Source organism: Alternaria infectoria, assembly GCF_024043175.1.
Source record: "Alternaria infectoria strain BMP 0036 chromosome Unknown scaffold_1, whole genome shotgun sequence".
NCBI classification, from domain to species: Eukaryota; Fungi; Ascomycota; class Dothideomycetes; order Pleosporales; family Pleosporaceae; genus Alternaria; species Alternaria infectoria.
Genome location: NW_026250690.1, coordinates 4233043 through 4371668, shown reverse-complemented (window position 1 = coordinate 4371668; position 138626 = coordinate 4233043). Strand labels below are relative to the sequence as shown.

The following is a 138626-nucleotide window of genomic DNA, read 5'->3' as shown; positions in this document are numbered from 1 at the left end:
TATAATCTTTCTTAAAAAGCTTTTTTAAGTAGTAAAGCGTATAAAGTTTTATTTTAATCTATACTAGTAAGTTATATATAGTACTTTCTAAGAGTACTTTAAGAATATATTCTATATTATAAGCTCTAGTAAGATTTACTAAGCTTTATTAAACTTTAGATCTTATACTTTCTTAGAAAAGAATACTACTTTAATTACTTATTAATATCTACTTTACTATTATATTCTACTAGTTCTAGATTTAATACTTTATAATTTTATTTAGTATAAATATAATAAGTATTTACTTATATAAATCTTTTTCTATTCTATATTTATTAAAGTTAAAGAGTAGTTATAATTGCTTAATTGTAGATACATAATCGCTTAGCTCTTAGGTATATAACTAGAGATTTTATTCTAACTTTCTTTTGTAGTAGATTAATTATAATATACTTAATTATCTCTAATTATTAATTATCTCTAGCTCTAATAGTTATAAGCCTAGCTACTTAATTATAGAACTAATTTCTACTATATATTAAAGCTTACTAGAAGATAGATTAGTTAATCTTATTTCTACTTTACTCTCTCTAAACATTCTGTAATTAGAACTTCTTCTACGCAATTACTTACTTACTACCTACCTCTTTATTATTCTTTATATCTTTATATTAATTCTACGCTCTAACTCTATAGATATAAGTAATTATAATATAGCTATTATAGCTATAGGTGTACTTCTTAAGAAGTAATCTAACTAGAATACCTAGTTTACACTTCTTAAGCAGCACTATAATAAGAAGAGTATTTAGAAAAAGATTAATTCTAATCTTCTAGATATTAAATATATAGATACTTAGAAGCCTAAGTTTTCTAACCTTTTAGTTTTAGAGCTTATAGCTTTAGCTTCTCTTTTTATAAAGCTAACTAAGAATTAAAAGAATAAGTATAATAAAGCTACCTATAAGTATAATACTTTCTTATAAGATTATAATTATAAGACTAAGAATAGTACTATACTTATAGCCTACTAGAACTATAAGTCTAAGTAGTAGTTAAAAAAGAGTAAGAAGATTAATAATGTTAAGACCTAGATTATACGCACTATTACGCCTAATTACTTATTACTTATAACTATAAGTAATAATAAAAGAATAGTCTAGTCTTTTATAAAGACTTTTAAGACTATACTTACTTCTACTAATTAGACTACATAATATATAGTTTACGTAAAGTATTACACTTATCTTAAAAAGACCTAGAGAAAAACTACTAAGAAATAGTTTAATAACTAGCTAATAATCTACTAGAAGGTAAAGATCTTTAAGCTCTTAGAGGTTAAAGAACCTCTTATAATTACTAACTTTCTTACTATAATTAAGAAGTTTAATTCTAAGTAGGCCTACTAGTAGTAATATAATTAATTATTTACTATAGCTTTTAGAAAGAATATATTAAGCTTTAATAATCTTAGTAAGGTGTTTAGTGTTATTCTTTAGAAGATATTAATTACTACTAGAAAGAAGAAAGCTAATATAATCTTTAACGTAGTTATAAGTTAACTTTCTACTTCTACTAAGTTAGGTAAAAAGTAGTTAAGCTTACTACCTAAGCCTTACCTCTATAAACCTAACGTAAAGTATAAGTAGAAGCTTATTTTATATTACTAACTATAGACTATAATTACTAGATCTAGGCTACTAAGCGTTCTACTAATAGAACTCTTAGCTTAAGATAAGTAAAAGATTTAGAAGCACTATTATAAAAAGAAGTAAAGTAGCCTACGTAAAAAGGTTAAGTAATCTAGCTAGAAGATAAGCGCTCTAGCTTCTAAATACCTAGATAATATAGTTTCTATAATTATTTGCTCTAAGAAGCTAATTACTAAGTTTAGGTCTTCTATCTTTAGTATAGGCTTTAAGCCTTATACGCTCTTAGCTAGTATAATTCTTAATAGTAGAGCTATAGTCTACTTAGTTAATAATAAAGCTTTAATTAAGCCTAATTTCTTTATTAAGACTAATAGAGAAATAGTTAAGGTAGGTAGCTAGATTCTTCTAGTAATTAGTATTAGTAATTACGTACTTTATCTTATTCTTAGTACCTCTAAAGAACCTAGAAAGGCTAATCTTACGCTTACTAGCGTTAAGATTATCTCTAGTTTCTACACTAATATTATCTTAGAGAAGCTTCTTAGAAATAGTAGTATATAGTATATAGGCTATAATTATATAATTAGAATAAGTACGCTAGAGGTATTTGTTATTCTTATAACTCTTAAGTGTAGATTTAACCTTTTGTTTATTAAATATAACTCTTCTATCTATTCTTCTAATTCTATTATTATAAATACTATCTTCTACTTATAAGTTTTATAATTACGCACTAGTAACGCTAATCTTTAGCACTAAAGATCTAGCTACCTAGGTAAGTAAGCTTTTAAAGCTCTTGTTAAAGCTGCCTAAAATATAGAAATTATAAGTATATAGCGTAGTAAATATAATAATTACGCTATAGTCTATATATCTTAAAGAATCTCTTATTAGCCTTATAAACTATTACTACGTTCTTTCTTTAGAGTATTATAGAACTTATTTAACTTTTCTATAAGCTATATACTTAATAAATAGGCTCTAATTATTAAGAAGAATTATTTAGGTAAGCTATATAATTATAACCTAAAGAATAAAACGCTAAACTCTATAATAGAAGTTATTATAAGCTTTATAGCTATAGTTAAGCGCTACTATTAGTAAAAGATTATAGAAATTTATTAAGATAATAATACTATAATATTACCTTAGAGAAAGTACTTAAGATATAAGAAATAGGCTAAAGAGAAGAGAATTATAATTATAACGCTTCTACTATATATCTATAAGCCTAATAGCTTAGTAGAGAAAGCTAGCTAAGAGCTTATTACTAAGTTAATTAAGATACATACAAGCGCTAATCTTCTAGCTAGACTCTAGCTAGTAATTATAAACGTAGTAGTCTAACTCTATAGAATAAGTCTATTATAGCTTTATAGCTATTAATCTCTAGATTAGGTATTATATAAATAGTTTAGAAAGTATTTCTAATATTATTAGCTACCTAAGATTAGGCACTAGACTACTAATCTTTACCTAGATTAGAGTAGAATCTATGCTTATAGCTATTAAGTGTATCTACTTAATAGTAATTGCGCAGCTAGAAAGCACTATTAAAACTTTAAAGTTAAGCCTTATAGCTATATAGAATATCTTATTAGCTATTAAGCTTCTAATATATATTATATATAAGTACTAGTAATTAATTAGGTAATTATAACTTATAATGTTACTTTTAATAAGTAGAAGTTCTATTAAGGTAAGCGTAAAGAGAAGCTAACTAAAGATTAAGTAATTAAGTAGGTTAAAATACTTAATAATAGTAAGCTTATTAATTCTATAGAAGAGTTTAATATTCTTTCTATTAATTAAATAGTAAGCATAGTAGAGCTATTAACTACTAAGTAAGATCTTAAAGGTAACGTAGGCTATAATTAAAGTAATAAGGTTAGCCTACCTATTAAATATAATTAAAGCTCTATTAATTTAATAGAGATAGAGTATAAGGCTAGTATTTTATTAGAAATTTCTAATAATTAGTAGCTTTCTACTAGGCTTACTACTCTAGAACTTACGCCTAAGCGTAAGATTTTAGAGATAGGTAATTAAAGTAATTATAAAGTTTCTAATAGTTAAAGAGTAGTGTATACGCCTAAGAGAGCTAATCTATTAGAGTCTAGAGGTAGAGAGCCTTCTATACATAGATTAGAAGATCTAACTCTATCTATTAAGTCTATTATAATAGACTCTAGTTCTATAGAAATAGATAAAAAACTAGCTTAACTAGAGTAAGCGCTAAAGAGACTAAGAGGTAAGCTATCTAAATTAGTAGCCTTCTCTTAATAATTAATATAGCTATAAGATTAGCTAATAACTAAATTCTCTAGAACGCGCTATAGTAGAAGAGTTATAAGTAAAGAGCCTAAGCGCTCTCTTTTTATAAATGTCTATTAACTATTAAAACGCCTAAAAGATAAGAGTAAATAGCCTACTTAGCTTAGTAATTAACTAGAGAGTAATAGCGTAAGTAGCGTAAATATAGTAATTACAGGCTTAGTTAATAAGTAAGCCTAGATTAACTTTTATAAAACCTACCTCTCTAGTTTTTAAGAAGACTAGAATAATTAAGCTAGCTACAAGACTATAAACTCTATTATTATAGCTACTACGCTTAGTAAGTATAAGCTAAAGGCTACTTACTAATACTATAATAATCTTTAAAAGCTATCTAGATTATAGAAATAACTAATCTAGTATTTAATACGTACGCTCTTTAAAAATACCTCTAAGAAGAAGATTAATTAGCTAAGTAAGAAGAGAATCTAGATAGAAATCTATAAGTTAAAAGCCTAAGATTAGCTACTTCTATTAAAATAGGTATAGACTTATAAGTATAATTAGAATAGCTATCTTCTTAAATATAAAGCTTAAATTATAGTTTATAGTAATCTCTAGAAGAAGAACTTAATTAATATAACTTATATAGTAATACTTACTATAAAGTTCTTCTACGCTATAATAGTAATTACTACCTAAGGTAATCTAGAGATTAAATAGTTTAATATTATAGAAGTATTTCTTAACACAAAGATTATAGTAGAGAACCTAGTAATCTATAAGATACTAAATAGCTTTAGAAAGCTAGAATTATGCGTATAGCTTAACTACGCGCTCTATAGATTATAAGACTCTCTACTATTATAGTATAAGAAGTTCTTAGAAATACTAAGAGCTATTAGTATAATAGCTTCTTAAGAAGAGCTCTACCTCTTCTTTAATTAAGAATAAAAGATTCTTATTCTCTTCTATATTAATAATATTTTATTACTCTATTATAAAAGTATAAAGTAACGCGTAATAGCTATATAGGCTAAAATCTCTAGTAAGTATAAGATCTAAGATTAGAGAGATATAGAGTAGTTTCTTAGTATTTATATAATTAGAGACTAATATCTAAAGATAATTATACTTATTTATAATACGTATATAGATAAAATACTTAAGAAGTTTAAGCTTAGAGATAGATCTTTCTCTTTAACGCCTCTACTATTAGAGAAGCTAATTAAGAACACTAGAGAAGTAACTAAGCCTAAGATTAAGAGATACTAGAAAATAGTTAGCTTTATACTTTATATAGTAATTATACTCTAACTAGATATAGCGTATACTATCTTAAAGCTCTTATACTTTCTTATAAACCTAAGTAATAAGTATAAAAAAGCTATAGAGTAAGTAATTATATATCTCTACTATACTTACTTTAATGTAATCTAGTATAGTAACTATAATAGGTCTAATCTAATAATTACTAGAGACGTATTCTTTACTAATAACTTAGAAACCTACTAATTATCTTATAGATATATTACTATATTATATAGAGGTATAATCTTCTAGAAAGCTATAAGATAGAGTATAGTTACTACCTTTACTATAGAAGTAGAGCTGCTAGCTCTTAAGTATACTACTAAGAAAGCTATAGCGCTTAGGCGCTTTCTTAAGAAGCTAGCGCTTAATCTTAGAGAACTTTAGACTATCTAGTATAATAATTAATAGATAATTAGGCTAGTTATTAGAAAGAATAAGCGTATTAACACTTAGCTTAGATATATTAATATCTAGAATATATAGCTATAGTAGAAATATACTAAAGAATTATTTAAGGTTAAGTATTTAGAGACTATAATTATACCTATAGATAGATTAACTAAATTACTTATTATCGCGTCTAGAAGCATAGAAATAAATAGAAGATAAATTATTATATTATAAGCTTACTTAGAAAGCTCTCTTAAGTAGTAAAGCTTCTAAGAGCTTATCTTAATCTATACTAGTATAATTACGTGCTGTGCTCTTAAGAAGCATCTAGAGGTACGTTCTATAATACACTCTCTAAGCAGTCTACAAGAGTAGGCTACGCAGTTATAATAAGCTTTCTTATTATAGCTAAGAACGCTAATTATATACTTATTAGAGCGTACGTAGCGCTAAGAGCTCGCTTAGCGTACACACGCTAATTATAATATTACTAAAAATTATTTAATTAGCTAAACGCTCTCTACCTCTTACCTAAAATAAGAGTAAGTATCTCTAATTTTTATTAGTACGCTTACTAACTCTAGTAGTATACTCTATTATACTAATTAAACTAAGTATATCTCTACATATCTATCTCTAAGCTCTACAGTATTATATTAAATAAGAATAAGTATAAGTATAAGAATAGCTACTCTTCTAAGAATAAGTAGTCTAGTTCTAGCTCTATAAGCGCCTCTAAGATAACTTCTTTAAGTTCTAGTTACGTAAGCGCGTTAAAGGCTAAGCTATTAAGCTCTAACACTTCTAACTTCTCTAAGCACCTAGCTACTTCTTCTAAAGTAGATAATTATAAGCGCTTAAATAAGCTCTATAGTATTTCTAGAGACTCTTCTAAGCGTAGTTCTTCTAGTAAGAAGCAGAGCTCTAGTTCTATAAGTACTTCTACTTCTACCTATAACCTATTTACTACTCTAACTTACGCTTCTAAGAAGTCTAATCTATTTACTAAGTATAGTAATGTAGTTACTTAAGAGTAGGCTAATAATATTTTATGTTATAATAAGCGCGCTACCTAGAAGTACGCTAATAAGTAGTACGCTTATAACCTTAAAGCTAAGAATAAAGTAGAGTAAGAGTATTATAACTAGATTACTTATAAGCGTTATATTACTAGTTAAGCTATAGAAAATAAGTAGCGTCTGCGTTATAAGCGTAATAAGTAGGTTAAGCGCAACTTAGAGTATAGTAATAAAAATTCTAAAGCTAAGGTAATTACTAAAACTAAGCGCATTAAGTCTAAGAATAAGCGCTTTATTAATAAGCAGCGTACTAAGTAAGAACGCCTTAAGATTCTACTTCTAAGAGCTATTAAGCTCTATTAAGAGATAGTTCTAGAGAAAGTAATCTACTAAGCGTAGTAGTCTACTAATTCTATTAGCGTAATAGAAAAGTATAATAACAAGTAGACTAGTAAGACTACCTAGAAAGAGTATACTAACTATAATTCTAACGTTACTACGCTTTTTTAGAAGCTTTTTAGTAATTTCTATAAGCATCTTGCTAAAGTTACTATTATAGTTTCTAGTTCTTTAGCTACTAGCAATGCTTATTCTAATATTCTCTTTTTAGGTTCTTCTAGTTCTAAGAGCTCTACTTCTAAGAATTCTATTACTATCTTTTCTAACGCTTCTAAGCTTTCTACTAAAGCCTTAGATAAGCTCTCTATTTCTTAAGAGAGTAGTATAGTTTATAATACTTTACCTTTCTCTAGCTCTACTTCTAAGAAGAGGCGTTCTTTTATTATTATAAGTAGTATAAAAAGCTCTTCTTTTAATCTAGAGCTCTCTATCTAGTCTAATAGTTTAGATATTACTAATTCTTCTAATAAGTATAATAACAAGAAGTATAATAGTAAAGAGTATACACTTAATAAAGATTCTAATAATAAGAATAATAGAGCTTTAGTAACTAAGTCTATACGCAAGCGCAGCTCTAAAAAACCTATTTTTATTACTACTAGCGAGCTTTATAAGATAGTGTGCCTCTAATACTTCTAGTCTATAAGCACTAGAAAGGCTACTAACTCTCTCTATAAAAACTGCGTAAGTATTAATAAGAGTAAGAAGTCTAAGCGCTATCTTACTAGTACTATTAGTAATTATAGATATAATAATATATACATATACTCTTTTTTAAGCTTAAAGAGCTTTACTAACTTTTTTTTAGACCTAAGTATATAGAGAAGGTTACTAAGCGTATAGTTAATTAGTTTCGCACTATAGAGTAGAACTTAAAGACTAGTTATTTACTTAATATTAAGAACTCTTACTTTTATAAGCTTATCTATAACTATAATACTACTTTTAAGTAGTGCTTTAAGCATAGCTATATAATTTAGAAGCGTAGTAAGAAGTAGAGCTTTAATACCTTAAAGATAAAGCGTAATACTAATAAGTTTAAGAATACTTCTAGTATTAAGTAGTCTTAATCTAACCTTAATAATAAGACTAATAACGCTTCTACTTCTAAGCAGCGCTCTTCTAGTAAGTTTTATTCTAGTGCTCTAACTTCTTAGTGCTAATAAGCTTTATAGAACTTTATCTAGTAGTTAAGTAGGTTAACTATAATAAAACTATAGATAATAGTATAGCGCTCTCTAATAATAGTAATAGAAGAGCGTCTTCTAAGACTATTGCTAATAATACTATTATAGTTATCTATAAAAGTATTACTACTAAACTTAGTTACGTATTTACGTCTATAGAGAAAGTTATACTTTCTTAGTTCTTTGCCTTAGAGTTTAAGTATCTCTAAGCTTATAAGAATACTACTAATAACTAATAGTACTTCTCTAACTTTACGCTTAGATAACTAAAGAAGCGTTACTCTAATTATAGTTTTAGGTATACGCTTTCTTATCTTACTACGCTCTTTAGAGCGTGTACTTTAATAAAAGCCTTTTCTAATAAGTAGTTTTCTATAAACTTATAAAAGAGGCTACGCTTAAAATATACTTTCTACTACTCTCTAAGAAGAGTAGCTAAAAACTCTTTTATACCTTATAAGCTTTATAATACTACTAATAATTTAACATCTTTTATATTTAACTACTTCTTAAAGTAGGTAAATTACTAAACTAATAGATTTTTAGTAAGCCTATTAGCTAGCATACTCTTAGTCTCTAGGTACTTAACTCTAAAAGACTCTTTAGTATACTCTTACCTTAGCTATATATTTTAGATATTAATATATCTAAGGCGTGTTATTATACACTTATTAGCGCTAACTACTAAGTGTATAGTCTACTAGTTATTACAGAAAATTATCTACGCTACTTCTAAAGTAAGCGTAAGCTTCTAAAACAGCCTCTTAAGAGATATTACTTCTTTACTAATATACTTAAGAGTAAGAAGCTCTACTTCTATAGTTAAAGTTATTATAGTTACTTATTATACTACTTTCTAAATAATAGTACCTCTAAAGAGTATAATAAAGTAGCCTTATAAAGAGTGTCTAGTCTCTAGATTATTTATAAAAGAAGCGTTACCGCAAATTATAAGCTCTACTCTAGAGTACGCTCTATAGTAGATAGCCTAATAGTAAGTCTTGTATAAGTATATAATTACTTAGTTAACTACTTCTATATACTCTTTGCTTAGGTTTATAAGAAAGTGTAAAAGCTTTAAGGTAGCGTATACTATATTAGGCTGTAGCATAATAGCTATATAGAGTAGTAATCTAATACGCTCTTAGTAGTCTTTAACTACCTTCTTATCTACTTTATCTATTAACTTTATAAGCTCTTAGCTTAGAAGCAGTATAGTAAAGCTTAAAGAAGTACTTTCTAAGTTAAACTTCTTAGTAAGCTTATCTAAATACTTATTATATATAAGTGTTATAGTATAAGCAGCGTAATTACACAATACTCTTACTTCTAGAAACTATTTAACTAGGCCTTTCTTCTCTAGATTATATACTACTTTTATTATATTAGTAACTTGCAAAGCTCCTTAATAAGTAGTGTAGTAATATATAAGTAGTATATTATTAACATAGAAGAGTAGAAGAATCTTTCTTTATTTATTAAAGAAGAGATAAAGCTTTTCTTTAGAAGTAATAAGACCTACTTTCTTTACTATACGTAAGAGCTCTTTATACTAGAGTAGTAGAGAGTCTTTTAGTCTATAGAGAGCACGCTTAAGCTTTATATACTTACTAGGCTTCTTAAAGCTATCTAGTATATTATATACTATAACTAGCTAGTGCTCTTAGTGCGCATAAAGAAATACTTCTATAATATTAAACTAGAGAATCTCTAGGTTAAACTTAGCTACTATTACTATTACTATTCTAAAAGAGCGTAAGGTAAGCGTTACTATATACATAGAGTATATAGAATTAATTACTTATAGATCTTTTCTTACTACTATATAAGCTTTACACTTAATAAAGTAGCTGTCTTAATTAACCTTATATATAAATACCTACTTTAGTAGAAGTAGGCGCTCTTATACTAAGAAGCGCTTAATTTTCTTCTAAGTACCTACTTTATAAAGTGTATTAATCTCTTTCTTATAGGCTTTATAGAAGAGCTTACTATATAGATAATTACTAAAATCTTTATACTTCTTTAGAAGCTAGAGTAGTTAATTATAGTATACGTATTTAGATAGCTTATACTTCTATAGAAGTATATTACCTAAGATTATAGCTACTATAATTAAGTAAATAGTTATAAGCTCTCTATAGTCTTCTTCTACTCTATATAAGTATTAAAGAAGACTATTTAGAAGATTATTATTTTATATACTATTCTATAGATTATATAGCGCATAAACTTCTAGTTCTTCTACTTTTAGTTCTTTACGTTACTTTTTAATTCTAGAGCTTAACTATATTAGTTTTCTATAATTACGCCTTTAGCGTGTTAGTCTAGAAGTAGGTAGTAGTTCTATTTTGCCTTATTCTAGAGAAGTTCTAAACGTAGAGCGTACGTAGAAATATAGTATACTTAGAGGCACTCTATTCTAATAAGCACTATATACCTTATTCTAATAAAAGCTTCTTATATTAGAAAGCTATTTATTACTTAGTACTAGTAGGCGCTCTTCTCTAGTTTAGTGCACTTTCTAGGCGTTACTATTATACTTCTAACTAGTTCTTATAGTCTAGTACACTCTAGGCTCTAGTGTTTACTCTAGAGTAAATAGGCTAGTATACTCTTAAGAGTCTGTATAGATTTCTAGTAGTTAGCTAGCTAAGCTTTCTATCTATGTAAAAGATATATTATATACTACTTATTAATTAGACTAGCTAGCCTATTTAATAGTAAGCTATAACATACTACTCTCTAGCTTCTAGATAGAGTTTTTAGAAGTATACCTATCTTATATTTTACCTACTATAGCGCAGAGCTAGTTAAAGATATCTTTATATACTTCTTCTACGTTATATAGCTTATTCTTATATAGAAGATTAATAATTTACGTAAGCTCTTCTACTAAGTACTTCTAGCTACCTTTAGCGCTGCTTTTATAGAAAAGCTCCTTATTAAAGCTTACATTTCTTATTATAATTATTTAATTAAGCTTTAGAATCTATATTCTATAAATATTAGACGCTTTATATTCTACTAGGTATCTAATATAGCTTTTTAGTATAACTTTAAAGTTACGCTTATCTCTTCTAGCTACTTACTCTCTATTAAGTAGGTAAGCTCTACAGCTATAGGCGTAGATAGTACTCTAATCTAGGTAAAGGTTAGCTATAATAGCATAGACCTTCTTACTATACTCTATACACTATATATTAAGTATAGTGTTAGGTACTAAGAGATTATAAGTATGTAATAGGCTTATATTATATAGCTAGGTTACTACTTCTATAATATTTAGCTAGAGCTTTTTAGAAAGATTTGCACTAACTCTTATCTTAATAAATTTAGTAATTATCTTCTAACCTACTTTCTCTACTTCTCTATTTAGTTTATAGGTATAGATAGAGGTACACTCTATAATAATGCTCTACTTTTTAGCCTATATCTTAAAGCGTAACTTACCTCTCTAAGATAGCGTTACAATATTATTATCTTAGATAATAACGTAGATATTAAGCTTATACTAAGCTATAAGAAAGCTTATAAAGTTATAAAAGACTCTTATAATCTTTATAAGCGTTTTAGCTTAGAGAGCATATTAATAGATCTTACTACTATAGTTATCTTTAAGCACTATAATCTAGAGCTCTTTATTATAACTAGTAGAAAAGTTAAAAAGATTCTATAAGATTCTTTAATAAGGTCTTAGAGCTTTCTTATATAGTTACCTAGAGATACGCTACCTTACATAAGTAATAGTATAATACTTACACTTACTTTAGCTTATTCTCTTAATACGTATATTGCGCGTATTTTTAATAAGAGCTTAGAGCGCTTCTAGACCTAGGTAGCCTACTCTTGTATACTAAAACTTCTCTAAATTAGACTAAGAAAGGCTTCTCTAGAATTATTACAAGCGCTAGTTATTAGTTACACTTATTATAGTTAGGTAAAACTTTAAAGAATTATATTTAATAAATATAAGCTTATACTCTCTCTTAAGCTTTACTAGTATAAAGTTATTAGTAAGCGTTTCTATACAAAGCGTTAAGTCTAACTCTAGATACTATAGTCTAGCTTTATTAAGAGCTACTTCTAAGATAATATTAATATAGAAACTCTCTATAAGCGCTACGCTTATTAGAATAAAGTTCTCTATATATAGTCCTCTTTTTCTAGTTAAAGCGTTTCTAATTCTTTATATGCTATATCTAAGTACCTAGAAGAAGAAGCTTTCTACTTCTATAGTGCAGAATTTATATACTCTTATAAAGGTCTTTAGCTTAAGTAGAAACATGTTATTAATAAGATATACTACTACTCTATTATCTAAGATAGTGCTTACTAAGAGTAGGTAGACGTTAAAATCTATAGTAGAGTATACACTACTAATACTTAGCTAACTTATAATAAAAGTAAAGTTAATAAGTATTACCTAAATTAACTCTAGGTAGATAGAGTTTAGGCCTTTAATCTATACTTACTATAGAGTAGTCTATTCTTTCTTATTAAAAGCTCTTTATAGGCTATTATACTTTAAGTCTCTAAGCTTAGTAGTAATCTTAGCCTTAGCTTTATTAGAAAGCTTTAGAAGTTTACCTATAAGCGCTGTTTCTAAACGCTTATATATAGTAGTAGACTACTTATAGTACTATCTATATAGGTAATTCTTTTTAGACTTCTAGAATAAGTTATTATTATTAGAAGCTTATTACAGTGCTTCTATAATAGTAAACATACTACCTCTACTAGTAGAGTAAGTAGTATACTCTTAGATTAGCGTAGTAAAAATCTTTAACGCTTATTTAAGAGTAACCTAAGTTCTACTAATAGTAAAAGCTTTAATAAGGTTCTATTATATAAAGCGCCTCTATTTTAGAGTAAGCCTAACGCTAATTACTTCTAAATAGTTCTAGATAGTAAGCGTATTATTAACTTTAGTAAGTTTATACGCTTTAGCTTAGGCTAGAATATAAAGGTATTTCTATTACTAGCGCTTAGCGTTAACACGTTCTTATTACACTTTCTAGAGATATACTCTATACTATAAGCGTATAAGATTCTTAGTATAGTTCTTCTCTAGAGAAAGCGTAGACTTAAGGTATTTAATAAGTACTTATAACGTAGCCTCTTTCTCTATAAAGATAAAGAGTATAGCAGAAGCTAGAAGCTTTAGGCTAATAGTTTAATTAATCTAGTTCTAAAGATATTTAATGTAAGTACTCTTTAACTACTATTCTATTACTTATACCTTATACTTAGTAATAGATAAGTTATACTTATTAGCGTAGAGCTTATTAACTAAAGCGTTCTATATAATTACTACTAGCTCTAGAGTAGTTAGAACGCTTATCTAGATAGAAGTAGCTATTTTAGCGTTAGAGTTAACGTTAGCTTAAATTCCTCTACTTAGAGTATAGAATTTAAACTAGGTAAACTACTTAAGCTAATGCGCTAAGTTAGTAAGCGTAAAAGCTCTTATAGAGATTATTATAGAGTTACTTATTATAAGTAATAAAGTAGTGCTTTTATAGAAGCGTAAAGATTAGTAATAGAATTAGTAACGCTATGCTTTGTTAAACGCCTTACGTCTTAAGTATATAAATATAGAACTATATTATCTTCTTAAAGCGCTAGGCTTATAACTATTACGTCTAGAAGTATAGAAATAAATAGAAGATAAATTATTATATTATAAGCTTACTTAGAAAGCTCTCTTAAGTAGTAAAGCTTCTAAGAGCTTATCTTAATCTATACTAGTATAATTATGTGCTGTACTCTTAAGAAGTATCTAGAGGTGCGTTCTACAACACTTATCTAATAATAGTTTAAGAAGTTTAAATAGCTACTTAACTTATAAGATTTATAATATTTAATTCTTAAGAAGTAGATAGAGTAGAGAGATCTTTATTTAGACTACTACTATAAAGATTAATTATATCTAAGCTAGATCTTAGTTACTCTAACTAGCGCCTAGTTATAAAGAAGTAATTACTAATAATTAACGTAAGTACAAAGTAGATAAATTACTAAACTTTTCTACTAGACTAACCTATATAGCTACTTACTTACTAACTACTATAGCGCTAATCTCTCTAATTATAACTCTTATAGTTACTTTTATTAAAGGCTAGCTTACTATTCTAGCTATTCTTAAAGTTCTTAATCTAAGCTTATAGATAAGTAGTTTTAGTAGCTTAAGTCTATATGCAAATCTTAAGCTATATATAATTATGCTTAGTACGTAGTAGCGCCTTAGCGTGCTTAGCTTTAGCTAGCTAACGCTAAGTATAGTAATAGAATCTATTACTTATAATACTAGATATAAAGCTATTAGACTAGTAACTATATAGCTAAGAATTATAATAATAGAAATAATTATTACGTAGCTAAGACTAATAATTACGCTACTAAGACTAGTAGTTACGCTACTAAGACTAATAATAACTATACTAATTCTGCTACTAATTCTATAGTAGCTAATTTCTAAATTAAGAAGCTTATAGCTAGAAAGTTAGTAGTAGTAGCTACTAGAATAAGCTCTAATAATAGTATTCTAAGTGTTATAGTGTTAGATTAAAGGCTATAGATAGATAACTCTAAGTAGAAAGTATAGATAGAGCTATCTAGCTACTACCTATATTAATCTCTTTTATTCTCTTACTTAGTATAATAGACTTATTATAAGTACTACGTTAATTAGAGTCTTAGAAAGTTATAGGCGTAGTACTCTTTAAGCTCTTCTTATCTAAGAACTTAGAAGTTCTATCTAATAATTTAGCTAGAGTTTTAGAACTACTCTTAGCTTCTTTCTTCTACTTCTTATAAGTATAGAGATCTTAGTAGAGCTACTTATAATACTTAATAGTATTCTTAGAGCTCTAGCGCTATTATTAAGTTAGTAAAAGATTAAAAGAACTAAAGAGAAGAGAATTATAAACTTACTTTAGAACTATAGTAATTTACTAAGCTTATAAAGTAATTATGTAGATCTTAATTAGTAGTATAGTAGTTATAAAAGTTATAGAATAAATAACACGCAATTTAATAGAGTTACTTAAAATAATTAGCCTTCTAAATATTATTAAGAAGCTACTAATAAATATAACACTTATACTTAAGAACTTAAAAAGCGTTATAGTTAAGTAATACTCTAACTTACTTACGCTAATAACTAGTGTATATTAGATATAGATAATCTAGAAGAGTCTTAGACGTAGAAGCCTTACTCTAGAACTTCTTATAAAAGTAACTATAACTATAACTATTACTTAGAGACACTTAAGAAAAGGTAGTAAGCGTAATTATAGTAGCTATAAACAGAATAGAAAGCGTAGGTATAGCAAGTGTAAGTTAAGTAGCTAGAACGTAGTAGAGATTTAGATTAATTTAAGTTATATATTAAACTATAGTAGCTAAAGAGCTAAGAGAGAAAAAGCTAATTAAGAGTATAGTTACAAGAGTGTAGTAGCAAAAAGTACACTTTAAAAGAACTTTATCTAAGAGAAAGTATTCTTAAATATATTCTAATAAAGTAAGAAATATATAAGTAAGCTAAAGTATATAGAAGATTTCTATAAAACTACTCTAGAAGGCTAGTAAGTATTACAAGCGTATGCGTATATATATATAGTTACTAATTAAGTATAGAAAGATACTAGCCTATATAGATAGTAAATCTTATAAATCTAAACGCTAAGACTATTAAGAGGTAGAAGAACATAGATATAAACTACAAGAGGTAGTTACGTAAGATATTAAATAAAGACGTTATTAAGTTATTTAGTAAGTTTATTAAAGACCTTAGCGCGTAAGATATATATATATATATACGTATATATATACGTGTATAAGATAGTTTATAGCTAATAGTATATATATAGAAAGCGCTAATATATTTATTAAAGAGTAGCTTAAGAAGCTAGAAGACCTAAGAAAGTAGGTACCTTTTAGAAAGAATAAGAAAGAAAAGAAGTCTAAAAAGAATAAAAAGAAAATAGAAGATATCTATAAGAATTAGGTAGTAGTAATAAGAGCGTAAGATAGGTTAGAGCTATACTTATATATCTTATAAGCGCTAAGGCGCGTAGTGTAATATATTAGTTAAGTATTATATTAGTATAGATATTTGTATATAAGTAGTAGAGTAATTATATATAATAGTAAGAGTAATAGTATTACAATATTACTAGTAATAGTATTTCTGCAAGAGTAGCTAAATATAAAGCTATATTTAGTATATTAGTGTATATATATAATATAATGTAATGCGTATAGTGTATATAAGTAATTAGGTATTACGCAGTGTATAAGGTAGCGCGTAAGATAGGTGTATAGGTATAGATAGACGTATAGGTATATTATAAAGGTACTAGCTAGGTAGCTACCTAAGGTAGTAGACGTCTAAGGCGCTACGTAGCCTTAGTAGGCTTAAGAGCTCTAGAGCTATGTTAAGTAAACGTACGTAGGTAGGTTATTCTAACTTAGACTAAAGAGTCTAGGTTAAGAGCTTTTAGAGACGCTTACTTCTCTTAATTTTAAGCGCTTTATTTCTTAACGTAGTTAGATTACTAAAGACCTAAATTCTAAGTCTAAGAAGTATTATTAGTAATAAAGATACTACTTTTAGAAATAGGCTTAATAGTTTTTTAAATATTCTAGTTATTAAAGTTATTAAACTAAAAGGCCTTATAATCTAAGTAGGCACGCTTAGCGTATAACTCTAATTACTTATAATTCTTATAGAAGTTATTATTACTAAAACTACTAGTTACTTTAAAGCTCTAATCTAGTTAAGTATTAGAATTTATAAAGCTTTAAAATAGTTAAGTATTAGAAGTCTAATTACTTTATATAAAGCTACTAGAGAATAGGCTATTAGCTACTATTATTCTAGAAGAAGAAAGTAGAATTTAAGTAGTAGCGTCTTTAAGTTAAGCGTAGTAGAGAGGTTAAGCGCTTAACTATAGAGCGCTATTAAGTAGAGCGCTATTATACTAAGCGCTATTACACTAAGTACTAGCTTATATATTATAATTACTACTACTAGAAGTATTATAATTAGAGCGTAGAACGCTATTATAGTAAAAGCTAAAGCGCTAACGCTTATAGCTAGAGTTAGAGTTAGAAGTTAGGTTATTAGACTAAATTATAATAGTTAGCTATTAATTTAGGTATAAGAGTAAGAACTTACTATAGTAATAGAGAGAATAGAGAAGTAAGTAGAGTAGTGTATTAAGTAGAGTAGAGAATTAAGCGCAGAACTTAAGAGCGCTAAGGCTTAAGAGCTAAGAATCTTAAGTAGAAGAGTTAATTAGATAGGTAGCTTATTAGCTTAAGCGTCTTAATAATATAGAAGTAGATAATTATAGTAGAGAAGAGAAGAATTAGAAAACTTATTATTATAAAGTTTCTAATTCTAGCCTAAGCGCGTACTTACGTAGAAAGCTAGCGTAGCTTATTAAGCTATTAATTACGCTATAAACCTTACCTAAAAAAGATTAAAAGCCTAGATCTTACTATTAGAATTATCTCTTACTAGTTAGATATTTAGATTTCTATAGCTATTAGCTATATTCTAAACTATTATAAGGTAATTTCTAAACTAATAGAGTTAATTCTTAGGCTATTAGGCCTTATTTAAATAAGTAAGAGCTTACTACTATTAGTATTAAGTATAATTAAACGCTTAATTAAGCTATAATCTACTACTACGCTCTAGATTCTTAAGTCTAGACTCTACTAGAGTATACTAATTATAGTAGATTTAATAGAATTAATTTTAGTAGAGTAGATTAATACTTTTACTACTCTAGAGAGTATATTAAAGTTAGAGAGTAGTTATAATTACTTAATTATAGACACGTAATCGCTTAGCTCTTAGGTATATAACTAGAGATTTTATTCTAACTTTCTTTTATAGTAGATTAATTATAATATACTTAATTATCTCTAATTATTAATTATCTCTAGCTCTAATAATATTATATATCTAAATTAGAATTAAAACTATAAGTAGAACTACTTTACTTATTATTAAAAATTTAATTTTATTACTATAAGCTAGATATTAGTATATAAGTAGCTAGGTTTATATTTTTATTTAGTAATTCTAACTATTAGTTTACGTATAGTACTAAAGTAGACTTTAGTAAAGATTTTACTATTTTATATAGCTTAAAGTCTAGTTATAAGTAATTATAATATAACTATATTATAACTATATATCTAACTTAGACTAATACTTAATAGTATATTAGTTAAAATAACTCTAGATATTATTATATACTAATTTAATAAAATATAATAAGTATATTTAGTAGAACCTTAATAGATAGAATAGCTAGTAAGATATTAGTATATATTAATTTTAAAATATTTATAGATTAGTTAGCTCTAGAGTTTACTAGAGTACTAGAAAACTAGAGTGCTAGAGCGCTAGAGCGCTAGAGCGCTAGAGCGTCTATACGTAGCCTATATGCGCGCTAAGTTAGTATCTTAGTAGATTAGTTAGAAATTATTTCTAAAATAATTCTTTTAAAATAATAATAATACTACTCTACTATACTACTTACACTACTAACTAAGCTACTAAATCTTACGCTACTTACTACGCTAAATTATAGCTTACTAAATTATAAGTATACTTTATAGTAATATATAAAACGTTTTAGAATTATTTATTAATTAATTTTAATAAATTTTAGCCTACATTTAAGTAATTTTTATAGCTTAACTAGCTACTATTTAGTTACTTAGCCTTTACTATAAATATGTAAAGTTAGCCTATTATCTATATAAGTTAGCTATACTATATAATTAATATTAGTAGTAGCTTTTATAGTATATAAATTATTTCTTAATTATTTTCTAAATAATTCTAACTATTCTTTTAGAGGAAGTTTACTAGCTACGCCTCTCTTAGAAACTATCTACTTACTATTTATAGATTAATTATAGCTATAGCTAAGTAAGTTAGTATACTCTCTAACTAGCTAATTTAGCTTAAATTAGGTAAGTTTAAATTATTTTTTAATTATTTCTAAATTAATTCTACTTAGTTTTCTATATAAATATTATAGCTAACTATAATATAATTACTAACTCTTCTCTCTTTATTACTAAAGAGAATTTAGATTAATTATTAAATAATTTAGATAAAGAAGAAGAAGAAGAAAAAAATAAAGAAAAAGAAAAAGAGTAGAAATAAGAAGATAAGAGTACTATCTCTAGCTAAAAGAAAGAAGAGAAAAAGAATAATAGCTTTTTTTAGAATGCTATTTAGCTTAATAAAGATTAAACTTAAGTAAATTATTTCTTAAACGTTTTTAGATTATTTCTAACTAATATAGCTTAATTATAACTTTATAATAGATTATATCTAAAAGTATTTCTCTAACCTAGATAATAAATTTAACCTCTCTTACTAAGAGTATAACGTAAAAGGCCTTAACGCTAAAAATCTAAAGAGTAAGCTTTATTTAAATTATTTCTTAAATATTTCTTATTTAATTCTAATAAAATTTAGACTATACTTTCTTCTATAATAAGTTTACTATATATACTTCTTAGTAGTTCTTCTATAACTTTTCTAGAGAAACTTCTAAGCCTAAGAGCCTAGCTACTTCTTCTAAGTCTAATAGTAATAAGAATTAAAACTATAGTAGAATTATTTATAGAATAATTAAGAAATAATTTAAGAATAAATAAATATATAAAATAAATTTAATAAAATTATAACTTTAATTATATTCTCTATAAGTTTTAAAAAGTAAAAGTATTATAATACTATTAATAAAGGTAATAAGCTATATTTTAGTAAGTAAAATATATATTAATTAAAGTTTAAATAGCAAAAAGAGGCTTATATTTAAATCTTTTACTTTAGTAGAATTTATATAGTAAAGTCTTATTATTTTTAAGTAGTAGGTAGTAAACTAATTAGAAATTAATTTTACTCTTTTTTTATTTTTTTTGCTTATTTAAGAATGTAAAGCGTAGTACTTTTAATAAGAGTTTAGTAGAGAAGGTAGCTAGTTAAATAGTAAGTTAAATTAGCTCTAGATTAATTAGAGAATAATTCTAAAGTTTATTTTAAATCTACTTCTTAGTAATAGTATTCTCTTTTACTACTCTAAAGTTATTATAGTACTTTATTACCTCTTAAAAGAAGTAATAGGTAGTATAGTATATTTATAGAAGTATTACGCTAGCAGAATTTAGCGTAATAGAGTACTAGAGGTAGATTTTATAAATATATTTAATAAAGTTTAATCTTCTTTTATAGCGCTACTAAAATTAGTTTAGAATTAATTTATAAAGAGTTCTAAGTAACTATTAGACTTATACTATAGAGATTTAAAAAGCTTTTATTATACTTTACGTAATAGAAGAGTTCTTTATAAAAGATAATATATCTTCTTTTAGAGTTCTTAAGGTTAAACTCTATAAAGCTATATAAAAGTATAGTAAAAGTAGTATATTAGATATATATAAGCTAGAATAGTTAGTAATTAATTTAGAATTAGTTAGGTAGAAATAAACTTTATTAGAAAGAACTCTACTTACTATATTTAATATAGAAAAGATAGAATTAGAGAGTAAGGTAGATTTTAGTAGATTTTATTTAGCGCTAAAAACTTTTTAATTATACTAACTATTCTAAGACTAGTCTAGTTACTTCTTAACTAGTTCTAGATTAATTTATACTAAAGGTAAACTTATAGCTTTTTTTCTTAGAGCTCTAACTTAGCCTTCTTAGTTTAGATTTAAAGTAACCTTCTTTCTTATTAAAGTTTTACTTTTTTACACTTTCTTTTAAGCTTATACTTTTTTTTTTCTAAGTCTATATCTAGGTTAGAGTATTCTTTACGTAGATTAGTTCTAGATTAATCTAGAAATAGTTATACTTATAGAGCTAGTAATAAATTAGCTCTAAGAAAGAATAAAGCTAAAAGTAATAACTAAAATATCTATATATGTAAGCGCTACGCTGCTAGCTAGAAGCTTAGGCGCTAGTAAGGTTACTATTTTAATAGCCTAAGTAATTTAAGTAATTTAAGAATATTATCTTTCTCTTTATTTTATTTTTTTTATTTCTTACGCTCTAAATAGTTTAGAATTAATTTATACATAGATAACTAAATACTTACTCTTTTCTTACTTTATATTATTATAAAAGTAGCTACTTAGACTTAAATTTTACCTTAATTTATACCTAATACTATACTTTTTATAGATTTTATATTTCTATATATTCTATAAGTCTATTTATATAGCGCTAGGTAAAATTAGTTATAAAATAATTTAGAATTAATTTAATATATAGTCTAATACTAACTAGAAGCTTATATCTTAGGCTAGTATAATAGCTCTTTATATATGCTTATTCTATAGTATTTATATAGAATTCTAGTATATTCTAGATAGCTCTAGATATACTACTATAGTATATATTTAATCTTATAGTAATAATAGAGTTCTTTTTATTTTTTATCTATTCTTTAGCTATAGATATTAGAGTATTTTCTTAGAATAGTTTAGAAATATTCTAGAATTAATTTAGACTACTTACTAATAAGTAGATTATATAACTTAAAATACTTAGCTTAGCTTACTATAGTAAGTAGCGCTTTTATTCTACTCTATAAAAAATTTTTAATATATAGTATACTAGAATAAGCCTTATTAATAGTATAAAGAAAGTAAATAATATAGAATCTTATATAGTAGCTAAAGTAGTACTTCTAGTTTTTATTAAGCTAGTTAAGACTAGTAAAGTACTTTTTAAATTCTAAGCTAAAATAAGTATAGATTAATTATAAATTAATTTAACTTACTAGCTATCTACTTAGTATCTATATTAATAGTAATACTATAGAAACTACGTACGTAAAGATACTACTATTATACTAGCTAACTTAAACGCTTCTTAATAGTCTAAAAAAAAGTAGTAAATACCTTTTAGTATATTTTAGAAAACTTAGTATTAGTAGTAAAGCGCCTAAATATAATAACTACGTAAATTAGCTATAAATTAATTTAGAAGTAATTTATATACTTTTTTTATAGCCTTTTAGTATAGTAGTAAAAAGAATTTCTTTCTAACTATTATAGTAGCGCTTAAAAGACATATTTACTTAGAAAGTTTTTTATTTTATAAGTAGTTTAGCTTACTTATTCTATACTTAGATAATAATATAGCTTCTACTAGCTAGTAAGATTTAGTAAATATATACTTACGTAAATTAATTTAGAAATATTTAGAAAACAATTTAGATAGCGCTTATAGTAGTAGAGTTAGAATAATTTACTCTTCTCTTAAAAAGAACCTTCTCTAAGCTAGTATCTAAAGAAAATATAATTAATCTTTAAGTAGTAGCTATTCTTATAAGATAGTTTTTATTTACTTAAGTAGTATAGAGTTTTTTAATTAATAAAACTCTACACTACTTTAAGTAGAAGATAAACTAGTTAGACTATAAAAAGGTAGCTAGAATAGTTTAGAAATAATTTAGAATTAATATTTATAAAATAGCTTATATCTTATAGTATTTAGTATTAATATTAATTAAAATATATAAACTATATTCTTAACTAATTCTATATCTAGCTACTAAGGTAGAAAAAGTATATACTAGTGTATACTAGTTAAAACTACTATAAAGTATAGAACCTGCTTAAAATATAGAGAGATAATAATATTAATTACTATATTATAGTTTTATAGAATAAGTTTACTTTAACTCTAGGTATAGTTAGTACCTAAAATAGTTTAGAATTAATCTAGAAATATTTTTTAAGAACTTACTATAGTTTTTTAAGTATAAGATCTAGAGCTTAACTATATTATAGTTCTTATAAGAGCCTTTTACTCTACTATTTAGAAGAGCTTATAAATAAGTAATATTAATTTCTAGTAGCACTTTTTAAATATAGTACTCTATATTACTTAGAGCGTAATTACTATAAATAATAAACTAAAAGATAAGCTCTATTACTTACTAGAATTAGTTAGAAATTATTTCTAAAATAGTTTAACTATATATACTATTAATTCTACTTAAAATAACTCTAAACTATAAGAACTTTCTCTATTAGTATAAATACTATCTTTAAACTAATACTAAAGCTTATTAAAGTAGCTTTTAGCCTTTCTTTTCTTTCTATTTTACTTAATTTAGCTTATAAATATCTTTATCTACCTAAGTATCTTATATAAGCTTTTATCTACTTATAAGTAAGTAAAATTTTATAATTAATTCTAAATATATTTATATATTTTAATACTAAAGTACTTAAAAATCTATCTTAAAGTAGTTAAATTTAAGAAGAAGCTAAAAGTCTTCTTTTTCTTTACTTTACTAGCTCTATAGTATTAAAACTACTTATACTAAATTAGTTTTAAATTAATCTAGAAATAGTCTACGTAAGCTACTTATACTTTTAGTATTTTATAATACTTTCTTAACTAAAAAATATTACTTATTTACTTTTAAAACTTAAATAATATAAGTATAGCTTCTAGAGTTTATACTAAAGTATTAAAGTAGATATATAGTATACTTAATAACTCTAGCCTTTAAGAAAAATATACTACTATTTTTAGAAGTAAGTTAAACTATACTCTAGTTTAAATAAGTTTAGAATTATTCTAGAATTAATTTAACTATATACTTTAACTTAGTCTTTAATACTACTATTATTACTCTTACTAAAGCTAAATAAATATAAGTTAAATTTCTTATAAATATCTAGGTTTAATATATTAAAGTTAAGAAATTTAGGCTTAGTATTAAATATAGGTAAAGAAAGCTCTATATTATAATATAAGTGTAATTTAGTCTAAATTAATTTAAAATAAATTTAAAAATTATTTAAATTAAAATTTTATTGCTAAGTACGCTAATTTTCTTAAGTAGTATAACGCTAGTATACTATATTTTAAAAATTACCTATTTGCGTTAGCGCATGCTATGTCTTAGCGCGCTCTTAGTTAGATAGACTGTATGCACGGCGACGTGTACGTGCTTGTTTTCTGCCGCCTGCCCCGGACCTGCGTTAACGGGTCCACAACCCCGCAAACATCAGCAGCGTTCTACGATACCGGCGACAGCGCAATGTACGACAACATATCGATTTGTGAAGCAAACTCGCGAGTGCAGTATGACGACAATTGTCCAGGGAGACAATGGGGCAAGCAAGCACGTGGGGCGCGAAGGGTCCTGCACGGTGGTCCAAGAATAGCCACTAGCGGTTATCGATAGATGCAGGGTGGCGATAGCGGAGCGCAACACCAGGATCGTCAGGGCAGCCCATGCAGGGACGATGTTAGCTGTCAACTTTTCTTTTCGAGGGGTGGGCTTCAAAACTGTTTCGAGAGTTGAAGCGCGATGGAAGTGCTCACGAGGACGCCGGAAACAATGTTTGAAGTGCGAGGCTGCCGCGGATGCATTTAACACGCGACACAAACGGCTAGCCCTTCCGTGATTTACGGCCTAGCGTGATCGTAGGCGGATGGTGCCCCGTATCTGCGCGGCGGGCCACCCCTTCTTCAAAGAGAGTGTCGCCGCTCGCTCCTGCCTCAATTCACTCCTCAGTGCCCTTTCTTATCCTTCGGGACCACCTTCGCTTTACTAACCAGGCAGTTTAATCTTTCGTTTCCTAAAGACTCTCGCTTTTCGAAACTTGTTCGCCGTACCATCTCAGGGGAACACAAACCACGAATTTCACGCGTGCGCCCTTCCCTTGCTCGCCGCACAACCGCCCGGGCCCCTACACCTGCTGTTTCGTCCAACCATCGAGCGTACCTGCCCACGATAACTACAAGAGAGGTCGTGATACCATCATCTTGATCGCTGCGCTACTCCACTTGCCGACGATAAGGTGCTTACACGACATCGACGATCCCGCAAACGGTCCGACATCATGGTACGAAGTCTGCTGTCCGCCGCCTTTACGGCGACAGTACTGGTAGGCACAGCGCTCGCCGGAGCAAAATGCACAAAGGATAGCCACTGTCCTCAGGACACGCCCTGCTGCTCTCGTACGTGTTGCAAAATTCCATCGCATCGGGGTTGGTGCTAACAACTTCGCAGTATATGGCGACTGCGGTGTCGGCGCTTTCTGCCTCGGTGGCTGCGATCCCCTCATGTCACACAGCTTCGACTCGTGCGTTCCCGGTCCCGTATGCAAATCCGGCAAATACACACTAGACAACCTCGACGATGTGCAGACCATCGACAAGTACCTCGGCGATGCCTCCAAGATCAACTGGCAGTCGCAGGGCATGCCCACCATATACACAGACCCCAAGACCAAGGAGAAGTCAACGCTCTTGACTATGGCGCAAGGGACAGTCGGGACACTACTGGCATCTACCTACTACGTTTGGTATGGCAAGATCTGCTCCAAGCTTTCCACGGCGCAGGGCAAGGGTGTCGTCACTGCCTTCATTCTTATGTCGGATGTTAAGGACGAGATCGACTTTGAGTGGGTTGGCGTAGACACAAGCCACGTTCAGTCCAACTTCTACTCTCAGGGTGTCACAGTGTGTAAGTAACCCGACATTCCGGCTAAGCCACCTGCGCGCATGACTAACGCAATTTTAGACACCAACGGCGAGAACCTCACTGTCCCGGACGCGAACACGGTCGAGACCATGCACGAATACTGCGTTGACTGGAAGGAAGACACCCTGGTATGGTCCATCAATGGCAAGGAACAGCGCAGACTCGAGCGCTCCGACACATGGAACAAGACATCCGGCCGCTTCGACTACCCCCAGACACCCGCGCGCATCATGCTTTCTCTCTGGCCTGCCGGTCTGCCTTCGAACGAAAAGGGTACCATTGAGTGGGCGGGAGGAGAGATCGACTGGAACTCGCCCTACATGACCAACGGATACTACGCCGCCCGCTTCTCGGAAGTCACGGTCGAGTGCTACGACCCACCGGAGGGTGCGCAGATTAAGGGAAAGAAGACCTACAAGTACACGGATGAAGCCGGTACTAACAACACCGTCGCCATCACAGACGATTTAGTCGTTCTGGGCTCGCTCATGGGCACCGGCGAGAACCCAGGAGAGGCCAAGGACAAAGACGACGATTCCAAGGCCACCGATGTTGCCATGGTACCTGGCGGTAACCCTGGAGGTGGCGCTGGACGAGAAGTCGCCGAGACATCAGCTGCCGTACAACCAAATTCGCCTGCGCAAGAGACGGGCTCGTCTGGAAGTGGCGCCACCGCTGAAGGTCAGTTCGTTCAAGGTACAACTGGCAGCACTGGTGCTGGATCCGTCATCCAGCCCGGCCTCGGACGCATGGGAGGATCCGTCTTCGCCATCATCGTCGCCATCATGGGCTTGATCGCGTTATAATCGCATTACCCATATTTTCTTTTACTGTCTTATGCCCTTTCTCATGTCTGTCTGTCCGTGTCTATCCTTGGCGTTTAGTTCGATACCTGTGGTCCTGTAGTTTTGTGTACTGGGGAACAGGGGTGAGACGGGTTGCATACTCCCCCTCGTCGTCTTGTGTATAGTGCATACATTTTCCTTCCTCCTTATCGTCCATCTCCCGCAGTCTTCTGGTTATGACATATATCCTGTCTAGATGGTTGAATCTGTTTGATACAATAAATGTAATACCGCATTTCAATACCTTGTCTTTTCTGATGATGTATTAAAGAGATGGAGGAGCTTGATAACGGGGGTCAGGAGAGCTTGAGGGAGCTGCAGCATATTCGGATCATCTACAGAAAGTCTCCATCCGGCCAAGCACCGCATATGCATGCCCCGCGCGAGCATGGAGGCATATATAAGATGTTCGCAGCATCTCGCTGAAAAGATATATCCAAGGCCAGGGTACATGTCAGCGCTACAGTGGTGGGTCTCGGCTAACTACCCCAACCGTTCAGTAGATGCAGAATCTCCCCGGCCCCTGTAAATTACCATGTTGATGACTGCAGCCTCGTCCGACGGGAGATAGGATGAGCGAATTGGAAAGAGCTTGGTATGCGGAGTGTTATCTGATGCTGGCCTTTGCATGGAAAAGATGCTTGACCGATGAGATGGGTTGGAACATAAGACAAGCCCCTCGGAGGAAGGTTGCTCTGACCTGGTCTCTTGCCGTTCGAATCCTACGGCAGTTTTGGAACACTCTGCAATCATTCAGCATTTCTTCCCCATCACCATGTCTCTCGCACTCTATGCTGTACTCACTGCCCTGGTAGCAGTAGCTGCCTACAGTCTCCGCAACGTCGGTCGCAGGCCCGCCAACTACCCCCCAGGCCCACCGACACTCCCCATTATAGGAAATCTGCATCTAATGCCGAAAGAGAAGCCGCATCTTCAATTCCAAAAGTGGGCCGAAGAATATGGACCCGTGTATTCGCTTATTCTGGGAACCAAAGTCATGATCGTGTTGTCGTCGGATCAGGCTGTGAAGGACCTGCTTGATAAACGGAGTGGGATTTATTCGTCGCGTCCGGATATGTATCTTGGGCAGATTGTAAGCGGTGGGTGTCGTATGTTGCTTATGGTAAGAGTGTTCGATAGTCTCGATTAATGATTGAGCTGACTGTTGTAGCCGTATGGTGATACATGGCGCATGATTCGGAAGATTGTTCATCTCAACCTCAATGTCAAGGCGGCGCGTACATATGTGCCATATCAAGACTTGGAGAATAAAGCTATGCTTGTCGGTTTCTTGGACAGTCCAGAGCTCTTCATCGACCATATTCGTCGTTACACCAACTCTCTAACCACGCAGATGATCTTCGGGTTCAGAACCACAAGCATCGACGACCCCAAGTTGAAACAACTGTATTCGGTGAGTCAAGTCCCTAGACCCTCTCATCTCTCTAATACCACGACAGGGCTTCGAAAAGTTTTCCGAACTCATGGGTGAGACTACAGCCAAACTAGTCGACCTCTTCCCAATACTGCGCTCATTACCCGACTTCGCGCTTCCTCTACGGAAATACGCAAAGGAACTGCACGAAAAAGAGAGCGAGCTATACGTTGGCCACTGGCTAAACGTGAAGAAAGCAATTAAGAACGGGACAGCCAAACCATGCTTCTGCGTCGACCTAGTACGCGCCCAAGACGAAGAGAACTTCTCAGACGAACTCGCAGGCTACGTGAGCGGTTCGTTGCTAGAAGCCGGATCAGACACTACATCCGCCACACTTATCGGTTGTGCGTAACCCTCCCTTCCTCCCTCAACACCCCAAAGTCAATGCAACTAACCCCCCGCAAAGTCATCCAAGCAATGATCCTCTTCCCCACCGTCTCCGCCACCGCCCGCTCAGAACTCGACCTTATCTGCGGCCCCCGCCTCCCCACCCTCTCCGACCTACCCTCCCTCCCCTACATCCGCAGCTGCGTCAAAGAAAGCATGCGCTGGATGCCCACCGCCATCCTCGGGGTCCCGCACGCCGTAACCCAGGACGACGAATACATGGGATACAAGATCCCCAAAGGCAGCGGTGTGCTGTGGAACGTTTGGGCTATCCATAACGACCCGGCGCGCCATCCTGATCCACGGAGATTTGATCCACAAAGATATTATGAGGATGGGCAGACGGCGGCGGAGGCGGCGAATAACGCTGATGCGTCGAAGCGGGATCATTTTCTTTTTGGGGCGGGGAGGAGGTTGTGTCAGGGTATGCATATTGCGGAGCGGAGTTTGTTTTTGGCTATTGCGCGGTTGCTTTGGGCGTTTGAGTTTTATCCGGGGAAAGATAAGGATGGTGGTGTTGTTGTGCCTGATGCGGATGATTTGACGGAGGGCATGTTGGTGCAGCCGCGTCCTTTCAAAGCGAGGATTGTGCCGAGGGATGGGGGGAGGGAGAGGGTTGTTAGGGAGGAGTGGGCGAAGATGGGGGCGTTGCTGGATGGGGAGGAGCAGTGGAGGGTTTTGCCTGAGGGGTTGATCTGGAAGGAGTATGATAGTGCTGCGAAGACTGGGTGAGAGGCAGCGAGAAGATAGAAGACTCGCTGCATATCCCGTGGAAACGTTTGTTTCTTCCTTTTTCTTCTAGTAGATGTCGTATCTGGAGATTAAAAGCTTTCAGGTTAATACCAAACCATTCTCACACGACGATCTTAAGTAGACCACCCACCATCAGCACCAGTAAAAAGACAGAAGCAAATGCCACGCGTCCGCTACGACTGTACGACATGTGGTAGGAATAGACTCGCTAAATTCTTCCCAAACTACAACCCTTCCGCTGAATGCGACAACCATCGCATAAACACGTGTAAACAATGTCTTCAGAAGCATGTGGACTATTGCATTAACAACGCGCAAACAGCAACTACCGCCGACGAAGAGAAGACATTGGGCATCGCGTGTCCAGAATGTGACGCGGTCATGAGAGCTGTCAACATCGAAATCGCCACAACAGAAACCATGTATGTCAAATTCGAAGTCCTAGAGCGAACATACAAGGCCAATAGGACCGCTCCAACTGGGTGGCGTTGGTGTCTGAATCCAGCTTGCGATGCCGGACAAGTTCACGACAGTGTCTCCAAAGAAGATGGGGAAAATGAACAACAAAACATATGTACATGCACCAAGTGCGGAGCACGCGCCTGCATACCTTGCAATAGGCCGTACCATGAAGGCGAAACGTGCGAAGCGTACCAAGTGCGCATCAAGGGCCGCGTCGAGGAGGAAGACGAATCCCTAAAGGCCATCAATCGTCTCACCAAACCCTGCCCTAATCCTGAATGCAACGCGAGGATACAGAAGAATGGCGGTTGTTCTCACATGCTCTGTGAGTAGGCGCATTCAAGCTGATAGATGTTTCTTACTAATCTGAAAAGGTACGATATGCGGCACGAACTTTAACTGGACGTGATCGATGGCAAGAGGTCGTCAACTGTTATTTTAATCCGATCGAAGCGAACCGACAGTATTGCCTCGGATGATGGAAGTGGTAGACCCAGCAGATTACCGTAGATAGAGAATGGTATGAGAGCGCATGAGGTTGTTCAGTAAATCTGCATTTTCTAGGTTCCTACTATCCACTTTACCTCTCAGGGTGTCTATCAATCCACGCCGTGTTCCCAAACTCCCCCGAAAACGGATACTGAAACACCTTATCCAGCGTGGAATACGGCTCATACTGCTTCCGATCCATAACAATGCTAACATTGCTTGCCAGTCGCGCAGTCTCATTCCACCCAGGTCCGTAGTCCTTGTACTCCGCCATCGTGGTGTTGGAGTTCACTCTTGGATCCGTAGTACCCCACTTGATGTACCCATTGGGCTGGATTGAATCATCAAGATAGCAGTTTGCAAAGATGGAGCGATGCTGAGCGTTCCAAGGGCGGCCCAGCGCGCACTGACCGGTTATGGAGAGGGAAGAATTGGCCTTCTTGACGTCGGAGTCGTGGATGTAGACGCCGTATTTGTTGACAAAGGTTGTGTTGGTGCCTTTCCATGCTGTGATGCCGCCGCCACAGCTACGAAGGGAGACAAGACTGGACTGGATCCACGCAGTGCCGAAACCGTAGAAGAAGTCGGTTTGCCCGGCTATTTCGTTCTTGTAGAAGTATGCGTTGCCTAGTTTGCCGATGTACACGGTGTCCTGGTAGGAGTAGAATCCGCAGTAGTAGAAGCCAGTGTTTGCGTAGCTCACTGAGACTGCCAGGGCCGGACCGGCTGAGTAGGGCGCATACAAGTTGCTGAAGTCTATGTTGTATGCGCGGAAATCGGTGTTTCCGAACGGTGTACCTGCAGGTACGGGATCGCCGGTTGGCCCGGTTCCAGTCTTACTCGCGTTGAAGGTTGGCGCAACGGTGAGAACGGAAGTATAGGCGTTGTCCAATGTTGATAGCCCAGCTCCAGTTGCATTGCGCCATATCACGTTGACAGTGTTCTTGCTTTGGTCGTTGGGCGCTTTTGTTTGACCGAAAAGGTAAACAGGGCCTGGCCGAGTGACGTTGACTTGCTCAGTATAGTTCCCAGGAAGGATCAGGATGTGATGAGGCGTTGTGTCGTTTGGCAAGCTGAGTACCGCAGACTGGATTGTAGAGAAGTTGCGGCCAGGGCCAACCAGGATCGTATTCTGAGGGCAACCGTCCAGTGGCTTCTTTGTCGGATACTGGCACGCTTTGCGGTTGACAGTCGATACAGCAGCGCATGCCTCGAACAGGCCAAGAAGTAGCGTAGTCCAATGCATGGTGAAAGGCTGAAGTTTCCACACGGCCCGAAAAAGAATGCGCACCGTTTTGGCGGACTGAGGCTTGGCCTACACTTTATATCAACTCATCGTATCTGCACTTCTGGGGTTGGGATTCCCATGTGGCTCAAGACATCCGCAATGCCCGGTTACCGTTGTGCCCTGAGCACCATCATCAGCCGCAAGTGCACTTCTAGTATCAATTATCCGTTCAATGCCTCCAATTAGCATCGTTACCAGGTATACCGAGCGCGGGGAGTATCCACCCAGAGAGATCCGGAGAACGTGGGGAAGATGGAGGAAATTATCCACCAATTAAGCCGATCACTAACGAGCCTCGGAGATGATCTCACATCGCCAGAAGAGCCGACAAACCGACGCGGAGAGCGAGCAGCGAGCCATGGTCAAACGCCGTTAAGTAAGCATGTTCCGTGCTGTCTGTGAGGCTTCCGTGGCGTTGGTCAAGCTTCGGCGCAGAGCTTACTGAGGCTTGTTTATGTGATGCAATGACGCGTAAGATCGTGGGCTAAAGACGGCCTGAGATCAAACTGCGATGATATCTAGGATAGCAGAAATTAGTTCCTGTATAAACGTCGAAGCTGAGCTGCCTCGCAAGTGCTTCAAAGTCATGAGATGCTGATTCTGTTCCAGCTACGACACCGCTAGCAGGAGTCCAGCCATCATCGCAGTTGCAACGAAAACGACCATTAAAACTTTTCAGCGCCGAGTCCTCTGGTGTGTTACTGCGAATATGGGGTGTGAGCTGAGGTCGTGAAGGAGCAAGCCGTCTGTGTTGTTGAAGAAGTGCCCGCTCGTGGGCCCTCTCTATTGCCGGCGCCAGACCGGAAATTACGTCGCCGGGAGTTCCGAGGGTTGACAGAAGACACGCGCCCAGCTGCTTTCAACCTACAACTACATGTTAAGCTCTCTTCACCTTTGTCAGATAACTACCTGAAGCCCTCGCAGCGGCATGCGCATTTGGTGATGTGAACCATTTTCGATATCCGAGCGACACCGCTCCCTAGAGATCTCAGGACTGTCCCTTTCGCGCCGCGAACAATCACGACAACGGTTCCTTACTCTACAAGACTCCCAAATCTTCATAAGACGGACATGAGGCGTCCTGAAGTGCATTACAAGGCAATCAGTACGCGCCAAGTACTTTTGTGGTAGGCTAATAATGCCCAGCGATCACGACATCGCCCTTGCCTTTTCTGCGCATCGTTGAGAGGATGTTCCAAGACATTCCAACCAGCGACATGCTTCACCTTCCTCTTCAGGGTTCTTGGGAGTGACCAGCTTTGGACACCACAAGCAACTCAAGCCTCGCAATGTTGCAGCGCTTGCTGATCGCGACATGGAAGGAGTGCATTCGCAATTTAATTCGCGTGGCATGCTACAACCATGTTATCGCGCCATTGCACACGGCTATATGACCCTACAAGATCCCGGCCACCGCGTAACCGTCCATCTTCTGCGCAAACCATTCGTAGCGACCACTTCGGCTGTATTCTGATCACCAACTTGACGCGAGCTATTGGTACTACTGGTGCTCCTAGCAAAGCCCGAGTATGGCCGCGATCGCTGACGACGACGCAAAGGTCGCGCGTTACACCAACGATGAAACCTCGCCTTCCCCACCGGTCTACGAAGATGGCAGCGTGCAGGAAGACAACGCCTATGTTTACGACGATTCCCAGAAGTTGGGCTACACGGCCACAGTCTTTGTCATCCTGAATAAGATGATCGGCACTGGTAGTACGTACTCTTCATGCTCATTTGTTCGAATGGCTGCTTACTTGCTGCAGTCTTCTCGACTCCTTCTGGTATCTTTGCAGCAACAGGATCGGTCGGCGTGTCACTCTTCCTGTGGATCATTGGCGGCATTCTCACATTCTGTGGGCTATCCGTGTTTCTGGAATTCGGTCTCGCAATTCCACGTTCAGGCGGCGAGAAGAACTATCTGGAGCGCGTATACCGTCACCCTAAATACGTTGCGACATGTGTGCTTGCTGCGCAGATGTTGTTGCTCGGATTCTCTTCCGGTAACTCGCTCGCTTTCGGTCGCTACGTACTGTTCGCAGCTGGTTCGGAAGCACCCGATGGCTGGGCGGCGCGTGGCATAGCCGTTGCTTGTGTCACTTTCTCGGTTGTGCTCCATGCCACGTTTCCGAAATGGGGCATCCGCCTCTTCAGCGTTCTCGGCGTGTTCAAGGTTTTCATCCTACTCTTCATCGTCTTCTCTGGCTTTGCTGCTTTGGCTGGTCATCTGAAGATCGAACAGCCGCACAACTTCGACAACGCCTTCGCGCTGGAAGTCGGTGATGGCTATGGTGGCGGCGGCGCCTATGCGTATTGCCAAGCTCTGTTGCGCATCATCTACTCCTACAAAGGCTGGGAGAATGCCAACTATGTGTTGGGCGAGATTCGGAACCCGAAGAAAACCTTGGCTTGGTCTGCACCCCTGGCAATCGGCGGAACTACCATCTTGTACGTTCTCGCGAACGTGGCTTACTTCGCTGCCATCCCCAAGTCCGATCTTGCGAAGAGTGAGGTAATTGTGGCTGGCCTGTTCTTCCGCAACGTTTTCGGTAATAGTGCTGGAGCACGTAGTCTGCCCGCTTTTGTTGCCCTCAGCAATCTGGGCAACGTGCTCGCCGTCAGTTTTGCCCATTCACGCCTCAACCAGGAGTTCGCAAAAGAGGGTCTTCTACCGTGGAGCAGGTTTTGGGCATCGAACAAGCCATTCAACTCGCCGGCGACAGCCTTGTTCCTGCATTGGCTGATTACAGTCATCGTACTGCTTGCGCCCCCTGCTGGTCCTGCGTACAACTTCATCACCGATCTGTATACTTACCCCGGCGCTTGGATCAACGGCTTCGTCACCGCCGGTCTCATCTACCTACACTACTCAAAGCGTGAGCGCTGGGAGTCGCCATGGCACACCTATCTTCCCATTGCCGTTCTTTACCTGGCTGCAAACATCTTCCTCGCACTGGTCCCCTTCATTCCTCCGGATGGCGACTGGAACGCAGACGGGTACCCATACTACGTATTCCCCGTTGTTGGTGTCAGCGTTCTGCTTCTGGGTGGATTCTATTGGCTTTGCTGGACAAAGATTTGGCCGAAGCTTGGAGGGTACAAAATCGTCAGTGAACGCTATGAGGATGCTGAGGGTATTGAGCATGTGAAGTATGTGAAGGTGTACACTAAGCACGAATAAGTAAGCTGGTCCTCGATGCATACTATGCCGATGTACTTGGTCGTAGTGGTGGTGCCCTCTATAGAGATAATTACAACGGTGCACACATGTATACAAACTAGCTTTTATTGTATGCACGATCCATTCTTTCGGCACAGTAGTGTGTCGAGGTCTAACCAGGTATATTCAAGCACGTTTCTATGTTTCTAAGATCATGGGTATGAAGAATCGTAGGAGGCCGATGCTGCCAAATGTAGGTGTCCTGTACGCCTTGCGGCAACAGCATTTTGCGGCGGTGCCAAGACATCTAGCGCACACGCCGGGGCCACTAACGCACAGATCTGGGAACGCGTGACGCGACAGTGCCGCGAACTCTCCACGATTGATGCGCAGACTCCAGCTTCACATTTCATCCTACGCCCAAAGCTAGACGACATGTCTGCACTGATGCCATGCTTTTCAAGCGAACATCATCGTCGCAACGCATCAATGCCACGAGACGCGTATCCCCTCCCGTGTAGTTCCGTTCGTGTCGGTGGCGCATCCTCGACGGGTAAAGGCTAGGCCTCCAATACGCCAAAGACCCATTTCGCTCTATAACAGCTCAGGCAGCATGAAGTTGCCTGCGCTAGCGCATTAAAAACTTAGCCGTCTTGCGATATGGTTATCGACCTTCATTCGTATAAAGCAATGAGGATAAACGCTCCTTTACGGCGCGCACCCAATACAAAGCTCATCAATTCACGACTCTCCACTCGTTCAAACACAACAATGACTGAGACTTCTGGCAAAGTCATGAACGGATATCCTGGACTAGGACTACCTCTTCGCCATTGGGAACAGACCAACTACGGCTTCTATCCGATCGGGTCCCACCCCAATGCCTATGGAAGCGAGTCAGATATCATCCCTGTGCGAGAGCTTGCCGTGATGGATGTTTTGGAAAAGCTCACCGACAAGCCCGACTGGCACAAGAAGATCTTTGATGATGAGATCGTTGCCAAGTGGCGTAAAGAGGCCCTCGCCATTCCTGATGGACGCTTTTGGCACCTTGCTACCGCTGGGATGAGACAGTATTGGACCGACGACGAGGACCGGCTCGAGCTTCACAACGGCCGGGGTTCTTGTCCACTTGAGAACATTTTGGACGAAGCTACGTTCGACACGGTAAGTTATTCTTGCTTCCAAATCGTCTCCATTACTAAAATTCCGCAGTGTGTTCAAGAGCTTCGTAGCAAAGCCAAGTATTTCGAACAATCGGGCATCATACCTTCTCTCGACGCATGCGCTTCCGTAGCCAAGTCTGACACGCTCGTTACCAGCGAGCTACACACCAATCTCCGCAAGGCTTTTGACAAGCTTCAGTCGGACCACGCTACATCTCCCGATTGGCACCCCAACTCGAACGATATGGTGCAGGATCTGGTACATCCATCTATGTACCCATTGGTATATGGGCGCAGCACCGGCTTCCGTGAGGAGCAGGTCGGTGTGGCGGACGCCGTGAAGCGCTGGTCTGGTAAAGGCGAGGTCATCGCCCAGCAGGGGCCCGAAGAGACTACAGCGCAGAACCGGCCTTCTTACGGCGTTGGAGGCAGTAACATCCCGCCGGAGTACTGGTCCAATCAGTACCAATGGCTGCCAGCCAACGTGGCCTTCCAAGAGGATGGGTCTGTAAAATTTACGAGCTACATTAACAATCTTCACCCTACAAGATATCCCGAGATATACCGCACTATCGAAAAGCTGGTCGAGACATCCATACCCATGTGGGATCAGTGTTTGAGGTTTGCAGTCGGCTACTATGAGTACGAAGGGGCCGGCCGTATGGAGACTCGCAGCGGTAAACCTGGGAATGCTGAGTAAGTCAAAGCAATGTCTTAGAACTTTGCCGCTGCTAACGTTTCGTTGCGTAGTGACGAGAACGAAGAGAATTGGACGCCCAATAAGGAAGAGTGTGCTGACGTAGAAGCCAGCGAAGAAGACCTGGAGGAAGGAGGGTACTACGATGACTACTACGACAACGATGAGGATCGCCAAGAAATGTTGCTGAAGGCCAAGTGGAGGACCGTTCGCAAACCTCGCATGATGCCAATTCGCGCTGATGACGTATCCTACGCGCCGCAACCAGGCAAGCGTCTTGCTGATAAGTTCCGCGATTCGGGACTTCAGATCATTGTCAAGATGGCCTCGATTGAACTTACGCCCGAGAAGCCGGACTTCCCTCTGGGCGGGTGGCATATTGAGGGACAAATGAACGAAAGCATCTGCGCAACTGCCCTGTATTACCTGGACAGCGAGAACATCACTGACAACAGCCTCTCGTTTCGCATGCAGACGTCCGCTTACCTGCAGGATGACGAACCCTACAATGTTGGACAGGACGCCTATAACTGGATGGAGCAAGTATATGGCGCCAATTTTGGAGTTGGGAATGGATCGCCATGTCTGCAGAACTATGGAAGCGTACAAACACGCGAAGGCCGGCTCCTTGCCTTCCCCAATATCTTGTGAGTCGGTCAAAGTTCTGTTTGCACACGACCTTTGGCTAACCTGTGTCAGTCAACATCGTGTTTCTCCCTTTAGTCTTATCGACCCTACAAAGCCCGGGCATCGTCGCTTCATTGCACTTTGGCTCGTCGATCCTACAAAGCGCATCATCTCCACGGCGAATGTTCCGCCTCAACAGATGGACTGGTACGTCGACGCGCTCCTAGGATCAAACACCAAGTCGCGTCAAGAAGCGCTGTCGAAACTTCCTCCCGACCTTATCAACCTGCTAGCCGAGAAGGGACTTGCAAGTCTTTCTGCCACTTCTGAAGGTCGACTGCCCGAAGAGCTCATGGACTACGTGCGCGAGTATTTCGATGAAGCCAAATACTCCCTTCCTATGGGTTTCCAAGAGGCAAGCGAGCACCGCAAAAAGCTTATGCAGGAAAGGGGCGCATTTGTTCGGACAGCAGAGGAAGAATTGCAGGGGGCGACTTACAGCTTCTGTGAGCATTAAGCCGCTAGCAGAACTTGATGAGAACTTGGTTGTTGGCAACTTGCGAGTGGAACGAAGCAGAATGACGATGTAAAGTATCAGCCCTGGAGTTGCAGACTGGTGTATGACCGATCACATTTGTAGTCCGCTGATATAGAATTACTACTACCCATAGCTTTCCTGCCTAACGCCTCTTGGAACGACAACTCTGCGAGAGCCTTCCAGGTCGCAACAACATCTCTTCAGCGTCGCTTCGACGCTTCACTGCTAGGCGCCATGCTCCGAAGTGTCAAAGGCACCTTGCCTTCCGTGTCATTCCAATGCAACTCATACAGGCCGTTCTCAGCTTTCATGCCGTAGAATGACGTGGCAACCGTACCATCTTCACCATACAACATCACCGTGGAACCGTAGAAAGCGAAACCCGATGTTTGTGTCGTGGTGTTGCCAGTGCCGTTGTTGGGTGGGAGAAAGCCCACGCGCCTGTCGACCGATGATGACGAAGGAATGAAGAGAGCTGTGTTCGACCAGGTGGGTTCACTGATAGCCGTGGTAGCGTTGGGGTTTCCAATGAAGTGTTTGTTGGCATCGATTGTGACTGTGTCTGTTAGTTGGGATGAACTTGGGTACGCGATGGCTCGAAGAAGCCGAACTTACAGGTTACGACAGCAGCATCGGTACTGTTGGAAAGAGCAGGCTCTCCGAGGTATGCAAGACCATCGGCATAGAAGAGTGGCAAGCCACCAATGTCTTCACTGTATGCATACAGCTGGAAAGGCGTAGAAGCGACATCACGCTTGCGGGCGCCCAACACCGCGAGCGGGAGCAGAGCCAGCAGTGCGCTGCGCATGGCGATATGCATGATGAAGGAGTGTACGTTGAAGAATATTTTAAAGAGCGTCAGGAATGCAGCAAGAGTGTGAAGAGTGGTGGCAACAGCTAACAATCAGCAGTCCCAATGTCCTTATTACACTCGATACATCGGCCGAGTCAGTCTCTATCTCTACAGTCCCCTGAGCGACTCAGATGCATTACGACGTCTCCACGTATATTCATGACGCCTCGAGTGAAAACCATATCTCTTGGTATACTACATTGGGGGGTCTCCGAAGGACTACAAGGACCCGCTCTCGTACAATGCGAACTGCGCTATCGAGGGTTGCATGCTGCCTGACTTCACTTGTTTCAATGCTCAGGCGTCGCGTAACCTCAGCCACTCAAAGCACAGATGCGATACGTAGTGCGAGTCGGAGCGGGTCTTATTTTTGGCACTGCCAAGCTCAAGCTAGACAATGCTTGTCGTCTCCACTGTCGCGTATCTCTCTAGGTACCGATCGAACCGTTCAAACGCAGATTCTACCCGTTTTTCAGTGGATATACGAAGAGTTTGTCTATTCGACTTCATGTACCTCGCTCCACTGAGTACCTGGCACAACCCAGCAACAACGGCGCGCCGACCTGTCATCATGGACGGCCCTTCCGCGGCGCTTCCGTCCTCCGATTCCGAGTCAGCAAACTCCGACCATGCGCGAAGATTTCCCAACAATCGATAATGCCATGGGCAGATGCGGCGGAATGGCACCGATCGAGTGGGGGCTCACCTGATGCGCTGGTAAACTTTGCGCATCCTACTCAGTAACCCCACGGCCGTTTTTAGATGCACAATACCGCTAGCAGATCACCGAGCAGCCGACGTACCTACGCCAAGTGATGCCCTAAGGGGCGTCTGGAGTTTGGAGTAGGGATCAGGGTAGATCTGACCCACGATAAACAATGAGACTATCTACGGAGGAGAACGAAAGAAGAGTACGAGCGAAAGTTTCGATTATCATGACGTCCTTGAGTCGTTGGAGACTGCACAGGTTGTGCCCCTAATAGATTCCTCGGATAAGACAGGCTATGAAGGTAGGATACAAGGGCGATATAAAGGAAGCGAAGACTTGTTGTTGTGGAAAAACATCAGCTTGTCTTTACATTCGTTTGACTGAGCTCAGATCACTCATTGGGAGCTTCTTTCTAGAGTCTTTCGTATCTTGTCACTCACTTTAGACTCACTTCCACTCGTTACACGGTCATTGCTCGTTGTCTCTACATATCATCTTCATTGAGTACCAAGTACCTTTCAGGTATCTACATCATGTTGTTCCGAGGCGCTTTCGGTCTTGCAGCCTTGACTGGCTTTGCGGCCTCTTCGCCTTTCGTTACGAACTTGAGTAAGTTGCACCTCATTCTCATGTAGAGGCAACGTTAGCTAAACCATTTCCAGTGCCGAGAAGAGCATGCGATGGCAACACTGCTTCCACACGCTCGGAGTGGTGCGATCACTCCATCGACACCGACGCGTCCGTCGAGATCCCAGACACTGGCGTGACCCGCGAGTACTGGCTAGAGCTCACCGATGTTGTTGTAGCACCTGACGGCGTATCTCGGACAGCGATGGCCATCAATGGCTCGATACCGGGACCGACGCTCATCGCGGACTGGGGCGACATGGTCGTTGTTCATGTCACCAACTCTCTTACAACATCCATGAACGGCACCAGCATACACTTTCACGGTCTTTGGCAGAAGAACACCAACGACCAGGACGGTGTGAGCTCCATTACCCAATGTCCAACAGCACCAGGCGAGTCAATGACTTACACCTGGAGAGCTACCCAGCACGGGTCGACTTGGTATCACTCGCATTTCGCCCTGCAGGCTTGGCAGGGCGTCTTTGGCGGTATTGTCATCAATGGACCTGCCACGTCAAACTACGACGAGGACTTGGGTATGCTCTTCCTCAACGACTGGGACCACCAGACGGTTGATGAGCTCTACCTCTCCGCCGAGATGGATGGTCCGCCAGTTCTCGACAACGGTCTGATCAACGGCACCAACACTTTCGGAGACGGCGGTCATCGCTACAATGTTTCCTTCACCGCCGGCACTTCTTACCGCATTCGCCTCGTCAACGCCGCTGTCGATACCCATTGGAAGTTCATGATCGACAACCACACCATGACTGTCATTGCATCCGATCTTGTACCTATCGAACCTTATGAAGCTACCATTGTCAGCATCGGTATGGGTCAACGATACGACGTCATTGTAACAGCTGATCAGGGAGACGTGGCTGACAACTTCTGGATGCGAGCCATCCCTCAGTCCGCATGCTCCGAGAACGACAACGAGGACGACATCCGCGGCATAGTCTACTATGGTGGCTCAGCTGGAACGCCGACCACTTCCGCATACGACTACGAAGACAGCTGCTCCGACGAGACCGAGAACCTTGTGCCGCACATCCCAAAGACCGTCGGAGCAACGTCGTCCACAGCCGATGAGCCTGTATCTGTCGGCCGCAACGACGAGAACGTGTTCAAATGGGCTCTGAACAGCACATCCATGGTCGTGTACTGGGACGATCCCACGCTCATGCAAGTTATGCGCAAAGAACAGACGTTCGAGGCCTCCAACGCCGTCTTCCACCTACCGCGCGAGAACGAATTCGTCTACGTAGTCATCAGCACCAACATCGGAGTACCCTATCCCATCCATTTGCACGGCTATGACTTCTTCGTTATCGCTTAGGGTACAGGAGAGTACACCGATAACGTTGCTCTTAAGCTTGACAACCCGCCGCGCCGCGACACCGCGATGCTTCTAGCATTGGGCTACCTTGTTATCGCTTTTGAGACTGATAACCTAGGCGCCTGGCTGATGCACTGCTACATCGTACGTAGCCCTCTTTATTTGCACTTGTATTATTTTACTAACATCTATACAGGGCTGGCACATATCCGAGGGCTTCGCTATGCAGTTTGTTGAGCAGTACAATGAGATTGCTGGAATAACTAACAAGGATGCATTGGAGAGCTAGTGTGATAGCTGGAAGGCTTATAGCGGGTCTGTTGGTATCCTACAAGATAACTCTAGTGTATAAAGCGTAGTGTCGTTCTGTTACGTAGTTACTCTAGAGTCCTCGGGCTTACCTTACATGCGAGTCTAGCTTTTTAGCACTTATAATACATGTAGAGAAAATTAAGCTAGAAACAATAGATTTAGGTAATTAGAATTATAATTACTACTCTTATAAGATTAGACAAGAGTAGTGTAATATATATAGGCAAGCGCGTAAAACACTAGTATAAAAGAGAGAAAGTACGTAATTAACCTAACAAGTACTTAAATACCTATTATAATATACTCTCTAGGTAAGCTACATTACGCGTAGGTTACCTATTTTTAGCTGCGCGCTACTTACGTAAGTATTACGTAATTAAGTAGAGCTATACGCGCCTAAGCGCGCGCAATAATAATAAGGCTAGCACCTACTAATATTTTTAGCTTTAATAATTACTAAAATACTAACTATAAGTACTCTCTAGAAGCTTCTATCTTACTCTAAAGCGCCTATTAGTTGCTATATAAAGCTCTAGTAGCTTATAAGATTATCTCTAAGGTACTTTAGATACTTATAGTACTAGTTACTACTTCTAGTAAGTAGTCTAACTATAAGCTAACAGCTTATTAGTCTATAAGCTACCTAACTTATTAGTAAGCGCTTACTATAGCTATTTATATAGATTCTTTAGCTAATAAGTAGCAAAAATAAGTTTAATAGTGTCTAGTAGCTATAGCTACTAGCTAAGCTACCTACGCTTACTACAACGCTGCTACTACTACTACTACTAGAGAGGTCTTTACTTCTTAAAATAAGAAGAAGTAAGCCTTAAGCATAGTAGTGCGTAAAGAATAAGAGAAGAAGAAGAAGTAGCCTAAGCCCTCTATTAGTACTCTTTCTCTATTACGTCTACTAAGAGTAATACTCTGCGTTAGGTGCGTCTAAAGCGTACTCGCTAGTTATAGTAAAAGACTTTACTTTAACTAGGTAGGTAAGAAAAATGTCTAGTATAAGTAGTATAGTTATAAGTACTTATATAACTCTATATAAGTCTTTAAGCTTCTAGACTACTATTTACTTATACTAACTATTTATAGGCCTAAGATTATAAAGCTAATAGCTCTTAAGTTTATCTACTTCTTTTAGTTTAGAAGTAAGTAGAAATAGAATAGGCTACGCGTAGCTATTAAGTTCTTCTTAAATAAAGAGAGAGTCTATAAGATTAGCGCTCTACTAATATAGACTAAGCAGCGTAAAGTAGCTTATAGTTATATAGAGGCTAAGGCTAAGGTAGATAATATAGCTTTAATAGCCTCTAGTAAAGTTAAGAGCTCTAAGTAAGTATTTTCTCTGCCTATACCTCTAGTTTTAACTAGTAAGGCTAAGTAGTTAGAGTATATAGTAGCTTAATAGAAGCTTCTTTACGCTAGCTATATAGAGAGGTAGTAAGCGTCTAGAGAGAAGGTAAGATCTCTTTATCTAGTTATAGAGCGTCTAGAGTAGAGTCTAGTACTACTTTATAAATATATAATTAGACTTACTAACCTTTCTTATACTTATTACTTATTTATAAGCCTTAATTAGTATTCTTATAAGCTACCTATCTAAGATTTAGCTGCTTCTTAAAGGCCTTAAACTTCTACTTAGATAAGTACTTAGTAAGTCTATCTACTAATATATTAATAGTAAGCTTATAGAGCACTTTAAAAGAGCTCTTACTATACTTCTAGCAAAGCTATATATTCTAGATATTAATATAGTAGAGCTTAGTAGAGATTCTTTTACTACTTTCTACTATAAGCCTAATAGTCTATTAATTATTATAGAAGATCTACTAGGCACTAGTAATAAGTAGCTAAAGCTTAGCAAATAAGCGCTTTAAGGCTATAGTCTTCTTAGTAATAGCCTTAAGAGTAAGAAGCTCTGCCTTAGTAGTTAAGGTTATAACTATTAACTAGTAAGTAGCTTACTATATAATTAGGCCTCTAAATAGCGTTATAATAAACCTATAAAAGAAGTAGCGCGTTTTAGTATTATTTGTAAAGCTTGCGTCTCTATAGATCTAGAGCTTCTTATCTAATCTTACCTCTCTACTATACATAATACTTTTATATTACAAGTAGTATAAGTATATAATAAGATACTCTACTACCTTAAGATAAGCTAAAGAAGAATTAGTTAGAAACTAAGAGAGCTAGAAAACTATATACGTAACGTTAGAGCGTATTATAATAGTAGAGTATAATACTAAGCTAACACGCTCTTAATAGGCCTTAATCTTCTACTTTAAAGCGTTCTCTTAGTACTTTAGAAGCTTGCTAGCTAGCAGAGGTGTCTCTAGAAAGTAGCTACTATCTTTAAGACTAAACTTCTTTATAATCTTATTAAGATAGATATTATAGAGTAGTAAAATAGTGCCTATAAAGTAATTATGTATAATATATACCTCTAAGAACTAGTTTACTACTCCTCTATTATTAATCTTATAGGTCTTCTTAATTCTACTAAGTAGCTTAGTTACCTCTAGGTAGTGTAACTTAGTAAATATAAGTAGAATATTATCTACGTAGAAGAGTATAAAAACGCGTTAAGTAGCGTTATAGTATAAATAAAGCTTCTTCTTACTAGCTTATAGGCTAAGCTTTAAAAAAGTATTTAAGAAGTTATTATACTAAAGAAAAGAGCTCTTACGTATGCTATAAAGAGCTTTCTTAAGCTTAGCGTAGTAGCTCTTTCTCTAAAAGCTATCTAGAAGCTTATAGTATACTAGTCTATTACTACTAACCTTAGCGTTTAAGAAGGCTGCTATAACATTAAGCTACTAGATCTCTATATTAAATTTAGTAGTAATAGCTATTACTAGGTAGAAAGATTACGTAGTAAGCGTAGTAGTATAGATTAAGTAGAGCGTATTCTTAGCCTATATATCTCTGCGCACTATAAGGCGTGCCTTATACTTTATAAAGTAGCTATTCTTATCTACTTTATACGTAAAGACCTACTTAAGTAGTAGAGAGCGTTCTTTACTACTTATATACTCTACTTTCTTCTAGATATTAGCTACAAGTAGTATATTAATCTTCTAACGTACTACTGCCTTAAACTTATTCTTATAGAGATAGTTATAGAGGTACTTCTAAAGCGTTAGAAGCGCTAGAAGGTTATTCTAATAGACTTAGCCTTTGTTAGACTTATCTATAATTATAGTAGTAATAATATAATATAGTATTGCGTACGCGTAGCCTAATAACTATTTAGAAGCGCTATAGTAAGTTTTTAAGTTATTAAGCTTCTTAGAGTTAAATAGTAAGGCGTAAATGTCTATACCTCTAAGATTATTATAATTATTATAATTATTATAACTATCTAAGTAACGCTTACTTCTACGTGTAGAAGGTCTATAGACCTTTTTTACGTACTTACGCTTAGTAGATAGATTTTATAGATTAGGTAGAGAGCTATTAGGTACTCTTTTATTCTAAGAAACGTTTGTTGCTATAGGTAATAGAAGTCTATTACTTTAGAAGTTATCTCTCTACGCATCTAATAAGCTTACTAATCTAGTTACTATAGACTAGTACTTACTAGAATTAACGCGTCTATTACTAAGCTACTTAGTAATACTTATTATGTTAGAAGGCTCTAGTATAGCTTCTAGTAATAGTAGTTCTATAGCGCGTTTAGTAAGCCTTATATATACTCTCTATATCTCTCTAGCCTAGAGATCTACTTATGTAAGACCTAACTCTTCTAGATAAGCTTCTAATAGGCTATTAAGTAGCTTGTCTATTTAGTTAGGTAGTAGCTTACTATTATCTACGTTACCTTACTAAGAGAGTAATAGAAGCTTATTATAAGCCTCTGCTACGTTCTTCTACTTATTCTTATAGAGAATATTAACTATAATATAAGTATTCTTCTTAGAAGGCTTCTACTCTCTACTACTATAGAAGAGCTACTTATTAAACGTTACGTTACGCGTAGTAAACACTTCTCTTAGTAATAGAACCTATATATAGTATATATTAGAAGCTTAATAGCCTACTAAATAACTAATATATTCTTTAGGTAGTGTTTTAAAGCTCTTTAGCTTATACCTAGCTACTCTATTCTTATTTAAGAGATAGGCACAACACCTATAGGCGTATACGCTACTCTAATTAGGTTATAGATTAGTAGAAGCTCTTCTTATAAGCTTAGGCTAGTACTATCTAAAGTATTCTATAAACTACTACTCTAACTTCTTATTAGAAGAGCGTAGAGTATAGGCGTATAAGGGGCTTATATTATAGAGCTAAGTAGTAGTAAGCGCTACCTCTATCTAGAGGTGCTTAGGTAGATTAGCTCTCTCTCTTATCTTAATTTATTTAGTAATAATTTCTTATCTAGCTCTTTTAGCTACTTTATTAGGCTTATAAGTATATAGAGAAGTAGGCTCTAGCGTAATACTATACTCTCTTACCTATACCTTATAGCGTAAGTTACTACGCTATAGATTAGTTAAAGAGTTATTATTAGAGCTAATTCTTATAATAAGTAGATAATAATAGGTCTAGATAAGCGCTTAAAACTCTTTAAGAGCTCTTATTATCTTCTCTATTTTCTTAGAAAAAAGTAGGTAAAGGTAAACTTTACTACTATACTTATTCTTAATAAGTAGAGTCTACTTCTTTTCTAAGCGCCTTTTAGGTATATTAAAAAGGTTCTACGTAATTCTCTAGAAGAGTTAGAGAGCTTGCTTCTTTAGCTAATAAGAGATAACTTACTTTATATAGGTTAGAGCGTAGAACTTATACTATACACGCGTAGGCTTTTTAATTCTTACTTTCTAAGCATTAAGTATAAGAGCTTTAAGCGTCTTAGAGCCTAAGTGCCTAGCGTAAGTATACTAAAGGTCTTCTAAGTTACTGCGCAGCTAAGAGATAAAGCTAGATCTAGTTCTAGATATTACGTTTATAATAAGAGCGTTATAAATAGTAATAGGCTTATATTCTATAAACGTAAGGTTTAGCTTGCGCTATAAAGTAGCTACTATAGTACTTCTTACTAGTAAGCTAGTACAAAGAGTGTTATTAAGACCTAGGTACTAGATTCTAGATTAATTAAGGCAAGCTTCTAAGACTATATTAATATAGAAGCACTCTATAACTATAACGCTAGTAAGTATAAGATTAACGCGTTTACTACTTATAAGCTTAATAAAGCTCTTTAGAACGCACGTACTATAACTAAGAATAGAAAAAGTCTATATACCTACCTTAACTATCTTAAGGCTTTTAGCTAGTTTAAAGTCTAATAATAGAAAGAAGTAGTTAACTAAGTAGATTGCTACTCTATTATTAAGAATAGTGCTAGCTAAGAGAGAGTAAGCGTTATAGTTTATAGTAGAGTAGACACCTAGCGTTAGCTAAAGCATGCCTAGGTTAAGAAGCGTAGTAACTACGCTTATAGAGTGCCTTTTATTATTATACAAGCTTTCTAAGAAGCTTAGAATAGAGTATCTCTTACTAATAAGCTTTATATGCGCCTTCTTAAAGTGCTTTATACCTAAGTATTTAATAATTACGTTTTTATTCTCTTATAAGAGCTATTAAAAGCGCTTTTACTTAGCTCTAATAGTAGTAAGTACGTTATAGTACTTTTTAACAAGCTAGTAGTAGGTCTAAGACTTTAGAGTAGCGCAAGAGTAAGTAGTAGGCTTAGCCTAGTTTAGTAACTTAGACTTAGCGCTAGCCTTATTAGTAGATAGAGCTTCTCTAATAGAGGTAAAAATTCTATATAACTTAGAGTAAGCTACCTAATACTAAATAAGCGCTAAAAAAGAAATTCTAAGCTAAGAAAGTGTAAAGATCTTTATACTAAGCGCCTAAGTAGTAATTATATTACGCTTTATCTAAATTACCTAGTCTATTACTATTCTAGGTATTAGCGCATTAAGAAAGTTATAGATAGTAAGCGTACTATCTACTTTAGAAAGCTTATATGCCTTTGCGCGTATATAGAGCGCGTTCTACTTATAGTACTACTACTCTAGGTTAGTCTTTACTAACTTAGCCTTACCTAAGTAAGTATAGTAGTTCTCTCTAATCTACTTCTTAGTTAAATTATTATAAAGCTATAGTTACGTCTTAAGAAACTTTATAATTATATAAAGAGACTAGTCTTAGCTCTTAGCTAGCTTAATCTACACTAGAAGTAGTAGAAGTAAGTTAATAGTTGCGTTAACCTACTTCTTAAGCTTTCTAAGCCTACTTTAGGTACTTGCTAGAAGAGTAGATTTAAGCTTCTATACTGCTAGTTTCTTATTCTAGAGCGCTTTCTTATTACGCTTACTAGTTTTCTCTTCTAGGTAGATAGAATAATTAGAAGCTTTAAAAAGGCTATTTCTAAGAGAGAGTATTACTAGGTTAATCTTCTTCTATACTTCTAGAAAGCGCGCGTTAAATTTAAGTTACGTAAACTACTTAGGCTAAGTAGAGCGTCTCTTAAAAATTACGCTGCTTATTAGAATAAGTGTTAAGCTTACTAAAGAGCTATAGTTACTTATAGCTACTTATAAAGAAGGTAGCAAGTAGCGCGCGTATTACTAACGTACTTAGAGTTATTAGAGAAAAGCGCTGCTATAGACGTAGGCAGTTAATATAGAGGCACTATAGTAGGCGTATATAGTTAATACGTAAAAAGCTAGTAATAGCTAGTTACCTTACTTATTATAAGAAGAGAGGTTAAATAAAGATTAGAGAAGCGTCTAAATATATTATTTGCAGCGTTATTATTGCGCAAGAAAAATAAAACCTATACTTTAAAGCGCTAGGCTTATAACTATAAAAGAAATTAAGCTAGAAATAATAGATTTAGGTAATTAGAATTATAATTACTACTTTTATAAAATTAGATAAGAGTAGCGTAATATATACAGGCAAGCGCGTAAAACACTAGTATAAAAGAGAGAAAGCACGTAATTAACCTAATAGGTGCTTAAACACCTGTTGCGACAATACATATAAGATCTATCTAGTAGTCTACTCTCTTAATGCACGCCCGCGCTTACTAGCGACGGCATTCTTAACCTCTGTTTCGTTTCCATCCACTATCGCCTGCGCTATTATTTGATGCGAGGTTAGCCTCTACTTAAACAAACACCAACACTGTGTTACGATTACATCTAGCCTACTATTATATGCTGGTGGCGCTTGCGCCCGCAGTTCTGTTTTATCTAATTAAAGCATCTGATTAGCAGCCGAAAGCGCGTACCTGCAATATCTTGTGGCACAGCTCTCTAACATACGTCATCCGTCATCAGCCGACCTTCGTCACCTTTGGCCCCGCGCTCCCGTCTTACCAACATCCTCATCACAACGAATCGACTTTGAGTTTGTTAGCGACCCGCCGTAAAGCAGCATCTCTCGTGTCGCCTCATTACGCGACGTCATTCTTCCCACATGCTGCCCCATCATGGCGAATCCCCCCAACAAGTACGTAGACGTGCGCCCCAACTCTGTTTATCTCATGTTTCATAGTGCTTCCTTTGACTATGCCTCTCCGTCACTCATCAGGATGCTGGGGCCGCTGTACTACCACTAAACTCCACTCATGCTGCATCACCTCGCCGACGACATCATGGCCTCGTGTAGAGATCTGGCCCCTTCTATGAACTACTGCCTGCTGTGTCAAACATTACGGTGCCGTCACTTTCCGCCCCGATTATCGAAGCATCTACAGGCCGATCAAACAGCTCCATGGATATGTGTGCCTGCCCCGGAACTGGCACAGTTGATGGTCTCCGCAATGGTATACCCGCACTCCAATGGAACCTTGCATGGTTGATAATCACGCCGGATGTTAACTCCATGGCATTTCAGATCTGAATAGTTGCACGACAGGCGTTTCGGTTCAAGACAGTAGGCCCTGGTGAACTCACGCCGCTCAACGGCATGAGGGCGCTGGTTGCATCATTACGCGAATTTGGACCCAAAACCCAAGTCGCTGGGGCTGAAGGTCCGTTCTGACATTGAGTATAAAGAAACTTGACATCGCCAGTATGGCCAAACTACATCGCCATTACTTACACCATCTCTTATACCACTCATCCATAAATTCGACATCACATTCTACCTTTTCTTTTACTTTTCCAAATCATTTGTCGCGTGACCACAATGCGCATTCTTTATATCTTCCTTCTGCTCTGCACCGCGCAAGCATTTGTTCCTTCGTATCTAGCTGATACCACGACTAGAGACACTCAGAATAATGCTGGGTTTGAGCGAAGGGAAGACATCCCTCCCGTCGAGCAACGAACCTCCACCTCCGCAACTCCCGCACTGGCTAGCGACCACTTACCGCGACATGAGCCGCAAGATCACAATAGCACAGCCGTTGATGAGAACGTAGGCGAGAGTACTACCCACGAAGCTCCACGGAATGCGCAAGAACAACATATCTCCCGTCGAGACGTCAAGGACTGGATAGCTCTGGCAAAAGCCGGTGTGGACATCAAGCAGTACCATGACTTCTTGAAATCCAAGGTGGCGGATGGTGGCTGGATATATCAGATTGGACCTGATGACAAGATACTTGGATACGGGAATGTGACCCTGACTGAAGAGGCAAGACTTGAGGTGGAGAATCACGAAGATACATTCGGTATGTTGGAGGACCTTCCCATACGATCTCTACGGGCTTTACCATCCGATTTTTCGTCTTCCGTAATGCGCGAAGGACCCGAAGTCGTCGAGCGAAGAGAAAAGCTTGTGCCGAGAGATTTGAAGTGGATAATCCAGGATACCGCAGACGAAGCCCTCGTGGTGGACAGTCAATATGAGTACGTATGATATATCACCACATGATCTGTCAGCTAGCTAATTGTGTACCAACTAGAGGCATGGACATAAGTACACATGTCGATTTTGTGTACCCCGAGCATCCAGGCGAGGATGTATTCGTCTATTTGATCGACTTGGGCATTCAGATCAAGGTTATCAACGTAAGTTTGAGTCCAACTGCTTTACATCGCTAACTGTTTCGTTGCAGAAGGATGAAGAACGAGAATTCAAGACCGACAACGACCGCGTTCTCCAGTCCAGCTCATCTATTGCAGCGGGTCAAAGTCCAGAAACAGATGACAATGTTGAAAAGCCATCACACGGGACTCGAGTCGCCTCGAAAGCTGTGGGCAAAAAATATGGACTCGCGAAAGAGGTATGTTTTCGCCAAAGTATGGCTTGGTCATATTCACTTGGTATTCCAAGGTTGGGTCTTGGGCTTCTTTGTCGCAGGACTCATCGATCTGCTGTCGATCATACATGCGAAACAGTCGGCTGACATCGCGCGAACTCTTATAGGCGTCCTTGGTTTCAACAAAGCTCTACCCAAAGACCGGCGACTGGGAAAACGGCATGTGGCTGATCCTGAGAGACATCAAAGCCCACGAAGGACGAGCTTCTCGAAGTGTCGTGATCACGTCTTTGGCCATCGGCCAAGGCGGAATCACACCCGAGGCAGCTAAGAATGACGAGAGGATGCAGCTACTCTACGGAAACGATCTGCGCGAGCTTTCCAAACTTGGTGTACCTTTTGTGATGGCCGCAGGTAACGATGCCGAGAAACCGAATCGTGGAGATGTTGATCAGATTCCAATGGTTCTCCAAGATGACGATATTCCACTGATCATCGTCGGAGCTTCAGACTGGGAGGGCAAGCGAGCCGCTTTCTCACAAGGTGGTCCACTCGTCACGATCTATGCGCCGGGCGTCGACATCGAATGCCAGAACAAGGAGGACAAGATAAAGGCAACTGCAAGTGGCACCTCTCTAGGTGAGTAGACCTCCTCTGCAGGTTCGCACTTGGAACTGACAGGTGACTTCGATGTAGCTGCACCTCAGGTAGCAGGTCTCATAGCCACATACTTGTCCTATTCAAATAAGCCTTGGGACGATACTAAGACTGGTGTGGAGCGCGTCAAAGCTATCCGAGACTATGTGACCAGTGACAAATCGAGTTGGGAACGGGCTTCTGGCAGCGGTATCCGTGTAATCTGGAACGGGGCAGACGAGGCCGCCCATGGGCACGACGACGACGACGACGACGACGAAAGCCCGAACGACTCTGATCCACCTCCATCGAGCTCTCCACCTCCGTCCAAACCATCTCGCAAGAACAAAGCACTTTCAATCATCTTCCAAAGGTATTTTGATGGGGTCTGGACCGACAACTCCTGGTTGTTCTTCGAAAGCGATTACGGCAAGTCTTCTGTATGTCGCGATGAAAAGCAAGCTACGAGAAGCGAACCAGCAGGAGACGATTACGATATGGTCAAGAACCCTCCCTGGCCTGGAAGTACGTACGAGATGAACGACCTCATCGACGGCGTCGAATGCGACTATCTCAACGATGGAACCAATCCTGGATCTCTTTGGTGTCAAGATTGGGATGCGCCATCTCCGGAGGACTCCGAAGGCCCTTTGCCTAAGGACCTAGAGATCAAGTGCAAAGAGGAGGAGGTGAGATGGAAGAGTGAAGCTGAGAGCTGTTCGCTTGGACCGCTCATAAACAGAGACCACCATGCCGTCGTTACGTGTGACTGGTAGCTATCGCCAACGATGCGGTAGAGATGTGCTAAACAGCTTTCCTCGGTATTTCTTTCGCTGAATTGTTTGGTTCGGTCTTTTCCTTCTCGGTACCTGATCCTCAGTCACGCTCGCTTTTGTTTGCGACATCTACTAGCTCTATGTTCTTGCTGAATACAACACGTACGTCAAAGCGTTGCTTGCGTGCCGATAAGCCCAGAAACTTCGAGATCAACTTCATATCCACATACACCATTGGTATAAGGATGATAAGCCGGTGCAAAGAAAACCGCATTACGCCGTCAGTAAACCCTACTCGGCATCTTCGTACGCGTGGCTGCTCCGTTCAACGCGGTGATGTGAGAAGGTGACGCGTGTGCACGGCTCTCAGAGCCAGATCCACATAACGCCCGTGTAATCTCCATAGTAAACCCGTAGTATCTCCGCCCATCAATGCGACCACGATCGTCATTCTTCAGTGAGATGCACGCCAGCATCCTCGATGATTGGGCAGCCACGGAGGAAGCTGTAAAGACGAACATCTGCGGGTCCGCGCTGCTTTATGGGCGAAAGCTCCGCGATGCGCATGCTCGATGCCGCCCAGTGACAGAAGATTAGGCCGGCAACGATTGATATCATAACGAAAGGGTGTTCAAGATTCGCGAAGGAAAGATTGGCGAAAGGCCTGAAAACGCACTTAGCGGTTTGTGGCCTGTGAAAAAAACAATGGGGACAGCAACGTAGTTGAGTCATGCAGCTCACAACAACCCATCAGCGGTGGGTCATGAGAGCGAAAGGGGCGATTGAGTAAAACTTTGTGCATTTTTCTTTTTGCTGCTATGCCCAACTTTGAAGGATTCATGCAGGTCGGGCGCTATGTAGATCATCGAGATCAAACCCTCAAACTCGCTACGTTTTGGGCCAAGAATTCATGGGTATCACCCCTAAAGTCGTCATCGAGGTAGCTGTTCTTGTTCGCTCCAAAGTTGATCAGCTTCCTGCCTTCACTCCACTTCGGCCAGTTCATAAAAGTGTTGCCCTCATTGGGGTCCAAGTTGTAGACAAATGAGTAGTAGTAGCCTCTAATAGTCTTCGCGGCATTGTTGGGCAGGATGCCATTGAAGACTTGCAGGATGTCGGAGCCATGGAACGTTCCTAGAATGGGTGTACCGAAATCGTATGTCGCGAGATAGGACCAGGATGGTACATCGGGTGCGACTTGACCAGTGACTTCCAAGAAGAGGCGACGTGTGAGGGTGAAGGTGACGTCGCCGAGAATAGCGGAGACGCGCTTGAATTGCGGGTAGAAGTTGTTGAGCAGGCCGGTGCGGAAGGGCGAGCCGTCCTCGGTGATAGTTTGGTAGCTGCCTACTAGCTGTTCGACTTGCGCTGGTGAAGCATTCTGGAAGAAGATGGTTGAGAGATAGGTCGTTACTTCCTTGGTTGTAGTCAAATTCGAAGTGAAGAGACCAAAGAGAGTACCCTCGTCTTCTTGGTCGCCAACGATGAAGGGTACTTTGGCGTACTTTCCAGCTTTGACAAGGGCATCGGGAGAATCTGAGAGGGCCTTCCCATCAGGACGAGGGAGGTAGGAAAGATTGACCGTGAAGTAGCCCAAGATACCCGGGACGGTATTGGCGGCATTGAGGAACTTGGTGTATGGCACTGTGCGGAGACACGCCAAGGTATCGGCAGAGCTGGCACATCCAGCTGCTTCAACGACCTGGGAGAGGTTAGCATCGTGTTATGCGGCAGGGAGCAGGATCGAACACATACTCTGTCGTAAATAGCTTGACCTTTGGGGCAGTCAACGGGATCAGCTGGAACTATCGAGCCCGAGTTCATGATGCCAGCTCTGAATAGCGGCTTGCCATTGTAGTTGTTGTCGCCATCGTAAAGCATCATCTGATCCAACACAGAGATGGCACCTGCACTCTCCCCCCAGATCGTAACCTTCTCAGGGTCTCCTCCGAATGCGGCAATGTTGTCAGCAACCCATTCCAAGCCCAATCGTTGGTCTAGTAGCCCTAGATTGGCGGAGCCATCGGCTAGTACCTCTTTCCCGGGCATGAAGCCAAATCCTCCCACGCGATAGTTGACTGCCACAAATACGATGGGCTTGCCTTGAGCGACTGATTCGGCGACAAGGCTTGTTCCATCGTACATTGCCGTAGATCCAAGTTCGAAACCGCCACCAAAGATCCAGAATAGTACCGGAAGTTTGTCGCCAGCTTTGGTGCCAGCGGGGCGCTGTACGTTGATAGTAAGGCAGTCCTCTCCAGCATTTGTGATGGTCTGAAGAAGTGGTAGGTTTAGGATAGTGCCTAGGACGTTGGTGGGAATATTCCTCTCATCTATGCTGAAGAAGAACTGTGGGCATGCTTTTGGAATGCCGGTTCCGTCGACCTTTCCCAGGGAGGAAGTTATGGGCTGAGGTGGCTTTAGTCGTAACTGATCGATCGGAGGCTGTGCGTATGGTATGCCTTTGAAAGACTCAACACCCAATACGTTGATGCCAGCAACCGTGGCTTGAGGCGAGGGAGCAACGACGGTAGGGTTTGCTCGTTTTTCCAGCGGTGCTGGGACTGCTAGAGCCAATGGAAGCAACGAAAGAAGGGTTGCCAGCTTCATAGTGAGTAGTTGTGCGTTCGACTCGTGGCTGTCGAATCAAATGAAGTTCTTGCTTATAGTGAATGCTTCTGCCATCGCTGTGCAACGCACGATACTTAACTTGCCCGGTGGAATAGATGTCACAAGCCAGAGACTACGCTTCACAACGAACCTCGGACAATGTCGAAGTCTATTGCGTCCGGACGAAGAGCGATGTGGAAAGATTCAACGTAAGCTCAAAGCCCGCCGTGGCTGCAGATACACCCATGCTTCAATAGCATCCTCCCGGAATTTTGGGTTGCAGATCGCTCTCATTTTGATGGAAGTGGGGTCTGACAGCCTTGTGAGGTGACACGGTGCATGAAGAACATCGTGCGCTGACCTATCCGAACTCGCACTTCAGAGCATCAGCCAGGGGAAAGAGCCACAATAGGCTTGGATCGTTGGTGGATAGCTTCCGGCGCGTATTGTCTAGGCAGCTGGTCATGAGGTGTCGGCGCATCTAGCGGACGAGTAGTAATCCAGAGTTTATGGTTTTGCGCCACATCAGTCTTTACACAAGCCGTCCTCGGAACGTTCTCTGTTTGCGCTTTCGACAAAACGCGACTGACCTGAGTGCACCGACTATGAGCTGTGTAGTGGAGGGACGTGCAAGGTAGGATATCGACGCCAAGAGTGGCATTGACTGCCGGACCGCAAACGGATGCATTCTCCCGGTCTGTGGGTGGGTGTGTCGACTGAATCGCCATCGTTGTTAACACGCTCGGGAACCAGCCATAAACCGTTGGCTTGTATTCTGATTACGGAGATGCTACCTTTCAAGGGGTAACTACTTCGCCCCGCGTGGACAAAATGCGGGGTATCCGCGATGGGTCTCCCCACGATCTCGGCGAATCCATCGCTTGATATATTGGTGTTCAGCGCCTTACTTGCGGGCAAGGCTGACGCCTCGGTAGTAGAGAGGCGCCACAAACTTACGCAAACTCAAATTGCATGTGAGAAGACTCTGAGAGGTTTCGAGAACTCAGCGCACCGCGCCAACGCCCGGGTGCACTCCGATGGCTGATGGGCGTGGAGCCGGTAACGGTAGTTGATGCTAGCGGAGCGTATTCATCCGTATCGAACGCTTTGACAAATCTTGGAATGGGATTTACCGTGCATTCGGTATGGGCGCGCTCGCTGAGCTCGTGTACCTAGGTAATAAAGGCAAAAAAAGGGTGCTATGACGTGGCCCTACGCCCCACAGACTCAGTAGGATCAGATGCAAAGGAATGCAAGGAGAAGAGAATGCTGTCAAATTTCTCAACAATGCGAGTCCGCATGTTGGGAGTCGCATCGGTGTACAAAGCTCAGATGCGAGGCACGCGAGAGTACCATCTCAGCTTTGGGGGCCAGTGCGGGATTACTAAGCGTTATCTCCGACTCATTCCAGGTGGTCCCATCGCAACACTAATACTTCAATTTCCATCACGACTGTCGGATTTGCTATGAGCCATCTGGATTTACGATCAAAACGATATAAACAGGCCGGTACTCTGTTTCAGTCGCACATGACAGGTAACCAGCATCAAAACAGCCACGAAGACTGTTCCATCATTTTGGCCTCATCGCCATCTCTAGCAACCCATTCATCTACAAGATGGCGGAGGAACACGGCAATCTCAAACTGCTGCGATGGATCACACCAGCTTCCGATGTCTGAGCTACGTATACGGTGTCAGGAATGAGCGCTGCCACCGTCTCTCTTGACAGCTATCTGCTGAGGCGACACATGGTACTTCGCTACGGACGCAAGCTTCTTGGGTAACTTCTTGGCACATCTCTGGCTATACTTTTGTGTACATATCGAGATACATTCAAGGTTTGAGGTCAAACAGAGCGAAGTCATGGTCCCACGAGGGATGGTACATATAACCAGCGCTTACATGCATCCGATATTACGCGGTGGTAGTGGTCACTGTGCGTGCTTACGTGCGTACCTAATTTCCCGGTCGTCGGGGGCCTAAAGAACAGATTCAGTCATCCCTAGCGAATTCTCCTGCGCGAATGTCTCGGCCGCATCATCTCCAATGCCGTATTTCAACATCGAGGTTGAGCCCATCCGCTACAACAGCCAATGTGTTAGTTTTACCGAGTGGGTCTCCTTATTCACTTTGTGTCTTGCCCCATTGATCGCGGTAAGCTCAACCTGGACTATGCTCCTGCATGAAGATGAAGTACTGATGGAACTCATGCTTCAGCACATCGTATCCGGCACACCTACAATAACGTATCTGACCGATCGACGCCCTAGGTGGTACGATCGGCTGTGCAGCTACAACCCGACATCTATAATCTGGAGATACGCCGCGATAGCCGATCGGCGCATTCGCGCTGTCCAGTGGAGTCGTCATGATTTAGCAGCCACCAACGCGATATTCTGGACCTCGAACGGATGGAATGGCGAGGAAGAGATGGTTACGGCCTGTGCTCCGCACTGCTTACGTTTGCCAGAACACACCCACGTTGAAGTAGCCTCATTGACAACGATGAAGACCGTTATCACAACACTACAAGGCGTGTCGGCACTCTATTTACTCGTTGGTGCCATGTCCGGAGCCGCACTTCCCGGCGTCGCTATTGGATTCGGTATCGACGCCGTCTTCTTCCCGTTGGCTATTCTCGGTCTTTTACGATTATGCGCTGCTACGTGGCTAACAGAGGACTTTGTATACCAGCGAGGTGGCTTGCGGAACGTCACGACAATCGTGCAGACGCACCGGACTCTCTTGCCAAAGGACAGTGACATGGAGCCCGATCAACAACCGACAGCATTGGAACCGCTCATAACAGCGCCATATGAAACAGCTGGATTCACGTCGCCCACCGAATCCTGGAAAAGCTGTCTTTTTCGCATCTTCTTCCTTCTTCTCCTCGGAGGAGTTTGGACATTAGCACTCCTTATCTTCACACCAGTATTAGGAGACACGTTTTTCACCACAACAACTTTTCTGCTCGGATTGTTTTACTTCGTTTTTATCACCGTTTCCCTCGTATTGTACGCCTTCTACTTCATTCGCGGTCAAACGACGACTACGATTTTACCCTGTATCTCGAGCACATGGTACCGGATCTATACTCTGCTGCTCGTTGGTCTTATGGTGGTTCTCATCGTTATTGCAAGTATAGAAACGAATAAGAGTCCCACGGGGTTGTACACTAGTGCGCACTTGGGAACGACGTTGGCATGTGCGGACTCCAGCCAGTGGTGGCAATTACCGCCTCCCAGTCGGTGGATAGGAGTTGCGACAGACAAAGAACTGGATGGAAGGTGGTTGAAGCGAAATCAGACCAGCCTGGTTGTTAAGGGTGCCCAAGACACGGAATTCTGGTTGTACAACTTCACTGGCTTCTGCATGGGACATGTCAACGATATGTAAGGTGCTGAATTTGCGCTACAATCGCTGGCGCGTTTTGTACCTAGGTAGTATCAGAAAGCTTTGGACCGAATCTGGACTAATCAAGGCTACCCAAGTAGAATTTGAGCAATGCGATGATGAGTTCGTGCGTATGCGCCAATTTGTAGTACCTACCTGGGTAGGTAGCCAAACAAACTTGCTCACGAGTACAATAATCAGGCTTGAGAATGAGTCTAGAGCTCAGAAGAGTGCGTAAATAAGCCTTCTCTGGATTAAGCACATGTTCACTTCTTCGTTGCGCGTTGGCCCGTGTAGTTTGCTGGTGATAAGCCGAAATGGGTTAGTGTCATGACGTAACCTTGGAATATTAGCTCGGCCTAAACATTCTCGCAGTCGGCGCACTGCAGATACACAACAGCCATTGTGGTGCCCTTGGCCAGCAGCAAACTGTCGCGCGAACCACTACACGAGTATAATGTCCCAACTTGCTTGAAGTAGCGCGAGGCTCTGCTATTCCAACGAAGCTTCTCAGATCAGCAATTGATCAACTCTCACGCTAACTCACCACCCCACGTCTACATAATCAGCCACCAGTAGCGATGCCGAACCCTACAGATATTCCGTCCTTCGCCGCCTCGCAGCTCACCCTGCTCGATGCCGAGCTTCAAGCCGAGCTCTCCGAAACAAACGCGCTTCTCTCGTCACACACGCCTACCGCCCTCTCACGCGCCGGTCTCGCGATCCTGAACCTTAACATATCTTCTATACGGACAGGGCTGGGCGGCAAGACCGTAGTTGAGCTGGGATTAGATTCGGCAGTTGTGGCCAAAGGCGAGAAGCCGGACATCCCAGAACACGGCATACGTGTGGGCGATATAGTCGCGGTTCAAGATCAACCTAGCGGGAGCGCGAAGAAGACGGAAAAGAAAGAGCTCGAGAAGAAAGGCGCCTCGGGCGTAGTTCTCAGGGTACGCAGGGAGAATGTGGAAATTGTACTGGACAAAGAGGACGCAGATGTGCCTACTGGCGGCAAGCTATGGATGTTAGTTTACACATTGTGGGCGGCTGTGTCAGGAATAATGAGGCTGATACATGTACTAGAGTCAAATTGGCGAACGACGTCACCTACAAGAGGTACGTCCTGGCCGAATACACTGTTTCAATCTTTACCTGAACTTATTCATGATAGGATGAACCAAACGATGAACAGGCTGCAGAAGCTCGGAGACCAAGAGTACACTCCCTTCATGCGCGTACTCTTTGGACAGGCATCGCCTACGCCCCTACCTTCAGACCTGAACGATCCATCAAACCCCCTCCATAAGCTCGAGTGGAACGATCCATCTCTCAATGACAGCCAACAAGAGGCTATCAGATTTGCGCTAGCTTCCCGAGAGGTTGCGCTGATCCATGGCCCACCAGGCACAGGCAAGACGCACACCCTGATTGAGCTTATTCTTCAATTGCTCAAACAGAAGCTTCGCTTGCTGGTATGCGGTCCATCGAACATATCCGTAGATAACATTGTCGAGCGTCTAGCATCTCACAAAGTACCTATGGTGCGCCTCGGGCACCCAGCACGCCTCTTACCATCTGTTTTGAACCACTCGCTCGACGTGCTCACACGAACGTCAGAAGCAGCCGCCTTAGTCCAGGATGTTCGCAAAGAAATGGATGACAAACAAACTTCTATCCGTAAGACCCGCAACGCCAAAGAGCGCCGTCAGATCTACAGCGAGCTAAAAGAGCTCCGACAAGAGTACAGAGAGCGAGAGAAAGGATGTGTTAATAATCTCGTGACTGGCAGCAAGGTCGTTCTTGCGACGCTGCATGGCGCGGGTGGCTTTCATCTAAAAGTTCAAGAGTTCGACGTCGTCATTGTAGATGAGGCCAGTCAGGCTTTGGAGGCTCAATGCTGGGTACCTTTATTGTGGGTCAAGGCAAGTAAGCTGGTGTTGGCCGGCGACCACCTCCAATTACCACCCACTATCAAGTCGCTCAACTCGAAACAAACGAAAGCGGCCAAGAAGGAAGCCAGCAAGAGTGACGATAGCGCGGAGAAACCCGCTGGCAAGCTGATTACCGGCATGACGCTCGAAACAACTCTTTTCGACAGGCTACTTTCTCTACATGGACCATCTATCAAGCGGATGCTAACGACGCAATATCGCATGCATGAAAAGATAATGCGATTTCCATCGGACGAACTATATGATTCGAAACTTATCGCAGCAGACTTCGTCAAGGACCGTCTACTGAAGGATTTGAAGTACGACGTGGAAGAAACTGAAGATACACAAGAGCCGCTCGTCTTCTGGGACACTCAGGGCGGTGACTTTCCTGAAAAGATCGAAGACGAGGGTGTGATAGGCAAGGGCGGCAAAGGCATGAGTCTTGGCGATAGCAAATCTAATGAAGCAGAAGCGGCGTTGGTGAAGATGCATGTCGCGAATCTGATCAAAGCCGGCGTTAAAGCGGAAGACATCGCGGTGGTTACGCCATACAATGCACAGGTACGCGTCTCTCCACCCTGCCCATAATGCGTGTGCAATGCGCGTCAACTTTGTATTGTGGGGTTGAAGGTTAACAATGGTAGCTCGCATTGCTTGCTGGAATGCTCAAAGAGGCGTACCCTGGTATCGAACTAGGATCCGTGGATGGCTTCCAAGGCCGCGAGAAGGAAGCCGTCATTGTCAGCACAGTACGGAGCAATCCAGAGCATGAGGTCGGCTTCTTGGGCGAGAAGAGACGGCTCAACGGTACGTCAGCTCCTACTCTGCCGACTCGCCGCAATATCTACGCATGAACACGTGGCTGCAGGTGCTAATGAAGGGCGCAGTTGCAATGACACGCCCAAAGCGACATCTTTGTGTGATCGGAGACTCAGACACAATAAGCAAGTACGTACCCTCTTCATTCCCAATTCATGTCCCCAGCACACTGGCCTTCCTTGTTGGTCGTATAGCCGATGCCTCATCGTCATCGCGGAGTCGCGGACATCGGTCATACCCGAGAACGTGGGCGTCGGGATGTGGTCTTTGCGAACAAGCAAATCTGAAACCCGCGTAACTCGAAACTGCCGTGACACGCCCCCTTGCTTTGTCACACGGGAACCCTTCGTCACCCACACCGAGACCAGACCCTCGGCACCCTGCTATACGGCGGAGGATTCTATACGCCCATCACACGGCAGCGCCATGCATTGTTGCTGACTTGATTGATTCACAGGGGCTCCAAGTTTCTAAAAGCCTGGATGCAGCATCTAGAAGACCACGCCGATCTCAGGTATCCCAACTTGGCAGACGTCTACGTGGACCAAGAAAACGGCGGATGAGGGGTGTAAGCAAGCGAGGCTGTAACACATGCGCTGTCACGGGCTCCCAAACAAACAATGTCGGAGTTGTGGTTCGCTACTACATGTTGGAGTGGTGTGGGGAGGACATGGTCTCAGCGCTATGGTTTGGTTCGCAAGCGAAGCGCGATACTGCAGCCATGGTATGCGGCGTGATTTTAGCTGCAGTAGTCCCGCGTCAAAGTCGCGAGTCGAGACAGCTCGCGCCAAAACACCTACATACGCCGAATGTCATCGCCAAAGTGGCATGCGGCATGAGACTACGGTGGTAAGACGGCGAAGCAGGGCTTGCATGCGATTACATATATGCGCAAAAGAGAAACGAGAAGGGCCAGAAGAGCGCGCAGAATAGACAGCGAGTAATGCGCTCATTCTCTCAAACTCTTTATGCTGAACGGTGTCGTGCAGGATAAAGTGTGTGTGGTGGCGAGTCGTGACCATCAATACATGGCGCAATACTATCGAGCAATCAGCGCAGGCCGGAAACTTCATCAAAACGGCGCCCAGCGCTTGCGACGTCGCTTCTGTCAACGTCTTTCGAGACCCTTCGGCTACTGTCGACCAGCCTCCCCTATTAATCATGTTTACATCAACGTACATCGTCAACAGGTAACGCGTGCAGTAGAGTACCAAACAGTCGTGATAGACGGTGTGGTGTGGGCCAGAGTAATCAGCTCCAATCAGGCCGTCGTCGGAGTTAGTCCGCGGACAGCCTCAAACGCGTTAATGCAGGCTGGAGCAAGGATTCCTGTTAGTCTGCACGGCCGAGGGTCCATGACATGACATGCGTCCTGGCGACCCCATGTCTTCTCGCGCTCAGACCTGACGCGACAAGAGGAGGGTTCGTGGAACGCCTCGGTCAGTGCTGCAAGCCGCTATTTGTAGACGCAGAAGGATTAGCTCTGCGACGGCTTTACTGGGATTTGAGATGGCGGTTCTGGACGAGTGGTAAGTTTGAGAGGCCGACAGGGAAGCTGAGGTCCAAGACGTGTTAGCCGCATGTTTCAGAAGGGCTGAAGAGGACAGTGGCCGAGCGCGCCTGCGCGTGCCGTGCTGCAGCCAACGAACGTATCGATTGCAACAGTCCGCTTTGGCGAAAACATGCAGCTGTACTGGACGCAAAACCCCACAGCCCCATCGCCAACAACCTGCACGTCGTTCGTTCGCGCAGTGGTCCGACTTGTTGGCCTCTCATGCAACGCTTGTGCAGCAGCGATCAGGCCTTTATTTGTTGCTGCAGCCCCCCAGCCCCCGTTGTGTTGTGGTCAAAGGTAATGCCGGTCATACTGCTTGATTCGCAAATGCGCCATCAATAATAGCCTCCTCCTTCCCGCCGCGCCCCCCATCCGACTGACCCTCCCCACTCTATTGGCACCCTTGTCAAAGGGTACATGACGCTCTCGGTCTGATACATAGACCCTAAGAACGCCGCCCCCCGTTCTTTTGCTGCTCTTCTCGTTACGTCGTCTGTGGCACGTCTCTCTATTGTTTAACCTCGTCGCTCTTTCTGATCGAGTTCGCTTCTTTCGAGTCTTGGGGGCTATCGTTGTTAATTCCTTATTGCCTATTCTTGCCTTGCATCTATTTTCGGAGGAGGAACGTTTGCCGCGCTTGTCGCTCCGGTCCGCCTTTGCTTTGCTTCTTATCCATCAACTGCTTTCGCAACATCGGTGATGGTAGTCGAGATCCTCACGCTCGCTGGGTCATCCCGGTAAACCTCGCCTAAGCGCAATTTCCAGAACTCGTCCGCAGAAGCGCATTCGCCAACACTCGGAATCCAAAACATCGCAGCATCCATATGCTTCAAAGAGAAGGCTTTGTCGTCGCCGATATGAGTGCGTCGACGCCCTCGCCCTCGCCTCTTGAGCGCTCTAGCTGGAAGGCTGAGGCTATCAGAAGAGGGAACTTAAAAATTAGCGGGCCGATCCCTATTACCGAGGATGTGCCGTTGAATGAAGAGGAAGAGAAGGAGTACGCGGAAAATGGCGCGCTGGACCGCACACTGCAGCCGCAGGACGCGCCACAAGAGCAGTATGAAAGGCCGCAAACCCCGCCAAGACCACTTCAGTCTCCTCCGCCTGTGCCTGAACAGCATATGTCAGCCTTGCGATCAAATCCTGTGGGAGAGCAGCAGCCGCAGCGCGATTCGGCTGCTCCCGAGCGCCCGATTTCTTCGAGATCCCCACCCAGAGTGCGACACTTGGACGAAGTACAGCGCGAAAGCATTGTGCCATCGACTTCGATCGCTTCCCCGTCGCCCTTTCGCTCCACGCCAGAGAGCGCCGGTAAAGCTGCGCAGAAGAAGAATAAGCGCAAGAGCGGCCTCAGAAATGTATTCCGGAAAATGTTCGGGCGAAAAGGCCCGGACCGAGCGGATGATCTGGAAGAAGAGCCAATGCAGCGTGGCCACAGCTACCACCATAGCGTAAGTTTGTCTAGAACAGCGTGACGAATGAAATCTGACGAACAACAGGACACTACCATGCTGAGATCAACACCACCAAGAGAACCAAGGACACCCCCGTCCAATCCTCGGATATCTGATCTGCCAGTGGAGGAGCTACAGCCATTACATCCGCTAGGCCAACATCTCCCGTACCCCATGAACGTGAATGCGCCGCCGGCAAGTCCGCCGAAAGAGTACCTTACATTCGATACGGACAGGCCGGATCTCGGTCGCCGAAGAGCCACGCTGCCCACTGTACCAAGTGCCATTACTCATCGACACAGTTTCGACGAGCCTCGGGAAAAGCTGGCAGCGTGGGACGAACAGGCTGAAGAAGATGAGATGTCTCCCGGTATCGGTATCGCACTGTCCAGCCCGACTCAAACAGTAACGTCCAAACACGACAGACGGAGATCAAGAAGTGCAGATGCTCTTCACAATCTCGCGAAAGAGCGCGCCTCGACGGAGAGAGGCAGGAGTGCGGAGATCAAGTTCTGGAGGGAAAGCTACATGTCCGGCAGCATCTATAGTAGACCGCAAACAGCAAAGACTGTAGAGACGGTCCGCACCGTGCCGATGCAAGAGCCCATGATCCGAGAACCAGACAACGAGTCGTTCAACGAGATGAGCGCAACGCTCGTCCAAGCGGACGAATCGCAGACCGCGACGCCGATAACGGAAGAGCCGAACCGAGAGCAAGAACGTAGTGTTCAGCCCCCAGTCTCAGCCTTCAACTTCGGTGATCTGAAAAATGCGTTGTTTGGACCCAAGGAAGAAACTATTCCAGAGTCCCCGCAAGTCCGAAGCATTTCCCCACCACCTCCGCCACCAGCGAAGAGTCAACATCGCATACCCATTGAGGATCGCGTTCAAGGTCTCGAATCCAGGTACTCCAATCTCGAAACACTCACCCGCCGGATGTCATCCCGTAACAACCGGCAAACCATCATCCTCGAAAACGCACCTCGCAACCTGCGATCAAGGAACCGGAGTTCGTCGGCATCCGCATCGCGCTCTCACTCAAGATCAGCTCCGAGCATTCATCAAGAGCTCATCGTCCAATCAAGTAGTGAGACTCTTGAGCCCGAGCCTGCGCCTGGTTCTCCAACGCTTGCCGCACCTCCCGTTCCCCACACTGGAAGTAACGAGGAGACTGCGCGAGCTCTGCGGAACGTCTATGAGGCGCTCAGACACGAGAGGAGCGCGAGGAAGGACCTGGAACAGCAGGTTCGCACTCTGCAACACGATGTCTCGGACTTGCATGCCCTAGTGAACAAGCTCATTGTTTCGGCGACTGCCACATCGCCATCGTATCCTACTCCTTCTCCCGACACCTTGATCATCTCGCGTGAAGGCGATCAGCGGATAAGCTGCTCCACACCGCGAGCACCAGCGCACGACCGGAATGTCGTCTACGGCCAGACCAGTCACGACAGGAACCAGCGATGGGCCAACGACGACGCGAGCGTCTACTCTGAAGACCTGGCCCGCAAGCCGAGCTACGATGATGTCTCGCCAGAGGTATGGGCCACGCCGAAGGAAGAAGGGTTCGATGGGAGTGGGTTCTTCCATGGCGATGACCGGGTAGGAGCATATGCTTGAGGCTTTTAGGTCGCTTGATGCGGTCTCGAGACGTGGAATGATTGGTAAGGTTTTCTTTCCTTCTGGATACGGCCGGGCATGGCATGACCTTTTGGATGTTTGTAAGATACCCAGCGTGTGCGTTGTTATGGCGCGCGCTTCTGTCGTTGAGCGATTTATTATTTCTTGTGTCTATTGTTTGTCTTAGCGAGCGAGCGTATCGAAATGCATTCATTCCTCATCACTTGTGATATTTTGTTTAATGCAGACATGGTGCAGGTGTTGCAGCCAGTGAGGCTAGGCAGCGACGGAAGCGAAGTTTCGCGCTAGATGTTGTGGAAGGCGCGAGCTACTCTCACCCCACGGTGTCCGGGCTCATTTGAGAGGACATCGCACGGCATCTCGCACTTCGTTCAGCGACGGCCTTGATCTTTCCAGCACCAACGCGCATACAGCAATCGAGCGACAGGACAATCGCCATAATGCAGAGAGGGTTCGAAGACGAGGTCGCCTTGTAAGTATACCGTAAAGGAGTATGAAACAAACTGACTATCTGTAGTGCGAACGAAAGCATGATCACTGTAAAAGTCGGTGAGGCTATCTTCATGGTCTCTGAACATGCTATACGTGCATCATCCGAGTTCGTCGATGCCACGATGAAAGGACCACGGCAATCGAAAGAGCGCACCATCTCGCTGCCCGAATGCGATAGAGGCGCCTTTGGCATTTATCACCGGTGGCTTCTCACAGGCGTTATCCACAATCGGCAACACGCTGATGAGCAGTTATCAGGCCTGGACAACGAGCTGTTGAAGTTACCACGATTGTTCACACTGAGTCAGTACCTGCACGCCACCGACTTTCAAGATGCCCTGAGCGACAGCCTACTTCAATGTACAAGTGAAATAGAATCTAACGCATCGAACTTTCCGGCGGGCATTGGATCGAGGTATTACCAAATCGTACCTGTTGGGTCACCAATTAGGAAGCTCGTTGCAGACCTCGTTGCATGGACCATGGGCAGACGCGAACTTCGAAATCTGGTTAAGAACAGGAACGACATAGACCAGGATCTGATCATGGATATCCTCCTGACTGTCGGTGAAGCATATGTATCTAAACTGTCGGCCAAATCACCGCTTCATCGCTGGGAGAAGAGCTGCAAGTACCACTGTCACGGCGACAAGAAGCCATGCTACAGGAAGAAAGCCGATACGTACGTAACGTCCTTTGCTCACGCCATAATCACAGCTAAATAGGTCTAGGTCTCGCACTATCACAACGAAACGCCCATCTCCCGACGACGCCCAATCACCAGACGCAAAGCGACAAGCTTGAACCGTGGCAACGCCCGAGACAGTATTATTTCGGATGCATCGCCGTCTACCGTAGCTATGAAGAGGAGCTGACTATTAAGCGGTGCTCGGGTGGGTAAAGGTCCAGGGTGTGCCGATGAAGACATGGTGTCATTACATTTCATTCAAAATCGATTATGATTACAACATGGAAAACAATCGTTAAGTAGAGTATCGATGATCGCGTTCTGTGCGACATAAATTCTGTGGTGGAAGACGATGTGCAGGTGAGGCGCTCCCAGGCGCTCCTTCCTCACTCGCAAAACTCGCGGCAAGAACCACGTCACATCTCTCAGTTAACCTCACGTCAATGGGTCCCATGCACTCACTCCCAAACACTCAGTATCTACATCCTCCACCTTACTGGGGACGCATTTCTATTTCTTCCCTCATTATTATAGGAAGTTTATACCAGTGCTACCGTGCCAGTAACGGCAGGAGCACTTGACAAGGCGCATAGCGGCACCGCATCACGAAGCTCAAAATCGCCAACATGACGCTCCAGTCACAAGCCAAGATGCTCAAGTAAGTCAACACCATACACCCAAAGCGCAGCGACTAACGCCAGTAGCATGGGCACCAGTGTCATCACGGTCCGCGTTGGATGTGAGCCCAATCATACCGACTTCACTGTTCACGAGAATCTCATCCGAGCGTCATCCGAGTTCTTCCAGGCTGCCCTTGGTCGACCTTGGCGCGAGTCGCAGGAACGCATCGTCCGGCTGCCTGAGTGTGATGCAACGGTGTACAAAATCTACATCAACTGGCTCTACACCGGCCTTCTCTATGCTGTACCTGCAGGACCTAGTAGCTCCATCGGTGTCAGCTCGAGTCTCGTGCGCGGATATCTGCTTGGGGATTACCTTCAAGACGCGGACTTCAGGGACAACATCATTGATGCTCTTGTAGAGTGGAATAAAGACGCAGAGACCGCTCAGCGGACCAGCTTCCTTTCTTCTTGGATAGGAGCTGCCGATGATCAAACTTGTACGGGAGGCCCGCTCCAAAAGTTGCTGGTAGACATGACAGTCTGGGATACTTCCCATGCTTGGTGGACCTCTGTCATACCAAAGATGCCTGTCAGTTTCGTCCAAGACGTTTGCGTTGGTTTCTCTGCACGCTGCCGTATTGCGAGCATCGCCAATCCCCTGCGCCAGCAATACAAACGTTGCACATACCACTCCCATGGAGACAAGGCTTGCTACATCACCGAGCAGACGAGGTAAAAGCAGCATCACTGGAAGTTCAGTCTCAAAGCTGACTTCACCACAGCATGTTGCAAACCCCTTCCGCTTCCTCACCTTCGCCCATTCGATCTGGCGCAGAGGAATTGGAAGAAACCAATAAAGTGGTATCTTCTGATATTGCCGTTGAACCTCTAGCTACTCGTGCCGCCCGAGTTAGAAACATTTGGCAAGCCCAACCTTCGATGTCCTACGGCTCGAGCCGGAAAGGAAGACGGACCCCGACAACCTTCTAATGAATGGTATTCTGCGAGAATTACTTCCTCATTCCTTCAAGTGTCTCATGATGTTAGACGTTCTTTAGAGCCTCCATCATTTCCATACTGAGTATACAGAGTTATACAGTACCCAAAATAGTCACAACACATCTTCATTTTAATGCTATACAGCTCATAATCTTCTTTGAGGGCATGTTCATTATCGACGCTGCAACCCCATCGACAAGTCAATTTAGACAAGAAAGCGGCGTGTCGAACAGGACTAAACGATGAAACATTGATCATTAATAGTATATACTCGCTGGAACGCTTCAAAACAAATCTCTCCACCACAAACATCAAATCGTACACTAACATCCACTGTCCCCTTAGTTAACATGGGGAATGTAAGTAGGCCCCCTACCCGCCTCGAACGCGGGTCCAGCAGGTCCATCAACATAAGCAGTATCGTGGTCGGCAACATAAGCAGCATTAGGGTTGGCAATGTAAGCGCTCTCCCTCATGCTCTCGCTGTACCTAGCCTCCTTGACAACCTCAGGCCTCTGGTTATCCTTGCGGCCAAAGCTCCAGGCGCCGAGCAGAACAAGGGCGAAGATACCGAGGTCGCATAGCTCGCCGAAGATGATGAAGAGGAAGGCGAGGGCCTGGTTGGTGGTGCGCGAGTAGTTGTTTGTGTTGCGGTAGAGGAGGACGAGCTGGGCGATGGAGAAGGCGTTGCGGACCCAGACGATGGGGGTGACGAGCATGACGAAGCGGGTGAGGGCGGACTTGGAGCGGTTCTAGATGTCGTTAGTACATGCTTTTGTACAGAAGGAGGGGGGTAAACTTACACCGACAACACCGTTCTTCTTGATACCAATCCAGCACAAAATCGCCTCAAGCGTCGCACTAGTCGACGCAGCGATGACAGTGGCTACGTAGACAACGTACAACGTCCTCACCATGTAGTCTACAGCAATGAGACTTGGGTACGCCAACGCAGAGTTTCCACTACCGCGGCGCGCAAGACCAACACCCCAGCTAGCAAAGCCAAGAGCAAGGATAGCCAACATCCAGAAGCCGTTCAGAGCCCAAGACAGGACACCAGGCTCCTTGATACCAGTGCCGTTGTTCTGGACATGGTTGGCGTGGATCCAGATGGCGCCGACGATGCAGGCGTTCATGATGATCATGGCGCCTTGGTAGGTGAAGGAGAGGATGGAGATGATCTTTCCATACTTGATGGAGTCGTTGTTGCCGAAGGGTTGGGTGTATTGGGGGTAGGCGTAGGCGGAGGTGATGTAGAAGGGGGAGGGGAGGCGGGATTGGAGGGCCACGATGGAGGATTGCGCGGCGTAGGCGATCATGAGGGTGGTGAGACCCGTGATGAGGAAGAGTTGTGTGCCGGTGGAGCTGTTGTGTGTTAGTTGACTTGGCATTGCATAGAGGGGGCATGGATTGGTGTACCTGTGCCTGTTCAGAGTTGACCTGTTAAACTTCTTGAATGTGCGGGGACGTCCAGGGCCGCCGACGAGTTGACGACCAAACAACGCAAGAGCGGCCAGAATGAGGATAATGGAGCCGCCTGCTGTAACGACATGGAGGGCGAAAATTGCCTGGACGGTGGAGGTGGTGTTGGTAATGGCCATTGTGCGTGTTCGGTGGGCGTGCAGGACAGCACCCTTGTGAATTAAGTGATGAAATTGATTACTATACTGATGATACTCCACCAACATGCAAACTTGAGGGTCTTTATCATATCAACCAAACCTATGCGGTCATACCTCACAAGCCCAGACCATGACGATGCCTTGCGACGAACTGCTGTCAAACTTTACCAACGTTGACGCGCATCGAGACCAACAGTTCTCTGGCCTGGAATTAGCTATGTGACTAACTGTGGCCTCCGCGAAGATCGAGCAATGAAAGGGTTCGGTGCGAGTCGCGACGTTGAAATGAGCTTGGGTGAATGACGTTTAGCGGCGCGCGGAGAGTAACGGAATGACGTCGCGCGTCGCTAGCAGAAGCAACATGGCCGTCGCAGCCGGTTGCTTTTTCGTTTTGCGTGAACGGTTATTTGAGATATTTGGCTTGGACCACCGAAGATCGTCACAGTCACGGTAGTGCCATCGTGGAGGTGTGAGCGCGGGAGATGTGTTCGCTGGCGCGGTGATCTGCCCAGGGTTGTTCTTGTTTGTGGGCTCGACGGTGACGCGCTAGCGGTCGGGAACATGTGTGCCATTGCCAAGTGGGCTCTGCAGCAGGATTTTTCGAGACTTTCAAGAACACGACGATGATAATGAAAGTGGTCGCGCATCGAAAGTACGAGGATCGAGCCGAGGTCAGGAAGGAAGTGAATCAGGATGGATCAGGGACTGGATGATGGCTCTTCATCTCGCAGCCCATCAATCGCTTTTCCCAACCCCCACAACCCTCCCACTGCCTCGGAGTCCCAGCTCTTCAGGCGTCATGAACCTCCGCACGGCCTCAATGTCGTTTCCGCCCCAAGCACCCTTCCCACTGCTGCGCTTTCCGTGTTGTGCTGTTTCATACTCATCTTTGTGCCATCCACACCCAAAAATGCAAAACATGCACACGACGACGAACAATGCCATGACTGCGAGAATAAAAATGAACAGTGACCAGATACCGGAACTAAGCCAGGTTACAAAGGACGCAGAAGCCGAGTTGACGACATGAGTCGCTGTACCCTTCTTGCCATTGTCGTCCCAATCGTGGAACCACATTGCCGTTTTTTGTATTCGTTTGCCATTGATGCTTGACTGTGCGCGCGGGATGAGTGCAGCGCGAATAATCTCGTATGCGCTTGCTGGGTCACCGGCGGACAACAGGGGACGCTGCAGAAGGACGAGTTCCAGGATCTTCTGCTCTTTTCTGTCCATAACGATTGTGAGATCCGGGGAAGTCAGATCAGTCCACAATTGCATGATATCGAAATGCAACACCAATGCATTGGAGTCTTTGACGTGGCGCAGGGAGTAGGCGTATGAAGCGCCGAAGTAAGCGCCCCCAAGATTGTCGAGTTGATCAGATGCGACGAGCTTGTCGAGATCATCTTTCGATATGTCCAGCAAGACTTGGTTAACGTATACTTTGGGTAGAATCTTGGAGTCTCCTAAAAGTGGGGCATTGTTGATGCTTAGATGCGCTGAGTCGTAGGGAAGGGAGATGTTCAGAAGCTGGGGCACGTTAGCGGGTGATTTGGTCTCCTTGACAGTAGGGATGGTTTACTAGAGCGTTGTCGTCTTTTCTCTGAGCCCATGGCGCATCGTTGCCTTTTGATGTGTCTTGGTATAGGAAAGGGCACCCAACACATGGGATCTTGGCAATCACGTTGTAGCCCTCCGCAACTGTCGTAATTTCCGGTGCGACTTCAGCAGCTCCGCATCGTGCAAACGCGAAAATCGCAGCGAGAGGCGCTATCCGGAATATCATGATGAGAGGTATGATGATGAATTGTAGGAGCGTCACCCGTGTTGACACGTTTGAGGTTATGTGGCTAGGTCTGTATGTATGTAAGCTGGGGCGGGTGGGGCGGCTTCCATGGGTCATGTGAAGTCGCGAGCTAGCGTGTTTGGAATACGAGATGCAGCACTCACATCGCTCCCAGTCTTCACAGAAGTAAGACTCTGTTTGCCAATCGAATTTGTAGCGGCATCGGGATATGAAGTTTTGTGGCAGGCATGATTTTAAAGAACCAATGTACAGCACCACTCGTTTCTTGAGCATCAGAGGTACCTAGGTATTTATTCACATCATGTATGGCTCAAAATCAACCATGTATACGCTCAGCCCAACAACGACCCAATCGCGCTACACCTCGCACCTATTTGCTCGACGCCCAGTTTTGTCGGTTTTGGACGTTTTGTTGAATCTTATCCAGTCTCCTGGCAATCAACACCATTCTCTCTCATCAACAAACCCATGATTTCGTTGTCATCGTGACCATCATAAATACCATACTGCGCTCCTTCAAGTACTTTACTGGGAGCCTCCAAATAATCATCTGCCACCTCGTCTGCTGTATCGATGAACTCAGCTTCAATCCTCTTCGACAAAGCGTCTCGGATCGTCTTACACGCGGAAAGAGCCTCCTTTGCTTCTTTGTCTTCCAGATGTTCTTCGATATCGGCGAGCTTCTTGAGGATTTGGGCGCGGTTTGTGGTCGGACTTTGTAGCCCAAGTCTAGGATCCAGCGTCAAGTGACTGGCAACCGCTAGAGCGCCAATCTCGATGATATGTCTGCTTCGTGCAAGTTCATCAGGTCGTGTCATATGCCGAATGACCGGGTTATTCGAGCGAACTGCAACATCTGTCATGCCGGCACTGTTGTGAACAGTCCCATGTTTCAGATCCCGGCGATCTCTCATCTCGTTCAGCGGCGTACCGATAGGAGTAGAGAACATGTCGGCGACGAATGTATCGTTGTACGTATAGTACGGTATGCTTGTTGGATTGAGTGGCCTTCCTCTCGGCGCCGGACCTTGACTCACACTTCTTCCATGTTGGAAGTGCGCGGCATGCCTTCTCTTGTGTTCTGGTGTAGCTGATCTCGCACGCGGTGCTTGGAGACGAACGAAAGTGGGATTGGTGATGCTGTTGGCTGCGGCAATGCGATCTGTATCGCCAGTGCTCAAAGATCGACGACGACCGTAGCCTTGCGATGGCTGTCCTGATTGGAGGTAGGCATGGTTTGTTTGACATTGCATAGGCCGAGGACGATCGTTGAGGTCTGGATCATCAGTTGTTGTTGTGAAGGCTCGTTGCAGATCTAGCGGGTAGGGATGGGGTGTACTTGGTCCGGGAGTCGGGTATGCCGCGGCGTTTTGGCCGAAGTCGTAATTTGAGAAGTCGGGAGTCGAAGTTGTGGAGGTGTTTGGTGAGTCAACAGCTGCAAAAGCACCGTCTCCATATGTAAGACCAAAGTCATCGAGTATATCGCTGTTGTTCGTCGAGAAGATAGGCTGCCCTGAGCCATCTGATCCGAATAGTTCGTTGAAGTCGGCTTGAGAGAGCTGTTCCTCCTCGTCCATGGATGGAAGGAACAGATCGGCGGCTGCGTGACTGAGTGGCGTGTTTGGCTGAGACATCCTGTAGGTTCCCAGTAGGATTGCAGTAATGAGTAAAGCGCGTACTGTTACCGAGATCTGTGGCTCTGTCGATACGGGAAGGATGTTACACAGGAAATGGGAGGCTGCGTAAACGATGTCTAGATATAATTACTGTTTGGTCCTTCTGTTGGCCTGAGCTGAAACAGGTAGACGCGGTGAGTTTGGTGAGCATAGATGGTGGCGCTGGAGTAGGCCAATGGCCGGATGCCTACGTTGAGTACGTGGTCGATAGGCAAACATCGCTCCTGTGCATACAGTTAGTGCTCAGGCTCGTTTCGCGTAATCCTTGGCTATCTTGTCATAAGAGGATTATTTGCTGTGATGGAAAGTATAGAATTAGTTGCGACGTGCTCGAGACATTTGTCAGAAGTTGATTTCGCCAGTCAGCTGCACTGCGCATCCATTGTCTCGCAACAGTGTTGCAGATCCGAAGCGCGTCTGGAGGCTCTGTATGAGAGACAATTCACTGCTTGTCTTTTTTGACTTGAGACACTTTGTTGTCAAAGATTCAGGTCTTCTGTATTCGTTAAGACATCTAGATCATCAGCTCATGAACGTGTCCCCGCTACTGGTCGGCGCCGGAGACCCCACCGTAGGGCTCGTTGGATGGCAGTCCTCCCCAAAGGCGATATCGTACATCCGTGTTATACAAGAGAATGCGGCTCTGCAGACCCAAAGACATTTTCACTCCTTCTTGCTCTCACCGTCCTTTCCCTTCTTCTTGTCCCAATTCCAAACGTCCCAAATCTGCTCAAAAATCATATCGCCATAACTCTTGCCTTCTTCGATCGCCTTCCTTTCTTCCTCCAATCGGCGCTCCTTCCAACCCTCCTCCTCATCACCCATCCACAGCTTCCCAAGTATACCCTTTTCTTGCCCTTCCTTCCGCTCCAGTGTCCTCCGACTCTTTTCCCTTTCCTCTTGCAATATCTTCTGCATCTCCTTTGCGCGTTCGGTCGGTAGGTCCATGGTTCGCATTGGACTGAGGTTTTGTACAAGACCGCGGCCTGTTCGTAGTGTGATAAGATGATCGGCGGAGAGGTAGAAGCCGATGCCTAGTGAGAATGTATAGAGGTCTAGTTTTCGTGGTGGGAGTATGGCTATTATTGGACATATAACGAGGCCGCCGATGGCTAGGTTACGTGTTATGCGCTGGTATCGGGCTTGTTGTTCGAGAGCGAGGCGCTCTTCTGGTGGGATGGGCATATTTTGGACGGGGTTCGGTGTCGCCATCCTGGTGAACGTGTTCGCGCAGTCGGTGTTGGAACTACAGTGGATTTCAGAGTAGATTGATTGCGCGTGTAGGAGTTCGAGCAGGCAGAGTGCAGGGGTGATGTCAGGGTAATTCGGTGGTCGCAATGTCAAAAAGTTCAATGATGCAAAGACGGCGCCTAGCTCCCGCCTCGGCTGCAGCTTCCCCTTCGGAGCGGAGGTGCTGCGGAGAACTGAAGCCACGCGAACAGTACTCAGTGCACGGTGACTTGGTTTAAACTGCTCGTGATTCAAATACGCCTATTGATATGCTGTTCTCGACTTCCCATGCCCGTTACGCCGTTGTCCCCATTCTGCCCTGATCATGCATAACCGACCTCATAAACACACACAGATGTCTCGCTGACTATCGCTGGAACTTCCTCCTCTTCACGTCGACTCTGTCTTCAAAGCGTGGACTCTGTCTCCCCGGCCCGTCCTCTTGTGTATTCCCTGACTGCTCAAATATCCCACTACTCCTGAGCCGCTTCGTTGGGGTTCTCTCGTACTCGCTACCACCTTTTTGCCCTTCTTCATCTGTCCCAGCTGGCCCGTCTGACCTGGGTCCATCCTCGTATGCATCGAACTTCCGCTTCTGCGCAGTGCTCGGCGTCTGCATCAGGCGCCGCAAACGGCTCTCTTGTAACCGCCTATTTACTTCCTCGGTAACATCGACATGTTGAACAACGTAGTCGTCTTCGATTCTGGCTCGCTTTGCGCGTGGTGTGGGCGATTGATCCACGAGAGGAGATATGGCATGCGGGTTGGAGTTTGGGGGTTGCGCAGTTGGTGTAGTAGAGGCATGTTTCGCGCCCTCGATACTAAGACGTTTGTTGGAAGTCTTGACCTGTCACTTGTTAGCTTTTTGGCATCGCGTGCACAAACGGCACAGCATACCTTCTTCTTTTCCGCCAGACCTTCGTCCTCGAGCTGGTCTCTAAATCTCTTCATGTCGTCTTGTAACCTCCCCGACTTGTTTCGCAGTGAGATCAAGTCCGTTGCCAACCAGTCGGGGTCATTGTGATCCGTCGCATCGAGCGTCTCATTGAGAAACAGGAGTTGCGCGCGTAGGTTCTCGATGTGTTTGTCAAAGTCCTGGAGAATGGATGAGAAAGGTGATGGGACAGGTAATTGTGTGAATTACCTCGAGCGAAAACTTCGCCATGTTGTATGGCAGAACTGTGGACGGACAAGGGAAACCGCATGCAGGAGGCTTCAACTTCCTTGCGGAGTCCCGAGCGCTTGGGTTGACATCCTCGTTCCGATCGGAACGTTCCGACCTTGGCAGCATCTTGAGATCTTGCCTCTTAACCAAGGGCCACTTTGATAGGTCAGACATGACATGCTGCACAGCTTAGTCAAAAGGAGATCGATATTGTGCAGGTGGGAAGTAATGGTATACCGTCACGGTCAAAATTGACTTGTACTAATCTCAATATATTGTCCCATGTGCTCACTAGAATCTTGAAAGGTAGAACCTTGAAGCTCTGAGCCCTCGTATGCGACACTCCGTGCTCTAAAATCAGCTTGATGCTAGAGTACACACGACTCAGCTTGAGCTTCCCCTTCCCCTTTGCGCCATATGCATCGCGTCGCTGATGCTGTCCATTGCGAACCAGTCTGCATGACCACGCGAGGACCTCGGGAAGTTGCAGATGAATGAAAGCGATCATTGCCCTCGAGGAACCGGCAAATCCAATGGTCTCGCGCAGCCTGATCTAATACTGGCGTCAAGTAGAGAAACCAGAATAGCTGTGTGAATCGATGCATCGCCTTTCACAAGTGGGTGATATCTAACAGTTGAGATGCGACCAGCTTCAGCCTTCGTCTTCGCCGAAAGTGAGCTTGACAGCTTTGGCCTTCTTCTTCGGTTTCTTCGCAGACTTCGCTTCTGGCTTCTTCACATCTGCCTCTTCTCCTTTTTTGCTCTCGTCTTGGTCATCCCCGATGATCTTTGCCACCTTGCGCTTCTTTGAGACCGCACCAACCTCAGCAATCTTATCTTTGGATTGCGACGTCGCATCACCATCTTTGTTCTTTCCAGCCTCGTCTGCAGTCGGCTCCCCTCCCTCTTTGTCGTCTTTGCCTGAGACAAGCGCATCATACTCCTCTTTACTCAGCGACTGATTCGTCTCTTCCATGACATACGTAGGCGCATCATCTTCGTCGTCGTCTTTCTTCATCCTCTTATTCCGCGCGATTGGATGTTCATGACGGGCTGTGTCTCCACTGGTGAGCTGCCCGCGCAGCCGCTGTAAGAAGGCTGGCTGTGAGCTGTCTGTGGCGAGTTAGCGAACGATACGATTGAGTTACATACAAACTTACCGAAATGGAGGTCTTTTGCTTTGAAGCTCATGGTGGTTGTAGTGCAAGGGATGTGCTGACACGGCATGCACGTAAGGGTCTAGATTAGTCGTTTGGCTGAATGTCGTGTCGATCGCTTAGCGGCGGGTTTCCGTGCGGCTCCTTCGCCGCCTTAGCTGCGGATAGTTTACGATGCACTTGCAGTCTACTCTTGGTTCCAGAGAGCATTCACTCCATCGAGATGTCTAGTCGGGTGCCTAGATAGGGCGGGTGAAAGCCCATCCCGAAACGTATTGGTCCGCTGCACCTGCTATCGGCATGCGTGCTAAAGGGCTTGGCGCGTTCCGCCGACAGGGAACATGTCAACTAGCAGATCTCGAAACGCATACGCAATCATCGGCCGCTAATAATTTACATTCAACGACCCTGTTCTCTCCTTTCACTCCCTCAGGGTTACAAGCTTGAGCCCGTCACGCCAATCGCCGACCCATCTCCGCCCTCGTACACCCACCTGGAGTCACGACCCACACGCTCGTTATCGACCAAGCTCCTTGGGTTGAACACGTCGCCCTTTCCTCATCCACAACCGTCGCATTCATTCGACGTCCTCTAGACCCCTCGAATTCGCTCCGCACCGCTTGCGACTGGGCCAAAGAGCAATAGGGCTGCCATTGGCAGGAAATCGCATACCGGATACGCCACCACTCGGGCACCACCATGGGCTTCCTGCAAGATATGACGAGGAGGCTACCGACCTCAAAGGACAGTCTAGACAAGCTGGACGACCTACCGCGCCGCGCCGAAAAGAACTCCCCCCGGTTGTCCTTCTTTCGACGCAGGATACGGCTGAAGGGGAGTTCATCCGTGTCGATACCTCTGGGCCTGGTGCTGCTGTTTCCATGTCTCGTTATAATAATAATCATAATTCTGTTCGTAAAGTCTCCAGACTCGCAGGGCATTATGAACATGCCCGCCGGCGGCCCTCCCTCAATAAGGTACGTGAAATCTTATCACCACAGCATCCAAACAACATCTAACAAGGCGCAGACGGATAAGCGAGAAGTACGATAAGCCATTCGCGGTAGGCTGCCTCGAGCCGCAGGTCAACGGACCCCGAGCAAACGCTGCATTCGTAGTCCTGGCGAGAAACAAGGAGTTGGACGGTGTCATACAGTCGGTCAAGTCGATTGAGAGACATTTCAATCGATGGTTCCACTACCCATACGTCTTCCTCAACGACGGAGACTTCAACGAGACGTTCAGGGAGACGGTCTTGGCTCATGTCAGTGCTCCAGTGGAGTGGGGTAAGATCCCTCCCGAGCAATGGGGCTTCCCCGACTGGGTAGATCCCGATGTTGCGAAGGAAGGAATCGCCAAGCAGGGTGACAGGGCCATCATGTACGGTGGTATGGAGAGCTACCATCACATGTGCAGATTCTACTCGGGGTATGTAACCTAGCATGCTGTCTTCTGATCGCCACTAACACGGACAGTAAATTCTACCAACACGAACTACTCGCCAAATACGACTGGTACTGGCGCCTCGAGCCTGAGATCAAGTACTTCTGCGACATCACATACGATCCCTTTATCCACATGATCCGGAATAAGAAGACATATGGCTTCACCATCGCGGTGAAGGAGCTACGAGAAACCGTCCCCAACATCTGGCGATATGCCTCGGCCTACAAGCGTAACAACAACCTGACCTCCAAGGGCATGTGGGAGATGTTTGTGGAGAAACCGAAAGAGGAGGACGAGAAGGCGCCCAAGACAGAACCCAAGTCGAAGAAGAACTTCTTTCCTCAGGATATAATGGATGCCGAGTTCGGCACAGAGGCCATGCCTGAGATTCACCCCGAGAACATGGAGGGCGAGTCATACAACATGTGCCATTTCTGGAGCAATTTCGAAATCGCCAATCTGAACTGGTTCCGCAGCAAAGAGTACAATGACTTCTTCGAGCTGATGGATCGCAGTGGTGGCTTCTGGATGGAGAGATGGGGAGATGCGCCCATCCACTCGCTCGCTGTTGGTGCACTACTTGGCCCTGAGGATATCCACTACTTCCGCGACTTTGGATACCGGCATACGACCATCCAACATTGTCCCGCCAACGCACCTGCGCGACAACTCGCCCGAGAGCCATATCTTGAAAAGACGACACTCGACGACAAGGAGCGACTGGAAGAAGACAAGTACTGGGCGTCATATGACCCAGTCAAGGAAAACGGTGTCGGCTGTCGCTGCAAATGCGACCAGGACATTGTCGACGTAGAGGGCAAAGAAGGGTCCTGCCTCACGGAATGGGTAGAAGTGGCTGGTGGCTGGGCATCACCTGGGCCTGACGGACCATGATCTCTCCTTCTCGCGTGATATTCTATCAGCTTCAGGCTAGCATTTTGCGGGAACATTAGCATCTACTCCTCTTTCCAGTAAGGCGTCAGGTGTTGGCATTGCATATGGGCTGGGCCGCCCTTCAATAGAGCATCAGGACTACGCGGGCGTCGTTGCAGGCTTACTTACTTTCTGCGCATTGGCGACACAGTGTATGAGAACGAATACGAACAAGTTGAAAACAGCTCTGCTCTTGAATGATCCCCTCGTTGTCTGGTCATGGGATTGCTTGCTTTAGATGACGGCCCCACCCCATTCAACGGGAAGGTCGAACATCCACCTTTTGAAAGAACAATAGGAGTAGAACGAACAGGAATCGACATCGCCTCAGCATCTTACTAAGACTTATTATTGTGCTGATGCAGACTGTAGCGCGCATGTTCAGTTTCATTGAATGAGGTGGCCCGCTGTGGACATGTGAACCATGTTCCGTATCTTATCGCTTACTACGAGACTATGCGGGGTTACCCCCATACGCATCCCACCTAAGCTCGACCGTCCATCAGCACCTTGTCGTCACCACAACTCGCAGCAGTTTGAACGGTCGCTCGTCTCTCGCATTCACTGACAGCATCTCGGTGGTCCTGCACTTCACTTATCAGGCTATCAGTGTGCAATCTGGTATGTGCTGTCACCTGCTCCCGCTGGTCCCCACTTCCTCCCGAAGGCCCCCATACGCGCCTCGCCCGCAGCTAGTTAGGCAGCGTCCACCTGGTGCCCACCACAACCTCACCGTGGCTGTTTCCCCCTCTCTCCTTCCACCACACTCGGATCGCTTTGAGCTTCTGATCACACTGGATTCCGCATGAAAACAGGCTGACATGTCTTCCAGCGAGCCTAACTCCTCCCAGGATCTCAAGTTCCCCCCTGTGCAGGTGGCCCACTCGCTCACTAAGCTTGATCTTGAAACGCTCATGATGAGGTCGACTCAGCGCCGAGCCCCAGAAGAGGCGGGTAGCTCTCTCGACGACAGCAGTTATGACCTGCTCGGCGACGGCGTCATGGACATGTCCGACGACGAAGCCCACACCGAGTCGATCGCGTCGACCGACGGTCCCACGCCCGATGACACGTCCGACGATTTCAGTGATGACGACGTCGAATACGAAGCTGGCGAGCACCACTTACAAGATAGCACATACTCTTCGCACGGCGAATCCCAAGAGCAGCAAACCCACGTACACCCTATACTATCTGGGGAAGACTCCTCTCTGACAGAGGTTCCTCCATACCTGAGTGGGAGCATGAGCTCAAGGCATTTCGTACTCCAGGAGCAGAACACGGGCAGCTCTGATGTAAGCCATGGAAGCAGCGTCATCAAGAGCTCGGCAGGTTATACGGACGAGCTGCCACCGGTGTTCGACCGTTATGGCTGCAAAGAGATCAGATTGTCGGTCAAGGCAGCCTTGTCCAAGGACCCTCTCGCCACCCCAGACGCATACCGAATACTGTATATTGGTAGTGGAAAATGGGCAGAGGGCACCATCACCTCTAAGATCTGCGCAGCACTTGCTGCCTACCCTAGCGCCTCGAAGTCGGTCATGGTCCGCGGTCACATCGAGCCATATGCCCCCGTCCCGCACGCTGATCGTTGTGCCAAAATGGAGATTCATAAGTCGCGCGAGAAGAGGCACGTTCTCGCCATCATGGAAGACGGACGACAGCTCATGTTCGGCTCCGGCCTGTCTACTCACTCTTCAGATCGACCAGACCTTGTGGTCCTCTGTCACCCAAGCGTCCTTGATAGCACTGCTGACAAGCAAGATCTTGCATCTGCCAAGGAAGTATTCGAACGCGAGAAAATTCCATGCATCGAACTTGCTGAGACCAACCCTTTCGGAGCTGGATCTTCCGTTGATGAGAACACCACGTCGTTACGGGTATGCGTAGAAGGGCGAGACAACCCGAACACTGATTACGAGCTGAAGGAAGTACTGCCCCTCGATATCCACCAGTTCGACCAACTCGAGCCATCGCAGCTTAATCGCCATCTCGCACTCATTAGTCCTCATCTAGCGAAGGCACAGGGTACGAAGGCTGCCTCAACAGCCCGCACATCGTGGTTTAGTGACAAGACCAAGACGTCTACGAAGAAGATGGGCTCACCATGGCCAATTGCAAAGTTGCTAGCATCTGCTTTCGTCCTCTTCGCCCTCATCCCCGCGCTTCTCATGGGTGCGGCTTATACCCCTATGCTGTACCAAAAAGTGTCACAAGGGCGGTCAGTGTCACCAGCCGTTTCAGAGCTTCAGAACAACACCACAACGATCACACCCGTAGCGTCAGTGTCTCCAAGTGCGGCTCGCTACCCGGATTCATGTCGCTCGAGCCTTGTACACGAAGCTCGAGGCCTCACTGTCGTACCGTCCCAGCCAAAGCAGGCTACCCAGAAGCCAAAGGCGAAGAACAGTCAGGCTGGAGGTTTCGAAATCCAGATCACCGGAGACCACCAGTTTGTACTGCGTCCTTCTAAATCCTTCAATTCGAACCGGAAGAAACCCCAACTTCAGGTTCAAGTTTCTCGCCACTCTCAAGAGGTTCCAGCACATTACAACCGGACCACCACTGGCGAGTACATTGTCGACCTGGATCAGCAGTATCGATTCGATAAGTTCAATGTCAGCATTGCCACACATTCAAAGCCTCTCTTGCGGCAATCCTTCGAGGTGATGCTCGGACACAACAAGTCGACGCTAGATCAACTTCTCGACACCGCCATGTCCAACATATTGGATACACAAAACACCCTTCGCAACGTCTCCGCTGTAGCTGCACAGCACCTGCAAGAATACATGGCCGGGTTGGATCTCTACGCTTCCAAGCAACTTCAGGAGACTAAGCATCAACTGGAGATGAAGGCTCATCGGGCAAGACAGATACCGGATGCTACGTGGATGGGGTTGCGAAAGGTGACCGCACCGGTGCGGACATCGTCAGCGATGCAAAGGGCCAGGATGAATGCTCTTCGCGTCAGGTGCAAGATGGAGACGGCGGCAGGACTGTCTGCGAAGGAAGGCGGTGAGGGGCAGAGCTGGGCATGTGCAAAGGTGGGAGGGGCGGTCTAGGGAACATGGGAAGGCGACACGTAGTGGAGGATCTCATGTGACTTTCTGCACTGTCTTGTTTTGATTATGCGGCGTATACGGACAGGAGGGCAGACACAAGGGTGCAGTGATATACCCCTGGGACCTGGTGTGGACAGTAGGACAACTTGGGAGTTATAGGACTTGTCAAATTCATCTCATACCACGATGCATCTACAGCAGCTTGTAGGTGCGCACATGTCCTTGGCTCTGTACTGACGTAGTTAGACGTTGACTTATCGTCTAGGACAGACTGGTAGGGTGCACGTTGCGTCAGGTGTGAGCAGGCGCGTTGGGCACGTCCCCTGAGCCGAACCGGGTAAAGCGCGTTCTGGAGGGGCATCCCACTTCCCAATTTACAGGCAGTTGTTGACACAAGAACCCACAAACACACGACATCTCCCCCACAAACGCGGCTCTCTTCTTATCACACACAGACCCGAATACTCCGCATTCATAGAAGAAGATGTCTGAAGCAGCCAAGCCCGACCCCGCCGCCGAGCAGATCGCCAACCCTGCGGCGACTCTTGTTCAGGACGAGACCGCAAAGGTCACCACCGACAAGGCGTCTGACAAGCCCGAGACCACCACAGAGAGCAAGGATGACAAGCCCATCACAGAGAAGGCGACAGAGGCAGCGGCCGCAGTAAAGGACAACGTCTTCTCCATGTTCGGTGGCGGCCCCGCAAAGGTCAAGAAGGAGGAGGCCGACGATGTCGACGAGCCATCAGGTGCTTCCAAGCCCAAGGGCGAGGTGCGTATGTGCTACGGTGCTGTCGAGGATGTACTGACAAGGCGACAGGACGAGGACCCCGAGAACGAAGAGCCCGATGTCGACTTCCAGCCCGTCGTGCACCTCACCGAGAAGGTCGACACCAAGACCAACGAGGAGCTCGAGGAGCAAGTGTTCAAGATGCGCGCCAAGCTGTTCAAGTTCGACAGGGAATCGCGGGAGTGGAAGGAGCGCGGCACTGGTGACGTCCGGTTACTGAAGCACAAGGAGAATGGCAAGACCCGTCTCGTCATGCGCCGTGACAAGACCCTCAAGGTCTGCGCCAACCACTACGGTATGATACACGGAATGCGGATATGAAAGCGGATACTGAGAAGTGCATAGTTGTTCCCGACATGAAGCTGTCGCCCAACGTCGGCAGCGACCGCAGCTGGGTCTGGAACGCCGCGGCCGATGTCAGCGAGGGCGAGCCCGAGGCTCAGACCCTGGCCATCCGTTTCGCCAACAGCGAGAGTGAGTCCAAGCAGATGCACGAAACCGCGCAGCGGAGCACTAACTATATCTGTTAGATGCCAACCAGTTCAAGGAGGCCTTCATCAAGGCCCAGCAAGAGAACGAGGCGCTTTTCGGCAAGTCGGAGCAGTAAATGCTGCCGGATAATGACAGCTTGGAGGATGGGATGAGATACGAAAAGACGGATTGCACGAACAGTGAATGAGGAATTGGGACGGCATGATATGATGGTGGTAGAAGAGATTACCCACACCCTGCACATAACTAGATAGTAACTAAATGGCCCGACTACTGTAGTCAACGGCGTCCCCCCTTGCAAGACCTTATGGCACGAAATGCGTCGACTTGGTAGTGATGGCTTTACTTTGAAGAGATGGCGAAATTGACCCTGCATAGCGTGCAGTCTCACCTGCAATGCAAACGTGTGCCGATGCCGTATCACGTCTCTCACCTGGCAGAGGGCTAGTCCCCTGTCAGGCAGGCTTCCGTGCTCGTGCAGCTTTTCTTACAGCTTGATGGTTTGCGCCAAGCCAGAGCAACTAGTCTCCGTCTCCGCCGCCCCGCGACCATCTCTCAGTTAACTCGCCAAATCAGAGCTCGCGACCCGAGACCAGCCACGCCTTTACTACACGCGCCCCGGCTTTGTCGCAAGAGACCGACACGCCAGACCGCGCCCGACGTGAACCGCCTCTACACACTTCGCGTATATATTCTCCAGGCAGGCCGGAACCAATCACGCTCGCAGCAGCCCGTCTACGCAGTCCTCGCGGCGCAAATCAGACAAGATGCCTGACGTAAGTTGCGGCTTGGAGACGCCCTCAAACCCATCGCGCAAATGCTAACAACCGCGCAGGTCAAGCGATGGGTCAAGCTCATCACTCACCAGAAGCCCATGTACGTACCATCCGCGCGCAATCGCATGCGCTTGCCCATCTCACGCGTCTCCACGTCGCCAGCCGCTAATACACATTCACAGCGCGGAGCCTTCGCCCGTTGAGGGATACCCCATGCGATCATGGAGCATAGAGGTCTGGCTGCTGGATGACCAGGGCAACGAGGTCATGCCCAGCGTCTTCGAGAAGGCCGTCTACAACCTGCATCCTTCATTCGAGAAGAACAAGCACAGTAAGTGCGCCCGACACTGCGCTCAGCAGTATGCCGTCAGCAAGCATTGCCACTAACATGCCAAAAGTCATCAAGAAGCCGCCGTTCCGCATCGATGAGAAGGGTTGGGGTGAGTTCGACATGAGCATTGTCTTGTCCGCTGTTGGCAAGGGCGGTGATCACACCCTCGAGCACGACCTCAACTTCCAGTCGGAGCGTTATGAGGCCAAGCACCAAGTTGTAAGTACCACACACGCGTGCTATTCATCAGCCAGAACATTGCTAACCCGCCATTGCAGACTTTCCGCAACCCCAAGCCTGAGCTCCTCGCCCTCCTCGCCGAGTCTGGTCCCGCCGAGGCCAACGGCATGCGCAACAAGGACGCCGCCAAGAAGAAGGGCCGGAGAGACAAGAACGTAGACATGGAGAAGCTGGCCGACGGACTGCAGAAGCTGGGTGAGGATGACCTGCTGCACGTGGTCACCTTGGTCCACGACAACAAGACCAGCGAGACGTACACTAAGAATGACGTCGAGAGTAGGTTTCCAGCTTCTCCCATTGCAAGGCATGTGCTAACAGATTATAGATGGCGAGTTCCACGTCGACCTCTACACCCTACCCGATTCCCTAGTCAAGATGCTCTGGGACTTCACGTCCTCGAAAGTCGATTTATAGGTTGTTTCGCGATCAGAGGTTCTATCTTGCGTCGATTCTCGACCCTGAGTGACCAACACAACACGATATCTCGTTCGCACGTCCACGATCCTTCCCAGCATCCTCATGCTCGAGAAACGTAGCAGCATCACGCTCGCTTGCTTTCATCCTCGTAGCGGAGGGATCGTGCGGTCCATGTCTCGAGTGCCCGGACAACGTCGAACGAATATATCACTCACCCCATGTTTCTGTTCCTGTTTTCTCGTTCTTCATGAGCCTCGGAGTTTTACAAAGGGCAAAAGCTGGGTGGCTATGCATACATGGCAACTTCTTTTGATATTGATTGGCGCTGGGAGGGTTACAGGCTTATTATAGGTGGATATGCATGGGCGAGAAATGAGATTACTTAATTCTTGGTTTGTCTTTGTGTGTACAGACTTTTGAGGTGATGTGTGGTGATGACAGACCTCTTTCTGACGTTTGAGGGGAGTGCGAGCAAAAGTTACTGATCACCTTTCACATCACATCTGGACAGCAACCTGCACTGGCTTTCCACATATCGACCACGATTGTTCAGCAGCCAAAAGCCTACACGCCATAGGCGCACTGAAATTTGGCCTACATCTGCGATACACCTGCCATGCCTCAACGGCATGGCAACTTCCCACACTTCCACTGACGCGATTCAAATCCAATCCTAATACGTGGGAGAGTATAAACCCAAGCTCGCATCATTAGATCGAAGGAATGTCGGACTGCGGGGTGGTGGTTGCCATGGGACTGCTCAACGAGCGTAGAAGAGAGGATGCGTGATGATGACGATCATCATCACTGTTATCGAGAAAAGCAGCGACAAGCTCGAGGCGCGTTTGTAAGATAGAGAGAGAGAGATGCCGTCTGCCGGACATTCCAACGCCGTTCATCGTTTTCCAGAAATCCTCACTCTCACTCCATCTAATAATACACGGAGACTTTTTAGTAAATGAGAATAAGAGTGAGATTATTGTGGTGTGAAGAAGAAGACGAGCAGTCGTATGCAAGATGCAGAGGCTTTTATATGCCTGTCCTTCGTACTTTTCTCCCACATGCGCGTTTACGCTTTAGATTTTGGAGCCGTTCTTCTTCTCGAACTCATACTTGGCGGTCCAGAGAAGTTTGGCACAGCCGAGCTTCTCAGGCATTCTCATCTTTGCTTCGCCTTTCGACAGAGCAGGCAAAGAATCATTCTGTTTCCTTTCTCGAGTTTTGAAAGCAGAGTTCGTCCGCACATCTCAGGAGTCGACAACTGTTTTGGGTGGCCTTGGAAGGCGCGCAGAAAACACATGGCTTGTTTGTCGTGGGCTTTTGTTCATGAGTCATCCGTCATGATGATTTTGGAAATATCTCGGGGAAGTTGGAGAGTAGACTATTGAAGATGGGTAGAAGAGTCTTTTATACGGCGTTGCGGCTAGCGCTGTATTCGATCTTTGGTGTGTTTGTGAGGGGACGAGACTCGCCGAAGCCATCGTCTGGTATCATGTAAGTTTTGAGTTAGAAGAAGGCGGAAGACATTACATTGCCCACTTCTTTTTTTAAACTCGGAGGAGAACATAGAAATGTTGGAACTGAGTTCTTTCTTTGGCTAGACAAACACATAACTTGATGATATAGGAATTTTGGAAACAGATGTTTTGAGTGTTGTAAAGAGAAGAAGGCCGGAGAGGAAGTAGGAGAAGTTTTGTTGTCGTCCAGCCAGGCATAAGGTCTACCAAACTAGTTTTAAGTCTTCAAAAATCCTCGAAACAGAATAAGGCGCTGTGACAACGTGTTCGACTCATCCATAGTTCTGGTAGCTGTTTTTTGGGCAGCAAACGCCGCCTATCTGCAATACGGGGCACCCAGCGCACCAGACATGGACTTGTAGTTTTCATTTTTTGTTTCCATCAACGCATCGTTTGTGGCTTTTGAAAGAATCGTAGAAGGAATAATGAGAGGAAGAAGGACTGAGCAGATGCAGATGAAGCTTTTATATCCCTCGATGACACAAGGCTGGGAAGTGTGACCGTAGCATTGCGTGGGATACGCGTACACCGTATTCTCCAACCTTTTTGTCTTCGAAACGTCGGCCGTTGTGAATACGCAGGTAGAATATTCAGAGTCTGGACACATGAACAGTGGTAACACTGCATTTTGAATTTCATGCGTCCAGGCCTTCAGATGTTTTGAAAGATAGTTAAAGTCGCGAAAAGGCCCGAGGAGCACATATCAGAGATCTTGTTGTTATTCTGTGGGATAAAGACCCCAGGAGCAAACATTGACAGTCTCAATTGTAGTTTCGCGCCGAATGCTTCCAATCACAGCGCAAAACTGCCATGGCTCGTTCTGCTGTCTTTTTCGACTGCGCAGCCATAAGTCCCCCATGTGGAAGTTTGAAAGGTTCGGCAGGAAGAGCGATACAGGCGTATCAATACGAGATGTCGGCTCGAGAAACGCATCAACCTGGAGAGTGTAATTTTGAAAGGTCGAAAGAGCGGGAAGACATGTACTCATGATTCAAGAGCTTTGGACAGCCAAAACCGGTCATAATGCAAATTCTTGTGCTTTTTTTGGAGGACATGATAGAAACCATCCGTCCTTTCGGGAAAAAGAGGAAGAGACGTTGGTATAAGAGAGAAGATCAAGCAGAGGGAAAGCCGGAAGGAAGGCAACTATAGCTCTCTGCTCGCTCTGGTTGTGGCTGCACAACCATGTGACATGCATGCGAATATTTGGAGACCCTGGAGACAAGAATGACGGTGCCAGCTTTCGACCCGGAGAAATCATAGCGGATCTTCAAGTTGGTTTGAAGATCGGAAGAGGTTCTTGGAGATGCGATACTTCTCTCTTCGTAGAGTATCTCCTCGCGTATGAGTCGTATGGAATGCGGGAGGTGTGGTTGGCTCGTCGTCTCTGGGTCGCCTCTGGGTCATCGCAAGAAGATCGGAAGAGCGGAAACACATAGGAATGGTCCAAGGTTTTTTGGACAGCCAGGACTGGTCATAATAACGACCGTAGGCTTTTTGGAAGACATTAATGTCTCTTCTCATATTCTGCAGAAAGAAGAGGAAGGAATGTTGGTGTATGTAAGAAGCCTGAGCAGAGAGGAAGGCTCGACGAACGACCATCAATAGTTGTCCAATGTGTTTTGTAGTCTTCTGGCTGCGCAACCATAGATTCTTCATGTGCAGATTTGAGAAGTCCAGCGGAAAGACATGTACTCAGCGGTGTCGTTTTTCGACCCGAGAAAAGCATGTCGTTTTTGTCTTTGTATTTTGGAAGCTTCGGAAGAAGGGAGGACATGACAGGTAACCACAACGATTTTGATTTCGAAAGCCCGCACCAATCATGGATGGTTTGTTCATTGGATTATTTCCGAAGACATAGCAGCGTGTCACAGTCTCTTTTTGAGAAGAAGAGGAAGAAAGTTTGGTATGAGAAGGACGATGGAGCAGAGAGAAAGCTGGAATTTATACCTCTCCAGCGCTAGCCAAAACAATAGACATGAGATGAGATGAGCTGGAGAAGTATCGTTTGCATGTGGTTCACAAAGATGAGGACGGGGTATGCGTACATGGAATATATCTCTCGAGCATCGATATTGTCCTACTCTTCTGTATCCTAAAGTCGAGTGTACATTATCTTGTAACTACATCCTCACTCTTCATCAACATTCTTCACACCACTCACCTCCGTCGCCTCCGTCCACCACCCCCACCACTCCTCCCATCTTCCTCCGCCGTAGCAACCAACGACCCAAGACCGCTTGTATCACCACCAGCACTCCCACCACCACCAAGCCAACCCGCCACCGTAGCCGCAAGCTCATCTCTCTTCTGTTTCCTCTCTTCCATCACCGACTGCCGTTGCTGGTTCACCGTCCTGAGCCCCGGCTGCCGCTGCATCACAGTCCTAAACCTCGCAAACCGTTTACCTTTCTGCAACGCAGGGACAGTTTGATTCCGCACTGTTCGGCGTCCAGATGGGTAGCGGACAACGTGTACAGGCAGGCTGACGCGTCTGATGCGCCTGCGCCGCTGGTTTTGCACAAAACCTGGCTTGGTGTTGATCAGTTTGCGTAGGTCATGTTTACGATGCCGGATAAGTGCTTTGATACTCCTGACGCGCTTTTTGAAGGCTCGCATCATGGATATCGATGTCCGGCGCGCTTTGTATGCCATGTCTAAGAGGACCTTGGGTGAGGTGTCGGGCTGCAAAGATACTATTGTAGTGTCACGGCCCCATCGGCGCAGGTGTCGCCATTGCGTTTGCTGGGTACGTTGTCGTTGGTGTCGTTGTTTGCGTTGCTGGATGGTAGACATTACAGTGCGGGCTTCCTCTGTCAGACGGAGGATATCGTGAACGGCGTAGCCTAGTGTTTGGTTGAAGGCCTGCGCTGTTGCTAGTTTTGAGACAGGCATTCTGCGGATGTGTGGTTTGGTGTGTTGAATGGCAGCCATGATGGCTCTCGCCTCTTCGGTCAGGCGGGAGACTTCAGAGACGGCGGGTTTGAGTTTCTCGTTGATCTCGACCGCTGTGGACATTCCGTGGGAGGTAAACTTGCGGATTGGCGCGCCCGTCGCTGTAGGCGATACCGCGGTCGTCTTATCCTTTTTTCTGGCACGAAGTTCTTTCTGTGCCGCTCTTTCAGCCTTTTGTGCCTTCTTCTTCTCCCTCTTCTCTGCGTTCCTCGCTAGCCTCTCTTCCTTTGGCCTCTCTCTCTCCTTAGCTGGAATCCTTCTCACAAGTTTGCGATTGATGTCGTCCAAAACGGAATCAGCCTCTTCCACCAGATCCGCTGCATCGACCATAAGCGTCCTGAACCTCACAGCCATCAAAAGACAGTGGCGCTGCAGAATCTCTGACATGACTGCTGTATGCTTCTTCTTCTGTTTATCGAAGAGCTTCTCGAATCTGCGCAATATTGCGTTCGCTGTCCGAACACGGAGCCGGCCGGAAGTAGATTGGCCTTCTATCTTGAGCTTGCGAACCAGTTCCGCTACTGTTAGTCTTGGAGGGGTCCGCGATTGCTCTTCTTGCTGAAATGGAGACGTGCTGGCTACTTTCAGAGTTGACAGATTGTGAGTCGGCACCTGCGTATGAATGGATGGCACAGATTTCGGTGTATTTGGGTCATGTTTTGACTACCTGGGCTATCAGAACACATTCATGGGAAGGTCGAGTCCACATCAGGCTCACCTACGTCCTCGTCCTCGTTCTTTTCATCAGGCGTAGCTCCATTTTTACGCATCGTTCGGAAACGAGAAAAGGGAACATCGACCGTAGTAGTGACGCTGTGGGGCATGCCTTCGTCTACCCGAGAGTGCTGTGTGAGCGTCATCGCCCCTTCACTCAGTGCACCAAAGCCAGGAAGACACAATATCTTGTCTCCTTTGGTCTGACTGTCTTGCGACAACTCCCCGGGGATCGAGTCCACAGTGCTAGGAATAGTGCCCACCTCCCAGCCCCAGTTAATCTTTTTCCCGAATGTAGCCCATCTGATCGTCCCCCTGTGACCGGACTTTTGAGCCAACTGTTCGAGATCTGATTTCGGAGAGATGAAGAACTGTATCGAGTCACCGTCTCGCACCACGGGTGTAAGAGTTGACTCGAAGTTTTGGGGATCACTGATCATGCTGAGAAGATCGTCATCCTTTGGTGGGTCTGCCGCTGGACTGGCCGCTGCAGGATCCAACGATAATAAGCCAGCTTTCTTTCCCCATCCGCCTCCACCACTCAAGACTCGATGGAGACGTGCTCCTTCAGTAAGTGCTTGCGACACCAGCGTGTTATAGAGAGGGGGATCACTGCGCCATAGACGCTCCCATGCATTTGTATGCTCGGAGACCGGACTCTGATTGTCTGTTGGCAAGCCAGAGAGGATTTCATCTGTTCGAGCGGCAATGATGGCCCTCAACTCATCGGGTATCACTAATGCCCAAGCTACAGTCGCTTGCGCAGGCTGTCCTCGCGATTTGAAGAATCTGGGAACAACATTTTCAAGTTCCGACGAGGCCTGCAGAGATTTACCACCAGGCCCGATAACCCTGCGGATGATGTTGCCCATGCAGCCGTTGACTGTGCGGGGCATTGTGAGTGGAATTAACGGAACGTGGAGAACGGGAGTTGAGTCTTTCTGTTGCTTGACTAAGCGGATTCCATGATGAGAAACGTTGGTCTTGGATACAGGGGTCATTTGACGATTTGAATCCAGGGTCCAAGTCGATAGGATCATCGTGGATGGCGAGCCTGTCTGGAAGACAGTATTTGCAAGAGGCAACCGCAAAGTGTCACGATAGACGGTGTCCTTGACGTTGTGTTCGGCAAATATGAAATCGATAGCGCTCTTGTCCAATGGCGATAGTTCTTGGGACGGTACAGAAACATCGGACGGGAGAATCGCGTAGGATATTCCTTCGAACCCCGCGCCAGCAAGAGGCGGCTGAGTAGGGTTCTTCTCCCCAACCCTGCTGACGGGGAGTTTGTCTACGACAGCACACAGTGCATCTATGTGGAGGTCCGGTATATCGGCCGCATTTTCGTAAGCGCGCAGAAGAGCGTTGCGGAGGAAAGCATCGTCGTCCAGCAAATAGTGCGCATACGAAGGCGTGACGAAAAAGACACAGAAGGTCCTTTGACGGGCGACGTCCAGTGGTGGAGGAGCGATGTGCTGAACAAGATCGTGTGGCTGGAGACGTTGTTAGATTATGGCAGTGGTTTGGAGCAGTTTCCTTACATGGGATTCCACAGACGGTGGTACAATTATGCCGCAGTGCCGACGAACGGGCGCGTGATATGCTTTGAATTGATCGAAGTTTGCGCGTCTACTCGGTATGACTGAGGGACAGCGCAGAGGGCGAGCGGCGGCAGCGGCGCGCCTCAAGAGTGGCCATTGTCGCGCAACCAGTAGAGGCATTTGTCGAAGCTCAATTGACCATAGTGAAGCATGGACGTGGTGTTGAAGATGCAGATGCAGGTGGTCATGACGCACCATCCGCAGCTAGCAGATCGCACTACCCGCGATGCCTGCAGGGCCTGGAGACGAGATGCGTACGTAAGCAGAGCCGCATCTCGCGACAACGGGCGTGGTAGCATGGCAAGCACTCCTGTCACCTGCCAGCCCGAGCATTGAGCCTGTCAACCGACGCGTCTATACTCCCTGCAAGCCCTCCGGACGCTTGCCATCCACTCGGGCGCCTGCACACGCCCTTGACACTTTTTGGAGCGCCGGCCAGGCCACGTCTCGCACGCACCTCCTTGCGCCGACCCACGCCCGCACCATCACCACCGCCTGCCTCTGCTTCTGATGCGCCCTTCATAGACCCCTCCCATTTGGCAGCCGCGGTTCGCCTTCCTTCCTAATCGTCCACCCACCATGTCACGCTCGTTCCGACGCTCGAATCCCATTACCATAATCCTCGCGGGCATCCTCTGCATCGGCTTCTTCGTCTTCTTCTTCTCTGGGACCGATGTGCCGTCCATTACCAGAAAAGGAGGGGGAGAGGTAGCCTCGAACCCCCTCTCGCCACCCTCGCTACCGTTCCGCAAGTCCAAGGCGAATGCTCCACAGGCCGCGCCGCCCGTCGTACATTACTATATGAACAACGTGACCAACACGCGCACGCCAATCGAAAACGAGGAGACGGTCCTGATTCTCACCCCATTGGCCAAGTTCTACCAAGAATACTGGGACAATCTGCTCAAGCTCAACTACCCACACAACCTCATCTCCCTGGGCTTCATAATACCAAAGACAAAGGAGGGTAATGCCGCATACGCAGCGCTACAGGCCCAAGTCACCAAGACACAAACTGGATCCAAGAAGAATCGCTTCTCCGCCATTACCATCCTCCGCCAGGACACCGAGTCCCCCCTCCAGTCGCAAACCGAAGCCGAGCGTCACAAGATGGAGAATCAGAAGGCGCGACGTGCAGCCATGGCCAAGGCGCGCAATTCGCTCCTGTTCACAACGCTAGGTCCCACAACCTCGTGGGTCCTCTGGATGGACGCAGACATCGTCGAGACACCACCCACTCTGATCCAGGATCTGGCCGATTACGACGTGCCCATCATCGTCCCCAACTGCTTCCAGAGATACTACAATGAAGATAAGAAGAGCATGGACATCCGGGAATACGACTTCAACAACTGGATCGACAGCCCCACAGCCAAGGACCTTGCTGCTAAGATGGGCAAGGACGACATTTTGCTCGAAGGCTACGCCGAGATGGCTACATACCGTAGCCTCATGGCTAAGATGCACGACACATCGGCGGACCCCAAGGCAAAGATCAAGCTCGACGGAGTCGGCGGCGCTACTTTGCTTGTGAAGGCGGAGGTACACCGAGACGGCGCCATGTTCCCACCGTTTGCCTTTTACAACCTCATTGAGACGGAAGGTTTTGCCAAGATGGCGAACCGACTGAACTGGGAAAGTTTCGGACTGCCAAACTACCTCGTAAGTCATTTTCCGTCCTGTCACACAGACATTGCTTGCTAACATTGGTCGTAGGTATACCACTACAACGAGTAAGAAGATCCGAGGCGATGTACAATCTATTTGCAGACTGCTTCCTTTGGCGGTCTTGGGCGGCGTTTGAGAGGGATTTCCGACTGCCACACTGTTGATATCATGAGCATTGCATGCACGAAAATAGTCATGTATTAGGGGTATAGAAGGCTTGCTGGCAAGAGATATACCAGCATCATCTTTGAATTGGATTACGAAAGTTTCTACTGCAACCTTCTGAAGTTACTGATCGACCAACATTGCGGCATGAATTAGTATGCATATATCCAAGATGTTTCCAAGCATTTAGTCTCGACTATGTGGGCTGCGGAGCACGCTTCGTTCCAATAGGCCAGTGGCAGATGCGGGTCTTGCGTGACGACCAGGCGCAATCACGCTACACCCATCTTTAGATCTAACATGCCTAATCAAGAGACTCTACAAGCATCTGAATATTGAGGCAGCATGCATCGACAGACGCATGCGACACTGAACCCCGCGGGGAACGGATCGTCGCGTGCCAGAGCTCCGGTACCTCGCCCGATCCACCTCGGTGCGGGATGACGCCTCGGAAGGCATTCCCTCGACCGTACCATAACTATTCCCACGACTGAACCCGTACGGGACGACCGGAACATTTCACACAATCTCCAGCAACCAGTCTCGTAAACGCCACGAATCGAGAAAAAGGAGGAAACCATGGCCGAAATCGCCGGCCCCCGCAAACGCACCTCGGAACGCGACGCCCTCCCACCACGAACCCACAGCGGCGCCTCGGAAACCTCACCTATAGTAACGAGTTCGCAATCTCACAACAAAGACTATAATTCCATATCGCCTGATATCCGCGCACGCGACCACTCCACCTCCACCTCCACCACAACGACTAAACCCGCGAACCCGTCTCAAGACCCCAACGGCGCGTCCTCTATACCGCAAGGGTCCTCCGCCACAGATTCAGGTGCGCCGCAGGAAGGCACAGCAGGGACGTTGCAACCCGCCGTCGACCAGCGCCGACTAAACGGCCATGCGAGTGTAGACCACCGCGCGAGGAGTGCAGAGCGAGAAGCAGCCGCGGTGGAACAACGCGAGAAAGGGTGGTGGAGCGCGTTTTGGGAAAAGTACGGGAGTGTCGAGTTGGATAATAAGGGGAGTGTTGCTAGGGATCATTTGGCGTTGGGTAAGAACAATCCGTTCCTCCCAACTGCCTCCTGTAGATGTATATGCGGGAAGATGGGTAATAATCATACTGACATGATACATAGAACGAACCTTCCTAGCCTGGCTCCGCACATCCCTCTCCTTCGCGTCGATCGGCATAGCGATAACGCAACTCTTCCGACTAAACACTTCGATAGCGAATTCGCCGGATTCATCTTCTACTACCTCTCCACAAGCGAAATTGCGGCATTTGGGGAAACCGCTGGGCGCGACGTTCATCGGTATTGCGATTCTCATGCTTCTGATAGGGTTTCATCGGTACTTTGAGGCTCAGCATTACGTTATACGGGGCAAGTTCCCCGCGTCGAGAGGCAGCATCATCATTGTCAGCGCCATAGCAGGCGCGCTGATAGCGAGTTCACTCATCATCATAGTGGTTACGGCGCCGGGGGCGTTTGAGACTTGAAAAGAGAAGACTTAGTTTACTCTGCTAAGCTTGGGTATCTTTGATTCATTTCCATCGTACGTGATTCTTTTATCTCTTCATAGAGGTCAACGGCTGCGTTGCCCCTGTCATGTGTTCGCTATTGCTCAAAAGCTCTGTTCCCCCACACATAGTCCTTGAAATACGCCCTAGCCTATCATCTCCTCCGTTGTCTTGCCCGCTCGCGACGACTTGATGACACCCTGAATCAGTTCTTCGACAGCGTCCCAGTCCGATGTGTCGATGGGAACTAGGTCCGTCTTGAAGTAGCTCGCGATGTAGTTCAGCTGCGTCCAGCTGTTCTTGTCGTGTACGAAAGTAAGGGCGACACCGACGCGTCCAAAACGACCGGTACGACCAATGCGGTGGAGGTATGTCTCGGGGTCTGCGTCCACTCCGTTTGCCATGGTCGGGACGTCCTGGTAGAACAGTTAGTACCCCTTGTAGATATTCTTTTGAACCATAACTTACGTAGTTGATAACCATAGTGACTGACTGCACGTCGATACCACGGGCAAGAACGTTGGTGGTGATGAGGACCTTGGCCTCTCCGGATCGGAACTGGTCGATGATGCGATCACGCTCAGGGCCTTCCAGGGCACCACTGAGTTGCGCAACCTTGTGGCCTTCGGCAACCATGCGCTTCTCGAGCTCCTCAGCAGTCCTTCTGGTCCTGACGAAGATGATGGACGAGGCTTGTGTCATCAGACCGTAGAACTTGAGCAATGTCGCGTACTTGTCATTGTCCTTATCGATATCAATGTACAGCTGCTTAATGCCCTCGATGGTCAACTCCTCGTGCGCTAGAGTAATCGTGTTTGCGTTGGGTGCGAAGCGCTTGGCGTATGCGATGACGGTGGGTGGGAAGGTAGCGGAGAAGAGGACTGTCTGGATGTCCTTGTTCAGAAGTGACTTGACGCGAGTGCATTGCTCGCCCATGCCCTGCTGATCCAACATGTTGTCGGCCTCGTCCAGAACCAGAATCTTGATGTTCTTTGGGTTGATGAGACGCCGCCTCAGCATGTCCTGAACAGTTCCCGGTGTGCCGACAAGAATTTGGGCATTGAACTGTTGTCCCCTTCGTGACGGGTCGGGAATGGCAGCCATAGTCTTGAGACCGTCCATGAACTGACCCATGTGCGTAATGACACCTAGAATCTGACGGGCGAGTTCTCGGCTAGGCGCGAGTGCCAGCGCTTGCGGCTCGGGGTTCGATAGGTCGACGCGAGAGAGGATGTTGAGCGAGAAGGCAGCAGTCTTACCAGTTCCAGACTGTGACTGCGCGATCATGTTGGTGGGAGGGTTCATCAGAAGCAGAGGCAATGCCTTCTCTTGAACTTTGGATGGCTGGGTGAAGTTCATGCTGCGAATGCCCTTGAGGAGTTCCTCGGAGCTGACATTGTTAGCTGGCCCGGTGCGTGAGCGCAGTCCACTTACAGATTAAGCTCCTCAAACGACTTGACGGAGTACAGCGGGTTATTGGGGTCTGCCTGCAGGTCGGCGAGCTTGACCTCGACGTTGAACTTAGGCTCAGCCAGAGCAGAGCCGTTTCCAGGTGGACCGCTGCCATCGGTCTGAGCTTGTTCGAGAGAAGACTCCGGAGCTTTTTCGGGTTCCTGTGCGGGAGTCTCCTCGGTCGGCTCCTGCTTGATGGGGGTTTCTTCTGCCGCCGACATGGTGGGCGAGTGCGGGTCGCGTTGCGGGCGGTGAGGTGAGGAAGGTGCGACCTTGGTGATGAGCGCGGGAGTTTGCTGAGCGGAGCGGATTGCTATGGATACAACGTTGTTGCTCGCTCAAGGTGGTCTGGCGCAAAGTGTGAGGTAGCTGTGTTGGTGCAGGTACAAGAGACGCGCTGGAAATTGTGAGAGCTCCAGATGTCGACTTTGGCGGGGCTGAGACGCTAGGCAGCTTTAGCGCGCAGGCCGCATGAACAGGCCCCGAGCATGTGTGCAGGCGCGACCGAGTGAAAGCGCTCAACAGCCCTGTTCCTGCATGCCATTGTAGTCGGCGTGTGCCACTATTCACCACACCACATAATACAATACAAGCAGAAGATTACCAAGATCCAGCGTCACCGGCTCAGATCCCGGGTTTCCTCCTCGGCACGCACCGCCTCGTTGCCATTCCTCCTGCCCCACTAATTGGGCTGCCGGTAACCAAGACGCCTGGTGTACTCCGCGTATCCCTTCCCGCCCTCGCCCCAGCACTCCTTCACCCTCTATGTCTGGGGCCCGAGTCCCCTCTCTCCACGTGCACGACCCATACACATCTCAGCAATCATGGAGGTCGACATTGCGCCCCAGTTTGGCGCCGAACTGAAGGTATGCGGAGTTGGAGCAGCACTTCCGAGCATGCGCTGACGGGTCATCACAGGATGGCTTCAAGACAGTCAACGCTTGGGTACGTCATACACACTCCCATAGACTTCCGAGGGAGAACAGGCATATGCGCTGCCAGCTACGTGTCTTGCGCTTCGAGTTACTGACACGCGACTGCAGGTCTCCGGCGGCATCTCCTGGCTGGATGATATCCAACAGTTCTACCGAGAACGAAGCGCTATCGAGAAAGAATACTCGGCAAAACTCAGCGCACTTGCGAAGAAGTACTACGAAAAGAAGGCAAAGAAGCAGAGCAGCCTCAGTGTTGGTGACACGCCTACCGTTACTCCAGGCTCGCTCGAGAGGTATGACGGCCGTCGCATAAGGTTGGGGCGTTACTGACACATCCACACAGCGCTTCTATGACTACATGGGGTGTTCAACTAAGCACCCTCGAATCCCGCGCCTCCGAACACGAACAATTCGCTGGCGCTCTCATCACCCAGCTCGCTGACCCCCTCAAGGTCCTTGGCACCCGCACCGAGGAGCTGCGCAAGTTGCACGGAGACTATGCTGCTAAGCTGGAGAAGGAGCGCGATAACCAGTATGGCGAGTTGCGCAAGCAAAAGGGCAAATACGACAGCGTCTGCCAGGAGGTTGAGAGCCGGCGCAAGAAGGCGGACGGCGCATTTGACCACGGAAAAGCCAAGGCGCGGAACGCTTTCGAACAGCAGCAGGTCGAGATGCGCAACGTCAAGGTACGTAGCATGCCAAATCTCACATGTCATACACTGACCACCGCAGAACACCTATCTCATCAGTATCAACGTAACCAACAAGCAAAAGGAGATGTACTACCATGAATACGTCCCTGAGCTACTAGATGTAAGTCAAGCCGCAACATCAGTGACGCATGGCTAACAGTCACAGAGCCTCCAGGATCTTTCGGAAACACGGGTTAACAAGCTGAATTCGATATGGTCACTCGCCGCTCAGATCGAAACCCAAACACTTACGCGAAGTACCGAGTATCTGAAGCACCTCTCTTCCGAGATCCCGCGAAACAACCCTCTTCTCGACTCGATGATGTTCGTACGGCACAACGCTGGCTCATTCCAGGAGCCTGGTGACTTCCAATTCGAGCCCAGCCCGGTTTGGCTAGACGACAGTAGTATCGCGGTCGACGATTCCGCGACGGTATTTTTGCGCAACGTTCTCACGAAATCGAAGACGTCATTGGGGGAGTACCGACGCGAGCTCGAGAAGAAACGTAAAGAAGTTGAGAACGCCAAAACCGTGCGCCAGAACATAAGGGACGGAAAGGACAAGAGAGATGAAGTGGACATCGTTCGCGCTGTCTTCGCTATACAGGAACAAATGCATGAGGTTGAGAGACAGAAAGTCAGCGCCGAGGTGGAGGTTTCGACCATCACTTCAGTTGTCGGTGACTTGAGCATTGGCGCAAGAAACCACAACTTCAAGTCGCAGACATTCAAGATACCTACGAATTGCGATCTATGCGGAGATCGAATATGGGGACTGTCCGCGAAGGGGTACGACTGTCAAGACTGTGGCTATACGTGCCATAGCAAGTGCGAGATGAAGGTTCCCGCCGACTGTCCCGGCGAGCAGTCCAAGGTGGAGAAGAAAAAGTTGAAAGAAGAAAGGCAGAAAGCCGCGCACGCAGTGACAGCGACGAATGGCGCCGCGACGAGTTCCAGTACGAATCTACCCCCACTGGGGAGAAGCGACACAGTAAACTCCATGAACACCCTCAGCTCTGGCTATTCGGCTACTGCGCATCGGTCAATATCTGGAGGCATGTCGCCTACTGCCGAGGAAACTCCACCACCACCAGAGAAGAAGGCGCCGACCGTACCGGGTGCTAGGAAAAACCGGCTAGTTGCTCCACCACCTACGCAATACGTCAAGAACGACGAGGACATGCCTCCGCCCACACCCAAGTCTGCAGAAGCGAAGGGTAGAATGCTTTACGCCTATCAAGAGAATGGAGAGGGCGAATTGACCGTTGCAGATGGTACGGATGTTACCATTGTAGAACCCGATGGTATGTACTAGACGCTTCTCACATCTCAGGTCTCTTTCGCCACTTTGCTAACACTCTGCCACAGATGGTTCTGGATGGATGAAAGTCCGTGCTGGCTTCAAAGAGGGTCTTGTCCCAGCAGCGTATGTCGAGATGACGGTCGCGACACCACCTACCACTGCTTCTACATTCTCATCAGCAAGACCTGACTCGACGTACTCTGCATCGTCGGCATCGACCACCAACTTTACCGCGGCTGCCGCTCCCGGTAAGAAGAAGGGACCCGCCGTTGCGCCGAAGCGTGGCGCAAAGAAGTTGAAGTACGTCGAAGCATTGTATGACTACACTGCGCAAAGCGACGCAGAGCATTCCATGTCAGAAGGAGATCGCTTTGTTCTCATCAACATGGAGGCTGGTGACGGCTGGGCAGATGTCGAGAAAGACGGTGTAGTACGCAGTGTACCAGCCAACTATGTTCAGCAAGTCTAGATCACTTGTCTAGCAGCAGTTCGCGAGATGAGCTTCTTCTGATTGATTAGTTCGTTATCTACAGCGTGGGAGTGTTGGAGAAGAGCTACCTGCATGGAGTATCGCTAAAGTATCTGTACATACCTAAAGGCATTATTCTTACCTAGTCTGTTTCTATGCATCTGTAACTTGTGCAGTTGTCGCAGTCACAAAACTTGTCGGTCACGCTGTGGCACTACGAGCCCCTGCATCTCGGGACGAACATGTGGGCCCTGATTATTAGCGCAAAGCCTTTCCATCTCGTCACGTCGCTTCCTCCATCTTTCCCCCATCAACCTCACCATCACGTCTCATCGCATGAGTCTCGCGTTCTACTAGAAAGTCCCATGATCATGTTACACCTGATGTGGCCTGCTGCGCCAAAACCCGTAACACACGACAACAGGGCTGCATAGAACACGAGCTTCGGGTGACCAGCGCGCTGCTACGTCGCTTACAACATGGCTGCTGAGTCGTCCTATGAACCCGGAGTACTGACACTCACGATAGTGGCCAATTACTGGATCATGTCGAAAGAGAAGACAAAGCAGGTTACGTATGCGCCCACACGCAGACATTGGGCTTTCAGCTTGTTCACACAGACGCCCTGATTCTCGGAGTCTCCCATTGCACGGCCAAATTGCGCAAATCGTCGTGAGGATATGCGTATTCTGTATACATTCTATGCGACAGTAACATCGGGGTAACATCATGGCCCATACCAAGACCCCAGAGCAAGCCAGCGCCTATTCATACGGAGGACCGCACTACTGTCAGAACTGGCTTGGTCCATCCTTGGTACAGTCCGACCATTTGACTATCTCTCGGCTTCCACGCACGTTCAGCCTGTTCTCCGCGCCACTCGTGTCTTCTCGCAGAATGCGGGCGCATTCGGCTCTTCCAAGTCTAACCAGAACTTCGATGTCGCACTGCATATTGACAGGAACAACCATTCTGAGCATGGACCAATGCCATGCGCAGATCAACATGCCCTCAGGAACTCGGTGCCTCTCAGTCAATCAGCGCTTTAGCCCTGGAGACACCACGTATCTCGCACTTGCTCTCGGCGTAATTTATGTCTGGACGCATGTCAAACTGGCAGCAAAGGCGCGCTCTTGTCCCTTCGGGACACGTACGTATGTGGCACAGACTGATAGCCTGCTCAGATTATACCCAGCTACCTATGCCACGCAGCTCGTTCACTAGTCCGCAAGGTCATATGAGCGAGCCTCCTTTGAGAATGGTAATCTCCCTTTTGATTGTCGTCTCCGCCGTTTGTGTTGTTGAATCGATTGCTATATTCACATTCACTCTTTTGCACGCTTTCCTCCACAGCTAAGATATGTAAGCGGTGTATGCACTCTCTTCGCCATACCACACACTCTTTCCCGGTTCAGCGATCGATCCTTGTCTATTTGCCGAGGAGCTCCAGAACGCAGTAGGCGCATACCTAACTCATTGCTCCTTCTTGCCCAAACGGAGCAGCCACGCTAGTGAGACCCTGTCTTGGCGCCACGATACAAACAATACTCACCTCACCTTCGCTCTTGTGTCTTCCCACTACGCTCGTTTCCTATAAGTCCGAACCGACTCAGTCGCCTTCACGATTCACCGGTCATTCTTTCGTGTCTTCACCCGGAGTTTCGTCTCCATTTCGCTCCTTAGGCACTGCCAGTATCCTTCTCCGCTACTTCCCCACGTACTTCACAACAACAAAAAAGCCGACAAATTCGAAAGCAGTACCGCGACACCGATCGTTCTGTCAAGAACTTGGAGGAAGTAACTGATTAGAGGGAAGAAACGGTCAGTCGCTCTGCGTCACACTACTTACTGCCGCATTGGCTAACGTCCGGAGAAGTTATTAGCGACTTCCACGAAAGTGTTGCAAGCTCTAGCCTACCATGAAGATTGGCCACATAGTTACCGCCACAGCGCTTGCTGTGATCACTGCAGCTAAGCCGCACCACATGCACCGCCACGCTCATGCTCACGATCCGGTCAAGCGCGGTACCATGTTCACGCCTGCAGCGACCGAGACTCATATCGTATACTGGCTCGATGATCATTCAATCACAGAAGAAGAGGCCCGTGAAGGTATCGCTAACGGCACTCTGAAGTGGGGCACTGATGGTGTTCTTTCGACATCGACTAGTAGTCCTGTCGCACTGCCTACTCTGCCTCCAGCTTCCAAGCATCAAGTTCCAGCCGCCGATCCGACACCAGAACCCACTCCTAAGAAGGCTGCCGAACAGCCCAAGCCTGTTGCGCCCGAACCGCAGAAGCCCGCGCCAACACCCGAAATGCCCCCAAGCGACCCTACACCGAGTCCCTCCCAGGATACGACACCTGTTCAGCACTCCGGCACTCCGCGTCCCTGGATAGACATGGTCGACAAGGATGGTCACTGTGCTGAGTGCGACAAAGAATTCCCAAACGGCAAGATACGTTGCACTGAGTTCCCTCACGGATATGGCGCCTTGCCTATCGCCCATGAGGGATTGGGAGGCTGGTCCGGTATCCAAGATCCCCAATATTCCGGAGGGGATGGTTTCGATGACATCACAACCGTTCCGAAAGGTTCATGCTCGGATGGTACCTGCTGCACGTCTGGCAGCTTCTGTTCCTATGGCTGTCCGAATCCGTATCTCAAGGCTTCGTTCCCCTCGATTCAAGGTAGGACGGGTCAGAGTGTTGGTGGCTTGTACTGCAATGAAGACGGGTTCCTGGAGATGGCCGACGGCAAGATCGCCAATACCCTCTGCGTTCAAGGATCAAAGCACATGGGTGTGAAAGTGCAGAACAAACTCTCAAAGTCTGTCTCTTTCTGTCGCACAGACTATCCCGGTATGATAAACACCCACCCTCCCAATGCACTTGCTTACACGTAGCAGGGACCGAGTCCATGACTTTCCCAGTCACCGTCGGCCCTGGTGAGACCGGCTTCCTAGCCAATCCCGATCAACAGAAGTATTTCTTTTGGCAAGGCAAGAAGACTTCAGCTCAGTACTACGTCAACAAACAGGGCGTACCTGAAGACGAGGCTTGTACGTGGGGTACAGAAATGGGAGGCAAGGGCAATTGGGCGCCAGCGGTTTTCGGAACATCTTTCGATGACGGCCCAATGCAGGAAGGTTTCTCCAGCCTGAAACAAAACGAGCTATGCAAGAAGGAGCGGCTTGGCTACGACATCACCTTCATTGGCGATGGCGTCGTGTCTCCTTGCCGGTACAAGAGCGCCACAAACCAGTGGTGTCAAGCTGACAAGTGTTGGGAAGACCCAGATCGCGGCTGCACTGTACGTTGCTCTACTGTCCTTCCGCAAAGCCAGACAATCGCTAACTTGGATAGGCTGCTATTATGCATGGCGATCTCACTGTTGTACTATCTGATGGTTAGTACACCCGGTCTTAGTGCAGCGTCAAACGCATGTACCCCGCTGTCTTGTCACTTTCCTTGGTCTGTCCCTACTACATCTGCGGCTCTCACGACACTGTTCTTACTATTTCCCACTTCACGTCAGCCTATATCAGCAGGCTCATGTATTCCTGGTCAATACTTTCACAATGTCGAAGGCCCGGCGGACTGCGGCAACGATCTCGACGGAGCTTTTGGAGGAGGTTTCGGATTTCTTGAACGGATTACCAATTACCTTTCTTCGGATATGTACACATCTTCTCTTCTGTCAATAATAGTATCGGGATCTTTATCGGCGGTGATCCACGTACTGGTCGTGATGCACAGTCTTCTTGGACTCTTAGGCCGAGAAGGGCTCTTCATTTGTCAAACCCAATGGCCTGTTGACTTCAATGTCTGATGTTGATACTCTACACGATTGCAAGAAAAGTGACACACATGAGTCGAACAATATTCAGGCAGTAACTCATGAAGCGTAAACATCGATTCACTATGCTATCATACGGCAACGAAGTCTCCATCAGCGCGATGCCGGGGTATCGTCTCAGTACACCAATCGGTGGAACAACAAAAAAATGCAAAAGTGCAATCCTCCGTGGGCCAAACAGTCAACTCTGATGATGCTGCTAAAACACAATTTCCCCCTCCCATGACGATGCAACGGTAAACGGTCCACCTGTCACACTGTTGACGGCGGCGAATGTGTAGGATATGAAGGTGGAATAGACTGAATGGAGATGTAACGTGTAGCGGGCGTGAGGGCGGGCTGATCGATGTGCCGAAGGATGGCGGGTTATAAGAGGCTGCGTTGCCATACCTGCCATTCGTAGCGCAACTTGACGCATACAAGCTGATGATGTTGATGCATATCGTTTATCCGTGTCAATGACTTGCGCGTAAGTGCGCGTCGCTGTGATGTAACGTGAAACAATCGAGAGGTCCTTAGTACGAGCAGCAATCGCTTCGAAAGCGAAGTGACTCGATCCAGAGGAACCCCATGTAAATGGGTTGCCTTCAACTCGGGTCCGGATTGAAGCTGAGAAAGTCGGTCGGGTCATTCATATTGAGGGCCAGACTCGGGTCGAAACCGAGAAAAGAGCCATGCTCTGCAGTCGTCGTCGGTGTTGGGTCCTCCAGAGGTTCACCGGTATGACCGCCGTGTGTAAGACAGCCGACGCATGCGCAGCCGTCTCCGCATTGACAGGTACCAGACGCGTCTGAACAGCTTGGTAGGGTCATCTCGTTCCAGAAGTAGGATGATGGCGATAGCGTTACGGTATCTTCGTCTTTGATGTCGCTTGGACTGCTGGCTGCGGGTGATCCTATAGTATCTGTGGAATTTTGCAACGTGTCGCTTGGTGCTGACATGGACGGTGTGTAACCAAGGCTGGTCGAGAACTGGGCCTGCGGCTGGCTTGGCACGGGGTTCAGTTGCTGTGGCCAGTCCCTGGGCAACACCATTGGTACCTGGGGCATGGCCGCCATATCCATACTCTGTTGGAAGCTCATCTGAGTTGGTGTGGGTGTTGCCAAGCTTTGTTGCATTGGGCCGAAGTTCAGGTTGTGACCGGCCTCCGCTCCGTAGCCAGATTGATGAGGGTAGGTAGGCATGTCGTAGAGAGGTGGAGCCATTCCTCCGAAGCCGCCGTTGTACTGGAAGTGTGCCATGATCCTAACATATTCCATCATTGTAGCGTTGTTCGGATGCGCAGCGCATCCAAAACAGCTACATGACTCTCCGCAGTGGCAGTTGTGTTCGGGGACGTGCTGACCGATGTGAGGACTTGCAACAGACGGTGACATGGGAGGATTCGTTGACGGGCTCATCGATACGGAATTTTGGCGATGATAGGCTGCCGCTGCATGGTTATAGATTGGAGTGCCGAGACCGAAGGGGTTCGGTGCAGGAGATGGTATTTGCGCATGGAAGTTTTGATACTGTGGGATCACCGCTTGACCTGGAAATTGGAATTGATGTCCCATATGTTGATAAGCGTGTGACTGGTCGTTGACGGGTGCATCTTCCTGCTTCGTTGAACAGCAAGACTTCTTCTGCACTGACGGCTCTGGAGCTGGTTTTGCTTTGGCTTTGCTGCCACAGCAGCCTCCTTGTGCTGGCGCTGGTGCTGGCTTGGCTTTGCTACCACAACAGCCTCCTTCTTGAACTGGTGACAGAACCGGCTTTGGCTTGCAACAACTTGAGACGGGCTCGTTTTGCGCAGGGAGTAAACGTGGGGTTGAGCTTGCACTCGAAGGGAGTGACGCTGCGTTGCTACCACTTGTCTCTGAGGGCGTATACGTGATGGAAGAGGCGTCAGTCTTGGCGTCAAAGCCAGCCTGGATTGCCTTCTCGAGGTTGTACGGGGTGACGGCTGCAGACTTACGCCTGCCTTTCTGGATTCGACTGTTTCCTGCAACGGTAGCTGTGGGTGCAGCTCGTTCTGAAGGGCAAGCACATTCAGACGCTTTGGGAATTGTGTAGTTGATGACGACACGTTCGCAACTGCATGAGCCAGTCGGATGTGGACAGCTACTCAAAGGTCGACCCGGCTTTCGAACCTCGACAAGCACTCGATCTCTGTGGTCGCATTTCGACGAGCGATGGCCGCGGATGCACGGACCGCTATTGAAAGTCAGTTAAAGTGCACAGCGAATGAGCAGCTTGCGCAATGCGATGCAAGCCGCAGTCGCTAAAGAATTTCTCGGGTACCTGCTGTATGTGCGTAACAAATAGCGAAGACAAGAGGGTAGGACAATGCAGAACGAGGAGCAAGACGAATAAGCGGGAGTACCTACCAGGCGACCTTCTTGCGCTCTCCATTGACTTCGGCCCACATGATGCGGGGCTGATATGAGGTCGAAATAACTTGCTCAATCCGCGGCAGGTTACCACCAAATGCGCCGTGTATCGGGGACGAAGTAAGACTGCTGATGGAAACAGCTTTTGTCCAAGCTTACTGTACACCGCGCACGTGAAAGTCTTGCGGAGGGGTGAGGTGGCGTACGGCACGGAAGACTGCAGTGGCAAGAGTCTAGGCTAAACGTACGACTCTCGTTGGATAGGAAAGTGGCCGACAGGCTTCAATGTGGTGCGATGTAACTATCCGAAAGAGAAGGTAGACTCGGTACTGGGCTTGGCTAAGTGATCTGTGAAGGGTCCAGCTCCGAGCGCCTGGAGCGTTGATAACCCTGAGCGCTGCCACCGGCTTCCCACAGTGTCGGTGATAATACTGTATAAGCACAGGCGTTGGTTGATGCAGTAGCGATCTTGAGCGCGGAACGGATGAATGGTGGATCGTATGCAGGCGGGCGCACGTCGGAAATGCACACGGCAACAGCGGCAGGGTCCTCAGTTGAGAGCCGGCGGAATCAGGGCGCCGGTTGTACTGGATTACCTCCCAGGATGCGGTCTGGAGAAATATTGCCTTGACAGGGCCCAGCGTTGGTGGGGACGTGAGATACCAGTTCGAAACCGCAGAAAGAACACCGCCGTCACCTCTCCCCACTAGACGGATGAATGACTCGGGTCTCCAGTTGTCAAGGCGTGGGATCTGCTGGTCGGCGCTCGAAGGTTTGTCGTGAATTGAATGGATGCGACGTTTGGCGGAGGGTTGGATTAGGCTTAGTGCCTTAGCGTTGAGCAAGTTTCTTACTAAGCGGTCTTAGTCGCTTCAGGGCGGCACAAGCAGAAGGTGCGATGATGGAGAAATAGATGCCAGGCGATGTCTCATCGGTAAAGTAAGCGGAGGAAGTGTCGAGATAAAGTACGTGCAAGGCGGGAGTTATGGAAACGTGACCTACGGAGAGCAGCACCTGTGCCTGCTCAGATCATGGTCAGAAGAACCGTGGAAACGATGCTGCGGCCGCCGGGTATATCACTGGAGCGTGGGGAATCTGGCGCCGAGCGGACCCTGGCGCGCTCAGACGAGTACCGCGATAATTCAATCGGTGTGGGCGCGATTGGTAGGCCGTGGTATACATGAGGCGTCGCTCGAAGCCACCTGGATCACGTCCCACGCCATCGGGCTGGTGCAACGCTCGCTGCCACAGCCAACGAGCGAGCGGCAGACCCTGCGGCCGTTTGCAGCGCATCCTGCCTGGTCAGCCTTCAGACCCCGTTGATGACGGCGATCCGCTGTTTCGAAGATTACGTCTGTCTGGAACGCAGCTGAGATAGGAAAGGTGGTGGCTGGTGATCTAGGCACGTGCCACTTGTGGCTCCGCTCTTCGAACACCCAAAATACAATCTTCGCCAAGACCATTGTTTCGTCACAACTTTCCTTTCATCATGTCCTCAGAAGCCGACGAGGAAGGCCTGGACCTGTTCCAAGAGCCTACCGATTTCTATGAACCAGAAAAACAGGCCACATTCGCGTCGCATCAGCTGCTTTCCGGCAAAGAGCTCACTGTTCGTTTGGTTGGTCACAACCCTTTGTGGGTAAGTCATGCACTTGATCACCGACATGCCGAAGCACTGTATGGAACTTGTCAAAGCAACCACTATTGGCTTCCGTTCTTCTAGAAGACTTCTAGAAAGCCCGTGGAATTTTCGGAAATGCTTCGACACATTCGCTGAGTTCTGACGTACTTGAGCTGCGCCTGGCACGTTCACTGACACATTCAGGGGCACTTTCTATGGAATGCAGGGCGCACTATATCTGAATATCTGGAGGAGAATGCAAAAGAACTCGTAGAAAACCGGACGGTTCTCGAGCTTGGCGCCGGAGCAGGACTTCCAAGCCTTGTCTGTGCTCTCAACGGTGCCGCTCAAACGGTCGTCACGGACTATCCCGATGCTGAGTTGGTCGAAAACCTGCAATACAATGTTGACCATTGCGAACTACTGCCTAAGCCACCCAAGATTACAGCGGAGGTTTGTGACTGTGCTCAACCTTGGCAAACATCACTAATGTATGTACAGGGGTATCTCTGGGGTGCGCCTACCCGTGACTTGACGAAATATCTGGCTGATGGTTCGGGCTTTGATGTCCTCATTTTGGCCGACCTTCTATTCAACCACTCGGAACATGCCAAACTCATCAAGACTGTCCAGCTCACCCTCAAGAAATCGCCGAACTCCCGAGCCTACGTCTTCTTTACACCATACCGCCCGTGGTTGTACGAGAAGGACTTGGCCTTCTTTGATCTGGCTAAGGAAGCCGGTTTTACCGTTGCTAAGACGTTCGAAAAGGTCATGGATAAGGTCATGTTTGAGGAAGATCCTGGTGTGAGTCTTTCGGATCGCTTCATTTGAAGACGTCACTGACCAAACATAGGATGAACTTCTTCGCCGGACTGTCTTCGGCTATGAGCTGACTTGGAACGCATGAGACTAGTTCTCGGAGTAGCAACGAGTAAAGCACAATGTTTCCCGCAGGCCAGATCATACCTCATGGTACTCGTCCGCCATATGCGGGTATTAATCCTGAAGCAACAGAACTTCGGTACGCAACTGCTCAGTTTTGTTTTGAGAGCCATAAAGCTTTCAGCAGTTGTGTGAGCAGGACTTGCCCATCGCGTCTCACGCCATCGCCTTCTCCAAGCAAGGTTCAAACATGCGACTACAGTGAGTCGTGTTTGCTTTTGAAGACGTTTGGCAAAACATGCATAGAATTGACTTTGCGGGCTTCCAGCCATCTAGCGGTACACGTATAGTATGCATAATGCCTTTCCAGCCTCTATTTCGCATATCTTGTTCACTTATCCCAACACATCCCCTTTCTACGCGACATTGTGTACGTACTCCGTTACAGTCTCACATCGTGCGTTGCGGGGAGCGTGAAGAGGGCTCTATTGCACAACACGTTGTAAATTCTTATGTCGTATGATTGTACTGATAGACTCACAAAGCATGCAGAACAGATTCACTTCCCGCTGGGTATGCTGCAATATGCCAACACACCGCGCGAAACACTGTTCACTCCGTTCAACATATGCCTAGGCGAAGTCCCTCAGTATGGGACGTGAGCAACATCTCACTACCTACAGGTGTATCACGATCAGTGCTCTAGCTCCATCACCTCTTCTCACCTCTGCACGACTAATCTCATGGTTGTGTCAACGCTCGAGTCCCGAGTGGCATCTCTGAGCCTGGGCGGCTGTGTAGGGTGGCAAAGTCGGACTGATCTAGTATTTCCAGTGTCGCCCATTACCCCTTCCCCAGCTCCTGACCCAATTAGCTCAGATGATACGTCACACCAAGGCGCAAGCGACGCAGTGGGGTTGAGAGGTAGCGTCAAAGGATACACGCCACCCCCACTCCCAACTCGCGTGGAGCAAATGGTGAGGAGCTTGCCTGTCAAAGGCCAGCGTCCTCTCCTGCAACACATCTCACGCCATCCGATGACCCTTGCTGATGTCGAGGCTTTGGTCCCTGCACTCATCGGTAGACAAAAGATCATGGACCAGATGGTCATAAACATTGGTTACTTCAATGCTAGAGGCTTGATATCGTCTTCTGACCTCGAGCACATGCTTATCCATATCCTCGCTGTAGGTGACGAACAGCATTACCTATACGAAACAACACAAGCCCGGATTGAACTGGAACGCCTCCGCTATCAACACTGCGAGCGCATGCAGCGCCAAACCCGGATCAAAGATGTCAAGGGTTTCAAGAAGACGGGAAGACTAAGGAGCAATGTCCAGCATTGTGAGTCTATTGGCGACTTTTCTCGTTCCAGGCTGCACAGTGGGCCGGGCCTAACGGATCGGAAGTATCCCAGGGTCCGGCTGCCGCCCAATGATACACGACAGGTGGGCGTGATACCCAATCTGCCAGTGTCGAGAATGGATATGGAGGTCGAGCATTGTGATGTGTCGACGAGGACCGGATCGACCCCCGAGTTTCAGGATGCGAGGATGGGGATGAGCGACAAGATTGTCGTGAAACTTCCACCTAAAGAGCCTTCATCCCAAGCCCAAACACCGCCTAAGCGTCGGAGACGAAGAAAGCAGTCCAAAATACCTTGAATCATGAGAAATAGCAACATTAGTGAAAGTTGACCTCGGTGCTGAGCGATGCATGCCTGTGAGGTTGAAGTGTTTGCGGGGGCTAGCGCCGTTGACCGATAGAGCTTATCCATTGCCGAGGTTCCTTGAGGCTTCACGACTCCTCGACTGCCGACAACGATGACGCGCTACAAACCACCATGACAGTCTCATAGCGATGCTTGCCATCTCTATCAACATCTATTTATCATGACCTCCTCAAAGCCACCAAAAGCCATCCTGTTCGACATCGGCGGGGTTGTCGTACGTACCTCCTCACACTGCCACCTGCCCAGCCATCCATCACTATGCGCGACAGGACCACGTTGGCTAACGTGTCCCATTACAGGTCATAAGCCCTTTCCAAGCCATTCTCGATTACGAAATCGAGAACAAGATCCCGAATGGCTACATAAACTTCGCGATCCAGAAAGGCCCTCACGACACCGGCGCATGGCAGCTCATCGAACGCGGCGAAGTCGAACTCAATGACGACTGGTTCGCGGCCTTTAGGCAACAGCTTATGCGACCGGAAGTATGGTCACAGTATCTTCAGAAGCTTGCGCAGCAAGAGAGTGTCGGTGGTGGACAAGCTATTGAGGGCGGGAAACCACAAGTACCAGACATCGACGCGAAGAAGCTGTTCTGGCGCATGATGAAGATCAGCCGAGCACCGGATCCATACATGTACCCTGCGCTACGAAAGCTAGGTCAGAGTGGAAAGTTTGTCCTGGGCGCGTTCAGCAACAACGTCACGTTCCCCACGGGCATTCTCGACGACGAAGGCAAGCTCTTCACCAAAGAGCTCATCCACGCACCGGCCCCGAACCCTTACGCGAACGACTCCACAGATATCACGACGTGCTTTGACATCTTCCTCGGCTCTGCGGCGGTTGGTGTCAGGAAACCGGATCCGGAGGCATACAAGCTGGCGGTACGGGAGATGGACAAGATTGCGAAGAAGAAGGGGATGGGGAATGTGACGGAAGGTGACACTCTCTTCTTGGACGACATCGGCATAAATCTGAAGTTTGCGAAGAAGACGGGGTTGAGGACAATCAAGGTGAATCTAGGCAAGACGAAGGACGCTGTGAAAGAGCTCGAAGAGGCGGTTGGCATACCATTGTTGGACGAGAAAGCTAAGCTATGAATGTTGACATGAGTTCCACCTGCTTCAAAGATCACAGGCCTCCTTGGCCTCCAGATCCGCCATTCTCTTATGCGCTGCACTCTCCACCAACCTGATGACAGCCAATAGTGCAGACTGACGACCCAGTCCTTCCTGAGGCGCAATGAGGAACTTTCTTTCTGCACCGCCAACTGACTTAGTGTTCCAGCCAATGACGCATGCGCGGAACTTCTCGATGCCCTCTCCTCTGCTTTCATATCTACCCATAAGGAGCAGTGGCTCTAGCGTCGGGCGGTACGTGGAGGCGATTAACTCTGTGATCATGTCAGTGAGGTGTCAAGGTATGGTGATGAGGGGTGTCGTACTGCTGAGATAACTCAAGTGATTCTCATCGCTATCCAAGAGAGGCGTAGCAGGAACGCTGGGAGGTGCTGGTACGTGGGGGCGACTCTCGTTGCTCAACTCATGTGCCATGTCACTCATGAAGACGACGGTCTACGGAGCTTTATTGGAGAGTTGCCCTTCAAGGCTATGTATCGGTCGAGCTGCTTGCTCTCTGACATCGCAATCATCTCCAAGAGGCCATGGGTTTGGCAAAGCAAGCCATGCATCCTATTATTGCTGACAAGTCTAGCAATTGTATAGGCAATCACCTAGAGTATAATTGCATGAGATCCTCTTCCCGATACGAAAGATCGCTCTCACACCCAACCTCTTCTACTACTTCTCGATCCAACGATGGCCAGCCGCCCAGTTACACGAGACGATGTGAATAACCTCAAACTCCTCAAATTTTTGGTTACATCCCTCTTCCTACCTAACTTCCACGCCGCTGTAAAGATAGCTCGTCGTCGCACCACGAATGGCAACTTCGAATATTGTGCCATGGTCATAGGATATCCGGTGATGGTTGTCTCTCAGGCTAGAATTCAAGAGACGGTTTTCATTCCAATGCAAGTAGCAAATTCGCGTAGTGAGGTGCTATTGAAACTGTTGGAGGCAGTGGAGAACTATGATGCAGCGCGGTTTCCATAAAGTTGAGATTGAACTCCAGGGTGTTGGAAGAGCGGAGAGACAGGAGTGGATAGTCAAGACGATGGAGTTGGAAATGGAAATGATCATGATGGATTGGATCATAGAGATGCTTCCGATGATTACGATACTTCGAGGAGGTTCGAGCATGAAGACGTTCATGAACATTTAGAAGCGCACGGCAATGGACAGAACTATGAAACCAAGCGAAGTGTCTTATTCGAGGTGGTCAAAATCGTTATGCAGACGTCAAAGACTTCAAGGAACCCAGAACCCATCTCATCCCTCTTCCTCAACCACTTACCCCCTCTCACCCCTCTTCCTCAACCACTCACCCCCTCTCACCCCTCCCCACACTCCCACTCCCCACAGAGCCACCCCCATCCCTCGCCGCCTTCTTCTTCTGATAATTATCATCATTCAGCATCATCCTCCCAATCTCCATCTCCACAACTCCCAACAGATGTTCCAGCGCCTCTTTCCTGCTCCCACCCATCTCAGGTCCCAGTTCCAAGCTCCTGACTCCGCCTTGTTCGATGCTGTAGAGGGAGGCGCAGAAAGCGAGAGAGGGGTCGACGGCTTTTGGTTTGGAGGTGGAGGAGGCGGAGGCTTTGGGTGGGGGGTGGCGGCCGAGGATGCAGGAGGGGGGTTTGAGGGGGGAGAGGATCCATGATTGCGCTGGAGGTGGGTGGTGAGTGAATGGAAGGGATGGGGTTGGGGGTTTGGTACTTACTTTCGATTAAGTCGATGAGGTACCTAATCTCCGTTTCGTCTTCACCTCGCAAGTTTGGAAGAGGTTCGCGAGGTCGGCCGAGGCGCTCAGGCATGCTTGCTGCCAATGAATCCATCTGTGTCTTGAGTTCTACCACTTTGCAATATCAAGACAAAGGGCAACTAGAGACGGTCTATTATGGCGAGAAACCGGTGAAGAAGCCGCGTCATCTACTAGGATCAGTGGTGTACCAAGGTGTTTGTCTAGTTGTACAGTGAGGCGGGAAGGTCAACAGGTGGGTGAGATCACTTGGAGAAGCAAACTTTGTGGAACCGTCGAAGCGATTCGATACGATTGCGTATCCTCCATACGATACACTCATAAGAATGCGCGATAGATAGATAGTGTCTGGTACGTCGTTTGTATGATCCGAGCTGGCTGAAGTCGCCAAACATGTGCGGTATCTACGTCAGAAGACGATCTTGTTATGCCTAGAATGTACATAGCTATTGACGAGCACTAACACGGTTAGACGCAAGGCTCTTCCAATCTCGATACAAAAGCTTCTTCCGTTCTTCCTCTCTCCAATCTTCGTACAAATCTCTTGCCTCTCTATCCTGCGCCTCTTAGGTCACCTCGTCCATCTGCTTCACCATTCGTCGCCCCGGTCGCCGCCTCCCGAGCAGCGCGCTCTGTTCTTTCCCTGCCCCTGGCCACCACTCCGTTATAGACATTCTCCCAAAAGTCTACTCGATTCCTTTCCCGAGTTTTCTGCGCCGCCCACCCCTCCAAGCTGCGTAACAGTCCTAACAATGCTTCTTCCCTTGTCGATCCCCTATGTGGCCCAGATGGTGCCCATTCGGGCCACACTATCGAGGAATCTGTGGTTGAGCTAGCAGCAAGGGTAGTCAAATATCCATTGGGACCGGTTTTGTCGTAGCTTGGATAGACGACAATGGATGGTTTAAATTCATCGCCGAAAAGGCTATCGGCTAGCATCTTCACATAGCTGAGAGTGCGGTGATCGGCTTCGGTTATGTGTTTGGCCATGACTCTGGAGTTCGCTTCCACAATAGCTTGGTGTTCTGGTGAGTTGGAAAAGGGAAGGCAAAGTACGCTCCCTATATGGGTGGATAACTGCGACAGTTTGCTCGCCATGGCGGTAGACACAAGCGCGTCGAATAGTCTCTGATGGTCCAATGGTGTGGAAGCCCCCATATACTAGACATTCTTCTGCGGCATGGAAGAATACTCAAGAAGGATGAGGATCAAAAGCACGGCCCATTCGACGTCTGCTGCACCATCGTAGCGTGTTGGTGTTGCGTTGCACAAACGCCCAACAAGGAATGCTCCACCCTTGTGGCGCATGCGCAAACGCTCGATCTGTTCTTCCCAGTTACTTCTCGGATTTTCGCCGACTCTCTTACATGATCTGGCTGCTGCCTTTTCCGATCTCGTCGACACGATGACGCCGGTGGCACTTATTGTAGCAACTGTCTCATTGGTTGCGCTCGTAATCCAGTATCTTTCTTACCGACGACAATGCCTCGTAGGTCCAATCTATCACCTACACACTCCCAAATTACTAAATTTGCAAAGTCAGATCAAGCGATTAGCGACCGCCACGGATGTCTTCCAGCCCCCAGACTGAAGAACCAGAGGCCATTTGGTATCGATCGACTTGAGCAGATCTTCCGCGCAGACTCTGAATCGCGATTGATGGAGCTCTTCCTGTTCCATTTTCGGCAAACGGGAAAGACACTAGAGCACAAGTTCTTGGGAGTGAAGGCGTATGGAACGGTCGAGCCGGCCAATTTGGAGGCTATCTTGTCTACCAGTTTCAAAGGTACGGAATGAAGAAGATGAGGTGGTGGGTGTTTTAGAACGCTGACTTACAGGTAGATTTTGGTCTTGGGCCTCGTCGAGCTATCCTGTTTCCGGCGTTTGGTGACGGTATTTTCACGCAGGAAGGCGCTGACTGGAAACACTCCCGGGATATGCTGCGACCGCAATTGCAGCACAAGCATTATGAGAGCCTTGAAATATTCCAAGAAGCGACCAATGATCTCATCCGGTTGGTTCGAGAACGCGACGGGATCGTTGATCTGCAGCCGCTCTTCTTCCGCTTGACTCTTGATACTACAACAGCGTTTTTGTTTGGCGAGTCCACTCGCAGTCTCGCAAACCCGGAGGTTATTGGGGAGCGGACTTTTGCGGATGCATTCAATACCGCCCAACAATGGGCCGTTATCAGATATCGACTCCAGGACCTGTACTGGATGATTGACGGTAGAGGGTTCAGGAAAGCTTGCCGAGATGTTCGCGAGTTTGCCGACAAGATTATCCATCGCAACATTTCGTCGAACCGATGTAAGACAGATGATGAGGGTAAACATGTCTTTCTGGATGCCGTTGCGCAGCATGCGTCGAATCGAGCTGCATTAAGAGGTCAAATCATCAGTCTGTTGGTCGCTGGGAGGGACACCACAGCCTGCCTTCTTTCCTGGACATTGTGAGTTGCGCTTTCCGGTGTTGGGATTCGCGTCTAATGTGAACAGCTTTCTACTCGTACGTCATCCAAACGTGATGAAGAAGCTGCGCGAGGAACTCCTCTCGACCTGTGGCGCTGATGCGGAACTTGGCCGCGATAGCTTAAGACGATTGCCGTACCTGCAAAACGTACTCAAAGAAGGTACGTCTCAACCCTGAGTTTTCCTCTCGAATGAGCTTCTCACCCTCAGATCAGTCCTGCGACTATACCCATCTGTACCTGTCAACATCCGTATGGCTACAAGGACCACGGTACTCCCCACAGGTGGCGGTCCGGATCGCACTTCCCCAGTCCTCATACCCAAAGGTAGCGCGATAGCTTTCAGTGTGTATGCCATGCACCGCCGACCGGACCTTTACGGGATGGATGCAGAGCTGTTTCGGCCAGAGAGGTGGGGTGAAGAGATGCCTTTGCAACAAGATCCGACGAACGCCAAGTGGGGATATCTTCCTTTCCATGGTGGACCGCGGACCTGTCTGGGCAGTAAGTACCTGCGTGGGTTACGCTTTTCGTCATTAAGCTAATCTGAAATTCTAGTGGACTTCGCGCTAACGGAAGCTGGGTACGTGATTGTGCGACTTCTTCAGAGCTTCGCGAATATCAGACTTCCCAAGGGAGAAGCTGCCGAGCTGGTAGGTGTGGAGAAGCAGGTCATGACATTAGTCATATCGATCAAAGACGGCTGTAAAGTTGAGATCGGTTAGTAGTAGGGCACAACTTTGGTAGGGTTTCTGGTGATGAGATGTGATGGAGATGTCCACCTGGGCAGGTGCACATGTACTTTCAATCTGATTAGCGCGCGGCGCTAGTGAGGACCCTGACTTCTCGACCAGCAGGTACCAGGGACCACATCTACCAAACATGCCATCCATCGCTTAACCATGCCTCTACGTTTTCCTATCTACCAAGGCTTCTGTGGAATAAACTCTACCCCAATTTCTCTGGCGATATCTTCCATCGTCAAAGCTTCTCCTGCAGCTGAGACCAGCCCTGTTCCGCTCTCCGCTCTCCTCCTAGCTTCTTCATACGCTGCTTCGCAACTCACCAAGTTCTTCCTCTTCCGTTCGTCTTCTTCCACATCATCTCTTTCCTTGTCGCTGATGATCACGTCGAGTCTCCAGGACGTGATTTCCTCAAGCCTCTTCCGCACGGCTTCTAGAACACCAATCCGAGTTTTGGCTGTTTCGACCTGCGAGAGTAGTCGTCTCTTGACACTACCCGAAGACTCTATTTTTGACTCTACTACAGCGGCACGATACCGGTAAGAATCCCTGTCAGTGCTCAAGCCGTGGGAAACGTACAATTTGCCATTTGGATAGACGGCGTCGAGAAGCTTGGTTACGACGTAGAAGGTCTGAAACTCGAGGTCTGTGATGCTATTGGACATCGGTGCTGGTCCCGGGTTGTTAGATAGCGTAAGTGTTGGAATGTCAGCATGCGTGTGCGTGAAGTTACATAAGTAGAAGGCAGGTATAAGTTTGTCTACCAGAACAGTGATCAAACTTAGCATCATCCAGCCAACTTAATCCCAGTCTCATGATAGCCGCACAGGTACTTGCAGCAGAACAACATGTCACATATGTAACACACTACGAAGTCTGCACATCACCCTGCCCGCCCCTTGTCCCTTCCTTCAACTCTCTATCCTCTCGCTTCGCTCTTGCCTTCACCCGAACTGGTGAAGAGTCCTCACATGACTTGCGTTTACCAGACTTTTCCGCGTCCCCCTTCACCAGAGACTGGCCAGTGTCCAACCGAGGCTTTTTTTCTGCACCTCTTCCACCCGGCGCCTTGCCTTTCCTCTTCCCTCCCTCGTCTTCCTCTTCACTGGATGGTTCCATGGCATCAAGTTCAGCATCAAGTTCAGCATCCCTAGCCCGCCGTTCCGCCTCGATCTGCTCAAAGTTATCGTGCGCGTAATCCTCCAGATCTCCCAAAAGCGTGTCTAGTGCATCGACGCGTTTCTTCGCATTACCGCTAGCCATGATGATGTCCTTCATCACCTTGCCTTCATACTTCGCTACCCCGGCGTGGTAGCTTATAACCTTGCCGGCTAGGTTCTTTTCACGGGCGACATACAATCTGTGCCCGGGGAACACTTGGCGGATGAGTTTGGCGATGAAGTAGAAAGTGTTGTATTCTGCGGCTGTGATAGGCATGCGTGCTGATTTTGATTTCGTGGGATCTTTGTCGGCTATCGGAAAATGGTGCGTGTGAGTTCAATCTGATGAGCATGCGAGTGCACAGATATAGATATATATTAGTACAATGGAACAAGTTTGCTTCCCTAGTCAGCTATCAGAATCAACGAGACTGTACCAGCGTCGTATCAACAGAAGCCAAAAGCCATGGATAAGAATCTCTCCATTCCTCAAATGACTAGACATAAACTCCATTCCTATGCAACAAACGCCATGCTATGCAACATTGAAATGTACATATCAACATAACAAACATGCCTTCGTATCCGTTATATTCGCCATATCTTCACGTCCCCCAATCATCCCATTCGCCGTTTTTCCGCGGCCGTTCCCGACTTGTGCTTTTCTTCGCTTTTGGTGCTGGGTCTAGGAACCCATCTGGTATATCATTCCAGTTTTGCGTCCCTTTCGGGGGCGCAGTGACGGTCTGCGCTTTTCGTGCTTTTCGTTGGTCTACCGCTTGCTCGTCGCTGGAGACTTCGTAATCGTCGTCTTCGTCTTCGGATATGTAATTGTATTGGTCGAACTTCCTCCTGTCAATATTTTGGAGCTGTACATCGCCATCGGCGTACATGCCGCGTTCTCTTCCTAGTATTTGGTCGGCTTTGTTCGGACTTCTTCGTCCGTCGATTGGGCCTTTGGCGATGCCATTCGAGGGGGTGAGGTATTGGGTCGGCTCGCCTTGACGAGTGGGTGCTTGCCACTCCGGTCGTCTTGTGGCTCGCGGTGGAGGCTGGTTGTATTGGCCGGGCATCCACCCACCCGGACCGCGAGTGGGACGCGTGAACTCTGCTTCCGTAGGAGTATCCACACCCCAACCTGCAGCGCGCTCACGCTGCTTCTGTATCTGCTCTTCTCTTTCTCTTTCACGCTTTATCCGTTCTCGTGCTGCCAACCACTTGGGGCTAGGCTCCCACGACCATCCATCTCCAGTTGTTGTTACCAGTGGCACGAACCACTTCAACGGCGAAGGCCCAAAGACATGCCCAATGTTGCGCTTCCAGCCCAGATCGAATGCGTTCGGTAGCATCTCGTTGTCGCGCTCGTCAAGGTAGCTGTCGTAGCGGTCTTGGTTCTGCTGGCGTTCTCGGTATTCGTAGGATTGGTAGTGCGGATGGGAGTAGCCGTTCGCGTGACCGGGGACGGGAGAACGCGATGCGGAGCGCGAAGGCTGCTCACCCTCTTCGGGTCTGGTCACTCCCGGAAGAGCGTTCGCGTGGATCTCGCGCAATTGGTCGCCAACACTCAAGCGGCCGTTTGCTTGCGCCTCGACATAGTTTCGGTCGTTGAGCTGGTGCTTCATCGTGCTTCGGAGTGGTGAGAGGTAGCGCGTCTTCTCCAAGCTCTCGATCGTGGTCTGACCCCTGACTGTAAGCCACAGATGCCATGCAGTGAAGCCTGTAATGACAATCCCGATAATGCCAGACAGCACGGCGAGCAAGACGTAGTTGACGGGCATGAACGATTCGGTGTATTGCCCGTCACTGAGGATCTCGCTCCAGACCCAGGTCGCAGATGTCGCAAAACACACCCAGCAGAAGAAAGAGAGATATGTGAGGAAGAGGACGAAGGCTTTGTAGTTGCGCAGGCCAACGCAAGTGGCGAGCCACGGGCAGTGGTGGTCCATCTTCAAGACGCAGCGCTTGCATGTGGAGCAGTGGTGGGAGCGGTCGGGCTTCTTGGACTGGCACTTGTTGCAGAAGCGCAGTTCACCGGTCGATGCCTTGACTGTGAAGGACGTGTACTGCATCTCTCCTCCCTCTTGTGACGGCAGGTGGCTATAGCCATTTTTGATATTGAGCGGCGATCCGGGGTCGGTGAATACGGCGGTCGTGTAGCTCCAGTTGAGCATGAGATAGAGGAAGACGCCGAGGGCAGACGAGAACTTTCCTATGCGACGTGTCAGTAGTCGCGTCCAGGTATTTGTTTAAAGTGGTCTCATTGGACATGGACAGATATGCATTGGATGTATTGTACAGAGGGAGACGCACCCGTCCAGACATTCTTCGACGGGACAAAGCCGATGCCAGCCTGCACCCACACGGCCCACGACGTCAGGCCGTAGACGAAGAGCAGCGGGAAGTAGGTGACGGCGGTGCAGCAGTAGCGCTCCACCTTCCTGGCCCAGCCGCGGCGGCGCATGGTTCGCGAGGGGGAAGTCGGGGGAGAGGGCGAGCCCAGCGTGGCCATGTCTATGGGCTGGCTGAGTGGGCGGGCATGTGGTGCGGTGGGATTGGGAGGGGATGTTTGTGCCTGGGGTCACCCCGTTTAGGCGCAGATCGAGGACGGGCGGCCTGGAGAAGGGGAGGCTGCGGAGGACAAGCAGCCGGCGCACGACTAGTTTCAGGGTGCAGCGGCGCACAGCATGACACAAACTAGCAAGCAGCGGACTTGGGGGTTGGAATAGGTAATGTAGTGCTGCAGAAACAAGTCGCGCAGGGTCACGGGGTGTCGTCGTCCAATTCGTCGTCTAGGAGTGTCTGGTCGTAGTCATCAATAGTCGTCGTAGTCCAATGTTGTAAGCGTCGGCGTCGTAATCGGTGGTTGAATGAGGCGCATGATGGGTAGCGCAGAGGGTAGCGTGTCCCAGAGTACGCAGCTCACATCGACTCGGCACGCCGACCACGTGACGCCGTTGTTGGGACCGCCAGCGCGGACACGGTACGTATGCATGTCATAAAACAAAAAGTCAGCCGCAAGGCTCAACCACGTCCGGACAGGTGGCAGGTCAGACGCGCCTTTCAATTTTGGCGTACTTCCACTTTTGGAGGCGTCTGGGTGCTGTCGCCCGTTTCAACTGCGCCGTCGCACACTCAGCCTGCGACGGCCGCGTCTTCTTGCGTGCTATATCCACCCGGGCGAGCGTAAAATAACGGCAATCCCGGGTGCATGCGCGATAATCTAAGGTAGCCTGATACAGTGGTTACAAGACGCAATGTCGGTGCCACACCCCGGCATGCTCCCGTATTGCTCCCGCCGCAACCTGCGACATTTAGACATGGCCCTCGCCCAGCGCGATCTGCTTCGGTCCTGCCACACAACGTCCTAATGCCTACTTTGTTCTTGCGATAGCGTGCCCCCACCTCCTCGACTTCGCGGACATGTCTAGCAACTCTCCTTCAACAGCAACAACTTTTGGCCCATTACCTTAGCTAGACATGCTTGCCTCCAGGAAGCGGCCCACGCCGCTGCTGCTGCTCTTCGTCCTCGTCCTCATCGGAATATGGTACCACAGCAGAGACACTGACCGCATATACCTGCAATGGATGTCCTCGATTGAGTCGCGCCCTGCAAAGATACCCTCCAACAAAACCCTAGGCTTCGGCGCCGTCGTAGTCGTGTCCAAGGATGGCTCCTCGCGCCGCAAGCCACTCCTGCAAGCTGCCAACGTCACCGACATCGACCTTACCATCCCGACCCAGCCAGAATGGACAGAAGGCGACGTCCAGCGCTTCATCAACGGTCAGGAAAAGGCGCAGAAGGGATCGATACTAGCGTGGTTAGGGCACCACAACGCGCTGCGCTGGTAAGTTATATCGACGCCGGCATGCCACCCGTCTTGGCGTGCATACAGCCACATCGACCAGCTGCTGATTCGCTATGATTTAGGTTCCTAGATTCAGGCCTTGAGACGGCTCTCATTCTCGAAGACGACGTCGATTGGGACATTCGCCTGCGCAGCGTTCAGATACCCCTTGCGGCAAGCGCTGCCCGACAGCTCCTTCCTCCACCACGCGCTCAACACCCGGGCGTCAACGTCGCCAGCAACCACACACAATACTGGGGCGACCAAGATGCCTGGGATCTGCTCTATCTCGGTCACTGCGGTGACTACTTTGATATTGTGACCGAGGACGGCCCAAAGACCGACCGCCAATCCTTCAACCTGAGCGCTATGCCACACATCCTGTGGCAAGACCCTACGCTTCCATCGTGGATTAACCTGCACCCATTTACGCAAGACCTATTCCGCCTTTTAGGCATGCCCGAGAAAACGCGCGTCATGCACCGAGCCAAGTTCCCCCTCTGCTCCTTCGGATACGCCGTCACACGCCGCGCCGCCGAACGTCTCCTCAACGATCTCGCTCCGCCGAAACTGAAGAAGTCAGGAGCCCGCGCATTCGACGTCGCCCTTCTTCACGCCTGCAACAAGGGAGAGAACACGCCATCTCCCACACCGGAGTGGCAGAAAGCCAACCCTCGAAGTCGGAGCAAATACCCGAGCCCAGGACTACGGTGCTGGACACTGAACTCCGAGCTATTCCATCACATGCCTGGTAAAAGCGAGATTGATTCAATTGGAGAGAAACTTGGCGAGGAACATAGTCTGCCGCCAGTGGACCTGGCAGCCCAAGCGCAGGTCGTATACCGAAACGAGACCACAAACATCGACTGCGGATTCTGGAACGGCGCCTTCGCGTTCGACGAGGACGATACCGAACGGCTGCATTTCCTGCAAGAAAAAGTTGGGAGGCAAGGCAACTGCCTCAAAGAAGGCAAAGACCGAGACGAGATCACATACCCGCCTCAAAAAGCGATGACGTGAGAAACCCTCAGCACAACACCGCATGTCACCTTCCATGTACATATTAGATTTCACGACGAGCACATCTTAACAGGATACCCGGCGTCATAGACACCACGGGATTTACGGGCGTTTAGCAGGAGCATCAACTAGGATTTCATCGGCGACATGAAGCCTCAGGACAAGGCGCAACATGATCTTTCTGGATTTTCTTCTCTACACTTCTTAGGGCACTATACCATAGCGGCGATTTCATCTACCAAGGCGTATGTATGCGAGGGCATGGTTTGAAGACCGCCTTTTTGTCACAGTTTACGATAGCTTCTATCGACGTTACTTTGAGCGCTTCATGAAACAGATTCGCATTGCATTTTCTTATGCTTCTTTGCCTAGTGACGTACACACATGCACACCCCTCAGAACTCCAATGCATCGACCATAAAAAGTATCACCGCTCATTCGGTACACGGCAGCACAACACCAACGATCGCAATACTAATCTTCTCCACTTGCAACAGGTGGGGCCGTACTCAACCACCGCGCAATCACCGACGTCACAGCGAAACCACCAACACTATCTGTGATCAACCTCTAAACACCCCGATGACCAAGAAAACTTTTCCCATCCTCATCTCACTCGTCCTCACGGTGAAATAAGCACGGCAAATCCCACATTCTCCATCCATCCATCCCGTCCCCAACACGTTGAGTCACTTAGTCCACGTCGGCGTACCTGTCGATCCGTCCAGCTCGTTTCGGACAGCGCACAAAGCAAGCCTTATCCTAGTAAGGAAGTGACATGTAGATCCTTGCCCGCGTTTTGGGACAGCGACGTGTAGGTGTGTCTGGGCGTGAAACAAGCTTTATTAGGGCCGATGGCCACGTGTTTGTGATAGGGGAGGGGGGGAGGGAGATTTGAGGGGGGGAGGGTAGGCGTTCTGCGAGGGAGGGGGTGAATTATCTGGAGGTGGCAGGGTGGGCGAGGTTCGAGGGTATGAGAGTGAGGAGGTGGTTGTGTGATGCCAAAGAGAGAGTTCGCGTTCCTGCGGGGTACCGATTCGTTGGAGTCTTGGATGACTTGCGGAGCGTGATCACTCGGTCTCTCGCGTTTACTCCTCATCCGTGGAGTCTGTCATGAAATCTGCTTCTAGTACTTCATTCTAGCCTCTTTACTTTGACATGTACCCCGTAACTCCTCGCTCGTCATCGTTTCCATGATGTTGTCAACCGTATCGCAGTCTTGCTCACCATAATGGGACCTCTTCCACTGATGCAATAACGCTACTACAGAATCGTGTCCATTCTTTTTCGCCCAGTATAGTGTTCTTCTGTAATTTCTGTTGTGTCCTCCCTGAACATCAGCCCCTGATTCAAGAAGGTATGTGGTTATCTCGGCACTGCCACGTCCAGCAGCCATCTCAATCGCGCTCTGGCTATATGGACGTGGGGGTGAATTGACATTCGCCCCGGCTTCAACTAACCAGCTTACTATCCTGAGATCTCTGTTCATCAATGCTTTCTTCAGTGGTGTGTCGATGAAGTATGAAGCCAGGTCTCTGTCGTCTGCTCCAATCGCTATCCTTTTGCGTATCATGTTCGCATCCCATTCTGACAGCGCCCGCCCATCATCTATGGTTCTTGGGTCATTTGGACTTGCGCCCATGTCGATCAGACAAGTGACCTTGACACAGTCGCAGGATCCTACAGCTTCTTTGAGTGCATCATAGAGATAAGTTCCCACATAATCGTATCCCATGACCAGTTTGACATCGTCTGGACGCCATGCGACGTCTAGTATCGCGTTTTTGAGAGCGACGTTATCGGTCCGATGAGCGAAGACATATCCAGCAGTCAGTTGCCGTATTCGCTCTTGGCATTGTTCCTTGTCGAGACCGTGATAAGAAATGTTCAGGAACCTTTCGAGGTCTCCGGTCTTATTACCGTGCCCAACGTCCATGAAACCGCTTGCGAAATCTCTTCCCCATTGGGTAGATAGTTCTCTATTAGAGCCGAAATGAGGATTGAATCCTGCGTCAAAAACGGCGGCGGCAGTCATAGCAGTAACTGTTGGCGACAATACATGATCGTCCTCTTGAGCCTGTACAGGTAGTTGTTGAGAACTCTCAGCTGAGGGATCTCTTTCATCAAGATCCTCTCCACGTTCTGACTTATTGCTCAGCTCCTGGAAATCGTGCTCTGTAGCCGGTGGCGGCGTTGAAACCTCGATTCCCGGTGGCGTTTGAGGACGAGACCGAGGGTGCAGGCCTAATTGATCAGTCAGTGAGTCGCCATGAGCAGCGAAAATCTGTTACCTACGTGACTTGCATATATTAAAAGTCGTCTCACGCCTCCTGCGCCTTTTCCGATCTAGTGTTGCCTGCGGTATCAACACACCGCGCACTTTAACGTTAGTCGGGCGCCTCCTTTCGTCCAGGCGACTAAAAATGAAATTCCATTCTTCCTCAAACACATTCTTCGAGACGTTCCATCCTCTGAAAGACCTCTCGTATTGAGATTTGCTGTTGTTGGTAAGCATATTACTTCTCGATGTTGGAGATCGCTCACGTTCGATCAAAGCCTTGCCTGGCCATGATCTGCATGACCTTGGACAGCGGCTTGTCTTGCTCGACCCATAGATTAAGGATCTCTTCCTTTCGCGACATCCATTCCACCTCTTCGTCTTTCCGTCTTTTCGGCATGCCCTAATATTTTGACCAACGTGTAAGTTTTGTTGTGACCTTTAGAATACGACCCTCCAGCATGTGTTTCTCGGCGATAAACCAGCCGTAAGAGGTCAATGGCTGAGAATAGCTCAACCCTTGCGCAAGAATGTGAATGCTTGTGAGGCCTCTGGCGCAGTAATGAGAGAATAGGTCCGCTGATTGTGATGTTGAAACCGATGTCTGTGTAACTGTTATGTTGAGCAAGTAGAGGGTGCCAGGCCGCTGGGTAGGTAAGAAGCGGGGCGGGCAGCTCTCTATTGGCCACTTTCAGAATCATCGATCCACAGAACCGTCATACTGGCGCCGGGAGGCCCGGCAGCAACACCTCCTTTCTCCGCGATCTTGAGGTCCCGGTGATTGGATCGTTCCACAATCTTTGGTCGCACGCAAAACGTAAATCCCATCGCACTCAGCCGCAACTCCCCTGCAGGTTAAGGCGCCACGCGACTCGATGCAGCAATAGAGTGCGCCTTTGACTCAGACTACGTCGGGCTGGTCATTGAGAGGATACTTTGGTATGTCGCGACTCGATGCAGTCCATCTGGTAGGCCGATGCCAGACTTCCTCATTCGACGAGCTCCAGGCGTCGTGGGAGGATACGATCTTGAAACGGATGCATTCCGCCCAGACAGGCCCCAATAAGTGACTCGCCAGGGTTGCTCCTACCATGGAGCGCAGTGGGGCTTCAGTATGGGCAAGATGTAAGATGCAAGACGCAACCATTAGTAGGTCGGAGGAAGGCGTTCAGAAAGCTTCAAGATCCACGTCCCAAAATCGTGCGTGTGTACAATTGGTCGCAGACAGAATCTTTTTTCCGAGCATCAGACTCTATTGGTCACAGACAGAATCTTTTTGGAGCATTAGAGTCTATTGGTCGCAGACAGAATCTTTTTAGAGCATTGGAGGCTATTGGCCGCAGACAGAATCCTTTTCGAGCATTAGCCTCTATTGGTGCGCCACGATGGGCAGACCCAGCCCTAGAGGTGTTTGACGCTATCGTAAGCGATGATGCGCAGTTCAAGACCGTTGAAAGTGACGGGAGGACCGGCACCTGTATGAATATCCTCTAGTCTCTTACGTATGTCCATGTTGGGATGCCGCAGTGAGTTGGTTGGCTGTGGCCATAATCATCGATCAAGCCAGCAAATTCCCAGTTGATAAATAACGGTTCTCGCTCTCTATTATGCCCAAGATCAAACAGCAGCCCTCACTTTCTCGTTCATATATATCCCAGAGCCTTTACACACGTCAGCCATCCTTCAATCCACCCAGTACGATACCCCAGCCCTGAAGCCATGCCACTCGACAACCAAACCATCGTTGCGATCGTTGCCCTGATCGTTGGCTGTCCACCGACTGTCTGGCTCCTGTACAAGTTTTACATTCGATATCAAGATCGAAAGCATCTTGGTGTGTACATATACTCTCGTAAAGGAATAGTCCTTCGCTAAACCGTCCTAGCAACAAGCACTCTCCTTCCGACGCATACGTATACTCCGAGTACACGCACACCGAGATGCAACGTTCTCTCTCGACAGCAGCGCGTGCACACGTGGCCGCTAAATCCAACCGTTATGCTCGAGGATATGGCGTCCGCAGTTCATCATGAGTCGAGAGTCACTTAGGTACAAGAGCCACATATCTGAGAGGCTAGACAGGGCGCTAACCGATAAATAGTGCATGATCTTGACTTCGACTGAGCGCAGCGAAGCACTGTCTTTCGCTCTTTTGTCAAGATCGCGGTCGAAATTCGAGCGACAGCCGGTCGATAGGAAGCGAATGCAGATGTTGTCGACATCATGGAGACCCCGGATATCAGAGCTGTGAAGTAGATCTTGCGTTGGAAATGTTGTGAAGGAAAAGATGAGAAAAGAACAGTATACAGAGATTTACATGGCTTATCAGTTCCCAATGTGCACAATAGTTTTACCGTGTTCTCCCATGCATAACGATACTATGTGCAATCGTGTTACGATATTCTCTAGTCACAGCCTTACGGTCATGCTTATTACTCTGCAGGTCGCTTCCGGACAACGGATGGTTTTAGTACCCTCTGATACCGCGCCAGATCAAAACTTCCATCTTCCAGCTCTTTACTATCCGGATCACCAGCCCAAGAGAAAGTGCGACACTTCTCAAGCACCGTCTCATCATCATCCAAAGTCGCCTCGCACCAAGTCCAGATGTAAGCACCAGTCTCGTACTCCTGCAGACGCTTGAAATGATCTTCCTTCTCTACTTTCCACACCACGCCCGAAACTTCCTCATCGCTATTTCCAAGTATGAGCGCTGGGTATATGCTCCACATCCTGACTCTGAACCCGGTAATGGTTGCAGGTCGTGTGGTGGGAAGCTCTGGAAGGCTCAGGACCGCTTGTAGGACTTCTGGATCCATGAGTGAGCCATATAGGAACATGTAGCAAGGACTAAAGGGTTGATCAGGTGGTATTTGGAAGGTATTAGTACTGCGACCATGCTTTGGTTGAGATGGTGGCGCAGATACTTTCAGGTTTATGGCCTTTGAGGCGGGCTTTGGGGCAGGTGGGAGAGGAGGTGGTGTTGGAGCAGTCATTGTAGCAGTCTCTATAGCAATATCCATAGCATTGTCGCGTCTGTGAGGGTCAAAATTATTGTCACAGGAAGATGAGACTGAGGCTGTGTGGCATTCAGCGCGTCGAAGAGGGACGGTCCACCTGGTGGAAGTGTTGCAGCCTAGCCTCTAGCGTGTACAGCCGGGCATCTTCGGCCCCGGGGCCTGTGCCGGGTCCAACCGCCCCCGCAACGCAACAATAAAAGAACGCTATCGCTTCCTCTGAACAACAACCCTCACTCCCTGCGTGCCCGGCTTCGCGCGCGGAACAAAGCTATCAAGGTACAGATCAACAGCATCGTGCCCAGTCTCGAACAACGCGCACTCAAACCGCCGAAAGAAAGTCGCAATGCCAATATACAAATCCGCATACGCGAGCTGCATGCCCACACAGCTTCGCGTTCCACGTCCAAATGCAATCAGGTACTTTGTTAGCGCCTTTCCATCTGGTGCCTTTGCATCACTTGCCCAACGCTCCGGCACGAACGCGAACGGATCGGGGAAAATACTTGGATCATGAGAGGCGGTGTAATGGTCCATGCTCACGATCGTGCCTACAGGGAGCTGGTAGTCTATATCGGGGGTGTGGTAGACCATGGGTGTTGGTGAGAGGCGAGGGATGCGCTGAGGAGTGCCGTAGCCAAATCTCAGAGCTTCGTTGACCACGCCAGTCAAGTACGGCAACTGCATCAATGCGTCAAGGTGCGGGATGTGGTTTGGATCTGGAATCGCTGCGTCGAGTTCAGCGCACAACTTGGCCAGCGTCACAGGATTGGCGAGTAGGTGGTACGAGCATGTCGACAGCGTGTACATTGTTGTTTCGATGCCCGCGCCGATGACGGAGATGGCTTCGTGCTGCAGGCGTTTGGTGGAGAGTTCGCTAGGCGGGAGGTCGGACTCGAGGAGAGCTGTGAAAAGAGATGGGATGGCCATCGTCTTTTCTCCAGAGGCGTGTACGGCTTTGGCGTGCTGGATTTGCGTCTCCATCTCTTTGTTGAAGGTCATGACAGAGCGCATTGGCGGCGACAGGAGGACGACGAGCCAGTCTGGCAGCAGCTTTAGTGATCTGATCATCCATGGGAATTGCGTGATGAAGTGAACAGGGTCGAGGAGATCAACCCTGGAGCATGTTAGCCTTGCTACCTGTATGATTCGACATAAGGTGGCATACATGGCGTCGGAGAATTGGGCGCGAAAGTCAGGATTCAGGATGAAGTCATACGGCTTCTCGAGACAGTATCCGACGACAATGTCCGAAGTGAAGGCGCCCCACATATTGTTCAGGTTCATCGTCTTCCCGTTGGCGACGAATTCGGAATCGATGCGATTGCAGAGACGATCCATATGACTCTGGACGTGAGGCGAGTACTGGGTAATCTTACGTTTGGAGAAGAAGGGATTGAGCGCGCTACGACGCAGACGATGAAGACTGTGCTCAGCAGTAGCAAACGAGGACATCTCATTGTTGAAGCGGTGCTCGAGATGCTTGAGCTTGTCCGAGTGGCGAGACTGCGCATACAGGGTGTCGTAGAAGGTGGGATCTTGGATGTGTACTTCATTTGGACTAACACGCACGATAGGCCCTGTAACGAAGTGGTGAGCAAACAATTGTTGCTATTTGGATTGAAGACATACCATATCTCTCGTGCCATTTCTGGTACTCCCACATGAATTGCCCACCGGGCGCCTTGAAGCACTCATAGTACGTCTCGACCCATTGCGTCAACGCAGCAAGCCTAGGACCTGGAACGCCCCGCAGAGGATGGAAGAAGAGACGATAGATGGAGACGTAAAGTACGTATAGCGTGAGGAACACGCTAGACACAAGTCCAATCCGCCCGTAGGTCGAGGACACAAGGTTGTGGAAGAGTTGATTCATGACAGGATTCTGAGGATCTCAACCGCAGCCCGTTTGCGCAGACATATTGTATCAAAGCTTTCGAGCTGTACGAACGTGCACCTGAAGCTGCAGAGTGCTGACTTGAAGCATGCCTGGCAAATTCACTGCGTTTGGTGGTTGCTGAGTAGATGAAGATGACCACGCAAAGTCATTGCAATCGGATCATCACGAGACGAGCGCGAACACAAGAATGTAATACACGGACCGCAATCTTACAGGATGCTGACCTTGCATTAGTGTGACGGGCCGCGGGTGGGTGTGCTACAGCCAATTAGGAGCCATCAAAATAATCATAAATGTAAACATCAAGCTGTGCCACGCTCGTGCACGCTGCTTAGAAATGGCAGCTCGGTGCCTTCCTGCTAGACAAGGCTGCAGGTGACCGTGCAGTGTCACGTGGCTACTCAACTCACGGAGTAAGAGCCATGGAGCTGAACCATGATATTGGCCGGCTCGCGCTATAACCGACTGCATCTAACTGCAACCTACATACCATTCTCACCATACCCGCTGCACCTCCGAAAACATGTCCGGAAAGACGTATCTCATCACGGGAGCTAACCGCGGTACGTGCCTTTGACCTACTTGGTATTGCTAAACTGATTTGACTGGATATGCAGGCATCGGCCGCGGCATGTTCGACCATTATGTCGCACAGTCAAACAACACCCTCATTGCTGCCGTGCGCGACCCTGCCGGTGCTCAAGCCCTGCTCAGTGTTTCCAAAGGCGAGAACACCAAAGTCTTCATCGTCAAGATTGACTCGGCGTCCAAGACAGACCCATACGAGGCCGTGAAGGGCATCGACAAGATCGACGTCGTCATCTCAGCTGCTGGTATTGCGCCGCTCAACACCGTCGCCGATGTGCCACTCGAGGAGTTCGAAAACGCCCTCCAGGTCAATGCCATCTCTGTCATGATACTGTACAAGGCGACCCTGCCCTTGCTCAAGAAGTCAGACTCGGCCCGCTTCGCCTTCATCAGCGCTGCTGGCGGCAGTATCAACAACATGCCTGAGTTTCCTTATCCCAATATCAGCTATACCGGCTCCAAGGCGCTCGCCAACGTCATGGTCCGCAAGATGGGTATGGAAAACGACTGGCTGATCACGCTGTGCATTCATCCTGGGTAAGATATCCCCAAGCTTGTCGTGTGATGCCGAAGTTGACATGTCGTGTGAATAGCCTCGTTCAAACAGACATGGGCAACATGGGCGCACGCGCTTTCGGTCTGGAGAAGGCACCGCTCACCCTCGAGGACAGCAGCAAGAACACTGCGCACATTGTGAGTTTGACAACTTCTCTACAGCGTTGTCTGTCGTTAACGGGGCTCTAGGTCGATAATGCCACCAAGAAGGAGCATTCTGAGCAATTCTTCAACGAGACCATTGACCGCCGCTACCCTTGGTGAGATGAAATGTTTGATGGTAGAGGGAGGATCGTGTCTGGACAATATGAGGATGGGCATATCGGACGACTGTGCGACGTGGAACTGGTCTTACAAATTAGTATTGTAGTTGGCATATCGAGATACATCATTTGCACCCGACGCCTTATGAGGAAAGTTGCAGACAGCGGTTACTGTTTATTATTAGCCCGAAAAGCCATGAGTCCTTTTAACAGACTCTGTGTTGCTTCACCGTACTTTAGCCTTTGCCAATGCTCACAACAGCGATAACAAATCCTAGCTATTTTTCGGGCGAAAGCCCTCGATCCTTCGCTACGAGAGCTTCCTTGAATCTGTCACAGCTCAACTTACCTTTCGCACGCTTGTTCAGATCACCACCATGTCGGACCAGGACCTCTACTACCTCCATCGAGCCGAGAGAAAAGGCCATATGCACGGGAGTCCAGCCGTGAACATTCATCGCGTTGGGATTTGCACCGGCTTTGAGTAGCCTCGACATCACCTTCACATGTTTACCAAGACTGGCCCTATGCAGAGCTGTGTTGCCGTCACTGTCGGGTTCATCGACGGTGTACCCCGAGCCCAGCAGAAGACCTACGAGGCTGTCATGACCGGCCTCGGCCGCGATGTGGAGGTTGGTCTGAAAGGGCTCGTCGTCGTCGTCGAGGTCGTTGTCTTCTCCAATGCGGCCATCGACAAAGAGGTTGGGGGTGATTATACGAGTGTTGATTTGTGACTTGCGCTCATGTTAGTGATTCGCCAGCTTTATGACACGTCTCGAAATTTACCGCATCACCGCTGCTTTCAGACCCAGTTTGGGCGCGGCTCGCTCCGATGTCAGGCCACGCGGTTCTGTTTGTGTCTTGATTGGAGTAGAAGCCCCCAGCGTCGTCAGTACTGAAGACCATGGCCTCGGCTGGAGGGTCGTGGGGCCATAGCACAGCGTGACGTGACTGTGTCATAGACGGTGGGAAGTTGAAGTCGGTCATGTTCATGTGCGAGCTGCATGTCACTCAGCCAGATCGCCACGCCATAGCATTGAGAGTATCTTACCGTGGTCGCAACGATGGCGAAATAGGCGAATCTTGAAGTTGGCGGAGCAGCCCTGTAATTGTGACGTCCCCTCGTAGTGTGTTGCCGTCATTGGGGGTCGTCGATGGGGGCATCGGGTCTTGCTCCGACGTCTGTAGTCCAGCTGCGTGAGGGTGAGATAGCCTTCCCTCGCTGCCCCATGCCAGCACATCGTGGTTTGACTGCGGGCGCGGCTGTATAATTGGCCCGCTCGCTGTAGCTGCAGCGGACGGTGCCGCCGCTGTCGTGAATGGCTCTCCTCCATTTTTAGTCGCCTTCTTGCCTGCAGTGCCCGAACGGTCAGTATCAAAGGGCCGAGTAGTCGCAGAAGCCTCAATAATAATAGAGGGCGCGCCTTTGACTCGGACTAGGGCCCGGCCTTGGTTCGGGCCTTCTAGCAGTCTAAATCACTTACTGCGAAAGCGTCGCTGTGCGTGTCGGTTCTGTATCTTTCGCCGTTCCACGGCATCCATGGAGGGTTGCATTGTTACGGCACGGGCAGGAGGCTTGAGCTATATAGCGAGCAAGAATGGCTAAGACTCACGTTAATGACTGCGCACACGTGCAGGGTCTCAGGCACCCGCTGAAGACAGGGCCGAGTGCTGTGGGTGATCTCAGCCTGGCTCGGAGTTTGGCACTACTCTATCTAGCGCCGAGAGCTAACCTTGTTTCGGTATAGACTGATCACGTGATAGCCACGCCGTCAATCAACTACCTAGGTATACAACACACTTCGCATGATGCTATATCTTATTCTATCCACAAGATTACAATGTACACATACACGGTGAGAGCTTCAAAGCAATACTGACGACTATTCAACACATCGCTATCTTGTGTGATGTACCTAAGTGGAGTTGCGAACTCGGAAACTACTCTCCGTACACCATAGGAGAATCATCCAATTCTGAATTTGATTATCTTCCGTGCAATAGCAGGCGACTTTGTTAAGACCGCAGGCGCGTATTTCCATATGCGTGTCGATTTGTAAACACACTCATTGGCAATAAGTACCTGTGAGCATTGGGGGTTGCAGACGAAGGTATGCGCGGCTGAACGCCCAGCGAGGTCGATATAAGGCAATCAGCGAAGGCAATCAGCGTGGCGTTTCTAGCGTTCCAGGCCAGCGGAACTCGTCGAAAGTTGCTCACCCGAAACGTGGAGAGCGGGCCGTCCATTATGTTACACTAATCATGCAAGGTCAGCATCCCATGGAATTGCGGCGTCGTCCGTGCATCAAGTCCACATTTGCAACACAATATCTCTTTGTCTCTGTATCTGCTGACATCTCAGCCGCAATTGCTCGCGCTTGCGATTGACCGAGCTGACAAAGATGGAAGCTGTGTCACATGTGCACGATCCTTCCGTTTTACCTGCAGCTTATCAATTCAGCCAAACATGATCGTAGGTCTACGGTTAAGTAGGCAACTGTGCTAACCACAAGCAAGCCGTACATGTCACCATTCTCTTCACTGTTCTCCTGCTTCAAGTCCGGCAGCTTCAACACAGATCAATCTACTAGCAAAAAGACTTCGAAGTCGTCAACTTCCAGCGACAAGTTCTCCACTATGGCAGGAACAACTTACCTCATCACTGGCGCTGCTAGAGGTACTTCTCACCTACTCTATCAACCGATGTTCAACTAACCATTCTCCAGGTCTCGGAAAGGCAATGGTAGAAACCTACCTGGCGCGCCCAAACAACACCGTCATTGCCGTAGCACGCACCACCAGCTCCGCGGAGTCGCTCAAATCCCTCCCTGCCGGCAAAGACAGCAAGCTCATCGTCACCGCCTACGACAGCCGCGACACCGAAGGCCCGAAGAAGGCCATCGAAGAACTCAAGAGCCAAGGCATCACCACCATCGACACCGTCATCGCCAACGCCGGCATCTCCTCAGACTACGCCCCCGTTGCCTCAGTCTCGCTCGACGTGCTCAAGTCGCACGTCGAAGTAAACGCTTACGGCCCCCTTCTTCTCTTCCAAGCGGTGCTGCCCCTGCTCCTCAAGTCATCCAACCCCAAGTTCGCTGCGCTCGGAACTCCCATCGCTAGCATCACCGGTATGGAGAGCCGTCCGTTCCCCATGGCTGCGTATGGAATGTCCAAAGTCATGTTGCACTGGATGGTTTGCAAGGCGCACTTTGATCACCCGGAGCTTACCGCGTTTGTGCTTGATCCTGGATTCGTGCAGACTGATATGGGTAATGAGGGAGCGAAGACATTCGGTATGGAGAAGGCGTTCATTACTGTTGAGGATAGTGCCAACTTTTTGGTGTCGACGGTAAGCTTTTCGCGAGGCTGCTGTGCAGAGTTGATGCTGACGTTGCGTAGATTGACAAGGCTACGAGGGGGGAGACCTCGGGACACTTTCCCACGATCGAGGGCGGGGACTTCAAGTGGTGATCTGGGTCGCTTTTGCTCACTCGGGATGGTGTCGTCCTAGTCAGTCAAGAGGATTCGAGGTCCAGTATGGGGGATCTATGTAGGTGCAAGCCTAGCACTAGTGCACTGGTTGCGCAACGCCGCTTTCACAATTTGATCCTGCCCTGCCAATCTCAGCGTTCCCATGATACTTCCTCGCACCTTAATTTGTTCCCAGTCCTTTGAGACGTCGAAATGGAGTAACTGAATAGTCTTTTGAGTGTGTATCTCATGCTGAGTGCTTCTGATGCGTCGTAGAAGGGCCATGTCGAAAGTGCCGTAGTCTAGCATCTAGCGTGCACCGCCTCGTGGCTGCCCGCTGTACCCACCCTCGCTACCCATTCACGTAAGAACAACCTTGGAAAGAGCCCATCACCTGCTTTCTTCAATCTTTCCCAGAAATTAGTCTTCTCTCATCTATGAGACTCCCTTCTGGAGGAGCGACGAACGTCGGGCTGGAGTCTAAAAGCTTGCGAGAACGAAAGCTTTCACAAGCTTTGCGACACCTAGGAGGAACTTAGTAGATTCCACACTGGCAGGCTAAGGTGACGCAGAACAAGATAATCCTCAAAGTATGTGTTGGTATGAATTGTGGGTGCTATTAGTGGCTTGTCGTAGTCTATTGGCTCACTGCAGTACCACTGGTACATCGAATAGCAACCAAGGTGCGGTAGAACGTGTGGCTGTGACTCAAGAAGAGGGAAGGCATCCATAAAACATGTGAAGGCGCGACCTGCAGCAGTTCATCTCTCATACAATCCTCAATCCCACAGACACCATGGAATACCCCGACGATCTAGATCTAGAAGGCATGAATGCGCTGGACGAACTGACCGGCGATACCGCGCCATTCGATTCCACTGCCGCCCCCAAGCTGTCGTCCGAGCTAGAAGATTTCATCCGAGCCACCAAGTGTCATACTCCAGCGAATGGAACCCCCAAGCGCAAATCGAGCAAAATGGACTACCTGTTCAAGATCACCGCACCCATTACCCCCACAATCCTCGCATCTGCTGCCATCCTCCCCACTCAACCCAAAATCCACCAAGGGCAAGGCGAAGATGGCGCTGCGACATTCTGTCAGGTCCGCGACATTGACATCCCAACGATCAAAGGATGGCTCGCAATAACCTATCCCACCATCCCACCAACCTTCATCCCTATCAACATCGCACGCAAAGCCCTCTCTCCAGACTCCGCATACCCAACTCTCGGCTACGACACCACACTCCCCCACCGTCGCCCCCAAAACATCACCAGCTCTGAGTACCTCCCAGCACAAAACCAATTCCCAGTCTGGTACTTCTTCTACGGCACCCTAGCCAATCCCTCACACCTAGCCCACCTATTCAACTCGCCACCAGGCCAACAACACACATTACTCCCCGCTATGATCCACTCCGGAAAGATCAGAACGTGGGGTGGCAAGTACAAAGCTTTGGTCGACAATACTGGTACGTGTGTGGAGGGGTGCGCTTACGAGGTTGTGTCGCAGGAGCAGGAGGATGCGCTGAGGGTGTATGAGACGGCGAAGTACGAGGTTGTGAGGGTGGAGATCATGTGTCGGATGGACTTTCGGGCGAGGTTTGTGAGGGGGTTGACGTTTCGGTTTGCGGGGGAGGAGGGGGAGTTGGACGAGGATGAGGGGGAGTCGGATGAGGATGAGTGAGTTGAAGTGGCACCAGTGGGTTAGTTATTCGAGGAGGAGGTTGTTGTGAAGACGCACTAGTGGGGGTGTAGTAACACATTAAACATTCGTAATTGGAAACACCTACATAAAGACAAATGATCAAGGTATAACTCGCCGAAAAGGACACTGCTTCTATGTCCTGAGAATGCCATCTCAAAGATACTCCATGCGCCACGCTGTAAATGCAGACAGAAATGTGTTTGAGAGTCCATCATAGTTCGAAATTGTCCAGCCAGTGCTTGATGACCACCTTACCCTCATTGAAAGAAGGCTTGTTCATGCGTACAACAATGGCCGCATGCGAGTGTCGATGGTTGTGGATGTAGACTGGGTGCTTCGTGAAGCCAACATTGTCCAGCGCTTCAATCATCCCGAATTGTTCTTGTGTGAGAGCTAGTGTGGGAAAAGTGGGTGTTGCGCCCTCCTTTTGCTCTTGTATCGAGTCGACGTCGGATCTGGACTCGTCCTTGCGTGTAGAAGCAGATCCTACGTGTTCGTAGCTCTCACTCAAATATTCTTGGCTCTGGACGTGGTTTGCGTTTTCGTACATGCCCTCAGCTTCTCGTCGTACGGCGTTGATCATGAGTGGTATGCGATAGCGCGCGTAGTCGATGCCCGATCTGCCTTCCTCGTGCAGTCTTATCCGTTGCTGGCTGCGTATAGATTGGAATGCGGAATTGATGAGGAAAGCTGACACGCCGATCGGTACGAGAACCGTCAAAGCTGCGACAATGCCAGTCCTGCCCAGTATTGTCCATGTGCCTTGTACCAGCCGCTGTGATAGCGCTGGAGGCTCTTCTGGCTCCTTGTGCGAGACTGGGTGCTGGCCATCGACAATGACATCTTCGTAGTCTGGGATATAGTTTATCTTGATGTCGTCCGGGTCGACAAAAGGGTCGGTTTGCGAAATACCGGCGGTGTAGTATGTGACTGTTCGATCGTTCACGACGTTCGCGTATAGACTCCGATGCTTGAATTGGGCAAGGCCTCGGATGAAGATGCTTTCGGGGTCCGCAAGTACGGCTAGAAGTGATCTGTCTGTATCCCTAAACTTGTCCACGCCAAAAAGTTGTCTCCCGCTCATGGAGAGTGTTCGGGCACCTAAGACGTTCCAGATGTGGCTGTGGTAGCCTTTGAGGGGTGTTCGTACGCCGAGGTGTGGTGTCGCAAACGTCGTGAAGTTCTGGTGGTGTTAGTAAATAGTACAGGCGCATGATGGAGACACATACGACAGGCTGTATCTTCTCAAAGATGCCTCTGTGGAACAGCAGGCCGATAGCATAGCGTGCTATCAAGCCTCCTAGCGAGTAGCCAACAACACTGATCTTTGTTATGTCGTGCCCAGCCTCAGCGAGCTCCTCCAACTTCCTCTCCACCTCTTCTGCCACGCGCTCGCCACCGGTATCGATGCCATCGTACGTGAAGCTGCCAGCGTTGCGCTTGGCCACGAGGATGTGCAGTTTGTCCTCAGGATATCGTTCGCCTAGAGTGGTGCTGACGTATTTGAGGTGCTCAGGCTTGCCCCAGAGGCTGGGTGTGGTCAGCGACAGTGTTCCTTCTTGTCATGATAAGAGGCGATAAGCGTGCGACGGAGACAGGGACGTACCCATGAACGAGGACACAGAGGTGGTCGGCTTTCTTGGAGGTGCTCATCGAGGTAGACATGTCGAAGGTATCTTAGCTGACCTGGATATTACGGTGGAAGGCGCAGTATTTGTATATCGTTCGGGCGTCCACAAGTCGTCCGAAAGGCGCAGTGTGACCCGAGACGCGCGCGGTCCGAAAAGCAATTCCTATGCGACGAGGGCACTTGTGATGTCGCGGAAAGTGGCGAGT

General features: G+C 46.8%; 37 protein-coding genes across 37 annotated transcripts; 21 read left to right on the top strand and 16 right to left on the bottom strand.

Moving 5' to 3' along the window:
* Positions 1-25304: 25304 nt before the first annotated feature.
* On the top strand, positions 25305-26584 carry J4E92_001438 (uncharacterized protein; the record flags this gene model as incomplete). Its single annotated transcript, XM_051492850.1, has 2 exons — positions 25305-25760; positions 25818-26584. Coding segments are annotated over 2 exons (1223 nt in total), but the record flags the coding sequence as incomplete, so codon positions are not given.
* Positions 26585-27398: 814 nt separating this feature from the next.
* J4E92_001437 (uncharacterized protein) lies at positions 27399-29180 on the top strand (the record flags this gene model as incomplete). The annotated part of the gene is made up of 4 exons (XM_051492849.1): positions 27399-27716; positions 27795-28037; positions 28084-28405; positions 28468-29180. The coding sequence occupies 4 exons, from the start codon at positions 27399-27401 to the stop codon at positions 29178-29180; spliced, it is 1596 nt and encodes a 531-aa protein (XP_051358361.1).
* Positions 29181-30243: 1063 nt separating this feature from the next.
* Positions 30244-31398, bottom strand: J4E92_001436 (uncharacterized protein; the record flags this gene model as incomplete). The annotated part of the gene is made up of 1 exon (XM_051492848.1): positions 30244-31398. The coding sequence occupies one exon, from the start codon at positions 31396-31398 to the stop codon at positions 30244-30246; it is 1155 nt and encodes a 384-aa protein (XP_051358360.1).
* A 1571-nt stretch (positions 31399-32969) lies between these two features.
* On the top strand, positions 32970-34621 carry J4E92_001435 (uncharacterized protein; the record flags this gene model as incomplete). Its single annotated transcript, XM_051492847.1, has 2 exons — positions 32970-33156; positions 33207-34621. The coding sequence occupies 2 exons, from the start codon at positions 32970-32972 to the stop codon at positions 34619-34621; spliced, it is 1602 nt and encodes a 533-aa protein (XP_051358359.1).
* Positions 34622-34814: 193 nt separating this feature from the next.
* J4E92_001434 (uncharacterized protein) lies at positions 34815-36466 on the top strand (the record flags this gene model as incomplete). Its single annotated transcript, XM_051492846.1, has 2 exons — positions 34815-34818; positions 35289-36466. The coding sequence occupies 2 exons, from the start codon at positions 34815-34817 to the stop codon at positions 36464-36466; spliced, it is 1182 nt and encodes a 393-aa protein (XP_051358358.1).
* A 592-nt stretch (positions 36467-37058) lies between these two features.
* Positions 37059-37607, top strand: J4E92_001433 (uncharacterized protein; the record flags this gene model as incomplete). The annotated part of the gene is made up of 2 exons (XM_051492845.1): positions 37059-37066; positions 37163-37607. The coding sequence occupies 2 exons, from the start codon at positions 37059-37061 to the stop codon at positions 37605-37607; spliced, it is 453 nt and encodes a 150-aa protein (XP_051358357.1).
* A 2116-nt stretch (positions 37608-39723) lies between these two features.
* On the top strand, positions 39724-41159 carry J4E92_001432 (uncharacterized protein; the record flags this gene model as incomplete). The annotated part of the gene is made up of 2 exons (XM_051492844.1): positions 39724-39728; positions 39863-41159. 2 exons carry the CDS (start codon positions 39724-39726, stop codon positions 41157-41159), a joined length of 1302 nt encoding a protein of 433 aa, XP_051358356.1.
* A 9130-nt stretch (positions 41160-50289) lies between these two features.
* On the top strand, positions 50290-51293 carry J4E92_001431 (uncharacterized protein; the record flags this gene model as incomplete). Its single annotated transcript, XM_051492843.1, has 3 exons — positions 50290-50293; positions 50400-50407; positions 50814-51293. 3 exons carry the CDS (start codon positions 50290-50292, stop codon positions 51291-51293), a joined length of 492 nt encoding a protein of 163 aa, XP_051358355.1.
* Positions 51294-52929: 1636 nt separating this feature from the next.
* Positions 52930-54668, bottom strand: J4E92_001430 (uncharacterized protein; the record flags this gene model as incomplete). The annotated part of the gene is made up of 2 exons (XM_051492842.1): positions 52930-53760; positions 53814-54668. The coding sequence occupies 2 exons, from the start codon at positions 54666-54668 to the stop codon at positions 52930-52932; spliced, it is 1686 nt and encodes a 561-aa protein (XP_051358354.1).
* A 3712-nt stretch (positions 54669-58380) lies between these two features.
* On the top strand, positions 58381-60585 carry J4E92_001429 (uncharacterized protein; the record flags this gene model as incomplete). The annotated part of the gene is made up of 2 exons (XM_051492841.1): positions 58381-58384; positions 58640-60585. 2 exons carry the CDS (start codon positions 58381-58383, stop codon positions 60583-60585), a joined length of 1950 nt encoding a protein of 649 aa, XP_051358353.1.
* A 2610-nt stretch (positions 60586-63195) lies between these two features.
* Positions 63196-65445, top strand: J4E92_001428 (uncharacterized protein; the record flags this gene model as incomplete). Its single annotated transcript, XM_051492840.1, has 2 exons — positions 63196-63822; positions 63871-65445. 2 exons carry the CDS (start codon positions 63196-63198, stop codon positions 65443-65445), a joined length of 2202 nt encoding a protein of 733 aa, XP_051358352.1.
* Positions 65446-67296: 1851 nt separating this feature from the next.
* J4E92_001427 (uncharacterized protein) lies at positions 67297-68005 on the top strand (the record flags this gene model as incomplete). Its single annotated transcript, XM_051492839.1, has 2 exons — positions 67297-67304; positions 67351-68005. The coding sequence occupies 2 exons, from the start codon at positions 67297-67299 to the stop codon at positions 68003-68005; spliced, it is 663 nt and encodes a 220-aa protein (XP_051358351.1).
* A 604-nt stretch (positions 68006-68609) lies between these two features.
* J4E92_001426 (uncharacterized protein) lies at positions 68610-68987 on the bottom strand (the record flags this gene model as incomplete). The annotated part of the gene is made up of 2 exons (XM_051492838.1): positions 68610-68936; positions 68982-68987. The coding sequence occupies 2 exons, from the start codon at positions 68985-68987 to the stop codon at positions 68610-68612; spliced, it is 333 nt and encodes a 110-aa protein (XP_051358350.1).
* A 33-nt stretch (positions 68988-69020) lies between these two features.
* J4E92_001425 (uncharacterized protein) lies at positions 69021-69820 on the bottom strand (the record flags this gene model as incomplete). Its single annotated transcript, XM_051492837.1, has 2 exons — positions 69021-69633; positions 69816-69820. The coding sequence occupies 2 exons, from the start codon at positions 69818-69820 to the stop codon at positions 69021-69023; spliced, it is 618 nt and encodes a 205-aa protein (XP_051358349.1).
* An 805-nt stretch (positions 69821-70625) lies between these two features.
* J4E92_001424 (uncharacterized protein) lies at positions 70626-71557 on the bottom strand (the record flags this gene model as incomplete). The annotated part of the gene is made up of 2 exons (XM_051492836.1): positions 70626-71420; positions 71549-71557. 2 exons carry the CDS (start codon positions 71555-71557, stop codon positions 70626-70628), a joined length of 804 nt encoding a protein of 267 aa, XP_051358348.1.
* Positions 71558-72116: 559 nt separating this feature from the next.
* On the bottom strand, positions 72117-73752 carry J4E92_001423 (uncharacterized protein; the record flags this gene model as incomplete). The annotated part of the gene is made up of 2 exons (XM_051492835.1): positions 72117-73297; positions 73746-73752. The coding sequence occupies 2 exons, from the start codon at positions 73750-73752 to the stop codon at positions 72117-72119; spliced, it is 1188 nt and encodes a 395-aa protein (XP_051358347.1).
* A 284-nt stretch (positions 73753-74036) lies between these two features.
* Positions 74037-74585, bottom strand: J4E92_001422 (uncharacterized protein; the record flags this gene model as incomplete). Its single annotated transcript, XM_051492834.1, has 1 exon — positions 74037-74585. One exon carries the CDS (start codon positions 74583-74585, stop codon positions 74037-74039), a length of 549 nt encoding a protein of 182 aa, XP_051358346.1.
* Positions 74586-76420: 1835 nt separating this feature from the next.
* J4E92_001421 (uncharacterized protein) lies at positions 76421-76959 on the bottom strand (the record flags this gene model as incomplete). The annotated part of the gene is made up of 2 exons (XM_051492833.1): positions 76421-76881; positions 76929-76959. The coding sequence occupies 2 exons, from the start codon at positions 76957-76959 to the stop codon at positions 76421-76423; spliced, it is 492 nt and encodes a 163-aa protein (XP_051358345.1).
* Positions 76960-77624: 665 nt separating this feature from the next.
* J4E92_001420 (uncharacterized protein) lies at positions 77625-79265 on the top strand (the record flags this gene model as incomplete). Its single annotated transcript, XM_051492832.1, has 3 exons — positions 77625-77773; positions 77955-78353; positions 78401-79265. The coding sequence occupies 3 exons, from the start codon at positions 77625-77627 to the stop codon at positions 79263-79265; spliced, it is 1413 nt and encodes a 470-aa protein (XP_051358344.1).
* Positions 79266-80125: 860 nt separating this feature from the next.
* Positions 80126-82369, top strand: J4E92_001419 (uncharacterized protein; the record flags this gene model as incomplete). The annotated part of the gene is made up of 1 exon (XM_051492831.1): positions 80126-82369. The coding sequence occupies one exon, from the start codon at positions 80126-80128 to the stop codon at positions 82367-82369; it is 2244 nt and encodes a 747-aa protein (XP_051358343.1).
* Positions 82370-82853: 484 nt separating this feature from the next.
* J4E92_001418 (uncharacterized protein) lies at positions 82854-83766 on the top strand (the record flags this gene model as incomplete). The annotated part of the gene is made up of 3 exons (XM_051492830.1): positions 82854-83454; positions 83505-83633; positions 83690-83766. 3 exons carry the CDS (start codon positions 82854-82856, stop codon positions 83764-83766), a joined length of 807 nt encoding a protein of 268 aa, XP_051358342.1.
* Positions 83767-84418: 652 nt separating this feature from the next.
* J4E92_001417 (uncharacterized protein) lies at positions 84419-85412 on the top strand (the record flags this gene model as incomplete). The annotated part of the gene is made up of 6 exons (XM_051492829.1): positions 84419-84427; positions 84487-84527; positions 84610-84758; positions 84826-84977; positions 85037-85274; positions 85324-85412. 6 exons carry the CDS (start codon positions 84419-84421, stop codon positions 85410-85412), a joined length of 678 nt encoding a protein of 225 aa, XP_051358341.1.
* Positions 85413-89092: 3680 nt separating this feature from the next.
* J4E92_001416 (uncharacterized protein) lies at positions 89093-90274 on the bottom strand (the record flags this gene model as incomplete). The annotated part of the gene is made up of 1 exon (XM_051492828.1): positions 89093-90274. The coding sequence occupies one exon, from the start codon at positions 90272-90274 to the stop codon at positions 89093-89095; it is 1182 nt and encodes a 393-aa protein (XP_051358340.1).
* Positions 90275-90573: 299 nt separating this feature from the next.
* On the bottom strand, positions 90574-91913 carry J4E92_001415 (uncharacterized protein; the record flags this gene model as incomplete). The annotated part of the gene is given in 2 exon segments (XM_051492827.1): positions 90574-91892; positions 91907-91913. 2 exon segments carry the CDS (start codon positions 91911-91913, stop codon positions 90574-90576), a joined length of 1326 nt encoding a protein of 441 aa, XP_051358339.1.
* An 868-nt stretch (positions 91914-92781) lies between these two features.
* On the top strand, positions 92782-93939 carry J4E92_001414 (uncharacterized protein; the record flags this gene model as incomplete). The annotated part of the gene is made up of 2 exons (XM_051492826.1): positions 92782-93864; positions 93919-93939. The coding sequence occupies 2 exons, from the start codon at positions 92782-92784 to the stop codon at positions 93937-93939; spliced, it is 1104 nt and encodes a 367-aa protein (XP_051358338.1).
* Positions 93940-95709: 1770 nt separating this feature from the next.
* DBP5 (RNA helicase required for poly(A+) mRNA export) lies at positions 95710-97236 on the bottom strand (the record flags this gene model as incomplete). The annotated part of the gene is made up of 3 exons (XM_051492825.1): positions 95710-95979; positions 96032-96953; positions 96998-97236. The coding sequence occupies 3 exons, from the start codon at positions 97234-97236 to the stop codon at positions 95710-95712; spliced, it is 1431 nt and encodes a 476-aa protein (XP_051358337.1).
* Positions 97237-97839: 603 nt separating this feature from the next.
* Positions 97840-100414, top strand: J4E92_001412 (uncharacterized protein; the record flags this gene model as incomplete). The annotated part of the gene is made up of 7 exons (XM_051492824.1): positions 97840-97881; positions 97934-97960; positions 98059-98243; positions 98294-98636; positions 98683-98763; positions 98809-99946; positions 100011-100414. The coding sequence occupies 7 exons, from the start codon at positions 97840-97842 to the stop codon at positions 100412-100414; spliced, it is 2220 nt and encodes a 739-aa protein (XP_051358336.1).
* Positions 100415-104860: 4446 nt separating this feature from the next.
* On the bottom strand, positions 104861-105532 carry J4E92_001411 (uncharacterized protein; the record flags this gene model as incomplete). The annotated part of the gene is made up of 2 exons (XM_051492823.1): positions 104861-105499; positions 105524-105532. 2 exons carry the CDS (start codon positions 105530-105532, stop codon positions 104861-104863), a joined length of 648 nt encoding a protein of 215 aa, XP_051358335.1.
* A 2602-nt stretch (positions 105533-108134) lies between these two features.
* Positions 108135-109100, top strand: J4E92_001410 (uncharacterized protein; the record flags this gene model as incomplete). Its single annotated transcript, XM_051492822.1, has 3 exons — positions 108135-108284; positions 108471-108719; positions 108768-109100. 3 exons carry the CDS (start codon positions 108135-108137, stop codon positions 109098-109100), a joined length of 732 nt encoding a protein of 243 aa, XP_051358334.1.
* A 1946-nt stretch (positions 109101-111046) lies between these two features.
* On the top strand, positions 111047-111986 carry J4E92_001409 (uncharacterized protein; the record flags this gene model as incomplete). Its single annotated transcript, XM_051492821.1, has 2 exons — positions 111047-111100; positions 111186-111986. 2 exons carry the CDS (start codon positions 111047-111049, stop codon positions 111984-111986), a joined length of 855 nt encoding a protein of 284 aa, XP_051358333.1.
* Positions 111987-117849: 5863 nt separating this feature from the next.
* Positions 117850-118419, bottom strand: J4E92_001408 (uncharacterized protein; the record flags this gene model as incomplete). The annotated part of the gene is made up of 1 exon (XM_051492820.1): positions 117850-118419. The coding sequence occupies one exon, from the start codon at positions 118417-118419 to the stop codon at positions 117850-117852; it is 570 nt and encodes a 189-aa protein (XP_051358332.1).
* Positions 118420-118747: 328 nt separating this feature from the next.
* J4E92_001407 (uncharacterized protein) lies at positions 118748-120603 on the bottom strand (the record flags this gene model as incomplete). Its single annotated transcript, XM_051492819.1, has 2 exons — positions 118748-120351; positions 120453-120603. 2 exons carry the CDS (start codon positions 120601-120603, stop codon positions 118748-118750), a joined length of 1755 nt encoding a protein of 584 aa, XP_051358331.1.
* Positions 120604-121619: 1016 nt separating this feature from the next.
* J4E92_001406 (uncharacterized protein) lies at positions 121620-123007 on the top strand (the record flags this gene model as incomplete). Its single annotated transcript, XM_051492818.1, has 2 exons — positions 121620-121987; positions 122071-123007. The coding sequence occupies 2 exons, from the start codon at positions 121620-121622 to the stop codon at positions 123005-123007; spliced, it is 1305 nt and encodes a 434-aa protein (XP_051358330.1).
* A 5502-nt stretch (positions 123008-128509) lies between these two features.
* J4E92_001405 (uncharacterized protein) lies at positions 128510-130000 on the bottom strand (the record flags this gene model as incomplete). The annotated part of the gene is made up of 2 exons (XM_051492817.1): positions 128510-129882; positions 129997-130000. 2 exons carry the CDS (start codon positions 129998-130000, stop codon positions 128510-128512), a joined length of 1377 nt encoding a protein of 458 aa, XP_051358329.1.
* A 4245-nt stretch (positions 130001-134245) lies between these two features.
* Positions 134246-135082, top strand: J4E92_001404 (uncharacterized protein; the record flags this gene model as incomplete). The annotated part of the gene is made up of 3 exons (XM_051492816.1): positions 134246-134285; positions 134335-134960; positions 135011-135082. The coding sequence occupies 3 exons, from the start codon at positions 134246-134248 to the stop codon at positions 135080-135082; spliced, it is 738 nt and encodes a 245-aa protein (XP_051358328.1).
* A 796-nt stretch (positions 135083-135878) lies between these two features.
* Positions 135879-136769, top strand: J4E92_001403 (uncharacterized protein; the record flags this gene model as incomplete). The annotated part of the gene is made up of 1 exon (XM_051492815.1): positions 135879-136769. The coding sequence occupies one exon, from the start codon at positions 135879-135881 to the stop codon at positions 136767-136769; it is 891 nt and encodes a 296-aa protein (XP_051358327.1).
* Positions 136770-137001: 232 nt separating this feature from the next.
* On the bottom strand, positions 137002-138004 carry J4E92_001402 (uncharacterized protein; the record flags this gene model as incomplete). The annotated part of the gene is made up of 2 exons (XM_051492814.1): positions 137002-137911; positions 137997-138004. The coding sequence occupies 2 exons, from the start codon at positions 138002-138004 to the stop codon at positions 137002-137004; spliced, it is 918 nt and encodes a 305-aa protein (XP_051358326.1).
* Between the last annotated feature and the right edge of the window lie 622 nt (positions 138005-138626).